Source organism: Podarcis filfolensis (assembly GCF_964270895.1).
Source record: "Podarcis filfolensis genome assembly, chromosome: 1".
NCBI classification, from domain to species: domain Eukaryota; kingdom Metazoa; phylum Chordata; class Lepidosauria; order Squamata; family Lacertidae; genus Podarcis; species Podarcis filfolensis.
Genome location: NC_139604.1, coordinates 106,945,997 through 107,067,892, shown reverse-complemented (window position 1 = coordinate 107,067,892; position 121,896 = coordinate 106,945,997). Strand labels below are relative to the sequence as shown.

Genomic DNA, 121,896 nt, shown 5'->3' with positions numbered 1-121,896 from the left:
GCAGCAGCTGTGTAATTTTAGTGAACAACTGTATTTCATAGAGCCATCCGTCATACTGTCCGCATGCGTAGGATTTACGGCTGGGACTGTCTTACTTTGGCAGGAGAATCAGGAATGACTTCTCCAGATAACTACTGCAAATCAGTTTTCCAGCCATTGATCTTAAGCTTCTAAATATTTGCACCCCATTCTTTAGTCCAGCAATTTGTTCTGGCAGAATGTAAACACATAGCATAAGCATAACTAAACCTACTGCAGCTGCTTTTGAAATCTAGAGAGAATTAAGTGCTACCTTGTCACAAACCTACATCCCATTATGTTGGGCAATACTGCCATCTTGTGAGCAACTTGCCACAATAAATACCAAAGGCAAACTTTAAGCTAGAAAGAATCCAATAGAACAGCAGCGCTTGGATGTATAGAATAACAAGATTTGTCACATTACATTTCATAAGCAATAGCTTACTTCTGGAAGACCTATCATTCTCCATACAGGCATCTTAGTAGGCCAGCATGTTCCTTGCTGACAATTTTGGCTATTACAGGTTTTAAGAAGTTAACGCACACATTTTCTTCTTGGATTTAGCCTTAGATATGTCCCACACAGTAAGGACATTGCTGATGTAATGGTAGTTTACCAAGCATAGACTAACTCAAAGTGTAAATGAAATCCTCGCTTGAATCACATCACAGCTGCCACAAACTGAGGCAACAATCAGAAATAGACCAGATCAGAAATGTCACACCAGATGTCTTCCAATAGTCAACATTGTATTAGAGGGGTGTGGCACATCTTTAATTAGCACATCAAACCCTCCCTCCCACTTTTAGACTTAGCTCCTCGTTTCCTCAATATGTCAACAAAATCTGAACACAAAACTGCAAACTCTTTAAAAAGAAGCCTGCAACAGAAATTGCACAAAGTATGCAAAATAAGTTTGTTGTAGATATTTGCACCAATTTAATTTAATTGTAGAATGTGGGGCTTTCAACTGTAAAATTTTTAAATTATTCCCAAGAATGCAGTTTTGGATAGGCTAATGGAACATCACTTGCATCCTCCAAGACTGTATTAGAAGCACATGTTGAATCACTCTTAGTCGCTATCACCATCTCTCTGCAAAATGTGTAACACAGTCTGTTCTTTTTGAAGTGTGGCAGAAGCTACATCCTCCAACAATCCTATCATGGCACAATTCTGAAGAGATCTGAGGACCGCAGTTACAGCACATGAAAAGGCTTTCTATCCTATGCTTTTCAGTTTTCCTGTTGTAATTAACAGTTCAAACGCATTTCATGCAACAATTCCCACCACCACCATGGGAAAGGCTCTAGCACTGTAAAAAACCCACAGATATATTAACTCCTATACATGCATATAATGCTGAAGTCATATACAACTGTGGCTTGTGTATGCTTAAGATGCTGCTGCCCACAACTCTCATTGCTTTCATTCTGCTTCCTTTTAAAGTGGTTTAATAAGGTATAACTTGGGAAGAGCCAGGATGCTGAGTTTGATGGGCATTAAAGATTTCTGCTACTAATGCCTGTTCACAGATAAAAGGCCACCACAGAGATAATACAGCTGAGCACCGGTCAGAAGAAAACAGGAAATATGTCATTAGCCCAAGATGTGTTGCAAACTTTTCTAAGTAATTTCTGGAAAGCAGGGGGGGGGGGAGATGTCCTAAACCTGCAAGCTGGAATACGAGGCCTCTGTCTTTTGCCTTCTATTCTCTATTATAGAAGTAAGATTATGACTTAGCTGAAATATCTTCCCTCCTATCTCTCCACTCAGATAAGAGCCAGTACGTCTTCTTTAAGTTATGTTTATTTAGCAATACGGGTGTATATACATTTATGAGAATCCACCTTTTGAATCCCCTGCAGCAGGAGACATGCATGAGCAGTGACAAGTTGGAATCTGTGCTGCTCAGTGGCCTTCAAGGCCATCCGGCCATCCTGCTTATCACAACAGTGAAACAAAGGATAAGAAAGGGACAGACAAGAAGCAAATCAGTTCACACGGCAGAATCTTTGGGTAGAGACTCTCCGCAGTAGCCAGTGTTAAAACAATCGGGCTCCATAACCAAACGTCTGTTTTATGCCCTCAAAATAGTATCGTTGCCAGCCCTCCCTTGTTCTCTCTTCTTCGTTGGCTGGGATGCCCCTTCCTTCCAGGCGGATTTCTGTTTCACCAGCTTTGTCGATGAACGTCAAAGTGATGGTTGCAAAGTGTCCTAAAAGAGCCAAAGAAAAACCCCAACGTTCAGCAGTGAGACACAACTTGGAGAAACACAGCCAGACAAACTATCTGCTTCTTTCCTGATATGGTCAAGAGAAGAAATCTGCTCTTCTTCCCAAGATCGTAATAGCTGGGAAACACTCAACTCTTAACCAATCTACCCATTAAATATGTCATATCCTGTATGATAGGGCAGATTCCCAGTAATAAGTACAGCCAATGCACCAGTTGCCGTACAAGCCAAGCAAAAACATAGCACAACCAAGGCTAGTAACTAACTGAGAAATGCTTGTGCTTTCAAGCATCTTACAATTTAATAATGGGTACCACTGCTAGTACAACATAGTCAGAGTATAGCTGAAACATATGTAGTTTTCTACTTTGTTATCTGAAGTAGAATAACTTACCCTCTGGCCATGTTTTAAATCTCCACTTCATTGCAATCTGCTTCTCAGGAACCTGGAAAGGAAAGGAAGCCTAGTTATCTAGCAGGTATATTTTCATTTGAATACCAAGAGAGTGATAGAGATTATACTGAAAAAAGCTGTGGGGGCGTCAATATTATTTGGGAGTAACTCAGGGTCTAAATATATGTAATGTTTAATGAGTAACGAGTAATATGCAACTACATCTCTTTTTTCTATAATTAACAAGTGCAACAGAGCAACTGTTATCAGAACTGCACTGTGCAAAGAAAGGAGGTTCTATCTGTCTGTCTGTCTAATTCCTCCTCCTCCTTTCCCAGTCCAGGACTCAAGGCAGCTTATGCAGATAAAACAGAAATAGCTAAAAACACAATAAAGACAATCATTTAAATGTAATGAAATATAAATAAAATAGTGTTTAAAAGATCCATTAAGAACACCAACAACAGCAATAAAAACGTCACAAAACCAGCCCTTTCCTCAAAATACCAACTCCTATTGTAGAGAGATTTATTGAGATCAAAATGATCTAAGTTTAGCTACAGTTCACCAAGCTTGCCTTCATAACATTTCTTCTCTGAACCAGACGTGGTTCAGAAATAACCATAGTTTAGATGAAGGTTGCTGTGCGTACACTGTCTCCTCCCCTCCCCTCCTGCTCTGTAGTGAATAACCTCCAGGATTTCTTAAACTGATTACCTGTTACATCTAAACCAGGAAAGCATCATTTTCATTCTGACAGTGCAAAGGGGAAGGAGGAAGGAGCAGAAAGGTGCAATGCTTGTGCCTGCCTAATCAAACTGAGTTTGTTATGTCTGAACTCGGCCAATATTATCCATTTGTTTTTTGAAAAAGATGTGTATTTGCAGCTAAACCATCAGCAACACAAAAGAGTCTATCCAATTTTAGACTTGGTGAGGTAGTACAGGCATTATTATTATTATTACTATTATTACTATTATTATCTGTACAACACCCTTCATCCAAAGATCACAGGGCAGTTCACAACATAAGTGTTCAGAGCATTACAAAAGAAACAGATCATGGGCTAAAAAGAAGGCACGTCCCAGCTACTGAGCAACAGAAAATGTATTGTCAACAGGACTTACTAGTTCAGTGAACTCTCCAGTGACACTGCCATCTAGCAGCTGGAATTTTCCTCCTTTGTCAGCCTCCAAAAAGGCAGGTGAGTGAGTAAAAGCCTGGACCATCTGCAGGAAAAAAAAATTATGATCAGTGAGTCAAGTAGCAAGGGGACCCGTTGCATTAAAATGACCATGACTTCCACCCAATCTACTGAAACAACAGAAATAGATGCTTGATTCCAGTACCATCTCCCACTGGGGACGGGGGCACTTTCAAGGATGAAAGTAGCACCTCTTGGCTGCCACTTCATTTCCAAATAAGCAGAAGCAAATGCTCATCTCTGTGGGAGCTTCTTCGGAAGTAGGTCTCCTGCTGAAAGAACATATAACCCTTCCAGACTGAGAAGAAACAAGGTGACCCATAATCCTTGAAGTATTTCCTAGAGGCCTAGAGGCCGCTTCTGCTGCAGAGTACCAACCACAACACCCTCTGTGTGCGAGCTAATAGGAGAAACGGGGAGGACGTTAGTCTAAGCAACCAGTAGAGATATTTATAACCAAATCTAATCTAAGAAGTGTACAAGGACTTCTCGACAGAAAAGGACCTGTAGACAGACCTGCAACTTACCTCTTGTGTAATAAACACTCTATACAGTTCATCTGGAGATGTTAAGAAAACGTCCTTCAAGTTTATCTTGCAAGTAGGAATCTTGACTCCTATCGATTTGGATTTAAGTGCATTGCCAGCAACTGGTTCAGTGGTCTAAAAATAGAATAAGTTACAACTAAAAACATATATTAACTGATAATTGTTAGTTGATTTACAAACTTTTTTTAAAAAAGAACAGCACTCAAAATACAATCTAAAAATTGTGAAAACAATAGAAACTATATGCAATACAAATCAGTACAAGCACAACCTAAAAGCCAGATGCAATCAATATAAAACCAGCATAAAAAGCAAGCAAGCGGGGGGGGGGGAATTGTATACATGTAAACAGCACTGAGGAATGCAGTGTAACACTATGGCGCTCCCAAGACCCTCAAGCCTTGCACTAGCAGAAATCCTTGGGCAGGCTCCCACTAGCAGAGCTAGTAGTTGAATCCCGCTCCAGCTGTGAGTTAAAAGACATGGGAAAATAAAAAAATCTTCACCTGGTAGCTAAAGGTCCACAACGTAGATGCCAGGCAAGCCTCTGCTGGGAAAGCATTCCATAAATGTGGTGCCACCAAGGAAAATACTCTCTCCCTAGGCCACTTGCCTCACTTTGCTAGGGGCGGGGGGAGATTTGGAGCAAAATAATTAATCCAGAACCCTGCTAATAAGATGGCTCATTCCCTGCAGCTGCTGCAAGAGCAAGGTACCAACCTGCAGCCACTTTTCTTCCTCACTGGACTCCAGTAGTCCCCAATCTTCAAGATATTGAAATCTGTTTTTGTTATACTCCCTCAAGAATTTTGGTCCAATTGTATGCCACAGAATATTCACATTCCTATCAAAACTGCTTAGTGCCCAGAGCTACCTCATACGCCACACCACTAAGTCTGCTGCCACTAGGAGTGTAAAGTAGCCCTGTGCCTTATTCTTCATTCCATCAGAGCAAGGAAATGTTAACCTATAAAATACACCTGGAATCTTGGGCTCTTACCTTCCGTTCCTCTGCTTTGCGTACAGGCTGAGGTGGGAGCTCTGATTGTTCACCATTCACTGTGGGTAAGATCATGCCTTGGGTAAACTCTGAAAGGTATTAAAATCTCATTATTCCATGCAAAGCATCTAGAAAGAAATGCAAACCACATTTCATAACAAACATAGCTGTAAGAAAGCATCATTAAAGGAAGGCAGGATGTCACGGAAAATGGGATAAGAAAGCTACCACACACTTTGATAAATTTATAACACTGGAACTTTTCAGTTCAGACCTCCAGGAGGATGTACTGAAAGCTATACAAATGCTTTTGAGAGCAAGAAAGAGGGTAAAACAATAATTACCGTATTTTTCGCCCTATAGGACGCACCGCCCCATAGGGCGCACCTAGTTTTTTGGGGGGGAAATAAAGGCAAAAAATTTTATTTCCCCCCCAGGCATGGGGGAAGCCCGAGCTTCCCCCGACCCCAGAACAGGCAACTCTCCGCAAGCCGTGGGAGCCCAGCGCCAGGCTTCCGCGCCTTGCGGAGAGCTGCGTGAAGCCTGGAGAGCGAGAGGGGTCGGTGCGCACCAACCCCTCTCACTCTCCAGGCTTCAGCGAAAGCCTGCATTCGCCCCATAGGACGCACACACATTTCCCCTTCATTTTTGGAGGGGGGAAAGTGCGTCCTATAGGGCGAAAAATACGGTACATGATACTATATTAGAGACATGCAGCCTAAAGTTCGACTGGTAAACTCAGGGCAGGTATATATAATTTTCAGACCACGACTCCAAGTTCTCTAGTGCAGGCATGCACTAATGCACAAGGCTTTCCCCCCCACAATGATGTGGTGGCAGTTTCCTTGGTGCTACTTGAGACAAATAATCCATAATAATTTCTATCAGCACTCAGATGGAAAAGGATAATTCTTCACACCCTTGAACGGAGTCTTGCCTCACCAGATTTACTTTGGTAGACAAGCAGAGGATGGAGAAGGTCCTTGAGGTATCACAAGTCCTAAGCCATTTAGTGATAACCAGTATTTTGAACTGCACTCAAAAACACCGACAACCAGTGTAGCTGCTACAGTATGGGACTGACATTCTCCCCAAACCTGCTACATGTTAGAATTTTAGCAGTGGCATTTTGTACTAGCTGAAGCTTCCAAAGAATCTTCACAGGAAGCCCCACACGGTTTGCTACAGTAATCCAGGCAATATGTAACTTAAGCCCTACACACTCACTCTCCACCGCTCATGCCAAGGAAAGAGGAGACCAGCCCATTGGTCTCTGGCTGCTTCTGCCATCATTTCTGCAGCCCACCCACCACCCTCACCATGTTGGGGGCTGCACGTCTTCGGTGGGGAGCCTGTTCTATTCAAATAAGCTCTCCACAAGATTAAAAAGCCTGAAAGATCAGGATATGAATCATGCAGGGAGCCTACTCAAATAGAATGGGCTCCTTGCTGCAGACATTCAGCCACCATCATGGTGTTAGGGGGAGTGGTGGGTGCTGCGGAAGGAAACGGTGCCAGGGGATGCAGGAGAGGACAAGGCCAGACTTATTCCCTCTATCCCCTTCAGATGAGGGTTAATTGCAGGACAAGGGGAGAACAGGTGAACAGGGGTTAAGATCTATGACAAAGATGTACAAGTTTATTCTAAGCAAACTATTTCTAACAGATTTCGAAACTCCTTCGTCCTCCACAAGAACAGCTTTGACTTGACTATTTCTTTTACCCCTCTGTACTTACCTGTTTTGAGAGTACTAATGTAAGTTTCCAAAGCACTGCTGATCTGATTTACACCTTCATGCTTCATCAAAGCTAGCAGGTTGGTGTCTGGCTCATCTTTGGCAAGACTAACGCTGATCTGAGAAGAAAAGGAGGGGCGGCGGGAATTCATACGGTTCCAACATGACAAATCTCTTTTCACTGCACATACTCCTCCACCCTGTACTGCATCCATGAAATTATTTTTACTTAAAGACGGTAGCTGTTTGCAGATTTGAATGGTAGAAATCAGATATGAACTTATGGGGCTTAAAAAGAATAAAAAGCTGAAGAGAGGGACTACTCGGATATCTGATCCCTCTTCAACAAAGCAGAAATCAGGAAAATAATCTGTAACTGTGTTCTTACCTCAATTTCATCAACTTCATTTTCATCCGACAGATTGGGAATCTCCACATATCCCTTATACTTCACACCTGTATTTGAAGTGCCTGTGAAAAGCAATATACTGAATGAATTGCTCAATTTCACTTCCTAACAGCAACTTCTGACATGTTCTGGCATTCTAGAAAACTCTCTAAATTCCCTTTCTCTCTTCCCTTGGAGAATGGGGTTATTATCTGCTTCCTAACTATTTGAAAAGACTGTAGAAATTCTGCTTTTTGACAATTCAACCTCCAGAACTCTACAGCAAGATCGCATTACGTAGCTAAAAACAAAGCAGGAAAACTCACCTGTCCAAGCCAGCTTGATATTCCACTCATAGAAGAAAATCAGCTTTCCTTTGCGGTTATTGATTGAGGCTTCTCCATCCAATTTACTCACTTCTGTCACTTCACAAGTTCCCTCTGCATTCTCTGCTCTAATAGCCAGAAGCAAACTTTTCAGTTTCTCTGAAGACCAGTTAGATGCATCTCTTTCAGTCCTAAGAAAAGAACAAAATTCTCAAAATATAAAAAGGCAGTAATGAACAGCTGGTGCCTTTCAATGCTCCAGTGTTGCAAAGTTAGTTTTCAATGCATTGCATACACCCCCTTTGTCCCATTCCCTGGAAACACATGGTATTTGGCTATACATCTTGAAAAGTTACACTTCCAAAACTGACTTCTTTAAGGACACATGGAAGAGGGTAACCAAGGGTTTTGACTAACCACTCTGTATACCTCTACACCAGCGGTGGTGAACTGTATTTGGCCAGTGGGTCAGATTGTTATCTTTCCCACCTCTAGTGGGCTAAGATTGACAAGTGGGCAGAACCACAAACTTGTCGATCACCTGACATCAGATTACCTTTTCTACTTGCAAGGGTCTTTGCATATCACTTCACAAGACAGCACTTTGAAAGGGGCTTCTCATGACCCGCCAATTGCTGAGGCTTGCTAAAACCCTCTCAAAGCACTGCACAATATAGTGCTTTGAAAGGAGCTTCTGAAGTGCTGTCTATCTGAAGCACTCCACACTGAGCTTTTCAGTTGCCAACAAACTCCCTTTTGGCTAAGCCAGGTTTCTACCTGCTCCACACCTGATGTCATATGATGTTGGGTGTAGGGCAGTTGGGCATAGCTTGGACAAAATAACTTTTTTACTTAATTCCCACCACTCAGCAATTAACCAATTATGTCCTATATACATCTATAAAGGAGGGCTCCAACCATGACTAAGAACCCATACCACCTATTTAACCTTGGCTGATCAATTTCCTCAGCCCCATTCTGAATCTGTTACTTTACTTCAGCAGGATTATGAACCAGGAACAGCTAGACAACATAAGAGTTAGATCCATTGGGAGGAATTCAACGTCACACTCTTCTGGTTGTTTCATTAGTGCAAGCATTCCTGCTTGCCAGACAGAGCAATCCCCCCTCTCCTTCCCCCATGCACTGTTCTGGGGGTTCTCCTGACCCTCCAGAATGGACTGGGTGTGTGTGCAGGGGGGGCAAGGCCTCACTGCACTAGCAAGAGCTCTGCTGGTGCACAGGGCTAGCTGAATCCAGGCCACTTTAATTAATGTGCATGAATAACTAAGTGCACTAATTTCAAAGTATAACTTAGTTATCCAGTCCTATGCTTCTAATACAATAGGATGGCTCAAGCTTGAGTTATACGAGTCATCACATGTTGAGCTTACACAGCCCCAAAACTTCCTTCTTAACTCTTAACTTCCTAGCTCTAGTGCAAGCAAAGCATATTGTTGAAGCTCTCACTACTGTCTAGTAAATTTCAGGCGTGGCCAAACTTGGCTCTCCAGCTGTTTGGGAACTACAATTCCCATCATCCCTGACCACTGGTCCTGTTAGCTAGGGATGATGCAAATTGTAGTTCCAAAACAGCTGGAGGGCCAAGTTTGGCCATGCCTGCATCTAGTTAGACGCAGATACAATTCCAAGGTCAAATCACAGACTGTCTGCTGTTGTGGAACCTACCTTTTTATTTCATTTAAAAACCATATTTTTTGTAAAACAATCTGGCAACATGAGAATGGCATCATACACACACTTAATGAGTAGTCCATTCCCAGCAGGTTCCTATATTTCAATGAAAGAACAGGATGTACAGTTCTAGCCAACCCACAGGATTATCTTGAACCACTAGGTGGATGGACGGAGTGAACTCACAAACAGCTGAGATCATAGCTGTTAAATCTACCCAGTAGAGAAGTAACTTGTAAAATGACAGAGACAGATTATACAAACAGATTTCCCCTTTCCTGCTCCTTAAAATACAATAACTAAATTCCAATACATCAGGCTTCTGCTTTGAAAACCAATCTAGATAAAATGTTTCTGTAGAATCTGCATGTAAAAACAAAGAGTGCTTCATAAGTTGAAGATGGCTATATGTTTCACAGCTGCTTGAGTGCTGCTGCATTAGCATTACATACCCTTGGAAACTACAGCTTGCTCACCACTGCAGAATGAGCTGCTGGCTCACTTCATACTGCCTATGTCACTGTTTTTTCTTTTTGGCTCCGCACCCCCCAGGGTTGGGGCAGGAGGACAGAAGAAACTGCTGCTAACTGGAGAGCTCTCCATGGTTCTAGAGAAGTACACACACCTTCCTCAGATATGAATTAACCATGATGCTCAAAGAGACAGGGCATATCTCCCCTGTGGTTTAATTTAACTGGCAAGTTCCCAGAGCAGGGAACCTACAGTCCTTCCTCCTTTAAAGTCTCCTGCAACTGAAAAAATAGCAGCTGCTCACTCATCACAAATTAAGAGCATGGTGATCATGTTTCTAGTTGCCTAAAGATGCAGAAGAGCCTGGATTTAATAAGGAGCAAAACTGATTGGACTGAAAATCTCAGGAACAGGATAGACTTGGTAGATATAGTCACAAAAGGGTAGGACTAGACTTCTTTATACTAATCCTGAAAGCCGTGGGTTGCTAATAGGGATGGAAGAAGATACCGTTTTCTGTTCCACCCTGTATTTATTGCATGCAGCATTTTCTCCATTCTGCTGCAGTTCATCTTCTGCCAAAACTTACATTATTTGTCTCATTGTGCACTGTGGTAAAATTATGTAACTTGCATATTATCATTACACTGTTGTTACTTTATCCCACCCCATTCATTTCTACGCAAAGGAAACACAATGCAAATGTGGGGGGATGGTGGCATAATTGATTACATACAATTTGCAGGTGGAAAGCAACAGCAAACACTGGTCATATTTGCCAGATTGATATCCATTACAGACATGAGGCAAATAAGCAAACACTAGCAAGTTCGACTTGGGTTTCATCAGAGGTCTCCAGCATCCCTAAGCTGCTGTTCACAAGAGTCCATACCATAATAAATCAAGGTGTAAAGTGCCATTGGCACTTGGTCTTTGCACTGCTGGCAAAATGCCATATTTACACAAGCCACACTGTGCACAGCAGCTGCTTGAAAATATTGTGCATAGTTCACTCCTTGCCCAGGTCAGTAAGTGTGGTGGCAATCGCATGAAAAGATTTTCAATAAGAAACAAAAAATAGAACACTATACATAATAGCAGATGTACATGACCAAGTGACAATATGAAGGCATCCTGCATCTGCAGGTTTTTCTGGTTCATTTCTATTGGAATAGAAAAATGACTTTCTTACAGCAGCACACAAAAATTATTCTAGTTCATATAATAATAATAATAATTTATTATTTATACCCCGCCCATCTGGCTGGGTTTCCCCAGCACTCTGTCTCCAATAGTGACTACTGAAAAGCTTACATACATGATGTGATAGCAACAGCCACCCTCTTTGCTATTAGTATCCTGCACTCAGGAATACTGCTTCTGTGTTGAAGCTCCATTTATATTAAAATTGTTGTCAAATCATCCATTAATTTGTATGTGGCAGAATTGCTAGTTTGCTTAGGACAACTTGCGTCACCATTTTTCAAATTAAGACTGATTCCTATCTTGTCATCATTAATTCCACATTAAGGAAGCAATGAATGAAATCCTCCCCCATTTTCAAAATGCTCCTGGAACAGTTTCCCTGGATACCACCACTTCCTGTCTACCCACTTTCTCCACAACTACCACACCGCAAATCAGTGTGAAAAGCAATCAAACACAGCAACCTAGCTAAACAAAAAGCATGGCTTTGCATGTCAGAAACACAGTAAGCACAAACACACAAACACACCATTAAAATTGACAAGGTGCTTCCTATTCTGGAGAGTGCTTGTGCAGCACCAGATTATGATACAGGTGGAGGGGCTGCCTCCCTGTTGCAAACTTTTATTCAGCAGGCACTCGCTGGCTTTGCCAGATGCTGCACCTGGCCCCTAGAAAAGACTGCCAACGTTTTTGTTTCTTTTAACCAGCCCCTAGCTCCCATGCACTTCAGCGCAGCTTGATCTGAAAGAAGTAGCTAGCGATCGTATTTCTTTTTCCGTGCCAAAAAGCACCCAAACTCTCACTAGCTGCCCTTCTACAGATCCAGCTGTTATTTTTTTAAAAAGGAGGTTAAACCAGGCCAGGGAGGTTTCTCTATCTCCCCCCGCGCTTGTAATCTTTTACCACACTTATTTGAGAGTAAGGTCCACCGAACCCGAAGGAAAGTGACTCCGGCGCGAACACGCATAAGCGGAGGAGAATCTCGGGCGAAGGGGTCAGAGGGAAGAGACAGGGAGAGAGAAGCAGACACGCGTCCCCGCAACCGCGGGGGTGTGGGTGGCTGTGGGTGTGGCGGTGGCAGCACGGCCGCCCTTATTCCCCCAAAGCCCTCAGGGGAAGAGCTGCATCCCCCCCAAACACGAGCCACTTCTCCTCCGCCCCCCCCCAGCCCCCGCTGCCTTCCCTGCCCCCCTCGCTCACCAGTGCCAGTTGTTGACGTTGGTGGCATCCGCGCGCTGCTCCACAATCCAGCGCGGATCTCCCTCTCCCCACTTGGCCATCAGCGCCTCGCTGAAGGACTCGCCGCTTCTGCCTCTGCCCGGCTGGCTGGCTGGCGAGCGCCCGTCGCCCTCGCTCTCTCGCCGCGCGTCTGGAAGCTACTAGAAGCGCCGCCGGCAGCCGCGCCGCCTCCCAGCTTCCGGCAGCCGCCGGAGAGCTTCCTTCCGTTGCTGCCGCCGCCGCTCCTTACTCCCCCAGTACCATAGAGGGGGAGATCTATAAGCGTAACACACAGACACGCGCAGCCTGGGCAGGGGAGGAAACTGACATGAACACCGAGGGAAGCGGGAGGCACGTTATAGGGGCAGAGTGCATGGACGTAAAAGCAGAGTCTATATGTTGTTGCCTGCATCGCTTCTGGGTGCCGCCGCCCTCCTCCTCCTCCTGGAGCAAAAGTGACAGCTCCCTGTGGGCAATCCAGGATTTGAAGCGAAGCCGTGATTTGGCCAGCGGCCGAGCGTCCACCAGAAACAAAAGGGAGCGGCCTCTCGACAGGCTCTTTCCAACTCAGGCCTCTTTTCGCGTGGGAATTAAGTGTTTAAAGACTTGAAGCCGCATCTACGCCGTCTAAGTGAGGGTTGGGGCTGGGGGAGAGGGCGGGGTCTAGAATTTCCTAATCTCTGCTGGGAAGCACAGCTGTCAACGTTTCCCTTTTTTTAAGGGAAATTCCTTTATTCCGAATAGGGTTCCTCTCAAGAAAAGGGAAAAGTTGACAGCTATGCTGGGAAGTGTCGCTCTATTTTTGGAGGAAATCCAGCTTCCTTTAACTGAAAGGGAGGAAGTTCACCGCGGAAGTGAAGGACTGCGGTGGTGTGTAACTCTTAATTTTAATCTCTGCAACTCAGCCTGTGAGGCACGTAAAACGCTCCCGGAAAGGCCTCGAGAGACACAGGTTCGGACTGGCCTCCCACTGCCATGTCGACGTCCCTTGGCGTGTTTCACCTTGGAGAGGCCAAGAGTTAGGGAAACGCCACCTGCCTGCATTCATCCCTAATGCTTGGGTTCTTTGGACTACAACTCCCGTCATCCTTGGCTGGGGCTGATGGGAGTTGCAGTCCAAAACCACTGAGGGGGTGGGGCAAAGGTTTCCCGCCACGGCGCTGCGGCGTTCGGTCCAAAGCTCATCAATGCCCGGGCTGTGTGCTTAGGCTTGACATTTGCGCGCCACTCTAACCTTTCCTTACCTCTGTGGCTCCTCCCTGCTTCTGGTTCCTCGCCTTGCCCCTTGTCTGGGCCGGAGCCCTTTCACTCCTAAAGCCTAACGAAGCAGCACAGCCCCTTTCAAAAGAAGCGGCGCGTAAACGGAGGAGTTTTGCCTCCGCCCATGACCCGTAGTGACAGAAGCGGAGCGGGGGAGGAAGGAGAGCGAGAAAGGCTCGGCGCTGAGGGAAACCCGGCTTCCTGCCTGGGAAGCGCAGCACGAGCCTCTCCGGATGTAAAGCGCCGGCCTGAGAAACGCCGCCGCGCCGCGCTCTGTAGTCGAAACCGATGGCTGGGGAAGCAGCTGGAAAACTACCTCTCCCGTGATGCTTTTCGAAAGCAACCGCCTTTCTCTTTCCCTGCCTGAGGAGCCGAGGAACACGGCCCACAGAAGGGCGCGGGGCCCAGCGCCGAGCATGGACGGGGGACCTGCGTGGTGCTGATCGGATCCCTGCCCGGCTGGTCGTGGCTCCCCGTCCTGGCGGCCCTGCTCCTCCGAGGGTAGGCGGCTGTCTTCTCCCTCCGTCGCGGGAACGGGGTCTCCGGCGCTTCCTCTGGCGTGGGGCTTTCTGAGCGAGGAGGCGCAAGACCGTGTCCTGAGGCAAGTCATCGGGTGGAGATGCACCGGGCTCCTGCTTTCTGCCTCGCCCCTTCCTGGCGCTTGGGCTTGGCCAGAAGAGGACCCAGCCGGTTATCTCATGCCCACCCCACCCCCCGCCAGCAACATTGGCTGCTGCTGTTTAGACGAGGTCACGAAGATGGACATCGGGATCTTCCGCCCCTGGGGACTCTGCAGCCTGAGGCAGTCGCGTCACCTTGCTTCATGGGTGGCCCGGCCCGGCCCGGCCCTGGTCACCCGTGTTGCCTGCTGCTGCCTTACATTCTAGCATAGGCGCCTCTCTCTAACCCTTCTCTCTCTCTCTCTCTCTCTCTCTCTCTCTCTCTCTCTCTCTCTCATGAGATTGTAGTCTAATATAGGCAGAGAAGCAAGTGATGGAGGAGGCGCAATGAAAAGAAAGGTTGGGTGGAATGGACTTGCATGTTTCTTAAAGTCATGTTGCAGTGGAAACTTATGGGGAGGATGGGGCTGCTGCCCCCCCCAGCTGTGGAGGCCCAATCCCCAGTGCCAATGGGGCAGTGCCCCAGCAGCATCAGTCCAGCCTTAGACAGCTGCCAGCCTATTTGCCTTCTTATATTCAGTCCAGGGAGTGGCGCTTCCTGTCAGCTTCCTCCTCCTCATAGAACTGAGCAAGGAAGAGCAGGATGGAGACGAAACTAGAATGGGATGGCTCTATCTCACACTGATCTTGGCGTGACCTGCTGTTGGCCTCCTTGTCTTCTGCCTTGCCAGCTGCAATGGGCACCATTCACCATTCTCTCTCCCACTAAGTGGTGGGAAGTTAAGGCCAAATATCACAAATGCAGATTTGCTTGCAGATTTGTTCTGGCAGCAGGTGTAGGAGTGCCTCCTGTGTCATTTTGAGTGGTGTGTTTTTAAACATGCCATATTGGTCAGATCGATCAGTTGCTTAGTGAAAGACAATAAGCTTCAGAGTGAGCCAGTAAAAATAGATCAGCTATACCTTGAAACTGTACTGATTTCTAGCCATCCATGAATTTAGAGCTATTGTATGCAAATATTTGATTCAGGATTATTAAACTGAGGCATCAAGAAAACAAGTGTAGTGTCTCGGAGGTTACTCTTGATGTCAGTTTTGGCCACACTTCTATGGCTGGTAAATCCGCTTTGCTTTACTTAAAATTAACAGCACAAACTGAGGAGCACTTTTCAAGACACTTCCTAGGCAAAGTGCCACTGAGAACTTAACCAGACTTTAAAAAAATAAGCCTATAATTGAGCTGGTACCACCATTTCACAGTCTTTGGTTTTCCTTATCTGTTTGCTACATCCTAAGTTTATTTTGCATATTCCCTGATGATCAATGCATTTTTGAAAAAACAAAACACAAGACCTACGGTGTGGGTCTCTTTCTGAGGAGCTTGAACAAATGTAGTTGTATTGTAGGACTTGGCTGTAGACGATGGATTATGTGATGTGCTCTGGGTGGAAACTGGAAGCTTATAGATATGGGTCATGGATAGTGAGGTGGTCAGGGATTATTTCTTAATTAACCAAAGGTAATATATATGCAGTAAAGAAAAAAGTCTTATTTTCAGATGAACAGAATAAAGGTTGATGAGGAAGAATACTGGCACAGTTCCAAGTGTAAAGCATTTACGTTTGATGATGAAGATGATGAGCTCTTTCAGGTACAGTTCCTAGTCAGAACAAACTGAGAATGCACTATGCAGTGTCTCCTTGCCTGAAATGTTAAGGGAAGCAGAAATCTGCATATAGTGTAGTCTTCTTAAAATTATTGATGGATATCTTTCCATTGAAGGAATTGAGAAAGTAAAATTGAGGAAATGCTATACAGTGGTACCTCTGGTTACGTTACCTTTGGGTAACGTAATTTTGAGTTATGGACGCAGCAAACCCAGAAGTATATACTTCCGGGTTTCGCCGCATGCACAGAAGCGGAGCCTCCGCATATGGACTTTTCAGGGTAAGTATGGACCCTGGGACGAATTAAGTTCGGATCTGGAGAGTGCACTGTATTTATATGAGCAGGAAGCATCATGTATGATTGAATGTGTGCACTTCACAAGATATGTGGCACAGAACTGGGATTCCTGGTCACCTCATTCTTCATTCATTAGCAGAACACATTTCTAGCCCTTGTGGTTGTGAAGATGTGCTTGAAAGTGAGCTTGCATCTGCAGGTTCAGAAATTTGGTATCATGCAAAAGCATCTTTCCCTACATCATAGCCTCCAATAGTCCTTACTCCAGATATATTTAGTCCTTTCTTGCCACATCATTTTTTTCAAAAATCTATTTTCCCGCTACTAAATTATTCCCTGCCAAACCATTTTAATGTCTTATAAAAGTTGAAAAATGGGTACCCAATAAAACAATGTAATAGTGCTGCAGGGCAAATACGCACTATTTTGAATGAGGTGTGAACTTGGCTTGTAACGTTCTTTCACAATTTGCATCTGGTACATAAGGATTTGTCTGACTTTTGTGGGTGGCATGTATCTATATCACTTTTATCTATATTTTGAAATGAATATTTTAGATTTTTAAAACTATTTAGAGATCTTTTGTTGAGTAAGTGGTATATAAATTTTGATGGATAAATTAATTCAGCTTGTGCACAAACATAGAATACATCTGTTCTTGGGATACCGGTTCTTTAGCATGAAAGTGTACAGTCTATCTGGGTGGAATAGGGCTTGCCTTCATTTTCACTTTGGTTTTGTTCATAGCTGAAGGAGTCAAAACGAACAGTGAACAGCCTCCGAGATATTGTAGATGATGACGATGATCTTGAGAAGTTTAGCTGGAGTGGGGAGCCTGTGGGCAGTAAGTGGAGCAGAATGTTTTTGCATCTATCATCCATTCTTTGAATCTGAATTTGATTATTGCTGCCCTCTGTCAAGAAAAATCTCATTAGAGCTACACCTACTAGGAAATATGGCCTACTGAGGTTTAGTATGCTTAACGTTGAACAGGAAAAATGTCTAATAGTTTCATACATTACCACAATTGTTTATTTTGCCTATTGCGTGCTTGAATTCCCCCTACCCCTGTTTCTGACAAACAAATGCAGGGAGTAAAATGACTGCTTCTTTCAAAAACAAGTAGATTGATGGTACATTGGGGGTGGGAGGAATCCAAACCATGGTGTGTTTTGTGAAAACTCGGCTTGTTCCCTTCACTCATTCTTCACTACTTACCCCAAATCCTGAGTGCATCATTCCTATGAGCCTCCCTATCAAAGAATTTCCCATGAAGGTAGTCTGTGCTTTGAATATTTCTCATTTTCCTCTGTTTTCCATATGTTTTCCAAGAAAGAGAGTTTTTTAAATATCAAGGGTAGTTTAAGAGTTAAATGTCTCGTATGAGGTGATGATTTAGAAAAGCAAAACATGAGAGCTAGGCCCAAAATCATGTATTCCAGAATCAATAACCCTTCTCTGCTCTAGAATTTTAAAGGCCTCATCTTATGCTTGCTAGAGAATTTATTCAGGTTGTGCTCTTTCTCTCTCCATAGGCATTTCCTGGTCAATCAAGGAGACCGCCTCCAGCAGCAACAATACTGCTGAGGGAAGAGACTTGGGTGGGCAAAGAGGCTCTTCTTCATATGGAGCATTTCCCAAGCAAGCCTCTTCTTACTCACTGAGCAGCTTTTTCAAAGGTAGGACCTTTACTGGGACCTAGAATCACAGAATTGTAGAATTGGAAAGTACCCTGCAAGTTTTCTAGTCCAGCCCCCTGCAATGCAGGAATCCCAACTAAAGCATCCCTGACAGATGACCATCCAAGGAAGGAGAAGCTGCCGAGGGAGTCCATTGCACTGTTGAACATCTCTTACCATCAGAAAGTTCTTCCTGATATTTAGTTGGAATCTCCTTTCTTGTAACTTGAATTCATTGGTTCAGGTCCTATCCTATTTCTTCCATGTGACAGCCCTTGAGATATTTGAAGATGGCTACCATATCCCAGGCTAAACATACCCAACTCAACCATTCCTTATAAGACTTGGTTTCCAGACCCTTAATAATCTTGGTCGCCCTCCTCTGCATATGATCCAGCTTGTCAATATCCTTCTTAAATTGTGACTCCCAGAACTGGACACAGTATTCCTAGATGTGTAATGGGTTTTCAGTGTGAGGTGATGAATCTAGCTTTCTTAGCCTGTCTTACATGCTCTTTCTTTTCAGGAAGAAACAAACATGGGAGCTTTCAGTCACTTTCAGATGGTAAGAATCTAGATCTTTGTCCCCAGATTGCTTGAATGGTTGGCTTCTCCTTGCACAGCAGTGGAAATTGGCTCCACTTTCTCCATTTCCCTGGCTAAAATTCTGACCACCTCTCTCCTTGAGTACTGCAAGCTGCTTCTTTCTGGCTTTCCCTTCCCACCACAGTACTTCCATATCTATTCAGAGCCCTACTTCCCAAACAGACTATATGGGAAGGTAGCTAACAGAGAGTAGCATCAGAGATCATTATATAACTTTACCCTTGAAGCTGGCACTCCTTGCTCCTTTTTGGCTTTTAGAAAGAAGGTGATAAGTTGTGTTTGTTGCGGTTTAGTCATCCAGGATTTTCTTTCTAATGTTTTTACAACTTCTGGTTGTAACTGATGCTGTTTTATTGTGACTTCATAATTTTAATGGTGCTTCTGTTTCAAATGCAGTGTTTTTGAGCTACTTGGTGGACCAAAATGACATGGAAAGGAGGGCTCTAAATTGTGTGGGTTTTTTTATTAAAAAAATGCTGTCGTTCTCTCTTCAGCTCTTACAGACACAGGATTTAAAAGTTATGCTCCAGAACTGCGCAGACCAAAAGCAGACTACAAGGTAGGTATATTTTTGGGAGCCTAGATTCAGGACAACATTAAGGGGCGAAAGGGTTTGAAGCTGCAAACACTCCTCTTCTTCGCCCAAGGGCTGTCTTCTGGATGCTCACTCCACAGAGACTAGGGCTGTGATGCTGTGCATGCTTATTTGAGTGTAAGCCTCATTGAACATATTTGGATGATGTCAGGAGGTTTACAGCACAATCCTGTGCATGTTCCATTTTGTTCAAGTGGGACTTGCCCCCAGGTACTTGTTCACAGAATTGCTGTCTTAGAAGTTCTTTGCCTTTAATAAGCAAGGAAATTCTCTCTAGTGGGTGGAAAAGGAAAGTGGGGAACCATGCTCCTGTGTTGTCCCTTTTCTGGAAACTGCCATCATAACAGTGTATTAATTTTGTCCATTTAAATAATGGATAGCAAATCTCACTGAACATGTTGGCATCAGGGACGGCTAATGTGTAGTGGGCATCAACCTTTATTTTTTTACATTTATATTCTGCCTTTAATCCAGCCTGGAACCCAGGGTGGCTTACATGTGGTTTCCAGGCAGTCTCTGCACTGATCATACCCAAACCTACTTCACTTCTGCAGGGTGGTAGCCTCATGGGGCCTTCAGACCATACCCAGGGACCATGCAGCTCTTCAACTTTCTTTCACTGTCAGTGACCAGTGGCAAAATCTGGCATGATACACATTCAATTTTAAGCCAATCCAAATGCGTGGCAGACCATATGCACCCCCCGCAGGCTTGCAGTCCTTTACTTGCAGAACATCTTAAATACGTCATCCCTCCCGCAAAGCTGTCTTCACAGGCTGTGGCTGCTTTTATTGTGCTGTGTTCCAGACCTGTCTTGGGTGCTTTTGCGTGCAATACTAGTCGCAAATGACTCTCCTATGAGTCATTTGATGGGATGCAAGCAATGTTACTTCTCGCACCCCACTGTTGGGGTATCTTAATCATACCTATAAGACGAAGGAGTTTGTCCGAATCTGTGCTTCTCAAAATATTTTGAGTGTTAAAGGCATCATGGTTTTGTTTTGTTACATTTCAGGATTACAGCAGTGACTGGAGCCCAAAAGACACAGTAAGACGGCTGCAGAGAGGCAAGGTGAGACTCTTCTTCCCTGCTTCTGAAAGGGCCAGCCTTTGAATTTTTGGGTGGTGCCTCCCATGCATATCCATTTCTTCTGCTCATGCATGTCAACGCTGGAGATGCGGCTGTTGGTGGCTTTTCAGAGTTCTCTGTCTGAAAAGGAGGAGTTGAGGTCCTGCAAATGTCAGGAATGCCAGGGGATTATAGCAGAAGTAGCAGACTCTGCTCCACAATTGAAGCATGTCCAGAATGGCAAGGAATAATATGTTATTTCACTGACAGCTTTGGAGCAGGTATCCCGAGAAAGCATCCATAGATCTGGTGCAGGGCTCTTTATGCTTTCTGTTGGTAGATCAAAGGGGAAATAAGTTATTTTTGGTGAATATAGAGGTAATACACAAGCTGCTCCTGGCTGCTTGAGAACTGGCGATGAGCTGATATGCCACACAACATCTGTGTTTAGGAAACCTTTCTGTAACCTTTAGAAAGCGAATTCTCATCAGCTCATCAGTTTCTGCTTAGTTTATCAGCTCTGTAGATTTAGACCAGGGGTAGTCAATCTTTTTATACCTACTGCCCACTAATGCATCTTTCTTGATGGTTAAATTTCCTTACCGCCCACCAGTGCTCAATGGAAGGAGGATTCAGCTTGTGTTATAGAACCCCCTACCGCCCACCTAGAATCCTGAAACACCCACTAGTGGGCAGTAGGGACCAGGTTGACAAGCCCTGATTTAGACGGTGGGTTCCTAACAAAGATTTTGCGTAGTGATCTAAGGCCTGCAGTTGGGATAGAATGACCAAAATTATTTTTCTGAAAGAGGATTCCTGTTGTACAAATCCCCAATAAGGACTACATCCCAGTGTGTGACTGCTCACATTGCAAATTCATGGACGGAGAAGCACATGATAAGCTGTCTGTCTTGGTGGCTCAGAATAATTTTAATTGTGCCAAGACTGCCACTCTGGCAACAAAGGCTTCCATTGGTGTGTCTTGGCTCCTGAACCGCATGGAGAACAAATGACACATACAAATGATAACCAAGTGCAGCTCCACTTCTTAGGAGTTTTATAATGAGCCACCTGTGTAGCTCCCTGTGTGAAGCAGGCCTCCACTCAGATAATCCAGGTTCCTCTCTAATCCTTCCATTATTGTTATTCCGTTCTAGATCTGCTCACTGGAGAGGTTTCACTCCCTACAGGACAAGCTGCAGCTACTGGATGAAGCTGTTGCAGTGCATGATGGGAATGTCATTACAGCCGTAAGTGCTGTGATCTTACAATGTAGGGCAGAACAGAATGGGGGATACATGGCTACAGCCTAATATGATCCCATTAACTTCTGGTTCTGTGGCCATTTGCATCTGAATGTGGGGTGTTTTACAATAAGTTTTCATATATGGGTTCTAATTCACTAGAATTGAGTTTTAGATACTGGTTTCGTTGATTGGAAATATTAGGTTGCATTTTAGGAGACAAGGCATTTCCTCAACTTCCCTTGCCTCCAAGGATATGAGGTATAAATGAACCTTATGAAGCTCTTTGAATATTTTCCCTGAAATGTCCCAAGGTCCAGATGCCATGTAAATGTTTAGGTTTCTATCGCAGCAGAAAAACGCAAGTGTGCTTTTTCATATACAAGGTTCCACTATAAGTGACCTCCCAGTTAGGTTAATGAGATGGGAAAGATTATTTCCTGACACCTTTGAGAACTTCTGCCTGGCTAGTTGATTCTCCTGGGTTTTGTAGGCCACTGGCTTTACCATCCATATGAAATCAGTTTCTCTCCAGTTCTGGGCAAATACCACAAATCAAAACATATTTTTTGTGACTCTAACTATTTGAATTCCTGCATTGCAGGAGTAGGTGACCCCCTGGGTCCCTTCCAACTCTAGAATTTGATGATTATATGAACTGCACTGTGACTGTAATAAAATGTGAATTTTAGTAAATCTCACTTGATCTAACCATCGTCCACAAAAACCTACCTGAGATATTGTAGCATTTCCTAAAAGTGCCAAATCTCTGTTACGTGCCTAGAAACTATTTTTTATTTGTAAGTTTGTCAGTCTTTGTGAAGTTGTTTTCCTGACACCATTAGAATGAAGGGCATATTTCATTGACACCTATCTCGTGCTCCATTTCCCCAGAGGCAACTACCCTACTACTTGAATATAAAGCAGATTAGTATAAAGTACGGCCAGAACCAGAGAGACTTCCAGCTGTTGCATCTGCTTCCTAAGCAACCATTTCCAGTTATGCCTCAGGATTGTGGCAGAAAATAAGCACCTTGTTGTCCATTTTCTTTCAGATCCTAATATTTCTGAAGAGAACCTTGAAGAAAGGTATGTGTGCCTGAAAGGTGGCTAGACCCAGTGCCAGGGAGCCAGGGCAGATTGGCTGCCTTTCCAGACCATTAAGATTACTACTTTTTTTTTTTTTTTTGCCTCCTTATCACAGCATTTGTGTTCATCATAATTTTAGTGCCAACAACTAGAAGGGGATAGCTTTGCTTGGAGTGGGAGGGGAACAGCCTTGCTGCAGAGGTTGACTATAGCTGCACTTTGCTAAGCATGGAGAGATTGGGGGATGAGGAATGTTGTCACTCATCATCAGAGATCTGATGAGTACCATTTGTGCATCACATTCTAGACCAGGCTTCCTCAGCCTCGGCCCTCCAGATGTTTTTGGCCTACAACTCCCATGATCTCTAGATAGCAGGACCAGTGGTCAGGGATGATGGGAATTGTAGTCTCAAAACATCTGGAGGGCCGAGGATGAGGAAGCCTGTTCTAGACAGCATTATTACAGCTGACGTATTGGGAGGGAGTGACGGATGGAGAAGGAGCTGCACTTCCTCTGTGGCAATATTTTGCCTTTTGGATGGTGGGAAAATGCAATTTATTCACCATGGAAATGGTGCCTTGACACAGACATTTGGGATCCAAGTCAGCCATTGAGTTGACAAAAGCTTCCCCAGGTGACCGATTAGCACTGACATTTGGATTCAGTGCCCAAAATCAATAACTTGATTAATCCAAGATGGCCCCAGTTTAGGCTTTCACCTGTTCTGACAAACCATATGATGACAATTGTGTGCATCCCAGACCATTAGCCATCTTTATTATTGGAAATGAAATCTATTAAGATAAAAGAAAGGCTGTGCCATCTTCCTGCTAGTACCTGATGCGAATGAGAATGATTCACTTCTTGTCTGTTCATCCAGAAATCCTGTTCAGAGAGCTGGAGCTGCGGCAGGTGGCCTTGCGCCATTTAATACACTTTCTCAAGGAAACGGGGGACCAAAAACTTCTCCTGGACCTGCTGAGGTAAGATCCCACTGGAGCAATTCTTGGTTTGCAGGGCAGTTTTCCTGCCAAGTAATATGTATAAAAATGCATATGCTAGAGACAAATGTACATAAAAACTCTTATATCAGTGAAAATAAGATACAATGATGCATTATATTCAGTTGTTTTGCAAGAATGTGTATTTTTGGGCAAAAATAGAAAATTTGTATATTAGCAGAAATTCACAGTCAAATGCTGATGAATTTTCATGAGGACTTAAAAAAAATCACAAACTAATGTGGAAATCTGGGGAACTGAATTTTAAGAATGGAAGAATGAGAAACTGAAATGGAGAGATTTGCCCATCCTTAGTGCTTAGCAGGACTGATGCTTGTTTTTCCTCTGCAGGTTCCTGGACAGGACAGAGGAGGTTGCAGTGAGTATCCATCATGCCCTGGCTCACTTCTTATTTGTAGGAAACAAAGATGTCCTGAGACATCTACTCAGGACCGGCCCCAGCACACTGAAGCAGCTGCCTCAGGTGGCAGAATCCCATGGGGTGGCACCCCCACAAGCATTCCTGCTGCCGCCAGGGTTGCAGGATGGCTTCTGGTGGGATCTTGCCAGAAGCCACAGCCACATAACCCCAGGAAGCGAGGCTTTAGCTGCAGGGAGGCGGCAACACCTTCCCATTGCACCTCAGTTGGCAAAACGGGACAGGCCACCCCTGCATCCATTCAGTATATATTTACTCTGCACATCCCACTAGTTTAAGTCAACCCTTCTTGAGCCTGCCGTGTGTGTCTGTTCCTACCTTCTCCAGTTGACACAGTACCGTGAGCACCTGATGATCCAGGATGTGGAGAAACGAAAGGAGTTTCTGAAAGGTTGCGTTGGGTAAGTAGGTTAGGCAGGCATTAGTTTTTATAGAATGAAATCAGTTTGAGCCCTAGACGTGAGGTGATTGCCAGTAAGCAGAATGGCCTTACTGTTCCCGCAAACCAGGAAGGGAAAGAGCAATGAAGAAAAAGCTTTAAAATTCAGAAAAATTGTGAGGGGACATGACAGCAGTCCCTAACATTACGTTAGATGTGGAGAAATGAATAGAGAGGCATTTTTCTCCCTCTCTCCTAGTACTAGAACCCAGGATCATTCAGTGAAGCTGAACAGTGAAGCTGAACAGTTCAGGACAGACTGAAGTAGGGTTGGGGAACCTGTGGCTTCCGGTTGTTGTTGGACTCTTTAACTTCCATCTGCCCCAGTCAATAGGACCAGTGGTCAAGGATGATGAGAGCTGTTGTCCTGCAACATTGGGAGGGCCAGAGGTCCCCCAACCCTGTTAAAGATCTTAGGGCCAATCCCTGGCATTTTCCAGTAGGCCAGAAATTGAAAGCAGCTCATTTTTAGGGTGTGCAGGGAGCTCCAAAAATAACCACCAACGTAGTTCATAATATACACTTCAACATTGTCATGCACAACAACCCAGTTGGAACTCAGGATGGACAAAATCAGCAAACCTTCTATATATAAAAGGAGAAATCCAAAACTGAAGAGAAACTCTTCTCCAATTTAGGTTGCCATTTTCATTGGAAGATGCTGCTCATGTTCAAGACCATTATACGCTTCTGGAGAGGCAGATCATCATTGAGGTAAGGTCTCTTGCTCCGCCTTTGGGCACATGTGCCTGGGAATTCTCCCTCCTGACTCTGATCTGTTTGTTGTAACACCAAAGCTTCCTACTTGGATTGAAAGGGGGGAAATTACATGGGGCTTGGCTTAATCAAGCAAGTCACATCTGGGATGTAGGATGGCTTCCTTGCCGTAGCCAGTCCATCATGATAGATGATGAGAGACTGTTTAGCCTTCAGGTCATCCTGAAGCCCTGCACTGATTTATAAGTCTTGGCTGTAAAAGATTACTAGTCTTGCTTGAAAGAAACAACCTGAAACTCCTACTGTTATTAATAATAAGTAATATACCATGGGAACCCCATCTTTTTAATTATTTTTATTTTATTTCAGCTATTTTTATACCACTTAACCACCAAAGTTTCTAAGTGGTATACATAAAGATTACAAAAAGCAGGCAGTGGATAAAATCATACAGTGGCTCTGTCTCTGATAACCTTCCACTGGCAGGCATTTTTAGACAAGCTTTGGGCATATGGTGACTGGTATGGCTGTTGTCAGTTTGCTGAAATTAACTATGTTTATCAATTTTATTGTCGTGTTTTACCTGTCTTTACCGCTGCATTTTTGTGTTTTAATTTGTATCTTCTCGTTAGCTGCCTTGAGACCATTTGGTGGAAAGGCAGGATACAAATTTTAACAAATATACTACTTGCATTCCACCTTTCCTCCAAGGTGCTCAGGGTGACATGTAAGAAGTTTCCCTTTTCCCTCCTGCACAACCCTGTGAGGTAGCTTGAGCTGAAAGACAGTGGCTGGACTGAGATGACTAAGAGTGCAGCCCAGTGTCCACTTACCTGGGAGTGAGCCCCACTACCTGTAGTGGGCCTTATTTCTGAGTAAATGCTTCTAGGATTTCTGCCTCAGTATGCCTCATGATTTGAGCTGAGATTTAAAACTGGTTATCCTTGGCCCTATTATATTACCTTGTAATTATCCTTGTTTTTCACGCAGCATGTTTTTTCTGGTCTCCCCCCCCCCCCAGGCAAATGACAAGCATTTAGAGTCAGCTGGGCAGACGGAGATATTTCGGAAGTACCCTCGAAAGGCCTCCATCCTAAACATGCCACTGGTCACCACGCTTTTCTACTCCTGCTTCTATCACTACACGGAGACTGAGGTTAGGGTAACAAAAATGGCGGATCCTCTGTATTAGTTGCTGAAGCCTCATGCCATGCCGAAAAAAAGGGGGAGCAAGATTTGACTCACATGGCCTGGCCAACCAAAGTAGCCTGTTGCCTGCAAATTGGCAATATGCTGCTCAAGTATTGCAGGATTTCCGAGAGAGTGAATAGCTGGGCTGGGTATAGGGATACTGTATGGGAGACTCCTTCCTGTCTTATGTACTTGGTTCAACCAGTTCCCATTATAATAAATATTAGCTATAACTGGAAGGAAGTAATGCACCATTAGTAATGCAGTGGTTGTTAAAGGTTTGGAACATCATATTCCAAAAGTAGCAAAATAATAATAAGAATAATAATAAAAAAGAAGAAGAAGAGTGGCTAGCTAGAGGTTAGCTAACAAGTTAAGTGAGCGTTGGGTTTTTAAAATAATAATTTACTGAAAGGAAAGGTACATTGTACCTTTCCTTTCAGTAAATTATTATTATTATTCAGTAAATTATTATGTATAGTTATTTTTTGTGTTTGCAAATGTGTGTAAAGATGAACAGATGGATAGATGGATTAGATGTGAAAATGCTAAAATAAATTTTCTGGCATTATAGACTTTAAGTCAGTTCTTGATTTGTTGTGGCAGAGCTAAAGGAGACTAGGTTTTAGAGAGTATAGAGTGCAAGACTCAGACATGGTCGTGAGAAAGAGGTGATCAGAATATCACCAGTTTTCTGTAAATTGCCTGCCATTTATAGAATAGAATATTACAGAATAGTTGAGGTACCAACTAGGATGGGTCATCACTATCCCCTCTGTTAAATTTGCCATGTCTCTTCTTTCCAGGGAACATTCAGTAGTCCAGCAAACTTGAAGAAAACCTTCAAGGTAAGGGAGCTATCTGCTGGGTATAATATTTGTGCATTCTAGGAGAGGGCAACACTGTTAGAAATGTGCAGTGGAAATAAGGCAAAGGTGTGCTTTGGGTGAAGGAATTAAGTCCTACAACAGATGACCAAGTCTAGCCGCAGCAGCTCAGTATAGCAAAGTTCATTGCACTGGCCTTTAGCACTTCAGTTTGGCATTGTGCCTTCCAGATATTGCTGCACTCCATCTAGTTGCTGGGTTGTACCTTAAGAATTGATTGGTGCCAACCAGGAGCTCACAACCCAACCGTGTTCTAACATTTCAATGTTTCTGCCTTCTAGATCCCAGACAAACAGTATGTGCTGACAGCCCTGGCTGCTCGTGCCAAACTCCGGGCTTGGCATGATGTAGATGCTTTGTTCACCACCAAGGTGAGTCAGGGTGGTTTTCTCAAAGCCTGGGTCAAATATTGGGCCTTCATTGGCTCACAGATCACCCGGGATCTGCCAATAGATCCCCGTCTATATACTTCCCACCTCTGCTTTAAGATACCTCCCCTCCTGTAATACACTAGAGGTCATCTCATCCATCAGTAGATGCTTGTTTCAGGCCTCTTTCACTCTTTCCCTTTAAGGATCCGGCACAGACTGAGAATACAGTGGTAGATGTGGGAGGCTGTTCATAAATTCTGCAGTCAGCCTCCATTGGAAAAGAGCAGCATCCTCAGCCAAAGGAAGGATGCTTTTGCCATTTGAGTGTATAAGGAGGGGCATGCAGACAGAGGAGGAGCTGCCTTGAACATTCTTTGTTTGCTGTTAAGAGTTTTTTTGCTGCATTTCCCATCCTGAAATCTCTGGGTTGCTTTTGTCACAAGATCTAATGTTACTGTGATTTTTGTATTGTGATTTCAGAACTGGTTGGGCTACACTAAAAAGAAAGCTCCTATTGGTTTTCATCGGGTAGTGGAGATCTTGCAACGGAACAATGCCCCTGTACAAGTAAGTGAGTGACTTGCCCTGTTTCAGCAAACCAGTATCCTGCCTCTGAAGTTAGAGACTTCTAACTCTACCCTGCAATTTCTTCATGTCTGCCACAAGTATACTCATCTTCATTTGGTTGTGCATAAGATGTTGGAAGGGAAAAGCCCCTCTGGCTGTGCTTGGTTTTTCTACTCCATGATGGATTTCTCAGTCAAATCTATCTTTGAGTTAATTTATCTTTGTTTGACATATGGAGCATGGGGTTGCTGGCTTGACCGTGTGTGCCTTTTGCATTATAATTTTTTTACTATCCAGAAATATAAACAAGAATAAATTTAAGCAAAAGCAACTCCCTTTGATGGAGTGCAGGTGCAGAGAAATATGGTTTACAGATAAACTTGGGAGATGGAGAAGAGTAGTTTTGGTAGCTCTGCTCTGTTGATGCTTCCTGTCTTTCTTATGCAGGTCTTACAGGAGTACGTGCGCCTGGTAGAAGATGTTGAGACCAAGTTGAACCTTGCAATAAAATACAAGTGCCATGACGTTGTTATAGATGTGAGTCCTTGCTGTGTGTGGTGGGGAGGAGGCAGCTCTTGTTCCTGACAGTTCTGGGAAGTCTGTCCTTGGACATAAGACGCTGCCTTTATACAGAGTCAAACCATTAGTCCATCTATCTCAGTGCTGTCTACACTGACTGGCAGCAGCTCTCCAGGGTTTCAGACAGAGGACATTCCCAGCCCTACCTGGAGATGCCCGGCGTTGAAACTGTTTTATACAAGGCAGCTGCTCTACCCCTGAGCTACATTTCTTCCCCAGAGGATAAGAACTGCTTTCTTTCCAAAAAGGTTGAAGTGAAAGCACTGATTCTCCACTGGGGCAGTGCTCTGTCCCAAGGATCCAGATATAGACCATCGTGAAAGATTTACTGATACCCCTAAGGACCCAGTTGCAGGGATTCCAAAGAAAGATGCCCAGAACACCTGAGTGATCTGTCCTAGTGCTTTATTATAGAGCGATACATCAAAAGACTCAAATAAAACAATACAATTCTGGCTTCCTTGCTTCACCTCAGAATGGATGCTGAAGTAGCAAGCACCATGGCTTTATCCATGAGGGTTTAATATGTTAAGTGTTATACAAAAAGCAAGCCACATAAACTGGCAGCAATAGTCCAGGTAACTCACCCCTGCCTTAGAGGCCCGTTCCCAACTCTCATCCATCTCTCAGAATAGCTGGCAGGCAGCCAATGGGCCTGGGTAACAGCTTCCCCTCTCCCAATTATGCCAAAAGCTAAGGCTGTAAAGCAAGCACATAAGCATATGTGATATGTAGCAACTCATACCAATTAATTCAAGCTGACATTTACATGCCTTTCACCATTTGGTTCCACACAGGCAGCTTATTTACTTAAAGCATATCTATTCAACTTTCATCAAGCAGAGTCCAGGGCAGCTAGCAGACAACAGAAAATTAAAAGAACATTATAGTACAAAAGCAAAATGATAAAGATGACAGCAAGGCTAAGAACAATGGAGTAAAAACCGCATTCTTCCACCAAAACCCAATTCTATTAGTAAGAGTTTCCAGCAGAGTTAAAATGCTTAAGATGCCTAAGTTTCAAAAGCTGTCCTTCTAAAAGGAATGCCTTCATTTGATGGTGGAATGCGATTAATGATAGGCCAAAGTCAGTGTCTCCTGGGAGGGAGTTCCAGAGTGCAGGCACTGAGAAGGCCAACTATGCTCTATCACCGTGAGATAGAGGACTGCCATGTACCTTAGCTGGCTTTTGCTTTTTAACTAGACCTACAAAGACTTGAAGGATCGTCTCCAGTTGATGGCGTACAGATGTAAAGTTGATCGGGGTTCTCCAGCAGAGGAGAAGATTGATAGCATCCTCAGCAACCCGGTAAGAAAGAACAACTCATTCAGTTTGCTCCAGAGCCGTCTATAGCATATGTAGTGCAGGGATGCAAAAATCCGCCCAGCACCCCCATTTTGGGGGGGGCAGGTCAAGGTTGTTGAGCTTTTTATAGAGGGGCAGCTCATAACTCATAAAAAGCGGTAACAATAACTCCATCTTTCCATTTTTGCGATCATGCAAAAATGAAAGACACCACTAGGGGGCACCGCCAGATAAGTTGATTCTGCAGCTCTTCCGCAAAAGAGAACGGAAACGACCCATCAACTGCAATCACCCAGGGGTCATGGTTAAGGGCTTAGGCTGCTTCAGCGGTGGCCACCCCCCAGAATTTGGCGCCCGGGTGCACCGCATCCCTTGTGCCCCCAGGTAAAGACTGCCCTGGTTTGCTCTCATTCTGTTTTTTTCCAGGTGCCAGCTTTGATTTAGTTGCAGAAAGTGGGGTTGAACAATAAGGGCAAGCAGCAGTGATGTTGGGAAGAGCAGTTGATAACTGTTTAGTGATCCTACTGTTGGCTCTATCCTTTCATTTTCTCATGTGCGGTAGACATCATCAAACTCATACCACATGCCAACTTTTTTCTTTTTGTAAGGGGGACTCTTGTGAGATAGCGGTATCACTTTTATATCGGGGCAAAACAAAACAAAAGCCAAGTATCTGTGTTCGTTTATCATGCCAGGCAGTTGCTTTTGAGAGTCAACTGTTAGCTTGCATCTTTCCCCCTGCTGCCTCCAGAAATCCAAATCTACCTTTCAGATTCAATTTCATTTCCAATTTACAATGTAGTCGTGACTTGTAACAGTATACAGCTAGAAACCAAGAAAATTCAGGACAAAATCCTTCTCCTAAATTGGAAGCTTAAAGACTTAATCCCCTTTAATGATACAGATGGCAGTAAAACTTGCCTTCTACTTAATGGAGATGATTTGTGCAAGTTAATTGCTTGTTGTTTGCTTTCCTATATGTCCTTTAAGCTTGTGTGAAACAGGGCTTCTAATGTGGGTTTTTTATTAATCCATTTCAAGCATTAACCCAAGATTGCTGGCTTTCATTTGGCTCTTCTGTTTCTACTGGATTGTTACTTAGCTGCACTGAAAGTAAAGTCTAATATCTCTATTTTGGTTAAAAGATTAAAATATATAATTTTACTCCCATTGTTTTCTCACAAATTGAGTATGGAGTCCTCTCTCCCCATCTGTTTTGACAGGTGTAGGTTCACTGGCTGTTGTCCAGACAGCCGGGAGGTGTGATGATATTTGAAACTAGCCATATATCATTCTGTTTCTCTTTCAGCAAATCCGATGGAAGAATTGAGAGCTGCTCACTCATCATGGAAGAAGCCTGATTTTACTGGAACAATGAAGGCAAGCTGCCAAACATAGCTCTGCATTGGTTTTAATCCACTGCCCAGATTGTAGCTAGCTCTGCTTTTGGATCCTGGGACAGAACCCAAAGGAGATGTTCAGCCAACAGAACCAAAGCTAAAAAGCTGAAATCCAGCACTCTCTTTTCAACTTGACCATATGATGAATAGAACATGATTGCATAAATGAGAAAAGTAAAGCTGGCACCTAAACACTTCTTGCAGACTATCTGTTCATCTGAGTCAGGAAGGATGGCTCCCTGTGAAATTGTTATTTATAGGAATTGTTTCCAGTCCTTTCATGTTATCCAGGTCCAAAGTGCGGGACAGTGACTGCTTTGATAGGATTGAAACTCAAGATAATTGGGACTTTTATTTAACTGAGGAAGGGCTGTATAGAGATTCTTCAAGGCGATCTAACCCCACCCGTGTTCTTCTCCCCAGATCATTGTATAATAACCACTTGCCTTTAGGCCAAGGAGAACATAAAACCAATTCTAGTTGGAGACTGACTAATATGCTTCTTGGACAATGGTTGCATTTTCCCTCAGCAAGGGCTAATAAGACTACTTGTTCTGTGGTACTTATTTCATAAAATGTACCACAGGCCTGGATCCCTTTCTCTTCTGCCCTCTTTCTCCTTCATTTTTTCCATTCCTGTAAATAAAGCTTTGCCTCCCTCTGTGTGACTGCAATGTATTTTCTTGCTTTTTTTATCTTGCAAAAGTAGAATAGCCAGCTGGGGTTATCTTGGGGTTGTACCCTCAAGGGATTATAAGTAAAATGGGAAAATATTATCTAGGGACTCCAAAGCATTTTTGTCCACTGTGACTCTTCAGTGAGAGGACATACATACTTTTATATTTATATTTATGTTTATATTAAAACACCACTCAATATTTTTTAAAAAAAACCCCTACAAAATATAAAACAGAAAAATCAAGAAAAACCCAACTACAAAACATACAAAAGTTTAAATACTAAAACACATTAATATTACCTCAACTTTCTAAGCATCTGGGTGTTGTTTTATTATTATTGTTATGTATTAAATTCGTATACGGCCCTTCATCCAAGGATCACAGGGTGGTTTAAGAACACAAAAAATGCATAACATAGTAACAAACGAGCAATAGCCTCAAGTGTGCATACTTATCTAAAGAGTGCAGTGAAGATTCCTGCTTGATCTCAATAGGGAGTTCCAAAGTATAGGCACTGTCACTTTAAAGGATCAAGTTCTTACAAATGCAGAATGGGTATGTGGGCACCTGTAGTGCCAGTCCACCAATCAAAGCAGTCAAGTGGGGTACATATAGGATAAGGTAATGGGTGTTGAGATTCCTGCATTGCAGGGGCTGGACTAGATTGCCCTCAGGGTCTCTTCCAACTCTATGGTGCCACAGGCATTTCAGTATAGTGATGTTGATTCACGCTGGACTCAAAAGAATTCACTTGCCCATGTATTGGAAGCTGCTTTATCCTGAGTCAGACCAGTGGTCCATATAGCTCAGTATTACCTACACTTGACTGGCAGCAGTTCTCCATGGTTTCAGAGTGTCTTTCCTAGCCTTACCTGGAGAAGCCAGGGACTCTAACTGTGGACTTTCTTCATGGAAACCAACTGCTCTACTACCCTTGCACATCCTGTTTGCATATTCCTGCCAGGCCATGCAAAGCAGTAAGCTGTTGAACTTGGAACTGGGAGAGATGATTCAAACTCCCATCTAACCACTAGAAGCAAGCTTTAACACTGACTATTTTCCGATGTTCCTTTAGAGCAGCCTTTTTTGACCCCAGCTGTTGTGGGACTACAGTTCCCATCATTCCTAGCCATCAGGGCCAGTGGTCAGTGTTCATGGAAGTTGTAGTCCAAGAACATCTGGGGATCCAAGGTTGAGAAAGGCTGCTTTAGAGTATATGAAGAGAACAGCTTTAATGTATGGTTTATACGTAAGCTAGTACCACATGTGTCAATTGGCCAATTCTGGTATGCCTGGTTTTAAAGTTTATATTTTTAGGTAACTGCATTCATTTCCCCTGTTTTGCTTTAAGATGAAAAATAAGGCAGGAAGTTTTGCTTTTTATAGGTTGCCCTCATAATTTCTTATGCGTTAAAAGTCAAGGATATAAATGTTCCTGTCTTGGAAGACACTTCAACCCCAAAGGATACAAGGGACAATTAGTCTGGAACGCATAATTTAATGCAAGAGTCATTTTTAAAGTAAATTGAATTTAGTTTAGAATTTTCCCTACACACATAAGCATATATTGTAAGAGTAGAGAAAGTCAGCCACCTTAGACTCTCCAGTCATAACAGCTGTTCATACACTAACAATTTTCAACACACGGTATCAAAGCAGATTCAAATAGAGATGTCTAAAGCTCTGGAAAGTTCATATAAGACAGTTCAAAGTAGTCTGTACCTTTTAAGGAGTTGCTCAGATTCCCTGTAGGGAGGGAAATGATTTGCTGTCCCCTTTAAAGGCAGCAATTATGAAGTCATCACGTGCAAAAATGGGTTCTAGAAACAAGGTTCAGTTACCAGGCATTTGCCATGACGACGGTGGTTTTGTTTGATAGCATGGCAGTTGAGCAGGACCCAGAAGCTTTTGGAGTGAAAAAGGATGGGATGCTGTGCACTACAGCTGCCTGTTTCTTTCAGCAGATGTGAAAGCTGGTAATTGGGTGAGAGTCTTTTTTCTTTCCCCCTTTCTTGTGCCAGGCGAAGGCAACTTTGCTTCTCATGGCCATCAATGGTTCAACAGGACAAGCTAGGTCCTTACATTTCAATATTACTATCCTCTTGATGGCAAATTGATGACTTTGATCAGTAGCTAGTTTCTTTTTTTACTTTTCTTAAGGCTATATTTTGAACCGAGCATGGGCTGAAGGACAAGGGACATCCACTCCATTCATTCCCAAGAGCTGTGCAAATAGCCACAGAGTTAATGTCTGGAGGTCTCCCCCTTTTGTTGGAAACACAGAGTTTGTGGCAGAGAAGTTTGTTTCTCGTTCTGGGCTGTTTCCCTGTGCTGTTGACTAAAGGCAAAAGTACCCAAGGCTCTGGGTGACACACAAGAATGGCCACATGCACAATAGTTGATTTCACCCTTGCAGAAAGGGTGGTCACCACAGAGCAGTTGGAAATGGATGACTATTCTGCCACTATTGCAGCTGCCACTCACCACAGAAGGTTTCTGTTCAAGCTCAAGATGGATGATATTATGGCAAACCTGAAGACCTTTCAGCCCGACTATGGAGCAGGGATACATGAGCCCCTGATGAGCTTAAAATGCCGTGCCAAAGGACTGACAGTGACTGCCTGTGCCCACGCATTCTTCTTCTGCAGACTGCTCCAAGCCACCAGGTAAAGTAAGGAACAAAAATCATTCCTGTAAGATTTCCTGCTGTGGATTAAAGCTGCATTATATTAATGGAACACCACTTTCTTCCCTTTTTCTCAGTCTGTGGTCTACATGGGCAAAGCATAAAGGGACCTCACACACTTTTATCTTAAGACTTCATTCTGACTTGTGCAGCTTTCCTCCTTCTGTTTTTATAATGAATTGATTTTAGAATGCTGTATTATTTTACTGTTGTTAGCCACTCTGAGCCCGTCTTCAGCTGGGGAGGGCAGGATATATATATATATATATATATATATATATATATATATATATATTAATTCTTCTTCTTATTATTATTATTTTATTTCAACAGTTTGAGTTTATTGATCTGTCCATGATGCAAGACATTGTTTGTAATGGATATTAAAGAGGGATGAAAATCACATAGAATCATAGAATTGTAGAGTTGCTTTTTATTTTTGCTATTGGGTGCTGGATGTTGCTTGTGTAATCTCATTGTATTTATAGTATTGACATTTTTCATATGGTATTATATTTGCTGTTGTGTTGTTTTGCTATGTTATTATGAAATTGTTTGTGAGATGCCTTCCTGTTTTCTTGTTGCAGGCTACTTTTAGCATTTTTGTGCATGTAAAAGCAGCCTACAAATAAAACGAATGAATGACACTGCCATTTATGTTCTTCCTCAGGCAGAAAAGAGAGGGTGACAGCCAAGGCCTGAAGCTTGGGATTATTGGTGGAGGCCATATTGGGAAACAGCTGGCCAGGACAATGTTGCATCTGGGTGGCATGTCAGGAAAGAGCATCCAGATATCTACAAGGCGTCCAGAAACTCTGGGTAAGACTCAGGTGCTTGACAGGCATTCAGCAATCAATTTAGTAATCACAAAATTTAGGTGCACTCCTGCCTAGAGATCCAGGTGGAGGTCTAGGTAGAGGTCTTTATTCCAAATGAATGGTAAACACACAGGAAATAACTAGATGGAGGGAAGCTTAGAACAATGAAATCCTTTCCAATAATCATCCCTGAAGATAAAGAGGAGGAATATTAAAAGTCTTTTTATAGTTTTTGAAAGGTGGCCAGTTTCTGAGGTTTGGCGATTCTCGAATTATAGACTTTAAATCAGAGTTTTTGAAATAGTGCCAGGTGATTATTATTTTTTTGCATTTTTTCTGGGACAGAGGCTTCAGTCCTCCATGGCCCAGAAGAACTGTGGTGTATGACAGCTATCTGTGGTCATTATGCAAAGTTCTCAAAGTGTCATAAAATGAGAGGACTTGGCTATAATGAAGTCATCTCGCATCACTGTTGTGGCCCATTTTCTTTCATGTTAATGTATTCAAAAAGAAATTACAGACATTAACTCCATCCCAATGCCCTCTACATTAAGACAGATGGAAAACATCCTCATAAGTACACTATGTGGTATAACGGCATACCTAGAGATGTTCTTAGTGGCTTCTCTGTAACTATGCTATACACCTCCCGAGGAAGCAGAGGCTGCAAATCATCTGGAAGTGATGATGGAAGAAGCTTTTTACTGAAACTGGCTTTTAATAGTAGAGAAAGGTAGGATACAATAATCAGCATTCTGTTTGGTACCCACTTCAGATTATTGGAACGGTGTATGCTATACAAACCAAGTGATCACACAACCTTGAAGTGCTGTCCTAATTAGGTTTACTCAGAAACAAATCCCTCTGTGCTTGGGTGAGAGCACCACTGCGCTCTTAGCTGAAAGTGCATGGGGTTGCAACCTCAGGTATTAAATAGGTGGCCATTCTTATGTGGAAACAAGAGATTATTCTTCCTCTCCATTGTCTTTTCCAGGAGAATTTGAGACACTGGGAGTTACCTGCTTTTATGACAACAGGAAGCTGGTGGGCTGGGCAGATGCTGTATTTCTCTGCTGTCTTCCATCTCACCTCCCACACGTTTGTGCAGAAATCCAGGATGCACTTACAAAATGTTGCATTATCTACAGCCTGGTCACAGCTATCCCTCTGCCCAGGTACTGTGCATTAAAACGTCAGAGCTAGCTTAATTTGAAGATATCATCCAATTGTGTGACACAACTTAAAAGCAACAAGTAACTATTTCCTCTGAGTTAAGCAACTGCTGGTGTCAAAGTTGTGATGAACCTATTCAAGGTGACCCTTCCTAGTACTATCTGCTTTACTTGGGAACTAGATCTAAGGATTTTGCTCATATTATATTTTAGAATTCTGAGACTAGCAGTGCAAATCTATGCATGTTTACTCAGAAGCAAGTCCCATTCAGTTCTCAAGGAAACTCTCCCAACTAACCGTGCATCAAATTATAGCTTGGGACCGCAATCCTATGCACATTTCCCCCAAGATTGCACAGCTGGTATTAGAATTAGGTGTGTGACAGTGTTTAGTCTGTGCTATTAGATGCAAAACATGTACATTCTGGGTTATAAGGAAAGCCATGTTTGAAGTTTTTCCAGTGTAACTTAAGCAGGGCACACTACCAGACCTTCAGAAAGATGTGTTTGGTTTCTTAACTGCTTATACTATGACACACACTTGCTCACTCACCACAACCACGGTACAAGCTTGAACCTCTAAAACCCCACATTGCTCAGAGATTGTCACATTAAAGAATGACCATTCTGGCCTGTATTGTGAGTTTTCTTAAGGATGTCGGGAATGGTGATTGCAAACATATCATTTTCATAGTACCAGGATCCACCCATATCTTCTACCGAATATTTAATCAGTGTGTTGTTTTAATGGGATTGATTTATTGTATATTTTAATGATGAGTTTATGTTTCAGTGTTTAATGGGATTTTTATTGTGAATTTTAATCATTTATATTTCAATGCTTGTGCAACTGATTTTTAGACTTGTAAACCACTTAGAACCCTGTTTTGGCATTAAGGGGTATATAAATGAATAACTACAGCAGCAACAACATGTAGAAATTGGGGACAGTGAGTACAATCCAGTCCAGTGAGCCCACACACATTCAATGAATGCATTTTGAAGGCATGTAATAGGGGACTCAGCTACATTCAGGCAATGATATTGTTAAACATACGACACCAGATGGCGCTGTAGTGTCTGAGCCTTTGTCAATGTGATTTTCCATAATGAGCTATAGAACACGTTTTATCATTCTTCTTCTGCCTGCTTGCCTCTCAGACCAAAGTCCATCTGATTAACTCTGCTCTTATTTGCTTTTAGGCTGAAACAACTTCTTTCCTCCAATAACATCTTGAGGCCACAGTACAAGTTTGTGGAGAGTGGACTTTTTCAGATGTGGGAGGCCAGCAGGACAGTTGTGGAAGCCCTCAAAGACCCAGCTGTTATCCAAGCCACATGTCCCTGTAACCCTAATGGTAGGTGAACTATCTTTCTTCACTTTGCAGCCTGTATGAAGAAGAGAGCTTGGTTATTGTTATGTGGTTAATTTAATGTTCACCTCTTATAATCAAAGCCCAGCTTTTGTATCTGTATGCAGGGAGGAGGTGAAATAGGTTCATTTGCCATGTCCTGGATCAAGATGCACAAAACAAACCATCCTCCAAAAACATAGGAGGCCTTCTGACATCTCCCCGCTATATGTGGCAAATGAATGATTATATCTGAGCATTTCCAATACTTAACGTTTGTATCTGAATATTTTGTTCAGCCCACCTGCTGTTAAAAGCAAAGTTCACTTTTGCTACAGTTTTAACCATTTTCTTTTTTAGTCTTGGATGTTTGAACCTCATTTCTGTTAATGTTTCTACTCCCCCCCATTCCACAGCTTTCTTTTCTCTCGCTCTCTACCACCAGAGGTCTGTCCTCTGTCCCTGCTTTGGTCAATTACCCCTTCTCAGTGCTTTTTTTCTGGGGGTACGCACGGATACGCATACCCCCAAACATTTTGTGAATCTTTGTGTTTTTGTCCATTTACTGTATTTATTTTTCCTGATTTGAACTATAAAATGGTGATTTTCTTGAGTTAAAATGAGAGTAACCCTAAACATTTCATTTTTTTTAGCACTGCCCCTTATAATTTTTCACTCCAGCCCAGAAATGGAGTCTCAGATGCAGGTGCACCATCCATTATAGCTGGCTGCCATCAGCTTGGAAAAAGTGGCACCAGCATCACATGCCTACCTCTGAGACTCAAACCACACATGCAGCAGAATGAGATAGGAGAGTGGGCTGGAAGTGAGAGAGATTATTTTGGTTCATGCTTCCCCCATTATTATTTTTTTAAAGCTTCCAATAAATAAAGAAGTAGCATATTTGCAAAAGGCAACTGAGCTCCTTGCAGCGCTAGTTTTCTATGTACAAGGACTTGTTTCAACAGAAGATTTTAAAAATGTGATTCATCCACCTGTAATCCTGAAGTAGTAGCTGCCTCAGAAGTCAACCATTTTATTCTTGACTCATTTAGCTGCCTGTCAGGTCAGAGTCTGCATCCATGGACAGGAGGAGAGATGCAGGTATTCTCTCAGCCCAATTCCCATTCATGATCTTGCTTGTGCAGGTCTTATATGTTTTCCCCAAAAAGGTGCGGGAAAGGGCCTCAGACAATGGCAATCCCTCACCAGTGAGAAGGGTCACAAATTGACAGGAAAGTTTGGCTTAAGGGCTGCCTAAAAGTATGGTGAACTAAACGCTTTGCATGTCTAATATAACATTTGTGTTATCTTACAGCGGAAATTGTTGTCAATACAAAGTGGATGGCAGCAGTTTTCTATGCAGCTCTAAATAGCTACACATGGCAGCGTGTAACCTACATGAGAGCCCTGCTCTTCCTCAATGAAGCGTGTTTTCCTGCAAAAGCTAGCACCACCTCCTTAGATAATAGATCGGAATCGCCAGAGCTAGTTTGTGAAAACTTCATCAACCAAGCCTTCGCTTCCACCCTGCAATGTAATAAGTAAGTATGACAAACTGGAAATAGTATTTACTCTTGACCTATTGAGCATTTTAAAAAGTGGATGGAGCTTCATCTGTGCATGATACTGAATTAGAAACATGCTTTCTAAGTAAAAGAACCCTATGTTCTTCAATTCTGATGACCCAACCCCACCATTTTCTTGTTCTCCAAACCCTACTCAGTTTAAACTTCCAGAAGACATAGAGTTTATACAACTGGTTAGTTTAACATCTGGGGTTAGTGTCTGCTTGAGACAGAGTTAAACCTAAAGTTAGGCAGTTGCGTGGAAGTTGTTGGAAATGTTTCCACGTGGCAGTGAGTTCCTAACATTGAAAAGTCACGCATCCTGTGTATAGTCCTGATTGTGTGTGGGGTTGCTATACCATTGCCATGGCCACTAAGTATATGCAGCACTGGCATGGGACTCTGGTGTGCAAGAATGGATGCTACCTTTCCCCATGCTTCAGTTCTGCTGAAAATCCCCATCCAGACTGTTATTGGCTTAAAGAGGTAAGCTTCTACTGACTGTTATTGCTAAAAGGGAAGAAACATTAAGGTGACATTCAACTAAATACTTGTACTAGCACAATAGGATTTCCGTTCCTCTCTCTGCACATGCCCCATGCATCTGCTCACGAGGGTTGGGAAAACCTCCAGCACAGATTTAGGGGATGCATGGAGAAAGGGGATGGGTATGTTTTGTTGCACAGGGAGAAATCCTTGCATTGATGGAATGTTCACCTTAGCGCTATGTTGAATACAACCCATCAAATGCATTTAATGCCATCTCTGTTGTGGACTGACCAGGAGAAGGCAGCTTCCAAGCTGTGCAGTACATTCTGTTCTTTTGTCTTGTTTTCTTTTAGCAGCCCTTGCATAGAAAGAAAGAAAGAAAAGTGGTTAGCAAGTTAAATATGAAATCTTCCCATTTTTATCTGCAAGACCTCTATAACAACAAAATTATAAGGATAGAATGGTGGCATTTATATGTGCGGAAGTTGCCCCAGGCCCTTTGACCCTTTATAAAATATGATTCTCTTTTTCTCTCCTAGAAAAGACTGTGTAAGATTCTCTGTTTAGAGTTTAAACATAACATATTACTTTACCTGGTATGCTAAAACACATTTACATGAATATACGAGACTGGCTAAATATGTAGAGACTTATATTCCATGGCACATAGCAGCATAAAACAACAACTGCTGTTCTCATTGTGAAATTCATTCTCACTCCCTACAGTTGATAACAGACCTAACTGGGGAAAAAACAGCCTACTGTGGTGACATCATAGAATTCTATACTACATTAATTCTTTGCATAGCATTTTGGATGCACCACTCCCACAAGAATTTGGTTTTGAATATGTATTCAGTGACCTATATATAAATGTTTTCTGTTCCCCTAGTACTTTCCCATGGTTTGACCTGACAGCTGTACAGCAAAGGGACTCACCTTTTAGCCAGTTTCTTGAATCAACTACATCTTTCCAGAAAGTTGCTTTATTATATCATAACTTGATTGCTGTATTATCCACAAACACTGAAGACTCCATGAGCGCTGTCTCTAAGAAGACATCTCTTTCAGCTGTGCTACTGAACCCCACCAAGACTTTGATTCATGGCCTAGATGGGACTTTCATAAGCAAAGTAGAAGAGGGATCTAGTTCTGATTCTGAAGAGACATAAAATAACTATGGTGTGACTCCAATGAGGAAGAAGTAGGAAAGGTATTGCTTTTAATATCAGTACTAAAAACTATGTAAGTATTAAGTAACTACTACCCTTTCTAACCACATACATTTCAGGAATCCAAATAGTGATTTGTAATGAAAAAATATATCAGTGGGGGGTGATATTTAGCAATGGAAAGTTTGTAACAGAGGCTAAGCAGGGAAGAATTACTACAAACTGAATCTCGGAAATGACATGTTTTTAAAATGTTTAGATCCTATCATACTAATCTATGCTATGGTATGGTAAAATAAAGTGAAAAGAAACACTAATATAATTATTAGCCATTTGTTCTTTTACCTCTCATGTAGCTAAACCTGTACTCCTTCATCTGCCACTGTTTTTCTCTAAACCTCATAGCTGAACGCAAGTGATTTAAATAAATAACATATGCAATGTTGCAATACAATGGTGATGAACAGCTGCCTCAGTTCAGGATAAATGGAAAACAGGAACATCACTTCTTAGCTGAAGCTAAGCATGATCACTTGAAAATATATTCAACAAAAAACTGTGGAACACAACTTCTAAGCAATCCAATGAACACAGTCTCCATTGCTTCATGAATAAAAGTTTGTGTGAACGCGGCCTATGAAGCAAAATCCATATTTTATGAACTCAAGGATGAATACAAAAATCTGTGGCATAAAATGTAAATATCCAAAACCATAGATTCAGAGTTTTTAATATTATAAAAACACTTGACATTTACTATACACTTCATATAGATAATCAAGGTAATCCTTACAAATGTGTACTGTAGATGGAGATACTATGGATGAGGGATGGTTGCTTGACTATGGCTAAATGGTGAGATCATGACTGGGGCAAAGTTTTAACCATGGCTTTCACAGTGCACGTTCACAGCCATCACACTACAGTCTGGCTCACACAACCTGTTAAGACAAACCATAGCTCCAATGACAATATACATACAGTCAAACCTCGGATCCCAAACACCTCCATTTTGGAATGTTTCGGCTCTCGAACAAAGAAAACCCAGAAGTAAATGCTCCAGTTTTCGAATGTTTTTCAGAAGCCGAATGTGCAATGTGGCTTCTGCATGAGTGCAGGAAGCTCCTGCAGCCAATTGGAAGCCGCACCTCAGTTGTTGAACATTTCGGAAGCCGAACAGGCTTCCGGAACAGATTGCGTTCGTCAACCGAGGCTTGACTGTACTGCTAATGTGCTGCACTAAGCTAAACCATGGTTTGGCTCATTGATCCCTGGGCTCATGGTTTTATTCTCTCCACACTAACCACAAGCTTTAAGATTTGCTCTAAGATTTACAGTTTATGGTTTGCCCAGGGTACCTAAACCATGAGCTTGTGTTTGGATGATATTATAAGCCAGACCATGTCTTAGCTCAGTGCAGTAGCAGAAAGAGGACCAAATCATATGCAATCTCCTCTCCAGGAGCCTCCACACACTTGTACACACACTTGGGCTAAGCAATGGTTTAGGGTTAGGCTGTTGTGTGAATCAGGCCAATGTGAGCCCTCACAAAGAGCAAGGAAAAGACCTTAAGATAAACTCCAGTAAGAACACTTTCCTGTGTTTCTGTGTGCTGTTTCTGTGTTGACACCACAGCTGCATGACTGTCCTCTTTGTCATGTTTAGGATTAGGCTGCAGAAAAGCACATCTCTGTTTGCTCTGCAACCACTAAAATTGCCTTTTAAGATCAGGTAGTCCAACTAGCTGCTCAGTGAATGGGGACCACACCCAACTTGATAGTGTTAAAAAACCCAATTTATTTCTTTTGGGAATATCAGTTACCATGTTGTGAGCTCATTTCCTGTGAGCTAGCTTGCTGCAAACTAGCTTGATGTGAGCTAGCCTGCTGTGAACTAGTCCGCCGCGAACTACTCCGCCGCGAACTACTCCGCCGCGAACTACTCCGCCGCGAGCTACTCCGCCGTAAACTTTTATATTGTGAACTTCCATGCCATGAACTTTCATCCTGTGGTGGTGCTGGCTCATAGTCACGTAATCCTGAGTCTTCGATAAACTGAGAATAGGTAAGGGCATCACTTCGTTTTCCAGTCCGCGATTTCTGCTCCAGAAACAAACCCATATTATCTCTGCGGGGGAGAGAGATGCTTCTGACAAAGGGGGGCTCCTCTATTTCCAGCAATGCTCGCATATGTCGTGAAATTTCCTGAAAAGCAAAAGGAAGTTTTAAGAAAACCATCTCCACTAGGAAAATAAATGTATTAATTTTTTTGTTCTGTTGAGTTTTCATCCTTGTATCCCATAATAAAACAGCAAGAGAAGGAAGGGACCATGGCTCCAGGATAAAACACATGTTACACATATAGAAGATCCCAGTTTCAATTCTTGGCATCTTTTCTTAAATGTATCCTGTGTAGCAAGCAATGGAGAAAATTTCTCATTGAGAACTAGGAAAACTGTTATCAGAGTAGATAACACTGGGCTAGATGGAGAAATAGTATGACTTAGTATAGGAAAGCTTCCTAAAATGAATGTGTGCGGATAAAAAAAATGCAATTTCAGTTAGTTGAAGCAGTTTCTTTTGATGGTTTCCAAAATTCCCATGGCTGCTGCTATTTTATGTCATGTACAGGAATTTCTAAACACAGGGAGCTATCTAGTATCATATAACAAAGCTTTAGTTTTAACTATAAGCTTATAATAGCAATAGTTTTAGGAGACAGGACCCAGCAGCAATAGACAGATATTACTGATTTAATATTGCAATCCTAAGAACATAAGTAGAGCCCTGCTGGATCAGGCTGAAGTACCATCTAGTCCAACCTCCTGTTCTCAGGATGTAAGAAGGCATTGCTTTCTTTCCTACTCTGCAATCGTTACATGCAGCACTGTTTCTGTTCTGCCACAGTTCATCTTCTGCCAAAAAATGGTATTATTCAGCTCTCTCTCCACTGTGGTAAAATCTACCATGGAAGCACCCCATGTATAATAAAACAGAAGTAACCAAAGAAAAAATCTAGTCTCTACAAAAGTGCATATGCCCATATCACTTGTCACATAATCTGTCTTCCATCTATAAGGAAGATCCAGTTGCAGTATGTGTTCTTACCTTCATATGCTCAAAGTCAGTTATCCCAATCTGTGGTAGATTACAACAATTTACATGGATGAGTTTGCGACCAGAGATAAAGTTTGCAGTAAAACACTCCTAATTACAACAAAACAAGAAACAAATCAGCAACAACAAAACTGCATAATTAGATAGCATGTGGTATGTATGACAAGTGGCAAAACCTTTTATTTATTTCTCCAACTAACTTAAACTGGTGGCATTTAATTAAATATAACAAAGGTCCAACAATTCACAGAAGTGGAGCTGGGCTCAAACAGCTGAATGTCTTCTCATGTATGCTGCCCTGGGCTTCTTTGAAAGGAAGGATATAAATACATTCAATAAATCAATGCTGCTATACGTGAAGGTTGGTCAGGATTATTTTCATTTTGTGTGACCCCTTCTAGGATACATGTCTATAATTCAAAACAATGCAATTACAAATCAGAAGAATAACAAAAGTGTGTTACAAAAGCATCCATTTGGGTGACTGAAGTGCACTCTACACATGCTCAGGGTAACCTTTCTTCGCTTTGTCATATCAGGAAGACTCCCCTCCCCTCACCCTGAACTTCCTTCTTACACATACTGTACCATCGTGATGGTCCCATCCTGCATGCATCCTGCTGTTTCCCTGCGCTGCAAAGCCAACTCTGTTTACCTTGTACTGGGGGAATCCCAGCGCTTCGATCCACTCGGCCACCTCTTCGGGAGTCCAGGCTAAAAAGTAAGGGCCCATCAGGGCGGGACTCTTGCCATCCTGCTCGGATTGTTCCCCGCTTCCCGCTTCGGTTTCAAGCCCCGCTTCGGAGCCAGACACGGCGGAATCGAGTTTGAATCCGGAGTCGGGATGGACTGACTTGCGGCGCCTCCGCCGAGCCCCCCTGGTGCCGCCTCCTCCCTCGTCCTCGTCGTCCTCGTCGTCGTCATCCTCTTCTCCGTAATCCTCGTCGTCTTCGTCGTCGTAATCGTCGTCGTCGTCCGCCGCATCCTCCGGCTCTTCCGCTTTCTCCTCCGCTTTCTCCTCCGCTTTCTCCTCCATCTTCGCAGCCTGCGAGGGAGACTGCATGTCCCCTGTCAGCTCGGAGCAGCAGCAGCAGGAGCAACGGCGCCGCTATGGCAACGCGTCCTTCCTGGAACGGTCTCCATGGCTACCAGCGCTTCCGGGAAGTGCGCCGCCTTTCCTTTCCTCATCCCGCCCGCCAGAGAAGCCTCTGTAGCAGCCTGACGAAAGCGGCCCTTTCGAAAGCGGCCGGCTTTAGGCGGGAACTACGTAGGGCGGAGGCCCGAGAGGAGGAGGAGGAGAAGGAGGCTGCGGTGGTGGTCGCGGGTGAGGGAGGGGGACGGGAGCGGCTACGATCGCCGCTCGGCTCTTTCCGGCTTTGCTCGGCTCCGCTCGACCCTCCCCGGCTGCTTTCGGGCGGCTCAGCCCTCCGCCTTCCCATGTCGGACGTGCTGGCCGCCGCCGTGGGCACCCGCTTCGAACCCTCCGCGGCCAACGGCTTGGGAGGAGGCGGCGACAGTTGCCCCGCTGGCGGGGCTGGAGACGACGAGAAGAAGCCGCGCCTCACGCCTCCGCTGCCGCCTTCCTCAGGTACTTCAGGGGCCTCCCTCGCGGCTGCGGGGTGGAGATAGCGGGGCGGGGGGCAAAAGAAAACGTCGTCTCTGTCAGGGCCTTCCCCCTCCCCGGGGACTGACGGAGCGCGGGAGGAGGGCCCGTGTGGCTCGCCACCTCCCTCGCTTCCTGGAAGGTCCCCTGACAGCGGCGCTGCAGGCAGAAATCCAACAGGTGCCCCCTCCCTGTGGCAAGCGAATGCTCCACCTGTTGAACTTCTGCCGCTCGGGGAGCTTCTTGGTATTCAATAAGCAAAACGAGGGGAGCGGCGAGGTCGCGACGGGAGGCGTTTACTCTGGGGAAAACGGGGTTGGGGCGCGCGGCGAGGAGCCCGGGCTGAGGCGCTGGGGGTTGGGGCTGCTCTGCTGGCGCTGCAGGTTTTCGAGATGAGGCGTCGTGGAAGCCTGAAAAGAGTCGTCCTGAGGCCGGCTGGGGGTCCTGAAAAGACAGTTGCTGGCCACCTCCTGGTCAGTAGGAAGAACAATCCATTTCTGTTTCCAGACAGACCCTCCTAGACCTCCGTTTTAAGTATATAGTCGTCCTTGGTTTGATTGATGCCTTCGAAAACTCGAGGTGCAAGTGAATCGCTCGAGGGAGTAAGAAGACCATGGGGTTTTCTTCTGAATAAATATTTGTAGGATTGGACTGTCATTGTAGTTCCGTGGTTTTTCCTAAGGAACTCAGTGCATCCTTTCCTCCCAGAGGCATCGGTTAGAAAGGACCCCTACCTTTTTTGGATTTTCGCTTTGCACACCATTTTCCATGACAACATACTGTAGTGCCTAAGCTACAAGTAATAATTAAAGTTAAGTTTACATGCATCCTTTCACTATCCTATACATCTGTAGATATGCTAGCTCCATCCATACCAGAATTTATGCCTTGAGTGTTGGCAGATTATGCATTTTTCTGCAATCGTCGTTGCTTGGACAAGTGGTTTACTGGTTGCATATATTGTCATCTTTTCTTTATGTTGATCAGTTGAAACCAAGGTACAAGGAAGAGTCACGTGTATTACAGAAGACCAGGGTATTAGGTGTGTTGGGGCAAGGCAGAATTGCGGCATGAAATACTTCCTGAAGATGGGCTGCCCATATTGATGTTCTTCACAATTGTTCGTATCCCAGTAGCTAGAAGTGGAACCAAAGAGCGTAAACTCATTTCCATTGTAACAGAAAGATCAGCGTTAAGAATAACTGGATATCACAGAATCACTTTAGTAAGGAGATCACCAAGAACTTAATCAGTACTGTGTAGAACAGTGTTGAACAGGTGTCAGAACAAAATCATAATACTGCATTATATGTTTTGCAGTACCCATCAATGTTTTATTTATCCCTCAATAAATAGTGTGGTGGAGCATAATATACTTCAGTATTGCTTGTTTGATGAGCTTGTTTGATATTCTTGTTTGTCAGGAGCTAGCCTTTAATAGCTTTTGTTCCCTTGGGTTACTGCATTGTTTAATTTTTCCCTCAGCATACCAGTTGTTTTCTAATTGGGCTAATGCACCTTGGTGTAACTGTTGCATCAGGTAGCAGACAGTAGTGGCATTGCCATGAACTTCTTTGCTTTCTTGTTTTATGCACCATACACTTCACTTCTAAAATCTCAAGTGTAATAACACAGCATAGAGAGGTTTAAGTGAAAGCAATGGAAATGTGTTGTTGACTAATCATTAAAATGGAGGATCCTAGAAATCAGTGGTAGATTTAAAAGTATACACCCTGTGCACAGACTTAAGACTCTGTGCAGTTGAGCCCCCACCCCAGTTGTTATTATTTATTCGTCACTTAGAAAAAGTGATCTACAAACAATAGAAATAATGAAGTCAATTACAACTAGTCAAAACAAAAAAAAATTTTTTTCTTTCCAGTAGCACCTTAAAGACCAACTAAGTTAGTTCTTGGTATGAGCTTTCGTGTGCATGCACACTTCGTCAGATACACACGAAATGCACACGTGCATGCACACGAAAGCTCATACCAAGAACTAACTTAGTTGGTCTTTAAGGTGCTACTGGAAAGAAAAAAATTTTTTTTTGTTTTGACTATGGCAGACCAACACGGCTACCTTTCTGTAATTACAACTAGCACAGCCAATAAATACCTTAAAAAACTGAAAATCTATACAAATAAAAGGCAGGTCTAAGCAGATCCTGCCCTAGCAAATGAGGCCACAAATACTTCAAAACCCCATTAGTATACATTGTTATCCGAGAGGATACCTTTGATCAGAATATCCCTATTTCAAATCTAGTTTCTGCCATCTGAACTCAAAGGTAGACATAAGGAAGCCATAGACTTAATCTCTCATCTTCAGTTATCAGCAGGATAATTTCTGACAATTGTTTGTAAGGATCACAGCAAAATAATGTATGTGGAAGTGCTGTGTAAATGCCAAGTCCCCACCACCACTGAATAAGCAGTGCCTAATGTTAGTTAGCTCCCACATATCAATATCAATATGCAAAGGATGTTGAGTAATAATAATAAGAAGTGAAATATAAAAATGAAATCATCTGTTGTTATAGTATTGGGTGTCAGTGCTGGCTTTGAGACAAGCTGGTGATTCTCCTAGATGGAGATTGGAGTTCTGGACTTTTTTCTCCTCCTGTGTTTGCAAAGCTAATGCACTTCTTTCCTTCTTAAAAACACACAACTCTCACTGTGCAGCTGTGACAACCTTAAAGTAAATACCTGCTTCTGTTCTGGTTCCCTATTATTGGTTACCTGTTATAATTGTGGGAGGAAGTCTCCCTCACCACACTTATTTCCCCTTTATTTATTTATGGTTTAATTGTGGTGATCCTCAGAACTTCTAAGCCATTGGTGGGTCTGGATTCTAAATAATTCGTTTGTTTGTTTTAAATCAAAATCCTGCACAAAAGGGAAGCCCCCAATCATATTATGTAAACAATATTGGAGCCCCCCACACCTGTACTGTAATTTCTGCTCAACAGCCTCTCTCAAAACCCTGTCAGTTGCTGCCTACACATTTTCAAGTCTTATCTTCACAGCCTTAAGAGCTAAAAATGTACATTTTTAAAAAATGAATACAAACAAAACCAGCTTGAAATTCTTAGCATGCTGAATACTGTACTTGATGCCAAAATCTATACTGGCTTAAGGAAATTGTAGAATAGCTTTACTGTATTTGTAGTACAGTACAGTATCCTTAATTTTTTTGGAAAGATGTAAAGTTTCTGTTCATCTGAGCAGATAAGCACTAATGTAAGAGGGATCTTTTATGCTAAGCCCAGGTTAAGGAAGGAATTATTAAATTAGTTGTTGAGACTTTATCACAACAAGCAGTGCTTTTTTCTTTAAACATATTTAGGGGTACTCTCATTTTCCTACTCATATTGAAATAATGCCCCTCGATGAGGCCAAACTTTAGATTCACAAAATGTTTAGGGGTTTGCATACCCCTGCGTCCCCCCACAAAAAAGCACTGACAACAAGCATTTACTTACTGCTTTGGATAGTTTTCTGAAAATCTGTAAAACTGAACAAAAGGGCAGGGCAACAAAATTACCTGTAAAATGATGTAGCAAATCACTCCCAGAACTTAAATGTTCAGAACTGGCTTTCTAAAATCGTTTTAAGAACCAGTACCCCATGATTCCTCCTCATGACCCATAGACTCACCAAGCTGGGGCTGATGAGCTGAAGTCAAACAACTGCTGCAGCTGGTGGTATCAAGCAACTATTCTCTCTCTCTCTCACTCACTCACACCCCCAAACACCCTACCTCAGAGATGAAAATGCTGGGCTATTTTACATGAGTATTTATGGATTATGAGATAATATATGTAATGCTCTGAAAGCACTATGGTAGTTCTCACTATTATTTCAGCAGTGTTCTCCATATTTTCCAAACTAATTGGTTGTCATTCTCCATACTTTACTTTATTTCTCCAAATTGTTCTCCCGAATCAGACATTCTTTGAAAAGCTGAACATTAGAAACCCGAGAAATGGGGGGAAATGCAGAAAATGAGCAAGCACATTTAAATGTGATTAATCTGCAGAATTTCATTTACAGTACATATATGTATAATTTCTAACTTGTGAAAAGAAAATTGTGCATTGCCATCACCATACTGTTGTGCTTTCTTACAATTCTAAAGATAAACCTAGATAAAAGCTCTTATGGCATTGCCTGTTCCCAGTTCCTACATTAAATCTGCATTCGGTAAACAATGTATACCAGAGCTTTATAAACAATTATAAATTTAATTTGTCACTCCTGGTCTGGGCTTTAATGAATTTAAATAATAAAACTAATGATAGCGTGCTCCCATTCTGAGTAATCTCTACTGAAAAGCCAGTGATTAAATGAATTAAAATGTCATCCTGTTCTCCTGTTTAGAAAAGGTTATCTGTGTTCTTCTTGACTATGTTTGAGTTAGAGATGGTCCTAATTTGTTTATTAAGTTACTCCTCATTGTCCTTCCACGGTTGTTGGTTTTCACCCAATATTAATGCTTTCCCTGATTTTTTCACTACTGTTTAAGAACTGAAAGGGACAGTTTGGCAGGCAACGTGATAAGTACTGATGGCCATTGCCATTTTGCTTGTCCTGTGCTGTAATGGAGAGAAGAGATGTTTATATAGCAAGTGATGCCTTAAATCTGGGGCCTGCTGTCAGGCTGCCACATCTGTATTCTGTGGCTCAGACGCTATACAATCTGGATACTGTCATAACAACTCATTGTGCTCTGCTTGTTATATGACTTTAAGGAAGCAGAGTATGTCTTTTAAGTTGTGATTGTGATATAGCCTGAAGTAGGTGTGGAATGCAATTTTTGCTGACTGTCCATTTGCTCTGAAGTCCTCAGCACTCCCTCCCACATTGTTTCAGAGAGTCCCTCAACGGCTGAAGCAGCTTTTTCAGGGAGAACAAGGGGCTGCAGGGGGAAATGAAAAATAGCCAAAACTTGCCTCCCTCCCTTTCACTCATAAGAGCCTAGTACTGGATAATAGCTAGAGTTTTACAACTGCCGAAAAACCAAATATTATTTCTATCTACCCTCTTCTAGAGAATGAAGATTCAGATCAAAGACCGAAATCTACTTTCCAGGCAGCTGCCACATCTGAAAATGATGCCTTGCAGTGCAGGTAGGAAATATGTGTAATGAAGGCCTGCATTAGGTCTTGCTCAGGAGCAATGAAGGAGAGTTTCTGGTGATGAAGGAGTCTAGCAATCAGCTCAGCTTTCCTTCGCAATATAGAATATATAACTGAATATTTGCCAGTTGCTTCATTCAGTAGTTTTGTTGGATATTCTGTTACTCCTGTAAAATATCTGTAAATGACATATTGATTCTTTATTGATGGGTTTTTGAAGTGTTCAGATGCTGATCTATTGATAATTGTATTATATTATAGTTGTAATGCCCTATAGTGCACCATGTTTAACAAGAGAAAGAGCGGGATTCAATGAGTTAAACTTTGCTTTTATTGTGAAAGCACAATGTTATTTTTAAAAGCAAACTTAGGTAATCCTGGCATTTGAATTCTGGAGCATAGAGGAGATAGAAATCCCTGCTGCCTCTGTAATTACGTTTTCATCCAGGGATGCTGTGCAGCATCCCATTGATGCCAAATAGGCTTTTGCTTTAATCTCTAAGATAGCATGAATGCCAGGTAATTTTTTTTTCATTACTACCATGTTTGCTCTCTAAACTAGCAGAGGTTTAAATATTAAATGTTCTCCTGATGGAAATATGTTATTTACTTTTAGATAATAGATTCTAATTAGATTATTCTTTAAGATTATTATTATTTTTGTTAGTTTCTCCTCCAAAATGGACCCTAAGAATGACTTTAAAAAAAACAAAAATAGGTGTGGGTGGGTAGGGAGAGAAATACAGAGAGAGGTTTTCCACTATATTTTTCTCGGAATAGACTCACTGAAACTAATGAATACAACTAAGCCAATTCATTTAAAAGGGTCTACTTTGAGTAAAACATAGTTGAGTACCATCCTATAAGATCGCCAGTAACAACTGTGACAACTTATTCCGTAAACAAGTTATAAATTAAAGCTGAGGCATGATGAAAATATTAATGAACACTGAGAGAAAAGGTTTGAAGGGTTAACTATTAAAGGCACAGTACTTATTTTCTGTCAGAAACACTGTTTCAGGTCTAAACCAGAATTTATAGTCCTCTACAACAGAATTGTTTCTATTAAAACAATCTACTCCTAGAATGGGTACCCACTCCTCTAAAAGCACTTCTAGTCCTTTTCCATGTCCTTTTCCTCCACATGAGGAAATTATACAGGTTTCTCCTGCCTGACAAATCCCTAAGCACACCTAGCTACTTCCATAGCCAGCCAGACTCTCTCTGCCAGTTAAACTGTCAAATATCAGTTGTTTTAGAGAGGGCGTGACCAAGCTTAAATAACCCCAGACTTGGTAATGTTGCCCTCCTCCCATCTTTCCAGAGGTCAGAGTAGTTAGCTGGGACAGGAACTTACTGCTGTGGTTAGTCCTGAAGGTTTGTTGGTAAGCCCTGTGTTATTATCTGTAAAATGTATTTGCATAAGGCTTAATGTATCTTTAAAAAAACATTATTTGCGAAAATTTCATTTATAGATATAGAGATGCTTGCATCGAGCTGTCACATTATTCTGATGTACTTTTTCTGTCTAGATGAATTAATCAGCCTGAGTGCAGGGTATGATTTGCTAAAGCCAATGTTTACAAAGTATTTCAGCTATGAAGTGGTGGTTGGACGGGCTCAGCTGGGCTGTATTTCTGCTACCTAAGGGAGTACAAAGCAACAGAATTATTCACTGTAGCATTGGCTCAGCTGAGACAGCCTTATGTGGTTGTGTCAGGAATACACACACTAAAGAAAGCATCCCTTTCTTTAGCATCCTTTAATCAATTTCCCCATTTGATTGGAGATTCATTTATGATTGTTTCACCTGCCTGAAAACATCCTGAATTTCTCTTAAAACATATTGAATTGATCTGCTGTTTTTCTTTGAGAGGCTGCAGAGTGGGTCACCTGTGAATGCAGAGGCTACAAAGGATTGTGGAAGTGCTGACGATGGTCTGAAAGAACAAGATGTAGAAGGAAAGGAAGAAATCCTAACTGATCAAAATCAGCACCCAAAAGAGGTAGGGGACTGGCTTCCTAGACTGTCTGCACAGTGTTATTTCTGAATGCATTCGTCTTTGTAGCACATGGGCAATACACTTTGTTAGGTTTATTTGTGATACTGTTCATAATACATGTGTACTTCCTGTTAAGTTTATGGGGCTGTTCTTTGTATTAAAAGAACACTTTATCACACTTTGTGTACTGTTAAGACATGGATACGTTTTTGGACACTTTTTACTTCTCTGGGGTCTGCAAAATTTTAAAATTAAAAAACCCTTTGATGAGGAAGAAGTGTGAAAAGACATATGTGTGGCTTTGCAACATATGAGGGAGAGGGTGAAGCTAGACCAGTGTTTCTCAAATGGCTGGGGACCATTATGGTGCCTAAGTCCACTTTCAATAGGGCTTTGGTGCCATGTCTCATCCAGTGCCTCCTTACTCACCTGCATTGTCCCCTGGCCATGCTGTAGCCTTTTTTGTTGGAAAAATGCCAGCACCAGCAAACCAACCCTCCCATATTCTGAATAAAGTTTGCTGGGAGATGGGGGGCGGTTAAAGAGAGAGAGGGAAAAGAAGTCTCCCTCCTCTGAGGCTAAAAGACCAGAGGAGGTGCTGAAAAAAATGAGAGAGAGAGAGAGGTTAATATTCTTTATAATAGCAAACTAGAAATACAAAGGAAAGGGTTAGGGTTGGACTACCATTTTGTGACTGGTGGTCCCCAATACTTTTCAGCCCTCTCAGCTGGTTCCTAGGGGTAGAAAGTTGGAGAACTTGTGAGTTACACAATAGAACAAAGTTGCAAACAGTGTCTAACAAATTTAGACACAGATCTGACTTGGGCATATATAAATTCTGTGAATTCCTTTGAATTGACCTCTACTGCCTTTTGGGATATCTTCAGGAGAAGCAAAGGCTAAGGAGTTAACCCGACACAAATCCAAAGTGGAGTCCCTAAGGTGGTTGGATGGTATCTTTTATGCTTCTTTCTGGCAACTCCTGCAACCAAGCTGGTGCCAAATGTATTGCTTTTCTTTCTTTGGACCATATCAGCAAAGCCAAGAGTGGGGTCCTGTCATCTGGGCAGCCCAGGACCTCCATATACGCTGCCCAGGCTTGCACCCCAGAGAGGTCACTTCAGTGATGCAAATGCAGCCTTTGAATTTAGAGAGCAGAGATAAGAATCTTGAGTAAGATTGTTGACATCTGTGTCTTGAGAGACAATGGAAGAGTGTGCCAAAAAAATATATGTCTGCCAGAGTTCTTTCTATCTGTTGCTGAATAGCTGTAGTGTTTAATATAGTACTTAGAAAGTAATTTGATTTGCATTTGATTCTCCTTAAAAGGTAAGATTGGAATTGAAAATTGAACTTTGGAAAAAGGTCAAAGTATTTTGTCATTTTTTTAGCACTTGGTTTCTTTATTCTCTGCTGTTTTCCTAACAGTAAGGCTATGAGACTACAGATGCAAATGTTGGTCTGTGCTTCATGCATTTTAAAATGAACTGAAATAGATGTCTCTTAATGGCAAAGTTGTATTGGCCTAATTATTGCAATGAATGCACTTTGACATGATTTCATTTCAGGAGAATTTCTGTATGCCCAACCTGTCTTCCACTGAAGAGCTCCAAGGATGAGGTCAGGGCAATTTTGGCAGTGTTTACTAGTATTGTCAGATTTTAACCTGGGGAATATGTCTTTATACACTGTAACAGCCAGTGCACCTGCTTCCTAGTTTTGCTACTGGTCTCTTGCCCAACATATCACTTTTGTGCTACTATTTTTGTACTTTACATTTGCTCCAGGAGAAGAGGGTGGGTGGTATGATCACTAGTGTAGTTATGTAGAGGGAGGCACAGTAAATGTATCATGTCTTAAAAGATATATGCAGAGTCTCCTGGTAATCTAGTTCCTACACTTAAGAAATCTCCATGGTTTTCGGTATGTGACCTAGAAATTGTGCATCAACAGGTAAAATTTAGTAATTAAATACAAATAAATGTAGTAATTTCAAAAATATATGGTGTGACTCTAAGGAAGCTTGTGTCCTCTGCATAGGAGGCTGTAGTGCGGATGACAAAGTATCCTGACCCACAAGGACCAGGTGATATAGTCATGATACAGTCTGAATACACAGGAGCAGTAGATGTCCTTACAGCAGAGCTGGAAACTACAGATTTACTGGGTGAGCAGAAGAAAGGTAAGATTTAAGACTACATCACTGTCTCAGGGTATTATTTATTAGTGGCCAGAGTTCTGGACAAATCCCAAATGTAATATTGATACTCTGGTATGATAAATCTTCAAACATGAAATTGATTCATAAGTTTAGAAAAATAGGAGACTGGGACAGTAGACTATGTCTGCTCTTATTTTGTTTTTAATTTATTTATTTATTTTAATTCAGTGGTGTTTGAGTTCAATTGAAAGGCAGTTTATTTATTCAGCCCTGGAGCAAGGTTCTCAAAGCTATATTTCTCTGGGGGTGGTTCCCCCCCCCCAGACTAGAAATTCATTTAAAACAGCCCATTTGGCATAGCAAATCATCTATATTAGGATAGTGTTGACAATTAAACGCATTGTCACTAATTCCCCATGAGAAGCTTTTCTATGTGAAACTAAATGCATACTAAGTCTGGGTGTATAGTTTGTTTAAATATGAGATAGATTGCTTTTGTCAGTGACATTAAAAGACTAGTGTCAATCATCCCAAGGTAAAGTTGGGTTGAGATGAAGAGGAAGAAAAATAGTTATCTGCAGTTTCGAAGAGCTCTACCAGCATAAAGGTGGAGGAGAACTATTATTTCTTTTTGAATTTTTTGAAAGTTGGCAACCATATGAGCAGAATTCACCATTGCATCAGTGGGGTTCAGTTTGCATAATGAGACTCTCCTTTCTTCTTCTTTCCTTTATGTACCCAGGGGATTTCTCAATTCTTCAGAGCACATACTGAGAATGCCTGGGGAACTGCAGGAAGGTGGAGTCCCATCGCACAAGCAAAATCTATTCCGCTTGTTCGCAGTGTTGATTTAGAATGTACAATGAAATTAAAGACTATGCCCTCTGTTGATTACAAGCTAGTAATACTTTCCTTGTTTCTTTCAGCTCGTCCTCCACCTCTAATTCCCCCCACTACTTGGACAAGTGCCAAGATAAGGGAGTTCAAAACAAAGATGACAAAGGAGAAGAATGCCCGAATGGTAGTGAAACGGGGTGAGGTGTTAACAGTCCGGGTGCCAACTCACCCTGATGGGAAGCGTGTCTGCTGGGAGTTTGCCACAGAAGATTATGACATTGGCTTTGGAGTCTATTTTGATTGGACTTCTGTTACTAGCACTGCAATTACTGTGCAAGTTAGTGAATCAAGTGATGAAGATGATGATGATGAAGAGTTTGAAGGTCAGTGCAGAACTGGGCAAGAGTCATGATTGTTGCCTTAATATCAGCATGCTGTGATCCAGCTCCGAGGTTACAGGGAACCAGGCAGAGGGCCTTCTTGGTGGTTATGACCACCCTGTGGAATGCCCTCCCATCAGATGTCAAGGAAATAAACTTCTATCTGACTTTTAGAAGTCAGGGAGGTTTTTTGTGTTTTAATATTTTGTTGGGAGCCGTCCAGAGTGGCTGGGACAACCCAGTCAGATGGATGGCATATAAATAATAATACAAATTACATTATGTAATATACAACACACAAGAGAAAAGGGACATGGAGGGAAGAGGAATTATGACTGTCATGCCTCATAAAATAAAAACATAAAACACATACTGCACATCAACATAAATTATAATCAACATCGAGATTAAAAAAGAAAATCTGTAGAACTTCATTGTCATCAGCAGACACTTAACTTAAAAGCCATGGTCCACTGCAAAGCATAATGTTTTTTTCTTGTGATCTTCCTTAGTCAGTCTGATGACACTTTTTAGTCTTTGCTTTGTTCACTGATGCTTTGTGTGTTTCTTTATTCTCAGGACCTATTCCAGTTGGTGATGTGGAAAGAGGCTCCAGAAGCTATTTGAGAACCCGTTATGGGGAGATCATGCCTGTCTACCGAAGGGATAGCCACCGGGAAGTGCAAGTAGGCAGCCACGATTATCCAGGCGAGGGCATCTACTTGCTCAAATTTGACAATTCTTACTCACTCCTACGCAACAAGATTCTCTTCTTCCATGTCTATTATACCAGCTAGAGCAGTTAATGAGATTTGGAGTGGGTGGGCCATAAGACACCAAAGCAAGCTGCCTGTCATGACTAGTATCTCCTAACAGGCACACACTTGATGGCTGAATCTCTATGCTTATGTATGGATGACTTCCTTCAACCCTTCCTCACTGTTAAAGTGATGCACGTGATTCTTGGCAGCTCGTTTGTTTTATGCAGACACCAATCTGAGAGCTTAGTTATAGAAAGCAAATCACTGGAGCAGGTTCAGGTGTCTGCTTTTATTTTCTATTGCACTTCCATGAACTGAAGTTGAAATATGCCTTTTCTTTTGGGGTAAATATATTATCACCTTCTATTCCTCTATCTGCAAATAATCACTGGGATCAGCTGCCAAAGCAGCCTGTAGAAACATTGTTACTATGCTGCGGTGCACTGCCATTTGCTTGGTCTCTGGGAAGCTTCCGAAATGGCACGTATGTATGCCATGCCAGCCTGTCTTCTCTCTTCTAATTCCGTGCAAATGTAGCTAGTTTATTGTAAGGCAAAATTGGTGTGTATTTGCTGGTAAAGATACTTGGATTTCACAGCTTGTCTGAAAGAATTTTAAGTTACATGTATTTTCTCTCAGAAAGGGCACAAAATGGAAGAAGGAAGAAGGAAGCATAAACCAAATAATTCTAGTCAAGCAATTCACCAAACAAAGATTCTTCCTCCTCCAGACCTTTTGGGGCTAATGTTATTTTCATTGGTTGACGTTTGCCTGAATTCAGTGTAGCTTAAGATAGGGGTGTCAAACCCAAAATGGGCTGGTGTGTCAATTTATTCCAACAAGTGGATTCATTAAAAAAAAAAGTCACTTTCACTGGAAGCAAATTATGATAATGAGTTTACATATGATAATAGTTATGCTTGTTCATATTTGCTGTGCCGTGCCTGTGCACTCCACCAATAAGCACTCCAAGCTACAAGAAGGCCATTGTGCACAGTCAATACGAGTACACAGCATCCCTTTCCATCCCAGTGATGGAAAACTGAGCCATGCAGTAGCATTTATTGGCAAGTGAGGTCCTTTATTCTGGGCATCAACGTCTTAGCCCTCATGATAGTGTGTAGAGTGTTCTATAATGCACATAAGGGATTTTCCTTAGCCTTATTTTTGACACCTCTAGTTTAATATCTCAGGTGTTAGTTGGTAAGAGAGCCTCTTTCCTTGCATTCAGGCTTCGGAGGCAATTGCCAGTCTTTAATACAGCATAAGCGGCACAGATAACTGTTACATTTCAGAGGAGTGGCAGTCGCATCACCTATCGTTCACAGCTCAGGTTTTATAGGGTATATATGTGTAGGTCACATAGTCCTTTCTGCAGCAAAGGACTAATACATGTATTTATCAGGATTTCAGAAGCAACTCTGGAGTATGCCTTTTAAAACAGCAGCTGCTGATGTTTATCTCTTGTGTTTGCTTGGCTCTTTGCATGATTTCAGCAAACAGTTATAGTATGAAGGATACACACACATTTTGGAGACCTTTTGAGGAAATGCCCTTGATCATATATACAGCTATCTTTTGCTGATAGTTTAGTGCTAGAAGGTGCAATGCCAAAGAATCTATCTTCCAAACAGACATGATGGTTCTCTAACTATGCCATATTAAGTACTTTGCCAAGGAAGGAAAAGTTGCAAAGCAAATAAGGTACCAAGAGTCTATTGGTTCCATTGAACTTTTTTTTAAAAAAAAGTTAAAGACTTGGAGTGAAAACCTAAGTCTTTTAATTGTTGGTAGTGAGGCCTGGCAAACAAGGGCTCCTGCTAACTTTTAAAGTGGAAGTCAGGTGTAGCTGCTCCTAGGCATTTTGTTTTTATTTGCGGTGAGAATGGAGAAATTAGTGGCTAATTCCAGGCCAATAAGTGAGAAGCACAGAGTTTGCAAAGCACAGGACTTGCAATAAGCAAACTTTGGGCTTATCTTTCTGCAAATCAACTGGAGGGGAAGAGAATGAGAGGCAATCCAGTAGCAACGCAGATTGATTATTTGGCTTAAAGGACAGTATGTGTATATATTTTTCTATAAATATCCTGAACAGCAGCTGCTGTATTTTTGAAAAGCCAGAAACAGGAGCTCCCTTGTGTCTCACGATTGCACAGCCCATGGTTAGCTTTAAAGACTCTCTTCCCTCTGAATGTTTTTAAACACTGTTGTTCGTTATTGTTCAAAGCATTTTCCCTGTGAATTTCTTGACTTCCCACATTTTACAGAACACACAGAGTCTGCTAAATATGTCCAATACAAGGGCTCTTATTTTGGTATAGACAGGTAAAATGATAGGTATTTGCCTTACCTAGGGTTCTGCTTGAAGAGCAGACTATAAAGACAGATTGTGTGAATCAAGTACAGTATGCAAGTTTGAGTTAAGTTTGTTTGTTACAGAGTTCTCTGCTTTTTGTCACACAAGTAATATGAAAATCTCTGTTCAGCACAATAAATTTGTCTTTGTTCTTTAGCCCATGCCTGCTAGAGGTATGTTTGCTCATGTTAATTGCTACTGAAGTTGTACTGCATGTTCTACCTATAAATATATGAGGCAGTGTCTCCTTCCTGGCTGGAAATAGTTCACTTTGGGAAAGAGAACAGAATTTGAAATTAAGAGTTAATAACCTAAACTGCAGTAGATTCAAATTGAGCAAAGGCCTTACATGTTCTCCTCTCTACAGTCTGTTTAATAACACATTGGTTTCAGTGCTGCTCTTGTTGATTAAATCAGTTTAAAATTGATCTTTTGCCAACACACTTTGGCCACATACAAATGTAATGTACTTTTTGAAACCATGTTTGAAGATAAATACACACACACACCACATGCCTTTCCAAATACTGACGGGACTTTGAACTGTTCAGCTATAGAGATGCAGCCAGGGCACAATGTGTGTATGGTTGTCCTATTTTCACATCATGAAATCTGGATCTCTTTCTTGGATCACAGACCAAAAATCCCTGGAGAATTGTCATCTTGGCACCTAAAGAGTTATGTGGGAGATAGCCAGGGAAAATGCACATACTTGTCTGGGATTGATACATGTAATTTTTAAAGCATTTTTTGAGATGGAATGGAAAACCAGTTTCAGGCATTAGGACAGATCAGCTATGATTTCAGATCAGGGGCCAAAGGGATTGAAATTTTCTAAAATAATTGTGAAGACCTCATCAATATAGTGTAACAACGCACTTGAAGTACTTTGATCCCTGCTCCATTTGTTCTGTGTGATGTTTTTGAAGCAACTGAATACTTCAGCAATTTGTTGTTGCTTCAAATTGAGAGAATATTTTATAATCATCATCAATCTTCCCTTATGTGCTTTATTTTTACTTCAGCACTTTCATAGGCAAGTGTAGAATTGGCATGACTGAATTAAATTTAAAAATTCGTAGCTCTGTTCCATTGTATGATCTCTGTGGTTGGGGACTTGCTAGTTTCCGAAAGGCTTGTTTTGCTTTTGTGTTTTTCAGTTCTTTACAGCCCAGTTTCTGCTTATTTTGCTTCTGCCTCTTACCAAAAAAAAAAAAAGAAAGAAATAATTCTCTGAGAATCTTCAAGTGAGAGGAAAGCTTATTAGAATATAAAAACAAAACAACAACCCTTCATGTTCTTCCCAAGAGTCAGTCTGGTCAGTATCCTGTTTTCAACAGTGACCTTATCCAGATGCTTCTTGAAAGCCCCAAGCAGAGGATGAAAGCAACAGCCCTCTCATGCTGTTTGCCTCTGCGCAGACTGCACCATTTAGCTAGTTGATAGCTCTGTCCTTCCATTTGTCTAATACCCTTTTAATGCCTTTTAAAGTAGCAAATTACATAAATCAAGTATACTGGTGTACCATTTCTTTTTTGTTTTTTTCACCAAGCACGTAGTTTCCTTTCTCCTGCAAGAAGCATGTTAAACAGGTGATCATCTGGGGCTAATCAATTTTACATCCCTTTGTGCTGCTTTGGGAAAGTAGCCTTATCTCCTTAACCAGGATGCAGTTGCCAGGAAATGATAAAGAAAAAGTTGTGTGATGTAAAGCTAAGGCATCCAATCATATGTGTAGATGAACTCGGTGGGGCTTATTTCTGAGTAGACATGTGCAGGATTGCATTGTAAGGTCTCCCATTCCAAGGATTTGTGCCTCATAAAGCATATTTCTGTTACCTTTCCAGAAGGCCTTAAAACATTTTACAGATAAAACTGAGGTAAGCATAGCTAACACTGTAGTTGTGGTTAATTTACAGAAGAGAGATGAGCTCATCCCCAAGGATATTCCTATATACTTTATTTGGACCAGGAAACAGCATCAATCTATAGTTATACATCCCCTATCAGCACCAAGAGCAAACTCCATGCAGTGGCTGGTCATCTTGCATTTTATGTTGATGTCTTTGAGTGATTAGTGGAATGACTTTTCATGGTGGTCATTTTTTATTTGTTGATTTGCTTACCACTGACCTGTGGACAAGGATTACCTTCTACCAGGCAAGTCTTTGTCTTTGTTTAAACACAAAGTTTAAACATATTCTTAGATGTGCAGGCTAAAAATACTGAGCCACTATAAGTGGAAAGCATGATAAAGTGTGGGAACTCCTGATCTTGATCAAAGGCAGTTTGTGTAGTTTAAACAAACACACCTGTACAATAATTCTGTTGCTGTTTTCTTGTGTCATCAGATATATTGAATCAATGAATTTTATTGGGTTTAAATGTATGACCCTGCTCAAAGAAACCCGTGAACTGAGAAATACACACACACGGTACAATCCTAAGGCAATACACCTACAAATATGCTGACTGGTTCTTGTGAGATATATTTCTGAATAAACATGGCTAGAATTGGACTACATGAAAGTGTAAAACTGCTACTTTAGAACAGTGGCATACAACATAATGGCTATATTCCAAAGGGCTTGCATTAGCCCAATAGTGAATTCTTGAACTCCAAAGCCCAGTACCACATCAGACCATTTCCTATGAAGATGCCTTATTTGAAGTTATTATTATTTATTAAATTTCTATATCACCCTTCATCGGAAGATCACATGGTGGTTTACAATACAAAACCACAAAAATGCATAACATAATACCAAACACAAGCCATACCCCCTGCCCGTTTTAAATGCTATAGATTGTTTAATTAGCCAAAGGCCTAGGACAGGGGTCTGCAACCCGCGGCTCCAGAGCTGCATATGGCTCTTTTACACCTTTGCCGCGGCTCCGGGGCGGATACTAGCGAGGGAAGGAGGAGCATTGTGCGCCCCGACACTCCCCACTGTGGCGGGCGCTGTACTGGCTGTGACGTCGCATGGGGGCGGTGCGTGCGTTAGTCACACACCGTCCCGACGTCACCTTCCCGGTTTTGCGGCTCCCAGTTTTTTTTCCTTCGGAAACGGGTCCAAGTGGCTCTTTTTGTCTTAAAGGTTGCAGACCCCTGGCCTAGGAGAAGAGGAATGTTTTTGCCTGGTGCCTAAAGAGATGTAACAACTGAACCAGATGAGCCTCCCTGGGGAGAGTATCCCACAAGCAGGGGCTACTGCAGAAAAGGCCCATTATTGTGTTGTTGCCTCTGGACCTCTCACACAAGAAGGGCCTCAGATGACGAACGAAGGCTTCAGGTTGGTTCATATGGGGAAGAGGTGATTCTTGAAGGCTTTATAGTTCAAAACAAGCACTTTTGAATTGGGTCTCGAAACTAATTGGCATCCAGCATGGTTGGGCCTGGATTGGCATATGCACAAACTGTCTTCCCTTTGTGAGCAACCTGGCTGCTGAATTCGGCACCACCTGAAGTTTCCAAACTGTCTTCAGAGACAGCTGCATGTATAATGTGTTGCAGTAATCTAACCTAGAGGATCCCAAAGCATAGACAACAGAATTTAGGCTATCCCTGTCCCGATAGGAGTGCATCTAGGCCACCACCAGTACAGTCCCATCAGAATGATGCTGATTTCCTGAGGTACTGAGCAAGGGTCTTTCCCAGTCCTGCTGTATGCTATCCTTTGAGCTGACAAGAGACTGATCATAGAATCATAGAATCATAGAGTTGGAAGAGACCACAAGGGCCATCGAGTCCAACCCCCTGCCAAGCAGGAAACACCATCAGAGCACTCCTGACATATGGTTGTCAAGCCTCTGATGGCTTCTCCCAAATATGTAGGACCCCACTACCACCCAAGTGGCTTGGCAGAACATAATGGGAGACTGCTGTTCAAGAAGCACATGTCCAGTTCCCTCTGGGATGTGTTGGGGCCTGGACAATAATGAAAAAGAGAGACGTGGCTGAAATAATTAAAATCACAAAACAAGTGGGTTGATGATATATTTGACCAGCTTATGTTCAAATTGCTGGAAGTAAGCTTTTGAATTGCACAAACCTCTCCTTCCGTAGTAGATGTTGAAATAAAAAAATAAAACAAATGATCCTATATTTTGATGTCAGCTGAGCTGTGCTTTGAAATAAAGTACATTTTAAAACACGTAGTTGAAATACTTGGGCCAGATTTAAATAAGCAGTTCAGCCAACAGGAGCCAGTGCAACAAGTCCCGCTCGTGCAACAGAGCTTTTCTCCTCTCCTCCCCCTGCATATGTTCCCCAACATAATAGCACGCAGGGGAAGAAGCAGGGAGGTTGTTTCATCTGGCAAGCAGAAATGCTTGCACTGATGGAATGATCATAATAGCGCAGTGCTGAATTCCTTCTATGGTTGTTTTTGCTTTGAACCCTTAAGCCTAGGCCCGAGTCAAAATTCTAAGAAGCTCCCTTCTAGCATTTTAAACAAACTTGGTATAACCAGCTAAGGTGTTGCCTCACTTGCTCTCTGTTTCACCACTAATCATCAATGGGCTGCCTCTTGGGCAAGTTGTAGGATACCTAGAGAGGCTGAACTTTATTGAACATAGCAAACCGTACTCCAAGGTGTTAACAGTAGCCTATACTCAAACATGGTGGCTAAGACAAAAGGAACAGACTATCTGGAGTGATCAACCTCTAACTGCAACATGCCCTCTAGTCAGAATGCCACCTTGATACACCATTTCTGTAGCTTGTAGGATTTCTGTCAGTGATTTATGATCCATGTGATATTATTTTTGTTCCTTAATCATTAATTTTGTGCACAAATATGCTGCTCACATCCTCCCAAGCATCCACCCCCCCAAAAAAAATTGAGAGGATATTTTATTAAGCTATGTCACTGACTCGTATGTTCCGGTACTGGCGAGATAAAGTTTTTCTAGTGTGTTTGCTGTTCCTTGTAGAACTTGGTTAATGTATGTTTCATTGCATGAAGTAAACCTGTGACTTGTGTATTTGCATTTTTCAAAAATATTTCAATAAACATTTTCATCATACAGCCTCAGCCTTCCGTCTTTCCTTTGCTGCTGTGAAGAAAGAAGAAAATGAACTGCAGAGGTAAAGGGGGTGTTGGTCTGAGTTCTTTTCTAAGCAAAAAGTGGCAGAGGTTCAATTCCTGCTATCTTCAGTTAAGGTAAATGTAAATGTAAAGGATCCCTGGATGGTTAAGTCCAGTCAAAGGCGAAGAATCTCAGCTGAGGGAAATTCCTGCATATTTTGGGGTGGATTGACTCCGTAGATCTACCTCCTCCTGTCCCTGTTGCACTTTCTTTCCCCCCCTGCTCCATGCTAGCAGCTGGAGAAAAATGCTCAACCTTTACCTCCTCCCTTTCAGTTTCTCTGGGAGAGCTGCCAATTCTTAGCTTTGTTTCAACTGCCTTATCAGGTACGCTCGGCAGTAAAACTTTTTCTGGCAGCAGGTTTGCATGTATCTTGCGCCAATTTCTTTGCTCATTAAAACTGGCTGATCGACTATAACTCAAAAGATTTTTATCATCTTCAAACCTGTAGGCTTTTGTACCACTTTCATACCCAAGAAATAGCAACTGCTGTGCCCTTTTCCCACCTTTTCTTCGGTTCTTTACAGGTATGTCAACCCACGCCTTTGTCCCAAAGATTCTCAAATGTTGCAAACTGGGACTTTTGTTATAGAGAATTTTATAGGGTATGTCATCCAGTACCCTTGACCACAGGCGATTCCCAATATAATTCGCGGTCTTAATACTCTCAGCCCAGTATTTAATTGGAAGATTTGCATCTGCTAACAATGCTTTCATTTGTGTCTGCAAGACACCTCCCCTGCGCTCTGCTACTCCGTTCTCCTGAGGCGTTGCCACATTGGTAAGCCTATGTTTAATCCCTTGGGAACGCAACCAGTTTCTTAGGGAGCTTGCCATAAACTCTCCTCCCCTGTCTGTCTGAATAGAGCACACCTTTTCGCCAAGTTGCCTTTCTACCCTTCTTACCCAGAACTTCAAAGTTTGGGCAACGTCAGACTTTTGCTTTAATGGATAGACCCAGCCAAATCTAGAATAGTCATCCACTAGGATCAAACAGTACTTGTTATGGGAGACACTTGGTGGAAAAGGGCCAGTTACATCAGCATGAATCAACTCCAGTGGTTTTTTGGTTTCTCTCTGGCTTGCTCTTGCTACTGGGCAAGCCCTGCTTTTAACCTCCTTGCAGATATTGCAATCTAAGTAATTATCACAACTTTTAATGTTTTTCATCCCCCCCCACAACTCCAATGTTTTGTTCAGCACCTTAAAGCTAGCATGAGCCAGACGCCTGTGCAGGAGATGAATACACATATTGTTAATAGAGGCTCAGAACTTACAGGGTTAAGAGTTCTGAGTGATGACGCCTCACATTCTGAGGGCGGGGATAGAACACTGGGAGTGGCCAGTATCTCTGAGAGAGAGAAAGACGCACGCAGTGTGAGAGAGAGTCGACATGAGTTGCGTCTCACCGGGAAGATTTACGATGTGTTGATCTGTACGGAATAAAGACTTTAAGATAAGGAGAGCTGCGTGTCAGCCTGAGTTATTGCCACCACACGACAGAACGTTTCAAGCTTCTACTTCCGCTGTGTTTTACGCTCTGGAGGGCAGAGTTAGCCTATGCCTCATATAAAGCTTTGAATGTTGTAAAACAATATTTCAACATGTCACGTTAAGCCACAAAATGTTCTCTAATAGAAGTACACTGTGTCGCCCACCAAACATGCCATATCTCCAAAGTGACTTTTGGTCTTTTCGTCTTGCTTTCAAGTAGAGCTAATAGATGCCACGTCTTGGAGAACATCAGCAGGAGAAATATGATGGCTTTACCTCCCTCGTTCTCTTCCACCCCACACTCTCTTCATTGCACAACAGAAATGGATATTGGCTCAAAGTGAGTAGCTTTTAAGGAGCTGTCTACAAAGGCACATCTAGCTCACTATTGTCACCGTACTAAACAGCAGCTCTCCAGGGTTTCAGGCAAGGAACATTTCCAGCGCTACCTTGAGATGCTGGAGACTTGACCTGGAACATTTTACTACAGTAGCTCCAGCACACAGTAAGGCAAAACGCTTAGGAAACCGAAGAGTGGTTGGTTTGTTTTTAGCAAGAGCTTATAGAATGAAAATGCTGAGAAACCTCTGGCTGGGTGTGGTTTCCTTGTTTGCAGCTTATTTGAAGCAGGGGGTTACACCCTTGTTCACATTTTGAGAAGGCTACCCTAATACAAAACAGGAGTTTTGAATTCAAGTCCAGGTCCCTGCATCTTCGACTTCAGGTATTAGGCCTGAGAAAGCTAAGCTTTGCCTAAAATGTTGCAAATGTTGTGCAGTCATGCATATTTAAATTAAATGAGTTTTATTAAGCAGGTTGACATATATTCACATTTTATGCTTTTAATACTATTTTTAAAAAATGTTTGTTGGTTTAACAGTCTGAGTATTGTTATAAATACTCAAGCTCCCTTATTTCTTGTCCAGAAACAACTTTACAACCTTTATTAGAAGAAACCCAGTGAGTAGATTTTAAATGGCTTAATTGTTCCTAATGGTCTTTGAGAGTGTTAAGTGTGTCATTAACAGATACATTTGATTCAGGTGGCTTGTAGCCATCTGTCTCAAAAGATAAGCATTTCTGAGAAGAGAATTGCACAATACATTTGAGAAATTTCTGAAGTATTTGGATTGGTTTCATCACAGGCATCCAAGACCTGCTGGGCTGATGCTGCTGAGAAAAAAACAGTCTCCATCAACACATATGACAACTAATATACATGAGACAATAAGGAGCACGTCTTACTTAAAAACTGTCTCACCTACTTGATCTCATTTTTTTTAAAAAAATCCTACTAACACACTGGTTGGTCAGTAACTGCAATGGCTCACCTGTTTTCTGCTACTCAACAGTAACATTGAAACCTTATGCATACTTACTCAGAAGTAAACCTCACTGAATTCAATGGGGCTTACTCTATGGGAATTGTAATTAGAGTTGCAACCTAGAAAACAGAATCTGGTTATTTAGTTGATAAAAAAAGAAATCCTAACTGCAGTGCATTGTTTAACAGGAACTGGTAGACTATATATTTATTTGGACAGCAATTTGATACACTAATCTTCCCCAACCTGGTGCCCTCCAGATATTTTGGACTACAACTCCCATCAACCCCAGCCAACGCTGGTTGGGGCTGCTGGCGTCCCCCCAAAAAAGATCCCATTGAACTTAATATATCTGCAGAGGAATTCACTGTCAGTCAATTTATAAGTTGCTCTTCAGAAACAAGACCATCACAGTGCAAACTACATGTTTGCTCAGAATATTATTATTTTTTAAAAAGATATTTATTGAAATTTTACAAAAAACAAAGAATTACAGAGTAAAAAGAAAACAGGAAAAGAAAAGAAAAAATACAAAAAATACAAAAAAAATATAGAAAAAGATACAAAATACATACAAAGATAAATAGAAAAAATTAAAAACAAATTAGTTTTTTCTTAAATTTCGTTTGCTTATTTCCCTGACCTCCTCACACCTCCCTTTTTTGTATTCCCATTCACATAATTAGTTCAGCAAATCCTTATCCTCTTTCATTTATCTTGACTCAATATCTCAACACATTATAACTATGTATTTTCATCCATTATCAATCCATTTTTACATATTCTTATTATCTTTGTTACTAAGGCCGCTTAATTTCAATCCAGCATCATTTTAACATTCATTAATTTTACAATGTTTCTGTAAATAGTCTTTAAATTTCTTCCAATCTTCTTCTACCAACTCTTCTCCCTGGTCTCGGATTCTGCCAGTCATTTCTGCCAGTTCCATATAGTCCATCACCTTCATCTGCCACTCTTCCAGGGTGGGTAAATCTTGTGTCTTCCAATACTTTGCAATAAGTATTCTTGCTGCTGTTGTAGCATACATAAAAAAAGTTCTATCCTTCTTTGGCACCAATTGGCCGACTATGCCCAGGAGGAAGGCCTCTGGTTTCTTCAGATAGGTATATTTAAATACCTTTTTCATTTCATTATAGATCATCTCCCAGAAAGCCTTAATCTTTGGGCACGTCCACCAAAGGTGAAAGAATGTACCTTCATTTTCTTTACACTTCCAACATTTATTATCGGGCAAATGATAGATTTTTGCAAGCTTGACTGGTGTCATGTACCACCTGTATATCATTTTCATAATATTCTCTCTTAGGGCATTACATGCCGTAAATTTCATACCTGTGGTCCACAACTGTTCCCAGTCAGCAAACATAATGTTATGTCCAACATCTTGTGCCCATTTAATCATAGCAGACTTAACCGTTTCATCCTGTGTGTTCCATTTTAACAGCAAGTTATACATTCTTGAAAGTATCTTTGTTTTGGGATCTAACAGTTCTGTTTCCAATTTTGATTTTTCCACCTGGAAGCCAATTTTTTTGTCCAAATTATAAGCCTCCCTTATTTGATAATAGTGAAGCCAGCCTCGCACTTTATCTTTTAATTTCTCAAAACTCTGCAATTTCAATTTGTCTCCTTCTTGTTCCAAGATTTCCCAATATTTCGGCCATTTGGCCTCCATACTGAGCTTTTTCTGAGCCTTTGCTTCCATCGGTGACAACCACCTTGGGGTTTTGTTTTCAAGTAAGTCTTTATATCTTATCCAGACATTAAACAATGCTTTTCTAACAATATGGTTTTTAAATGCTTTATGTGCTTTAACCTTGTCATACCACAAATATGCATGCCACCCAAAAACATTATTAAAACCTTCTAAATCCAAAATGTCTGTATTCTCAAGAAGCAGCCATTCTTTCAACCAGCAGAATGCTGCTGATTCATAATAGGGTTTAAGGTCTGGCAGGGCAAATCCACCTCTTTCCTTTACATCAGTTAGTATTTTAAATTTTATTCTGGGCTTCTTGCCCTGCCAGACAAATCTAGAGATATCTCTCTGCCACTTCTTGAAACAGTCCATTTTGTCCAAAATTTGCAATGTTTGCTCAGAATAAATCCTACTGAGTTCAATAGGACTTTCAGATAATTGGGTGACATACAAACTATTTATTTCCTTTCTCAATCGCTTCCCACGAGGCACTATAATGACATATAAAAAAATGAATTGCATATAAAAACAATTTAAAAAACCCTATAAATATTGAAAACAGTTTAAAACAACACCACATACATAAAATCAGTTCAAATCCAGAACAGCAAGTGGGATACAGATTTTAGAAGGCTTGGCGAAAGAGGAATGTTTTTAGCAGGCACCAAAAAGCTCAGAGAGAAGGTGCCTGTCTGATATGCAAAGCGTTCCAAAAGCTGAACATAAGATATCTTTATTCACACATCTCATTTCAGTGGGCAGAATTACTCTTCATTCGTTTTGCGTGTCCTGTTGCCACTGCCTATGCGTGGAGAGATTTCCCAGGTGTGGTGGGAAACAAAATTTGAGAGAGAAAGGCAAGGCTTCTTCTCATTTTGCAGTTAGGATGGTCTGTGCTCTGGCCCCAAGATGCTGCTAGGCCTTGGAGCCAAAGCCCAGGATCTCCACCCCTGGCCACCCATAGGGCAGGAGCAGCAGCGAACAGTTTCCAGGTCTGATGCTGATTTCTGCAGCATGTGAAAGTGCAGGTGCTCAGAGTATTCCTCTTTTTAAAAACAAGGGCTGACAACTATTTGCTCCCTCTGTATCAGAAATATAGCAGCAGCTGCAATACATGGAGAAATGTCAATGGTGCGCGCTTCACAACTGGAATCATACCTATGCCATCAAAAGCGCCCCACTCCACGCACGTCGAGGGTCAAATATTTCCGAACTGCACCAGCTTTCTAGCCTGCCCCTTAAACCACCAATTATTTTTCTCCCCCCCCACCCTGGAAATAAACCACGGTCGGCCTTGTCACACCTGAAACTGATCAAACAGGGACCAGGAAACTGGCTGAGACCAAAAAGCTCCGCCCTGGAATATGCGGGGCTATAATAAAGAGCACCTCTGAGCAGCAGCAGAGTGCCCGCGCCCAACCCAAGCCCGCCGCGTGTCGACCTACCCAGACTTGGGACCGAGGAGCAGCTTATGCCACCCTGAGTCGCCCGTGGTGTCTGGGTGGGCGCCTTTGGGCCTCAAAGCGCCGCTCCCTCTGCCATGCTCTCTGGTGCTTCCAGTTTCCTGAGTCTGGATGGCTTGGGAACGCCCCGCCGGCGATGGAGCTGGGCCCCCGGAGGCCTCTGGCAGCGGGGGGAGGCCGCCTTAGCCCCGAAGCCCCGCGGAGGGGCGGATTTCTCCCGGCGGGAAGGCAAGCTCCACTTCTACGCCCTCTGGTCTCTGCGCGAGCCGCCCCGGCAGCTCAGTAGGTGAGGCCTGCGCGCGGCGGCTCGCCTTTGGCGCCATCCAGGAGGGTGAAGGAAAATGTATGTGCGAAAAAGCCTGCGCCTCAGGTTCACAGGTCACGTTTATGATACGGTGTTTTCGCACGTGAAAACCAACAGCAACCATGAAAGCAGCGAAGAGTCTTGTGCGACACCGGGAGCCTAACTACTAGCAACGTTTAGGGTGCGTTAGGGTTGCCAACTTCTCAGCTAGCCAGTGTAGGTGTGTGCCTTTAACAGCAGCTTGATGGGCAGACATTTGCAGGCGGTGTTGCTTATCTACATGCTGCAAAAAGCCGATTTCTGCATGACCAGCAGACAAGCACTTAAAATAGGCATGGATGTTTGCAACCTTTCACCGTTTCCCATATGAAAATAAGTGTGTGTGTACCTGCAATATCCCAGTTCTCCCACCCAAAGTCAAGGCCTGGCCAGAACTCTTCATTGCTGATTTTTCTCCCTTTATGCATTTTTCTGTATCTTCTCTTGCACTATTTTATGAATCCATTGTGTATTAGGAAACTGATTAGCTTTAAAATTCATATCCTCTATTTTAGCTCCTTAGGGGTCTAGGTCTTTTAACTTCCACTTATTCAGTAGAACGTCTAATCTCACAGTGCATCTGGCTGCCTTTGTTACACAACATACATTAGAACTAATTGAACAGTGTTTAGTATCTGAATAGGCAATTATGGGAAGCAAGATGGAAGGGAAGTTAGAGGAATCCACAAAACCATCAAGATATAAAATGGGGACAGCTATTGGAGAATATAGACTGCACCTGGTAAATGGGGACTGCTAGAGCCCATGCACATAATGCAAAGAAAGCCGCTTTAAAAGCAATGTTCATAATTGGCATAATGAAGGGTTTCTATTCAGGTTACACATGGTGTGAGCCTCACATTTGTAAATGCCCTCAGTTGGGTCCTTTCTGTCCTAGAAATATAGTTCCAAAATTTCAAAACAGGTTGTCAATCCCTCTTGCTTCTTTTAGGGCATAAGTGAGAAGGGATCCCTTTGTTGAATACGTGCTATTACACCTTTAAAGCACATTTCCCCCTCAAAGAATTCTGGGTGGGCACTGTAATTTACCCCTCAGAGTTAACTACAGTGCCCCTAATTAGGTGAGGGGAAAATGTGCTTCAAATGTCCTTTAAAGGTATTGTGCACATGGGCGTAGCCAGGAATTATTTTAGGGGGGCAGGCTTTATGTTGGGGCAGAACAGAGTTATCTGCGACACAATTGGTCAGTTAAGTATTTTTATTTATTTACTGTACTTGATTTAGGAGGACAGCTGTCCCCTCAGCTCCCTTATGGCTACACCCATGATTGTGCATACACAGCACCAGTCTTTTCCACTCTTGTTTTCCATCACTATGAATCTTCTCAATTTGTTTCCATGCTATCACTTTTGAGACTAATATGTTTTCTCTCCTCTCTAAGCAAATGCCGTCAGAAATGTTACCAGACTCACTTACCACTTCCGCTGCCCAAACACCTAGTGGTCTTTGGTCTAGGTGACTGGAGCCACTATTCTCAGAAGACAAGCATCATTGTGGAAATATTAGTGAATCCAAATGTTAAGCCACAAAAGATTGGCAAGCTGGGGCCTGAAGCAAGGTAAATTCTAGACCATTAGTGAATTTTGGTGCCAGTATTGATACTTGTTAGCATGCCAAGTGCTTTCCAAACACACTGTGAGGAAGCTCTTTAAAAAACTGTAAGAGGGAATAAATTCCTTATATTAAAAGCAGGGAATGTGTCCAGGGCCAGCAAAGTCTGGATATGAACTCAAGACTTCAGGGATCAACATGCTATTAGTTACAGTAACTGTCATAGGGATGTTGTGCTATTGCAACCTACCAAATCCATTTGTTCTGCTGTGGACAGTCTTTAAAGCTTAAGAATGTATTGTCAATTTAACTCTATCAGCTATTGAAATAAAAGTAAAATTATCTCAGGGCAAGAAAATAGTGATCTGTGTGTTTTACTCAAGCAGGTGTTTGGTTTGGGAAGGTGACTGGCGAGTGGATGTTTTGATGGCTTCGTTAAAGCAGGAAGAGAATGGTAACCCTGTTAAGCTTCTCTTGACTGTCGAGGAACAGGTAGGAAAGTTTTATATCTTGTCATTTCTGTACTCCCTTCCTACCGAGACCCATGTGGATTCATTTTTAATGTGAACCATATATACAGATAGATATGAAAATGGAAGTCTTAAAAGTATCTGTTCCTGTAATGCCACTTGTTAATGAATATTGATATGCTGTGTAACTATTATTCTGCTTTGTGACGGCCATGTGCCCGGAAAGTTTAAATACTTTGCCTAAAATATAAATAAAACATCAAATATAAGCTCTAAGTATCTGAAGGAGTGCCTTCTTCTTCATAGACACGTTTAACTGTTGAGATCTGCAGGAGAGGCACTGCTGATAGTTCTGCTACCCTATCAAGTTTGTAGCAGGAATGCATGAAAGGACATTCTCTGTGGTGGCCCCCAGGTTGTGGAATGCGCTCCCCTTCTGTCCTCATCATTATATACATATCAACGCTGGGTGAAAAATGCACCTTTTGCATAGGTTTTTGGGGCTGCAGGATGAGTTCAGAATACCCTTCCTACTGTAGTGTTGTTCCTGTTTCCTGACTGCTGTTGATTAGGTTTAATTTATTGCCTAGTAATGTTTGTGTGTTACATCGTTTGCTTGTTGTATTGAGCTGTATGTAACTATCTCTGGAAATTCATGTTATCACATTCATTATGGCCCTTTGGGCCACTACCACAGAACAACATGATGAAGAACAGCCTATAAATGGATATAAACAAACAAATCTCATGGATTGAGTAGCTACATGTGAGATACCCCATCTCTTTGATTTGGGCCTGAAAACTGGTTGGAAGTCACTGACTACAAAGCATGGATGAAATATGTTCGTATCTCCCAGTTTCCAGCATATTTTAAAGGCAGCCCATGTACAGAACATTCCAGTTATCCAATTAGTACAATAATGCAAGCTAGGTTGGCCTCCTCATCCACAATTAAATTATGAATAAGGGAGATTTTATTATGGGATAACCTGGCATTTAATAGCAACGCTGACAGGCTCAGGGGCATACCGGTTGCTGCTATTGGCAACCATGATCCATCTGACCGAGGGAGAGACCCAAAGAGGGAACAGATAGATACCCACTCAGTCTACCCTGTTACACAGCCCGTCACATCCTTCAAACCATACCTCCCTCTCCTTAAAAGCCTCCAATGTAGGGGGCTACTCATCTGTGCATTGCCTTTTGACTCAAGTTGCAAGTGTTGTTCTGATGTGTGTGTCTCTCCTCCTTAGCTGCTCAACAGCACCCCCACCCGCCCATTTCAGGCCACAGAGCCTAATCAGTCACCTGTCCTTCCAGAAGATACAGGTCAGCGATTGGATGAGCCACCTGAGGTAGGTTTATAGATAGAAGTCTCCTTTTGGTGGCTTTTTCTCCATTCTCCTAACTGCTTGTTGTTAACCTCTAGGACCACGACCAGTCTACAAGTTACACAGACAGGTAGTGGAATTCTGGAAGCGTTATTCCTACTGAGGGAATGGGGAAGAGGAGGAGAGTACAGTGGAACCTCAGGTTATGTACCATCCTTCTTACGAACACTTCGGGTAACGAGCTCCGCTAACCCAGAAGTAGATGCTCCTGGTTGTGAACTTTGCTCCCGGATGCAAGCGGAAGTCATGCATCGGTGGCGCGGTGGCAGCAGGAGGCCCCATTAGTGAAAGTGCGCCTCATGTTAAAAATGGTATCGGGTTAAGAACAGACCTCCAGAACAAATTAAGTTCGTAACCGGAGGTACCACTGTAATTCTATTCCCCACATCAGAGAGAGGGCTACATGAAACCTTTCTGCCTATCCTCTACATGCAGGGATGTTTGTGTTTTGTTTTGTGTGGGAAAGTGTGCAAAAATATATCTGCATCTACAATTTGAAGTGGTTCCTTCCAGATTTCTGCTACCATATTCTGTGTGATCTGTAGGACTGCTTCAGGTCATAGACTTAGAGCAATTGCTCAGAGATTGTGTTTGTGATCAAAACTCCGTTGTGGAAACTTCATTTGGCGTTCAGACCCAACAAATTTGCAGGTAACGCCAAACTTGAAGGGATAGCTAATGCTGCAGAAGACAGAATCTGGATTCAAGATAACCTTAATAGATTGGAGAACAGGGCCCAAACTAAGAAAATGAATTTCAGTAGGGACAAATATCAAGTTCTACACTTACGCAGGAATAATTAGCTGCACAAATATAATGAGGGACACCTGGCTTGCCAGTAGTACATGTGAAAAGGATCTAGGTAGACCACAAGCTGAACATGAATCAACAGTGTGATGCAGCAGCAAAAAACAAAAAACAAAAACAAACAAAACTAATACTATTCTAAGCTGCTTCAACAAATGTAGAGTGTCTGGATCAAGGGAAGTAATAGTACCGCTCTATTCTGCCTTGGTCAGACCACACCTGGAATACTGTGTCTACTGTAACAATTTAAGAAGGAATGTATGCAAACTGGAATGTATGCAGAGGAGGGCAACCAAGATGATCAAGAGTCTGGAAACCAAGCCTTATGAGGAAGATTGAGCGAGTTGGGTTCTATGATTCTATAAGTGCTTGGGCCTTTGATGAACCCTGCTGGACCATACCTTCTGCTCCCAACAGTGGTTTACCAGATGCTTTGGGAAAACTCTCAAGCTGGACAGAACAGGAGCAAAGCATATGGGGCAAGAATAGCCAATATGGGACCCTTCAGATGTTGGGCAACACAACTTCCAGTTCCAGCAAGTATGGCCAATGGTCAGGGCTGATAGGAATTGTAGTCTACAACATCTGGAAGACACCACGTTGGCTACCCCTTGTCTAGGGCAGCCCAGGGAAAACTAGAGCTGTCTGTAGTGCATGCCTTCAGTGAGCCCTTTTCACTAGGCCCATTCGTTTTGTTCGAATGATTTCTGATCCCAATCTAATTCTGTTCTTTGTGGAGCAGTCTAAGAATGGGAGTTCAGTGATGCCTGTTAAAGAGCCTGCGCTTGAAAGGAAGGAGTTCTCTCCACCCATGGAAACGCTGCTTATGCTTCCTGCTCCAGAAACAACTGCTGCATCGGTGGACTGTGAGGAGGCCAGAAATAAAACATGTACATCTAATTCAGCTCGCCTAAAGACCAGGAGGGTTCTCTTTGAACTTCTGGCATCCAACAGACAGCAGGAATCTGAAGGTTAGTAAATCTATAGCAGGAGTGATGTCTAGTTTCCAAGACCAAATTACCTTGTAATTGTATAGTATTCTGGGACAGGGAGGAGTATTTGTGCTCCCATGAATGCACAATGTCCAGTCCCCCATCCCTTATCCTACTAGCTTGGCCTCCTTTTCAGAAACTTTCCAGTGATGTTGTAAAATACAAGACTTCAGCACATGCTAGAACCTGCATACATCTAGTCAACACACATTCAGAATGCTCTAATTTATATGAATTTGTCCTGATACATAGGAGTTGGGGAAGATACCTAACAAAGAGTTATATACTTGATGATACCAATGATGTTTGCATTTGGGCTTGCAGCTTATGGAGACAGCCTCCAATTTGTTCTTTAACTTCCTGGCCAGTCATCATTTTCATGCAGTCAAAAAACTGGCATTGGTGGTGTTCCTTCCTCTGCCACATAATGGCTTTAGCAGGTGACTGCTGATCAGAGCCACAACATGATAGGAAAGAGCTAATCCCACTACATGCTGCAGACCTGATTCTGATAGTGTCTCCATCACTGCTGGTATTTATAGTTTGAGGGTGGGGTGGGAATCATGCATTACCAATGTTAATGTGTGGTTTGGCCATCAGTGCACAAAAAATGCATGTTAAATTACTGAGTGTGCATTCTAAAACATTTCACCTGATACAGGATCATAACTTCTTTGCTTATGATGAAATAGCATCTTTTCTTTTTTTCCAATATAAATGCATGACCCACTGAAAATCAGTTTGAAGAGAGCATTGCATGAGAATAGTAATCTCTCGGAACATTTTCTCTCTCTGCAGACTTGGAAGTTAAAGAGCTGCAAGGTAAATACCTGTTCCTTGAACAATTTGTTGGAATTCATTCAGTGCTTCCAGAACAGCAGCTCCTAGTAATACCCAGTTACTGCTCTTCCACTGTGAGCTACATGTGGCATTGCAACTGACTTCCTGTGTTTTGAGGGTATAGTGGGAGGAATTCCATGTCGTGCTAAGGTGATCATTTTGTCAGGGCAAGCATTTCAGCTTGTTGTAAGGAACAATCCCCCCCTCTCCTCTCCCTGTGTGCTGTTCTGGAGGTTCTCCTGACCCCCCTCCCCTCGAGCCAATTTTGGGGGGCATGTAGGGGAAAGGGGGGGGAGAAGCCTCATTCTGGAAGCACAAACCCTTGTGCAAGGCTTACATTGACAGAAATCATTAGTTGAATCTCACCCATCAATTCTTGTATGTGGACATCTCACTATGTTCAGTCTATCCAGAGTCCTAAGGTGGGAAAGACAGAATACAACTGAGCCACCTTTTAAAAAGCAGTTATTCTAGAGTTTATTGTTTTAAAGAGCAATTTGGTAATTACTTTCAAGAATTCCTTTAAAAAGTTGAAAAAAAGTAGCCCAAAGAGCATGGGTCTTAATTAAAAGATAGAATAGAAAAATGACAAAATGGTGCTTGACCGTAAAGGTAATGGTGCCAGCATGGCTATAGCTTCATTTACCTGCAATGTCGCTGATGTACCTAAACTGCAGCTCTAGGAAAAGTGGAAGATTAGTTTTAAGACCATCTACATATGTGGAGTTTGCACAGGATTTTCTGTGGTTTGAGGAACAAGAAGAAAGCACTGGAGGGTATTGATTTGATGATGTCCTTTAGATGCCCTGTAAAAAGTGAGTGAACGAACAATGGCAGTTCCACATTAAGGGTAGCATGGAAACAGCCAGAATCAGTCATGTTGTATGTTTCAGGAGGAAGTTCTTCCAAATGACCCTCCCACAATGAAATGAGATGGATTCTGTGGTATGTTTCTGCTGTCTCCACTCCTGCATCTCTCTGTAGTATGTCCAAGCCCTCGGTGGTGTCATGCCATGTGCCTGAGTGACCCTGAAACTGCTGTTCTGATTGGTGGTGAAGGAACTAATCAACAATTTTGCCAAGATGCCCTGTGGAAACTGGAAATTGGTGAGATGCTTCTTTGCTTGCAGCGATGTACATGTTGACACTGTCTGCAACCGAATCAGAGGGAAACTGAATTGGAGTCGGTTTTTCCTATATGGGGATAGTAGTTCTTAAAGGAGTGTCTGCCATGCCTGGTGATCTGAACTTGAAAGTGGCTGGATCTAACTTGCTTTGCACACTACTTGTGTTCTGGTTAGCAGGGAAGCCAGCTCTAAGCTTTTAGCATGTTGGCGACTACTTTGTGCAACTTTTCCCCCACCCTCTTGCACATCTGGAGTTCATTTCTGTTGCTGATTTCGCAGACAATGACTTCTGGTTCCCCATGGATCTCCCGGCACCAGGTTCCATGCCACAGTGTTCAAGGGGCCACAGTGCCACATATGACCCAGAGACCAAGCGCATTTACATCTTCGGGGGTATGAGGGAGGCAAAGCGCTACAGCAACATCCATGTTCTGGACACAGCGTCTTGGAAGTGGCTTCATGTGTCTGTGAGTCGCAAGAGAAACAAAGCTTTGAACAACAAAGAGACATCCATTCCTTTATTTGTTTTTAAATTGTGTCCCGGTTTTCACCAATGCGATTTACAACAATGTAGTATGTGGAATTTAAAACATACACTCCCCAAACCTCAAGAACAGCGGTCAGCAAACTTTTTCAGCGGGGGCTGGTCCACTGTTCCTCAGACTTCATGGGGGGCTGGACTATATTTTTTTTTGGGGGGGGGAATAATGAATGAATTCCTATGCCCCACAAATAACCCAGAGATGAATTTTAAATAAAAGGACACATTCTACTCATGTAAAAACACGCTGATTCCTGGACCGTCCGCTGGCCGGATTTAGAAGGCGATTGGGCCGGATCTGGCCCCCGGGCCTTAGTTTTCCTACCCATGCTCAAGAATTTAGAATCTTAAAAAAAGAGCAGACCATCTGAGAAGGTGTCTTTGTCCCTGAGTCTTCCCCACTTCTGTAGGCACCTCCCCTCCATGTAAGAGAGAGTGGCGGATCACAGCTCAGGTGGGGAGTGATTGAGGCAGCTGCTCTCAGGTCTATTAGGAAGGCATTGGAAAGGGGACCAATCGTGTTCATTGATGCTGCCAGCAACGGAGCTGTCTGTGGTGCTGATGCTAAGTCAGCCTGAAATGCCAAGCCTGTACAGTGACCGGTGATCTCTTCCTTAGGCTAAGGGTAAAGTGCCAACGCTGGCTTACCATAGTGCAACCATCTACCGAAAGGAGCTATTTGTCTTCGGAGGAGCTTTCCCTAAAATGCCATCCCTGGAGATGGGAGCTTGCAGCAACACACTCTTTGTTTTCAACCCCGAGTATGAGATCTGGTATCAACCCATTGTTGAGGGGGAGAAGCCTTTGCCTAGGCTTGGGTAAGTCTTCTTTGCTTCAGTGAGGAGAATCAGCTTAGTGCTGATTTCTTGATTTTTCTCACTGAAGTGTGATATTGGACAACTCCTTCATTGCTCATTTATTTTATTTCCTTGGCGGTTGGAAATAGCGTAATTAGTGCTTTCTTTGAAAACACTTGTACATTTTCCTGCGGGTATTTACTTTGTTTGATAGTGCTATAATGCCAAGGGACTCTGTGTAAACTCTGCCCCTCAAACTGAGGGCCCTCAGAAACCTCCTATCTTGTTCACATACTAAGTGCATTCAGACATCCTCTCTGCCCGGAATTCCTTGGGAGTGTTTTACAGTGGTACCTCAGGTTACATATGCTTCAGGTTACAGACCCAGAAATAGTACCTTGGGTTAAGAACTTTGCTTCAGGATGAGAACAGAAATCGTGCTCTGGCAGCACGGCGGCAGTGGGAGGCCCCATTAGCTAAAGTGTTACCTCAGGTTAAGAACAGTTTCAGGTTAAGAACAGACCTCCGGAACGAATTAAGTAGTTAACCCAAGGTACCACTGTGTTCTCTCATACCCCTGTTCCCAGAATGAAGCTTACAATGCCATTTTTAAAACCCTGTGCAGTAGAAGGCAAGACTATGGCTTGGATCCAAGGTGTCTCGTGTGGGCTGCATAACTTTACTGCATGCAGAGGGGGCATGCAGTTTCAGGATCAGCTTGCAGGGGGACTGTCACAGATGGGAGAGAAGTATGAGAGTCTCATTTCACAAGTGGAGTGGGTGCCTCTTGCAGGTTTTAGGACCAGGCTCATATACTACTATTGATAACAGCTGTGTAAATCTTGATGAAGTTTTCCTTACCTCCAGCATGGGAGTTTATATCTTTTGGCTAAAGACTTTTCAGTTCTCTTAATCAGAGAATTCACAAAAACCTTCTGGTCAAGAGAAGGAATTAATAGAAGCTTCTTCTCATTTTGCAGAGATCAGCTTAGGAGTTAGATCTAAAGGTCTCTGGACCAAATTACACATTCCCTAATACGTTGCTTAAATAAAACTTTTAACTTTAGCAAATGGGGGAAATTCTATCACTTCTGATGAGTTGATGAGTTTGTTCTTAATCTAGATAAAATCTTGGCAAATCTACTCAGGCAGTGCTGTAAAGCTTGTTTTTACTCAATGTATTTCTCTAATAAAAAAGCCTTTTGTGTTCCATGGTTCACATTACATTATGTTTATATATGTCTTTCTTTGAGGGGGTTCTATCCTGCCCTCCACTCTAGGGCTGTGTTCACATTACTGCCATAGGTTTCAGTGAAGTTGTTTCGCACAAGGATGCTTTCACACCTTCGCCAAAGACAAGAGGCATAAGGATTCCAATCATGTGAAGCTGGTTTGAGAAACAATACACCAAACAGTAGTATCTTATAACAAAGTACAAGATACATAATGCATTTTGGATAACGTCATGTGAACACAGATTATAAACCAGCACCAGAAACTCAGTGAATGCACAGTAAACTGGAGTGTGAACACAGCCTAAGGTTGCAGGCCAGCTTATGGCAATAGATTTTTAAAAAAAAATTACAGCATAAACATTATTATATCTAAAACCAACTCACACATTTTATTCTTCTGCTGCTACTGAAAGAAGAGCAATTTTATTCTTCTGCTGCTACCGAAAGGCTTAATGTCTCATATTAAAACTTTAGTTTTGAAAGTTGCTATTGGATATTGGAACACCATAATTTGTTTTTAAGGCATTGCTGGAGCTGACCAAACTTTTGGCATCTTTCCACGAAATGCCTTGCTAGCTTTGGAAATGATGGAGCTACTCATACGCGGGTGGCGCTGTGGGTAAAACCTCAGTGCCTAGGACTTGCCGATCGTATGGTCGGTGGTTCGAATCCCTGCGGCGGGGTGAGCTCCCGTCTTTCGGTCCCAGCTCCTGCCCACCTAGCAGTTTGAAAGCACTCTTAAGTGCAAGTAGATAAATAGGTACCGCTTTATAGGGGGAAGGTAAACGGCGTTTCCGTGTGCTGCGCTGGTGCTGGCTCACCAGCTGCAGCTTCATCATGCTGGCCACGTGACCCGGAAGTGTCTTCGGACGGCGCCGGCTCACGGCCTCTTGAGCGAGATGAGCACGCAACCCTAGAGTCGGACACGACTGGCCCGTACGGGCAGGGGTACCTTTACCTTTTACTCATATACAGCCCCTGTGGGTGCCCCAGAATGGCCACTGAGATTGACTGAAGCTAGGAAAAATCATTCAGAAATGTAAGACATAAAGTGGATTTCTAGCTATAGATGTTGCAGGGACTGTTTCATTTTCCTACGTTTTCCTTGTTCACTGTCTTTCCTTGCTTTCTCAAAGCCATTCAGCTACTCTGCTGAGGAACAAACTGATCATATTTGGGGGCCAGAAGACTTCCTTCTACCTGAACGACACACACATCCTAGATCTGGGTAAGAACTTTGCCATTCCCTCTCTCAGTTTGGATAGAGTTGAAGTCCACCGCCTGGTGAGGTTAAAGGAATCCCTTGAGGCAGGAGATGTCAGAAGTTGGTATATATTGCACACTGGTGTGAGGAAAGACTGATGCTAGCAAACAGCGACTTTGCCTCAAAACCTTTTGGAGAATGGATCAAAAATGACCCCTGACTGGCCATTGTAAGATTACTGGTGCTGTAACCGGATTTATGGCCAGATGCAGTTACAGACATCTCTGCATTATATGCAATAAGCTGCTGCAATTCCCATCCAGAGAGGAAGCTGTATGAAGTCTATTTCAGCAAAAACAACAAAACCCTGTAGCACCTTGAAGTGTAACAAAGTTATTGTGGGCGTGTGAGTGAAGAGGAAGTGAATAAAATGCAAAAAGTAAAGCCTGTGATGATCTAAATTCAATAGTTGTTTTATGAATGGTCACTAGTCAGGCCTTTTTGCATTTCTTTACAAATTGATACCATTGTTTACATTCCTCCTTACGTCTGATGAAGCCAACTTTAGCCCACAAAAGCTGCTGCTGTAGTAATGTTCAGTGTTTTTAAGGTACCACAAACTTAATTTCCCCCCAAGAAGTTGGTTGCATCTGAAATCTTCCACCTTCCCCCATGTGCCTCTAGGTTTCATGGAGTACATTTCAGTTCCTTTTCTCTCTGGACAACCTTCAGCTCGCAGGTAAGAGCTGATTATGGGGCTCTCTTGCATGGACAATGCTAGTGATTGTAATGGAAGGGGGTCTGAGGTACATGTTTGAAGGGCTGCTGTCAGTCATGAGTTGGCTTCCCTGGAGCCTGGGCTAGAAAAAGGCAGAGCTTTAATCTTGCATGTGCTGCTCTTCTCAGAAGCCTGTTAGTTGACAAGAAGAAATCAATCCTTGATCATTTTACTGCAGAAACGTGGAACCTGTATCCCCTCCCACTCCTGGTGCTGCTGCACTCCAGCTCCCATCAGCCCCCAGCCAGCTTGGCTAATGATCAGGGATGATGGGACCTGAAGCCCAACAATGTCAGGAAGGACACAGGCTCCACATCCCTGATTTAATGGGTGAAACCTTCAAGCTGTTGGTATGCAGGCTGAGACCCTACCTGCCCGTGGACTGTCTTGCCAGAGTGGTGCACGCTCTAGTTATCTCCCGCTTGGACTACTGCAATGTGCTCTACGTGGGGCTACCTTTGAAGGTGACCCGGAAACTACAACTAATCCAGAATGTGGCAGCTAGACTGGCGACTGGGGGCAGCCGCCAAAACCACATAACACCGGTCTTGAAAGACCTACATTGGCTCCCAGTACGTTTCCGAGCACAATTCAAAGTGTTGGTGTTGACCTTTAAAGCCCTAAACGGCCTTGGTCCAGTATACCTGAAGGAGTGTCTCCAGCCCCATTGTTCTGCCCGAACGCTGAGGTCCAGCGCCGAGGGCCTTCTGGTGGTTCCCTCACTGCGAGAAGCAAAGCTACAGGGAACCAAGCAGAGGGCCTTCTCGGTAGTGGCGCCTGTCCTGTGGAACACCCTCCCATCAGATGTCAAGGAGATAAACAACTACCTGACATTTAGAAGACATCTGAAGGCTTCAGGGAAGTTTTTAATGTGTGACATTTTAATGTATTTTTAATCTTTGTTGGAAGCCGCCCAGAGTGGCTGGGAAAACCCAGCCTGATGGACGGGGCACAAATAATAATAATAATAATAATAATAATAATAATAATAATAATAATTATTATTATTATTATTATTATTATTATTATTATTATTATTATTATTATCTATATCTAAGCTCCTAGGCAGGTGATCTATGGTAGCAGCCACCTTTTTCTTCTTGCAGTATTTGATGTGAGAGACTCATCACTTCATCACATGATGACCCAGAGGCAAAGCTTACACTTGCCTCCAGCTTCAAGCAGTTAGTAGCTCTTTAAGGAGTGGATTGGCAGGGAGGAGTCTTCAAGTGTTGTAGCTGCTCCAAGCAGCTTTAACCCACCCTGAAAGTAGGAGTGTGGAGAGGTTAAAAGGCAGTCCTCACATTACCTCATAAGAGTGAACAGTTCTTTTTTGGGTGAGATCACTTTTTAAAAAGCTCTAAACATTTTTGCATGGATGATATTTACTCTGAAAAATGTGGAACAGATCAGAATTTGTACAGAGGTGGACCAAACAAATCCATGTTGCAAGGTTGAGTAGAACAGAGGTGGGGATAGAGATGAGCCTTCTGCTTTCAAAAAACATATCCCATGTAAGTTATACCAGACACACCCTAGCCTTTTCCTCCTCACCTTCCACTATCATTATCTGCCGAATCAAGATGGCCTGGTCCTGGCCACCATGTTGCCTTACAATCATGCAAGTGGGTGATGTGATGTTATGGACTCCAGATAAGTCTATAGAAGTTGGTGATGGCTACACAATACATTTGAAGAAAATGGGAGAGCCAGACTGGGGCATTGGGGGGCATATTAGCTGGGTGGGCGAGATGATGATCCTAGATGGCCAGGCAGGAAGTGAGCAACTCGGTACAAGCTCAATACAACCCAGGTGGTTAAGAAAGCTCAACAGAGACTCCAACTCCTCAGAGTATTGCAAAAGAACGATGTCAAACAACATTTGATGATCTCCTTCTACCAGTCCACAATAGAAAGTGTCCTTTCATACTACATCACGGTGTGCTATGCTTGTTTGACATCAACTGATAGGAAGTGCCTGCAGAGGGTGGTGAATACAGCGCAAGATATTATGGGCTGTCCCATGAATCCACTGGATGACATTGCGGAAGAAGCATGATTAGTCACACCAACAGGGTAAAGAATAGCTTCTATCCATGGGCTGTTAGGTTCTGCATGAAAAGATAACAACAGGGCAACTGACTTTCAGGTTTGGTGGGTGTGTGTCAGTAAACAAGGGGGATTAAGACTAAGAGAGCTAAGTGGGGGGGTGCTTGTGTAATCTCATTGTATACAATTTGTACAAGTGACAATAAAGTATTTCAATTTCAATTCATTTCAATTCTAATCCTTAAGAATCCATCTTCTGCTTCCAGTTTCCATGCGGCCATCCCAGTGTCTGATCAGAAAGTGCTGATAAGCGGAGGCTGTGGTGTCAGAGGAGCCTTTCGGGATGCATTCACATTCCATCTTGGTAAGTCCTTGCGGCGCTTTTGCTACCAGTACTCCCTCAAGATGTGGAGGTTTGCTACCACCCGTTAACCCTTTTCCATTGCAGATACCTTGACTTGGAGTGCAGTCAAGCATAGTGACCTTTGCTCTGTGCCCCGGGCAGGCCACACACTGCTCAACTTGAGTTATGCCCCCCAGACGGATGCAGATAAGGAGAACCAGGGTAAGCACAATGTGTGCACGGTTCTGGTCTTTGGCGGGTCAGACCGTGCTGGCAAGTTCTACAATAGTACAAGCAAGCTGCAGCTGGACCTCGAGGTGACGAGGTCTTCTCTGGACCCTGTTTGAGTCATTGGGAGTCCTGTGTCTGGACCAAGAAGGCAAGATCAGAAAGACTGAATATTGGAAGAGTACAAGTGGATGGGTACAAGACTGCCAGTGGGAACAGAGGTGGTGAAAACAACATCATCCCTCTCTGAATAATTTGCTGATCTTCCTGCTGGTTTCATCCCATGTAGGAGAAACAAAATGGGTTTTCAGGAGATCAGGCCAGAGGGTTTTTACTTTAGTATTTGCATTTTTGCACTCTGTCACTTCAGTGTAATCTCCCCCATCCCTCACAGTTGCTCCTTTTGAACCCCATATTCTATGACATGCCCTAATCAGTCAGTCTTGGATGTAATAGTGCCTCAGCTTAATCCTTGCTAGTGAAGAGGAAAGTACCCTGAAAATGAATGAAGAAATACTGCGGGATGTTTATAAACTGAAGGGCATATAGGCTGGGCTTCAGATATTTGACAGCTGGATCTGGATTATACCAATGCATTTCTATACCTTTCCTCCTTGCTCCTGTTTCTTCCCGTTCTATTATGTTCCTGTTTTTAATCCTCTGTCCCCTGTCAGTTTGACCAAGCCCCACACACCTCCCCAGCAAAAAAAAATATAATCCAAACCCAAATTGTGTAATAAAGCATGCACAAGAGTTGTGATAAAAAGAATCTGTCTTTGTTCTATTTATGCTATGAAACTTTGCTGGAGGCATGGAGAGAAGCAATCACTTTCCCAGAACCTCTTAAATTATGCACATTTGCTTAATTTATACACACGTAATCCACCTCTTTCTTGCTGTAGAATTACTTTGTTTTAAAAGTACAAAGTATACACACTCCTAATTAATGCTTCAAAGAAGTGTGTTCTGACCTCTCATAGGAAAAACTTCAGCCTCTGTGAGATTCAGAAGATGCCTAGATCCTGCCAGTGTATTGCACCAACTCCCATTTTCACCATAACTACTTTGCTCTGTTGAGATGCTGTGGCCGTGGGCTTAATTTGGCTGGCAGGCACTACTTTAGCGCAGAGTCTGGCAGCCCTGATCCCATAGATCTCGCCGCAATTATGCATCTTAGCAGCTGTCTCCTATGCAGAAGGCTTTCCCATTTACTTCTACAACATAAATAAATGGGATTTATGATTTTAGGCCTTTGGACAGGAAGAAAAAGCTTGCTTGCTTGCTGCCTGGGGTGCTACTGAAGTTATTTTTAAAAAGTAGCTAAGCTGTTGTTTTGTCTAAATGTTTGTGCAGTCCAGCCAGCAGGATGGTACCTTTGCCACCTAGAGTATAACAAGCAAGATAATATCAAATGAACTTCACACACAGAATAGTCAGAAACACTTTTTTCTTTTAATCTTTTACAATTGTCAAAACATGATCAAGTGCTTTAATGTAGTTGCATTATTATTATTATTATTATCATTATTATTATTTACTATTATTATTTATTGAATTTATATACTGCCCTATACCCGAGGGTCTCAGAATAAAACCAGAATAAACCATGCTGGTGGAGTGCATCTCCCTCTCTTAGCAGGAAATCGTTCAAGTTGTGGTTCTTCCTAGATGGTGGCACATAGAGTCCCTTTATGGGCAAATTATTATTACTATTATTTATTTATTTATTAAATTTATATACCACCTGCAGGTCTCAGGGCAGTTCACAAGATAATTTTTTTTTAAAAAAAGTTAGGCCCAAATCTTCCTCAGTAAAAAAATAGGGCAGCTTTAGGCTCTTAGTTCTGAAGGGGTATCTGGCTGCCGTGATGGATGGCTGGTTTGGAACGCTTCCATTTCCAAGAGAGCTTTGTTGATTCTGTTTATTGTGGGGAATGGCGTAAGATCTACTTTAAACCTGCCAAGACAAATGAATAGTTAGACATAGAGGCTGTGGTAGTTAGTGTAGTGATTAGGGGTAGACAAATGTGTCAGTTTCGGTTCTCTGTTTCTCATTTTCCCAATCCCACAGCAATTTGATAACAAGAAAATTCATCAGCATCCTAATGTGTGTTTGTGTGCGCATACACACACAGTTTCCCCAACTGCAGTTTTAAAAATCAGTTTCCCCTAATTTAATGCATTTTTATATGTTCTTTTCACTAACATAATTTTCATGCACACCCTACCCCAGTATATGCATTTCTCTGCACATCTCTTGGCTGGAGAAATGCACCACAAAACTGGGAGAAGAGTGAATTTCTAAGGATGGCTTTGTTTCGGCTCTTGTATTGTATCAGAAAGTGCAGATTTGCCTTTAAATGCAAACAAAATCAAATATTTCCCTTATCCATAATAGCAATATATTCAGTGAATAAATGTTCCACCCAGAAGCCATAATCCAGTGAAAATAAGCTCTTGCACAAAAGCTTCATTGGTGTAAATGCTCCCCCCCCCCCGTTAATTGTAGCATGCATTTCAAGGGGGGAGGGTGGGATTCCCTGGGATTTTTGCTGGGGAGGGAAGGACTAATCTTCCCCTGCCCTGCATTTACTTTGGTTCCCTCATCATTGTTGTTAAATGAACAAAAATGGCTGTTGTGATTGCCAGTGATGCACTAAGCATCTTGTGTAGCTAGATGTCGGCAACCGAAGCAGGGGCATTTAGGCCAGCTTCCTCAACCTTGGCCCTCCGGATGTTTCTGGCCTACAACTCCCATGACCCCTCGCTAGCAGGACCAGTGGTCAGGGATGATGGGAATTGTAGTCTCAAAGCCTGATTTAGGCAGAGGAGAAACAATACAGAACTGGGATGTGGAAGACAAAAGTCTAGTGGACATCCTAATTCTGGGTTGTTTAGGTGAGAGGGTGGTGTTTCACGTGTCATCTTGAACTGGGATGACTCACTGCCCGCCTTCCAAGTGTAGATTGGAACGCTGCACTTTTTAATTTTCTATTTTTCTTAATAAACACAAAGTGATAAGCAATGTTGGGCACATTCAGAGTACACCCATCTAAGTCAGCAGACCTAAGTCATTTTAGCCATCTTATTTCAGTGGGTTTATTTTTAAGCACCGTGACTTCATACAGATATCGCCCATTGCTTCATACAATACATGAATGTCAAAATATAAAACATAACAGCATTGCACTTCTCCTGACTTCCCTTCCTCCCCAACGTTTTCTGGAAGTAGAATCCCAATGCAGAAAGTTTATCCAATTTGTCTGCTACTTCAGTAGGTATTATCCTCCCACCCCAGGTATGACTGCCAACTAGGCCAATGGGATCACACCAGTTGCCCTAGCAACTAGCAAGGCATAGTTCTGCTTACCTCCCGGCATTGAAAACTTGGGGAACCAAGCAAAGGTCAGCCATGGTTACCTGCAGAAAAGCAGAAAGAAATGTTAAAGCAGTTCCAAGAGCCCTTCAGCTTTTCAACCTAGTGGGGATTGTGTTTTCTCAGAGTTAAATTATAGTGGTGACATTTTGATGTGGCTGGAATATCAGCTCAGAGACTGGCGAATGACAGTGGAGAAGTCTCTCTGCTTCCTCTTCTATCTAATGTATCAGAATCATAGAATTGTATAGTTGGAAGGGATCCCGAGGGTCATCTAGCCCAACCCCTGCAATGCTGGAATCAAAAAAGTGATCGGTGTCATGTGATGGCGATGATCCTATGGGAGGCAGAGCGCTGAGCAGTTTGATAGTAAAAGCAGTGAGAAGAGGCAGGGAATGTGGAAGACAAATTAATACAATACCAAATTCTGCTTACAGAAATATCTTAACGGTTTGACATTAAAAAACGTACTGTAACCCTTTGCAATTAGTTTGCTGGGAAACTCCAGTTCACTATTTTCTGTAGCTGAGCTCATTAACTGGATAGGGATTTATTTATTGTGATATTTATACCCCCGCCATTCCATTTTGTATTAGAATACTCAGGGCAGCTGATATGAACAGTTTAAAAAGTATTGTGAACCATTTAAAAATGATCAGGAATTATTTTTTAAAAAATAAAGCTACACACTTGAGCAGCAGACGAAAACAACCAAGACAAAGTACCAGGTATGATTAAAATCAGCACTTGGTAGCTGGCAGGCCATTTGGAACAGGAAAATATCTAGCTGATGAAACACTATTGAAAGGGGCTAGATGGCTCACTCAGGGCTGTTTCAACTGACCTACATGAATGAGCAGCATCCTGCAGGTGAAGATAGTCCTTTTCAGGTATCCTTTTCAGCCGTGAAGTACTGTATTAGATTTGCAGTATAATTTGGGGGCATGTGTGGACTTTGGTTAACCATTGTTATTTTTGTATTCAGATATGTTGGATTTGCATTTGACAATTTGGGTATGTGCACGCATGTGGCTTGCTCTCCTGTTCCCTTTTAATTCTCTGCTGGCTGGGTGCAAAGGTGGGTCTCGATGGAGGAGATGACGGCAAGAATATAAGTGCATTAAACAGAACTGGATTTGCAAGAACCCCTTTCAACTAACGTTTCCTTGAGACACCCGAAAAGATCTCCATGCTTTGGGGCCTTGGAAGGAGAAAGAACATAATGGCCACTCCCCCATCTCTGTACATACAACAACCAGAGTAACAGCTTGCACACTATCCTGTGACATTTTGATTGGACTGCTAACAGTAGCAGGTGGCACTGTTGCTCAACTTTTGCTGTAGCCAAGAATACGGGGGTAATGTTCAGCCTTTTGCGAGAGGTCCCTAAAACGGTTAACTGGGATAGGGAGAGAAAGGAATAAGTAAACTATTAGCTTACTGTGTCCTTGGATCTCTACTCGCTTGGCCTCTGCGTTGATGCCAGTGCACAGATAAGAGAACATAAGAACAGCCTGCTGGATCAGGCCAATGGTCCATCAATCCAGTTCTCTCAGTGGCCAACCAGATGTCTATGGGAAACTCACAAACAGGACCTGAGCACCAGAGCCCTCTCCCCTGCTGTAGTTTCCAGCAACTGGTATTCAGAAGCTTTGCTGCCTCCAGCTGTGGAGACAGAGCGCAGCCATCATGGTTGGTAACCATCAATAGCTCTCTCCTCCGTGAATTTGTCTAATCCTCTTTTAAAGCCAATGAAGTTGGGGGCCATCACTGCCTCCTGGGGGAGCGACTTCCGCAGTGTGACTATGTGCTGCATGAAGAAGCACTTCTCGTCTTTATCTGTCCTAAATCTCCCAACATTCAGCTTCATTGGATGTCCACAAGTGATTTCTTGACTTAGGAAATCTGGGGAGTTCCTTGTTGGCACCCTGGTTAACCAAACCTTGGTAATTCTGAGTTTCTCATTATCTTGGTCCTCAGAGGACAGGATCGCATCTTGCCTTACCTCATCCCCAACACAGTAGCGCCCAGCTGTTTCACGCAGGATCTGCTCCAAAGCTCCAGGAAAAGAAAACAGCATGTTGTTGGAAATCGAGAACACACTTTTTGTTTTTCAGCATAGACAAATCACACTGCTAAATTTGGCATTGTTTTCATAAAGGAGCATTAAACGTCCTGGTTATTAAATGGCAAATATCTGGACCTCCCAAGGAGAATATCGCATCGGTTTAGCTTCTCCCCTGTTGGACCACATGTTTATGCAGGGGTGAGGAAGCCAATAGGCCAGATCCATATTTCCCCAGCCCTACTAGGTCAAATTTGAATGATAGGTGTGGGTGCCCCCTTGCCAATCACCTGACATCACTATGTCAGATGCTTCTGTGATTTGAAGTCCCAGCTGTTGGGACTTTATTCAAAGTGCAGTGTGAGGCTCTTTGAAAGCCCTTTTCCAAACAGCCTTATGCTGCTCTTTAAACTTGTGCTGCCTGAGACTAATAGGAGCTTAATCCAAAGCAGCTGGAGGGATACCAGATTGATGGAGGCTGGCTTAACTGTTCCACCAGTGTCTTCCAGTACAAGCCAGACAGGAGGACAGCTTTCTCCTCAAAACCTCCTACCTGGCTAGCAGATGGCTAAAGTCCAGCTAGAAGTTTCAACCTGGGACTCACCTTTGAAACCACGAGAAATGCAGTTCTTTGCCCAGTCTTGCTTCTTCTCACCAAACTGCTCCAGGACAGTCAAGTTCTGATAAAATGTAGGAAGAGCCAGCAGGTTAGATTGCCTCTACTGTACAACACCCAGAAGCTTCACTATATGGTGGCTAATAAGTAAATATTATTAATAAAAAGAGAAGGAAGGTTGGAACACTACTTTTGGGGTGTGTGAAGGTATGGCAAAGACAATTATTCAGATAGTGAGGCTTTAATCTATGATATATTGCAAGGGTAGCTAAGCTGTGTCTTTCTAGGGGAGGAACTCCCATCATCCCTGACCCTCAGTCAGGGTGTCCTGGGCTGATGGGAACCAGAGTCCAATAACATCTGAAGCGCTGCAGATTCACCACCCCTGCTGTAGTGTTATGTGCCTTTTGAACCTTAAGGCTGAGGCAAGACAAATAGGTATTGTCTTGCTTTTATCTCTAGAGACTTTTTTGTCTGGAACAAATACAAAGAGGGCCACAGACAATGAGTACTGAGTGAGCACTAGTACAAAACAGTATGAGGGCAGGGGTCATCTGCAATACTATCTGTAGAAATTCATTATTCCCACCTTCCTGGAAGAGGCCTTCAAGATACCCTTTTTACGGTGCATTCATGATTATTTGCACACTCGTGATGGTGTGGTTACAACAGGGTTTGCACCTGCAAAAGTGTCAGGGTAATAATACTATTTTGTGTAGAGTCAGTTCCAGTCCTGTACCTTCTGCTAATATTCTGTCACTTTTTATACTTCAAATGTTGCAGTTTGTTTGTTTTTTTGCACTGCAGTGCAAAAGTGCACTTCCGGGGGGAAGTAATGTTGAGGAAGCATTGCTTCCAGTTGGAACGATGTGTGGCTGGTCCAGTATAAATCCACCCCCAATTTTGCACTATCACTGTGTCTTTTATATATTGCAGAATATATATCCAGGGGGGCAACCCAATCGGGAGGGGTGTTCTGAACCACAGGCCCAAAGGAAGGCTCGTGGGAGTGGTTTGGTGCAGGAACACAAAAGGAGGGCATCAAAAACATCAGAGTGGCCAATTATAGGGCTTTATTAAAGGAGGTGTAACATTACAGCAGGACAGATTCTATGGACAAGCCATTTCCTTGCTGCGGTGTCTGTCCCATGTCTGCAAAGGCTAGGAGACCTGGCAAGCTGCTTTGCTGTAAGCCTACAATGTATTTAATAAAGCACCAGAACTAGCCATTCTGATGTTCTTGACATCCTTTGGTATCCCTGCACCCAACCACTCCCACAAGCCCTCCTTGGGGCCTGAGGTTCGTAACAAGAGACACTGCTTCATTTGCAGTCCGTAGTAAACTCTGATCCAACAGGGTTAAGGATGGATAGGCAGGCCCAGCAACTGGGCAATTACCTGCAAGGGTTGAATTCCAGAAGCAATGTGCTCTGAGATCATCCGCACCTGGGCTCTCTTCTTTGGATCCTGGGGCAGGAGACTAGGTTTTGGACGCGTCTCCTCCAGGTACTCTATTATCGCTATCTGCAATAAGCAGAGAGACTTTTAGATAAGAATGGCCTGTGAAGGGGGGGGGGGAGTGGTTGAAATGGAGACAGTAGTTCCCTGGTGCAGATCAAGGAGTGAGAAATCTAAAGCAGTAGTTCCCAAACCTTCCCTCCTCCCATGGATTTGATGAGGGTTTTGTCTGCTGCAGCAATTGTAATGTGGCTGTACTAGATACTGTATGACTCTTTAAATGGTATTGCTTTTATTTTCTATATATTATAAAATAATTATATAAACTGCAAGAAATAAAAGAAGCAATAGAAATACAATTAAAAATCAATATAAATATTTAACACAACGGATGTGCCATTTCCCATCTTCAGCGACAAATCCACAGGTAAGCCATGGATCACCTGAATGAAGCTTGTGCACCACAAGCTCTAGATCTGCTTGGATTAAACCAAGCCTGGGGCTTTCCAGATGTTGGGCATTACAACTCCAGTCGCCTCTCATTATCAGCCATGTAGGCTGGGGCTGATGAAAGCTGGAGTTCAACAACCTCTGGAGGGCCAAAGGTTCTCCATATGTCTTTCACGCTAAGCTGGAGCATATGCTAGTAAAAGCATATCCTATGTAAGGAACGAATCTCATGGCTCAGAACAATCAGTATGGAACTCCAGGTAGGATGGGATTCTCCAAGCAACATCAGTGTGGGATTAACTTCATGGTGAAAAGAAACCCATTTAACGGTGCTGCTAGGTGTTCCTATCCCACTCACGATAGCTTCTTTTCCAGCAAGTCCCAAGCCCGCTCCTGAGATCTGGAGTGCAAAGTCCTTTGCCTGGGCAGCAGAACCAAGTAAATAATTAATACAGATTGCTTACTCACCGACTGCGAGAGGGTGATGCCATCAATTTTGAGGGCTGGGACTTGCTGCATTGGGTTCACTGCTTGGAACTCTGGTGTCAGCTGTGGAGACAGGACAGCTCCTGAGACGTTTGGGCTCCGCTCCTGAAGCCCAGAAGAGCAAAGCTTCCCCCTTGCAGAGGCACCACCCTGCCTGCTATGCAGGCCACATCCCACCATCTCCTTACCTGCTGCCCTCCATCCTTCACAAGGTGGACAGGTGCTGAATCATAGGCAATTCCTTTCAGAGCCAGTGCTGCCAAGAGAAAGGGTGACGTACAGTTTCATGATGCTAGCTACTCCAATTTATATATTTTTATCACTTCATTTTTAAACGCTCTGAACACTGTGGAAGTTGAAGCAACAAAACAACAAAAATCTGTAGAATCAGCATCACAAGAACTTGTAATGATACGGATTTAAGAACTAAGGTGTGCTTTAAGAGCAAATATGAGAACCAGGATTTTGTGCTCATTTATGTTTAAAGCAACAGCAGTGGTTTCTGTGGAGCTAATTCACCTTCCTCACTGAAGGTCAAACTAGATGTGACTTGAGAAGACAGGTTTGCTGTTCAGGTGTCTCTGTTTAGATATAAAGCAAGGGGTGTCTACCACTTTTCCACAACAGGTAAGCATGGATGAGAGGGGGCTGAACTCTTTCACCTTCCAGTTGTTGCTGAACTACAACTCCCAGCCCTAGCAAGCATGGTCGGTGGCCAGGGATGATGGAAGTTGTAGTGCAGCAACATCTGGAGGACCAAAGGTTCCCCACTCCTACACTGAAACAACAAACCAGACACCAGGCTGTTTCACCATGTTCTGCAATCTGGAGAGAGCAATTCAGTTAACATGGTTGATGCTCTATTTGACTAATAGTTGTAACCCCCAACCAGAGTCAGTCTTGTTTATCTTGCTAGATTATATCAGGTTATGAGCTTCAACAGACAGAACTTTTAAAACCCAAAGTCTTCCAGCATTCCTTGAGTGTTTCCAGAGTGCCTCTAAAGAATGTAGGAAATGCAGACATCTGGATTGTGGTATTTTTATGTAGAAAATATGTATCTAATTAATCACAGTCCTCAGATAAAAAAGACCAGCCAAAGAGAGAAGAAGCTACATAAAAATCCTTATGAGTGCAGAAATATTTGGGAATTTCTAGATTGTGTACATTGCAATATAGGAGTAAATGTGGCCTGTCTCACAAATGTTTTCTGCCACAGAAGAGGGCTACTTTGCACATTACAGAACTTCCTGCACGTAGTGCACTTTATGCAAAGGAATAAAAAAATTAACCTCATGTGTTAACAGTGCAATCCTAACCATGTATGCTCAGAAATAAGTCCTATTGAATTCAATGGGGCTTACTTCCAGGTAAGTGGGGTTAGGACTGCAGCCTGAAACATCACTTTTGATGTACAGTGGAACCTTGGGTTGCGGATGTAATCCATGACGGAGGCATGTCTGCAACCTGCAGTGTTCGCATCCTGAAGTGCTGCGTCTGCACGGGCGCGATTCGGCGCTTCTGCACATGCGCAAAGCGCAATTGGCGAAACCTGGAAGTAACCCTTTCCTGTACTTCCGGGTTTTCCGCGGTCCGTAACCCGAAAACACGTAACCCGAAGCGTCCGTAACATGAGGTATGATTGTATATACGGGCTGCACATGTCGGACACATGGGCTGTAGCCAACTGCTTTCTCCTAAAGACAATCTGCACACAGGTTACACAATATTTTTTCCATTTTTGCAGTGCAGTCCTATATGTGTCTACTTAGAAGTAAGCACCACTGAGCTCAGTCAGGCTTGCTTCCAGGTAAGTGTGAATAGGGTTGCACCCTTAAAGTACAAACTTGTCCTCTGTATTCACACAATCTAGGAGCTTTCTTCTTTTCACACCAAACTAATTCTAGCATTTGCTCCCACTCTTTACCACAGGTAAAGAAGACACATTTCAATCTTCAGAAATGGCTGATCTTTCGGATATGCTTGCTGCTCTGTGGTTTAATAAATCATTTATTAACTGCGTTTTGATGAAGAAATGCAGAAGACTCTTAACTGGCAGCATCCTATAGAATAGGATTCCATGCCTGTGCTTACCAATTCTCACTCTCCAGGTGCAGGAACTTCTGAAATAAGTATAGAGGACTGGCTGCAGTGGGGATGGGGGTGGGACAAGGAACAAAAGTAAGTTACAATTGAAGCAGACTCACTAATATTGAAATAAATGTTAAAAGTTACTAAGTCCATAGAAAACAGATAATTTGTTTTAGTTTGTTTCTTTTAGCACAAGACAGTCTTGCCATTTGTCTTGTGATTCTCCTGAAAATGAAATTGACTCACTTTGCAAACAGCATGTTTAGACAAGAGTGGCCTCACAGATTCCTATTTCTTCTTCTGAAATACTGGCATTTTCCACTGTTGACCCCTCCTCATCGCCCACCCCACCCTGCAAATCCCGAACAGTTATAAGATGGAAGCTCACTTTCTAAACTTTCAGTGAAGGTGTGCCTGAAAACCAGCAGCTTCTACTCCAGAGGAATATTATAGCAAAGTGTGTGGGAAAAGTGACACAACAATGCTATGATATCAAGACAGAGCCTCACCTACCAGAAACCCACGTTCATCTCACCTTTTTAGAAGCCTCCATGCTGCATGTGGTGCAGGATTCTCAGAATGAAAGCCAGCTCACACTGTCTAAAACTTGCAGGGAGGGTGAGAGGGAGGAATATTTCCCTTGCAGCCAATTGGAGAAATTTCATAATCCCACCCTTTTAGCTATCAGATGGCAAAACAGAGAAAGACAAAGATCTCATTGCTTAGCACTTTTAGTCAGATACTGGGGTGGGGGACTAGAGCTGTGTGACTTTTTTTTTTTGTAAAATAGGCAAGCTGGGCCTGTAGTTATTTACTGCAGGGACAGAAAAACTGTGGTCCTCCAGATGTTGCTAGACTTCATCTCCTGCCACCATCATATCTGGATAGTCTCTGCCCGAGAAAGAATCTATTAGAAAGACCCTAAGACGCCGATCAGAAGGTTGGCGGTTCGAATCCCCACAATGGGGTGAGCTCCCGTTGCTTGGTCCCTGCTTCTGCCAACCTAGCAGTTTGAAAGCACATCAAAGTGCAAGTAGATCAATAGGTACTGCTCCGGCGGGAAGGTAAACGGCGTTTCCTTCGCCAGAAGCGGCTTAGTCATGCTGGCCACATGACCCGGAAGCTGTACGCCAGCTCCTTCGGCCAATAAAGACAGATGAGCGCCGCAACCCCAGAGTCGGTCACGACTGGACCTAATGGTCGGGGTCCTTTTACCTTTCCTTAAAGGATTGTGGCAAAATAAATTTGGGGGTGGAGAAAGTGCATAGTCGAGCAATTGCATAATAACCCTTCAGCAACCGACCTTCAACTTTATTGTGTTTTACAATCAAGCTGGTAAAAGAACTGTAAACAACCCTGAGGTCCTTTTTGAAATAGTGGGTACAAACGAGATAGGTAGAAAGCTTAGAATCCTGACTAACCAGTGCCACAGGAAACTGCCTTATACTCAGACAGACTATTGGCCCATCTAACTGCATTGACTGACAGCAGCTCTCCAGGGTTTCAGGCAGAGGTCTTGGGAGATGTGGGGTATTAAACCTGAGACCTTTTGCATGAGCCACAGTCTCTCCCAAAGGGGATGGGGATATGGGACCAGGATTATTCCAGTTTAATAAATCACAGAACAAAGATTTATGGTGTATCCCTGGTTGCCCAGAAGGCAAAACTCCATCCCGACTTTGTCTCCTGCTCCATTTTGTTGTTTATCAATCTGAAATCCTATACTTCAGAGTATTCCTCACTGAAGCTCACAGGATATCCTTCTGTACTTGGTAGACGGGTACAGGGTAGCTCAGTTACACGGGGAAATTGTCACAGCAAAAAGAATTAAAATGGGCATTACGCTTTCGTCTGAGCAGAATATTTAACTCAAATGGAAGCCTGGATACAAGGAAAGAATATTCAGGAAAAACAAGAAAAAGAAATACAAACAGCGTGTTCCTCCAAGCACCCTTCACTAACGTGTTGCCGTCCGGATGTTTTGGACTACAACTCCCATCAGCCCTAGACAGCTGGCTTTGCAAACACAAATGTATCTTTTCCCCCTCCGCTTGTTGTAATAGCAACTACCTTCGCTAATGCGGCACACATCCTGTGCAGTCCTTCGTCTTTCTCTAGCCGAAGAACGAAGCTATGATTTTTTTGATCAACAGGGCATTGGCTATGATAGGAATAGCCGCCCCTCCTGTTCCGCGCTGGCGTTTGACTGCCTGCCAGCCTTGAATGGAGACTTTGTTCGAGAGTAGACGCTTTTCCCGTGAGTCGGTGGGATTCTGGGAGTTGTAGTTTCAGCTCATTCCAAAAGTCTTAAAACTGGCCCTCTTTATTCCTTAGGATTTAAGGCGGCAAGCACGAATTTAAAAGAGAACACCTCAGAAAATGCACATTTCAGAGAGGCAGCTGTGTCAATCTTTTGCAGCAAAAGCGAAACAAAGCTTGGGCCGCCCAGGACCCAGTTTGGCAAATGAGGCAACTTATTTTACAAAAAGGTAAAATACGGTTATATTCGCCTTGACAACTGCAATACATATAGCATTAAGAAAATGTCGGGTTAAACTGAAGGCTTCTTTATTTAACCCAGAGCAGTAAAGAAATCACCGAAAAGGTTAAAAAACAAACAAACCAGTGTTCCCAGAAAGTGAATTGTAAGCAATCTCTACCCTAGCTCCTAGTTACAATTTTCCCGATTCTCATCCTTGCTTTCCAAAGACCAGTGGACAAAATCCTGGCACAGACTTCGTCTACTTTGTATTGCCCCTCCCTCAGCGGAAAGGCGGAGGGGCAGATGGATGGGTGTCTCACCCTGCTATGAATTTTATATAATGAGGTGTTAAGTTTAACTCCTCGCCTGCTAGTGTAAGTTTCTGCATCAAATTAATTCACATCACGTTGGCCCAATAAAAATGTCACATCACCTTTAACTATTCTGGGAAACTTTAATTATTTTGCCCATCACGTCCCATCACGTCCAACAATCAACTAGATCCTCAGATTGATCCGTTTATTTTTAATTTCACATTTTCCCCTTTTCTCGGCCAGATCTCGCTATCAAAGCAGCTTGTTTCCCTCTGAAAGAGCAGGAAGTGGGAGTTTTAAATTAGTGTATTTATTGTCTTCAAACAGTTCTGCTAGCCCATGTTTTAGCAGGAACTTTTATATGTACAGATGTCCTTTAAACATGTCTAGCCCTTCTCTGACAGGTAACCCTAGGATACAGTATTTCAGAGATAGCAGCTTGTCAGTCATAATGCAGAATTATGAAGTCACTTCTGATGTCAGCATAGAGTACAATTGACAGTATGATTGTATCTGGATCATCCCTCAGTCTGCAAGTAGAGGCAGGAGACTAAACAAGGCAGCCCCTCTGGTGCTGCTTGCTGCCCTTGATGCCACAGTGCTTACAGAGACATGCAGCGGATGCTAGGTTTTATCGAACGTCGCAAAACTCCGCCAATCCATTCTGGCGCGCACAGCCTTGCCTCAAGGACTACGCTTCCCACAATGCAGTGGGAGCCTCTGTAGTTCCCCGCCCCTCGCTCACGTGGGGTGGAACGGCAAACTCTTTTGCCCATCATGCCTTTCGAACGCGGACTCTCCTTCCCGTGGTGCATCGGGCGCAGGCAAGGTAGCGGGGCCGGCAGGAGGCGCCTCCTGTCTGGCCGCGAATGCCGCTGGCGGCGAACGACAACGGCCAGGCCGTACCGGCCGGCCTGCGGCAGCGAAAAGCCCTCCGACGGGCAAGCGGCCCTGCGCCGACGCCCTCCGCAGCCCGGAGTCCCGGCTGGTTCTGGAGCCCGCTTGGCCTCGTCGTTTTCCTAAGCTTCGCAACCCGCTTCTATCGCCTACGGGAGCCGCCACACATCTGGTGAGGGGCTGTGGGGTGCCATGGTTACGAGGGCGGGGCTTAGATTCGGAGGCGGGGCTTGTGGGAAATGAGTTTCCATGATCTAGAACCCACTTCATCAGACGCGTTAACTGTTACCTTCCGTTGATAGGTACACAAATACGCTTGTTTTTTAAAAACTGCCTTGATATTTTAATTTTACTTGGAAAAAAATTAAGGTGAGGTTTAAATTGTATTAAACACAACATATCTATTTGTGGCCCTTCCTCCAAAAAAACTCAGGTTGCCAAATGTAAGTCCCCTTCACCATTTTTACATTGCAACAACCTTACGAGAGAGCTGAAGTAGTCCAACGTCCCCAAGTGCAGATCTGCTTAGTGTTTTGTTTCATCATCACACTGAACAGCTAGGAGTGGCAAAGACTGATGTGAGCCGGAGGCTAACAGTCATCTTTTTACTCTTTTCCCTTTCATAGCTGGGATGAAACACATTTTGGAAAGATGGGGAGCTATTACATTAACAGAACCTTTTTCTTTGATGTCCATCCACCTCTGGGGAAGGTAAATAGCGAACACCAATTCTTACAAATTTTGAGATCTAAGAACATTTCCTTGACTGCAGAACGTTCTCATCCTGGATCAGTTACATCATCATTGTGTCTAAATTATGTCTTTTTATTAGATCAAGTTAGTGCTCTAAAAAGTTATAAATTACTTCATCTACTTCTGCTTGAATAAGGTCAGTCCTCTTCTCTCTCTAGATGCTGATAGGACTTGCCGGTTATCTGAGTGGCTATGATGGCACATTCCCTTTCCAGAAGCCAGGGGACAAATATGAACAACATAACTACATAGGAATGAGAGGGGTAAGACTGTGGGGCTTCTTAAATAACCAGAGGTCATATACAGTATGGAGAAGACCTAGAGTTTCTCTCTTCTCTCTCTCTGCTTCCAATAAACAAATGTTTATGTTTCAAGAATGGGTTTTGATTCCAGGTAATACTGTAATCTCCATTTCTAAAGCTGTACTACATCTGATGGTTGTACAGTAATCTAACATTTGGTAGGATGCGGAATGAGTAGAGAAGAGGAATAAAAAAGCTATGTGCAATGTTCTTTTAGTTGTCTCATAGTTTATGAAATTAATAACTTCAGTTAACTGCAGGGAGGAGGGAACCAGTCTTTGTCTGTCTGTCTGTCTGTCTGTCTCTCTAGCAGAATTTTCTGTCAGTTATTTTTAGTGCAGGGTTGTGTTTTCCTCATGCCCATGGAGGTATCACTGTCAGCAGTTTTGACTCTCAAACAATGTGACATTTGGTGTTGTGGTTAGAGTTGTCAGACCAGGGTTCAAATGGCAACTCAGCCATGAAGCTCACTGGGTCACTTTGGGCCAGTCACTGCCTCTCAGCCTAACCTATATCACAGGCTTTTTTTGCGGGGGCGGGATTAAATGAATATGGGGGGAAACCATCTACATCACCTTGAACTTGTTTGAGAAAGGTGGGAGTGTTGCAAATATAGGGAAAAGGGAGATAATGTAGGTTAAGCTGTGGGATGGTTATATTTCCTCATTGTATGGGTTAATGGAAGCTTTAGAATTAGTGGTAGCTCGGGTTACATACGCTTCAGGTTACAGACCCTGCTAACCCAGAAATATTACCTGGGTTAAGAATTTTGCTTCAGGATGAGAACAGAAATCGTGCAGCGGTGGCGCAACGGCAGCAGCAGCAGGAGGCCCCATTAGCTAAAGTGGTGCTTCAGGTGAAGAACAGTTTCAGGTTAAGAACAGACCTCCAGAACGAATTAAGTTCTTAATCCCGAGGTACCACTGTATTTGGGCAGAAGTGAGGATGAATGAAGGTAGGGTGGTGAAGGATCAGATTTGGAACTTTTCATCTGTTTTATCTCTAGAGGAATATTTCTATCATGAAATCCTGACTAAACATCAGGAAGAACTTTTGGACAGTAAGAGCTGTTTGACAGTGGAACAGACTCCCTCGAGAGGTTGTGGGCTCTCCTTCACTGGAGGTTTTAAAGCAGAGATTGGATGGTCATTTGTTATAGATGCTTTAATTGAGATTCCTGCATTGTAGGGTGTTGGACTAGATGACCGTTGGTCTCTTCCAATGCTATGTTTCTATGAGGGTGGAGAATACTCAGCAGACTGACTTGAGTATACTTGGCTAATACTGTGTGTTTTTAAGGCTGGGTAGCAGCAGAGCTAAGGACATGCTTTCTCATCACCATGTGAAGAGTGTTTCTCCTCTCTTTATTTAGTTCTGTGCGTTCCTTGGTTCGTGCCTGGTCCCCTTCTCTTACCTCACGGTGCTGGAGTTGTCCAAATCTCTGCCTGCAGCAATGCTTACAGCTGCCATTCTGATTTTTGGTAAGCATCCTCTTCATGTTGCAGGGTTTGTTTCATTAGTTTCCCCTGTTGGAAAACGATGCTCAGTGAAGGAGTTGGGCTTCAGAAACTTTAGGTGCTCCTGGTCTCCTGTCGCAGAAGACCCTATGTGTCAACATCCTTATTTAGTCACAGACTTGTGGGGAGTACCTGAACAAGCTTCTTGCCTTCAGTTTTCTGTCTTGAGAAAAGGCCTAGTAATAAACACAGAGGATTATTGTGAGAAAAATATGATTAGGGTGTAAAATACTTGGAGTGCTTTTCACATGCAAAAATGTTTTAAGAGTCTGCATAAAAACAAATAAATGTTTTGAATATACGTATGCCCTGGGTACAATCAAAAGGGTGAAAAGTTTTCTCTTTTTTTGGTCCACATTATTTGGAAAGGAGAGAATGCAGGAACAAAGATGAGCTATAGGAGCATTTCTCAAGAGGGGACAATTTTAGCTGAAGAAGAGAAGGGGCAGATATTGAATAAGTGGAAAGTCGTGATAGGAAATGGCATTGGCTTAGGTAATGAGAGGTGGAGGAGGACAGGGAAGAGAACTATCTTGGCTGTTTCTTAATGTAAACCCAGGCCCTTGAGCCTGAGCTTCCACAGCTGCCTACCACCATGAACCACCATGGGCAGAATTGGCAGCAACAGCAGCAGGTATGTTTTTATGCTTATGATAATGTTTTGTTCTCTTGTTAATTATGCTATTTTAAATGTGCATCTTATATTTTACTTTCTTCAGTAATGCTTTATTCTGGATTGTTTTATTTGCTGCTTTAAAATGTTGTAAAGCGCTTTGAGATTGTTTTCCTAAAAATACAGTAGAACCTCGACTTACCACTGCCCGTACCCTTGAACAATCTGACTCACGACCGCGGCAAATCTGGAAGTGCCAAATGCGCATGCGCAGAACGGTGCTTCTCCCAGCGACCTGGATCAGCTCACGAATGGACCTCCGGAACGGATTCCGTACATGAGTAGAGATTCCACTGTATAAAGTGGCATAAAAAGGAAATGAATAATAATAACAACAATTAACTGATGACCCCAAGCTGTATGCTTTAAAGCCGATATCTCTGATGGTGAATAGTATCTCTGACAGTGAAATAAATGTGTAGATGAGGGCGAGACACTTTGCACGTAATGAGTGAAAACAGCATAGCTGATTTTGTACATTCTGATGTGTTCTTATTGCAATAAGATTATGCTTGAATAAGCATTGGAAAAAACAACAACTTTTAGACTGTTTTTAGAACAACAGTTGATATGGTTTTGTCTTATTTTTCCAGATACAGGTTTCATTACACTCTCTCAGTACATTCTGCTAGACCCCATTCTGATGTTCTTCCTCATGGGAGCTGTGCTCAGCATGGTCAAGCATAATTCCTGTGCAAACAGGTAAGGTGGCAGCAGTTTTTCAAGTATGTGGCCCTTCACACTTGTGTCAGAAGATTTAATTATATGTTTGTTTTGCATTAAGTTGTGATTTTTATCCTGCCAACCTGGCTCCAAAGGGTCCTCAGTGTATTCAGTATATCATAAAACAACTCAAAACAGCAATAAAATCCATTATTAAGAAATAAAAGCACATAATATATAACATGTGAAACAACACCTAAAAATGTAGAACATGGCAGACTATTGAACAAAGAAGGTCTCTCCCAAGAAGCATCATTTAATAATACCATAATGTACTGGGATAATAGTTCAGTGGACTGGGCAGTAGATTCCTGTATACAGGAGCAGAGCCATACTCAGTATGGTAGCAGTGATTGGCATTAACGTACAAGTGATTGCCCTCCCCTCTAGTGTCACATTCACAAATAACATGCAAGTACATTTTAGTGTACATAGTGCACATAGTGATGGCTCCAAAAGGCTAGGGCCCTGTCTGCTGCCTGATGTGGTTATTCTGAGCCTTCTGGGCTATTGTATTGACCTTTCTTAACAGCAGGAGGTTGCCAGGATAGTTTTCTTTCTGTGTGATGTGCTTGATCAGTTGAATTGCTTTAGATCAGATTCTAGCACTGCCTCATTTTTAGGGAGAGCGTTTCAAGAACAGGTGAGAAACCATTTTCAGCTTGAAGGCAACATGCCCTTCCAAACATGGGGGCAAAAGTGTTTGGAACAAGGAAGGTAAATGTGTTCTGTTTCTCCATTGGAGATACCTAGGTATAAAGCATATCCTGCCTTAGATTTACTCCAGGGATCTCTATTAAAAAGTTTATTATTCCAACAGGAAGTTTTTAAAATGTGTTTTTCAGACCCTTTTCTGCTCCCTGGTGGTTCTGGCTCTGTTTGACTGGGATAAACCTTGCTGGTGCAATAGGCGTGAAATTTGTTGGCCTTTTTGTAGTACTCCTGGTTGGACTGAACACTGTTTGTGATCTCTGGGAGCTGCTGGGAGACCTCAGTCTCTCACTGGTGAGTGTCTAGAATTTTTACTAGCTTTCAGTGTTTGTGGGGAAATGCATCATGAAAACATTGTACAGTCGTACCTTGGATCTCAAATGCCTTGGCTCCCGAACAAATCGGCTCCCAAACGGTCAAAACCCGGAAGTGCGTGTTCCGGTTTTCGAACAATTTTTAGAAGCTGGACATCAGGTGCGGCTTCAGAAGCTGTGCTGTAGTTGCTTCAGTCAGCCAGTAGTTACTGTAATGGAGCCAAGTGATGACCATGACAGAACATATTTAAAAACTGTCTGACAATCTATATAAAGCTTCCTTCTGCATTACACATTAAAAGATTGCTATTGTTCATTCAAGGAGACTGTTGCCCCCTGAGTTGTTCTTGTTTTCATTTCCACTTTGCACTGAGCAGCCTAGAATTAAGTATACACTATAGAGTTCTGCAAATAGTTTTTTATGAGAAAATGCTGCTAGATAGAGGCCTTTGATTTGCTGTATCTAATGTGCTGTAATGGGAAACCTGAAGTTGTTTTGACCTTCAATATGACAATACAGTTCATAGTCTGCAGATTAGATTTTGGCATACACAATGCATTATTTCTAGTTACCGGTTTAGAGCTGTCCTTATGGGTTTTGCAAGCTCTGCAGGTTGAGCTACTTTTCTGAAGATGAAATTTCAGTCAGTTCATTTTTTCACAAAGAGGATTTTTTCCAGACTTAAATAACTTGTCAAGGTAGCAGCTGAATTCAGCAGTGGGCTTAAATTATTTTTAGCCTGCACTTAGAAGTCATCAATTATGACACAGGCTGACCTTGGTGATACATGCTATTAAATCTGTGTCTCATTAGCAGCAAGGAAATTGGCTTTTTGCCATCCATAATGCTGTTTATTCAAGCCTATCTTAGAGGTGCTATTATTCTTCTGGGGTCAGCTTCTCAGATTGTTTGAAGTTACAAAATCCAATTTATTCCACCTACTATCCTTTCTATATAGGGTAAACATTCTTTCTGCTATGAGGTTTGCCTCTCCTGGTTTAAATAACTGTAGTCCAAAGACAAAGAGTATCAGCTTCTGAAAAGGTCTGCTTCTAATGTCAGGTCAGTTAATTACATTTGAAATAGGACAAATTCATCTTCCTTAAGTCTCCTGCCTGCAGATGGCTGCAGTGTAATTAGAGTTGCGCCATTGCCAGCAAAACTCTATGAGTCTTAACAATATGCAAATAAATGCACTAACTCCACAAGAGGAATTGATGGAGTAGCCAATTGGTGCAGTCCTTATTGCTTGCTTGATTAGGTGTACTCAAGAGATGTGTATAAAGAAACCTGCCTAAATGGTGCTGCAACTGTTCTGAATTCTTTGTTGCAGGTCACTCTGGGGAGGCACTTCCTGGCTCGTGTGCTCTGCCTCATTATGCTGCCCCTTGCTCTCTATACTGCTATGTTTGCTGTTCATTTTGCAGTGCTAAATAGAAGGTATTTCTCCTCACTTTTCTGTCAGAAAGAAACACACATATGACAACATTAGCTCAATTCAGGCATTGTGCCAAACCATGCTTAAGGAAGCTTAACTGAGAAACCATAATTGGCAATTGGCTAGCCAGTGGGTTTGAAGCTTGAGGGTATTGCTAGCCATTGTTCAGACTTTTGGCACAATATTTGAATTGACAAACATGAAAGCAGACAAGCTCTGTGTTCTAAACTATGGTGTTGTTTGGTGCGATGTTTGAATTGAGCCATAATTCTAAATAAGTTGTATTTTTATGCAAGGCAGGCAAGTCATGGTAATAGCTATTTTAGGAATTTTACATGGTGTTCCAGCTCTGTTTAGTTATGCCTCAATACAGTGGTACCTTGGGTTAAGTACTTAATTCGTTCCGGGGGTTCATATTTAACCTGAAACTGTTCTTAAGCTGAAGCACCACTTTAGCTAATGGGGCCTCTTGTTGTCGCCGCGCCGCTGGAGCACGATTTCTGTTCTCATCCTGAAGCAAAGTTCTTAACCTGAAGCACTATTTCTGGGTTAGCGGAGTCTATAACCTGAAGCGTATGTAACCTGAAGCGTATGTAACCTGAGGTACCACTGTATTTAACCTGATCCATGTGTGCATTAATTTCTGTGGAGTCTTGAGTGTAGACCTGTGTCTTCACACATGGTGGCTTTATCATCACTGACCAGTTAGTATTTGAGTGACAGGATCAGGCATGGTTGTTTCATGATTTTGTTGTGGACACTTGCCTACCTCTTATGTTACATTGTCCTTTACTAATAAATAATGGAAAGAAGACTGAAAAGTGATTGTTCGTTGTTGTTTTTTTAAATCTGTCACACTTTTCAACAAGTGGTATTAGCCAAAGTACTTGAGCCAATGTTGGCTTTGCGATTCACCAGTCAATTTTCTGGGTGATAGGCATGTTGAATTCAGTGGTTTATTCTGTGTATGACTTTGCTGGATATTGGTCTCTGTCAAATACCACTGAGCTTCTAAAATGACAATATTCACCAAGCTTCTGACCACGGTATTTACTCCCATTTTACTGCCTAGACCTGTTTGTCATGCTTAAGAGTAAGCCGTTAACCCCACTAGTGAAGAAAAGTGACGGGCCAGTAAAGTTCTAATCCTGCAGGTCAGCATGCAAGTTTGAGGTACATGCACAAGTCGGGGGGGGTGTTTTAGGAAATACTCAACCAAATATCTCACTGAAATTAGGCTTTCCTCAGGATAGTTTACTTGCATTGTACTTGGGCACAATTGATCACTTAGTTGATGTAAATCTGAAGGTAGCTGAAGGTTGCTTGTGTGTCAGCCAAATGACCCAGATTTTTGTAGACATCAAAGGAAATTGGGAATATCCTGTGCACTAACAGGCCAGTGCTGTTATGTTTCCTGCTTATTAAATTATATGCTTAAAACTCTTTCCATTTGTCTCCATGCACGCATAATTTACATACACTTGTTTTTTCCCTAGTGGGCCTGGTGATGGTTTTTTCAGCTCTGGATTTCAGTCTCGGCTGATTGGAAACAACCTTCATAACATGTCTGTTCCAGAGTGTGAGTATCTAGATACTTGAGGGAACCAATGCTCTAATGAACACTCTGTATCCAAGCAAACAAAAAACTCTCCTGTGTTTTTAAGAGAACATAAGGTGGATGCTCAAGCAAATGCAAAGTATTTGTCACATGTCTTTTTGCTCTTTAGTGTGTTTGGAAAGGTGATCTGAACCGCCTTGGAATTATTTCTGAACATTTTGATCTTTGTCACACTTTGATCTTCGTCACATTTTGATCTTTGTGGGTTCGGAGTGGAAAGTTTAGAACTGAGCACAAGTGTGGCGGAAGCATATAAAATGCATAATGAGAGAGTTGATGGAACCTCAAAAGATGCAAAAAACAAACGAATGGAACAGTAACTTTTAATTATATATTTCTGTATTGGATTAAAACGAGTTGTAGTTCCTGGCACCACCTTGGAGAAATCCTGATCTGTTAAACTAAATTGGCAGACTGTGTCTGAAACCAGTGTAAATGTGTGTCATCTTGATTCAGTAGTCACATGCTAGTGATTTCCCAACTGGCATCTTTTCTTTGTAGGGTGAGACTGTTGCCTAACAGCTATTGTGCTACCTGAACCATTCTATACCCTCTGGTTACATTAAATAAGTGGCACTTGGTTACCAGTACAGTTAACAGAGTTTTGGGGAAATGTGGACCCCTGTTGTTCCCCAGCAGCAGAGGTGGGAGTGCAGAGAGGCAGTGATAGTTAGGGGGATAAATTGTTGTCACTGCACCTCCTTCACTTCAGCCTATGAGCTAAGGATGTGCTGTCAGAGTGTTTCTTCTGTGGTTATTTGATTCCCCGCTCCCTGCACAACAGGAAGAAAAAGCAAAACATCTAGAAAGAATAAGAAACATGTGATTTAAAATCTGCAGAAATCAACAGGAATATTTGGGGGCAGGTGGAGTGTGTGGGTTTCTGATGTTTTTCCAAGAAAAGTTGGCTGTATCTGCAAAAACAAATTCTGGAATTATTTCACCTAATTAATGAAGGCACATATATTTTTAAAATGCTGTTATCTTCTTAAACCTAAAAGATTGGGTGGACTATTCTGAAATAACGTCTTTGAATGCCTCCTTCTTTGCCTCAAATTCCACATCTTAAAGTATATGCTTCTATATCTATGAGAATTTGATTTCCCAACGGATTTTGCAAATGATGATAAATGATACTGCAAGTTGTGTTTTTTTTAAAATTCAAGTCAATGTGGACTAGTGAAAGTTCAACTTTTCTTGAAATAGCAGCTGCAGTCACATCAGACCATGATGGCAGCCACATGATGATTCTGTGGTGGCAGCAGTTTCACAGCACAGTGGAATCTTGGTCATGATTAATGACTGTATATTCCGCACCCTTGTGGCTGGTTTTTTTGCAAGCATTTCCAGTACACAGGTGCCAAAATGTTTTACTTACTCGCAAAATTATACACCGCCCTCTCCCAAAACATCATGGTAGTATATAGCAACATAAACACATTTAAGCAATCATTAAAATGACTGGCTATTTGGGACATTTTAGATAATTCCATAGGCCTGTTGCCATAAGAGAGGGTCCAAGAGGTGTCTGAAAGTAAGAAGAATTGGGGCAGGGGGAAGGATGCCTGTCAAATGTTTGCTGCAAGAGTGTTCCACAGCATGGGACCAGTAACACTAAATGCTCAACTCCAAGTGAAGGCTGTTTGCACCTCTGTAATACAGAGGACAACTAACAGCACAACTTATTTGTGTTCCATTTGCAATACCGTCGTAGGTGAACCACCTTAAACCATTGCTCTCTTCCTTTAGACTTGGCGTATGGCTCTGTGATAACAATGAAAAACCTTCGTATGGCAGGCGGATACCTTCACTCACACTGGCACCTGTATCCTGAGGGTGTGGGAGCACGGCAGCAGCAGGTCAGTGAATTGTTGGAATGTCACATTTTGCTGGTGTTGCTGCAAGTATGTGACTAAAACACTGGAAAGGTGTGTGTGCATGTTTGCTTTCGAAGTTGGCAGGTGTATAAGCCCTTCCTGTGTTGTTTTCAGACACGGGAGTGCCTTGCAGAAATACTTCTAGATGGCTTAGAAGCCAAAATCTGTCTGAGACCTGTGCTGTTTCAGCTGCTTCATGTCCTCTTGGTACAAATAATGGTTGTTTCATGTTCCTCTCTTGCTATGGATTTTTTCCAGCATCTTTGCAGCCTGAAAGTCTCGTGTAGTGCTTGAGGAGATCTTGTTAATATTATCGGTAGCTACTAGTCTTGATGGCAGTATCCCTTTGTATACTCCTCACTAGGGAACAACAGCAGGAAAGGGCTATTGCACTAATGCCCTGCTTGTAACCTTCCCAGAGGCATCTGGTTCGCCAGTGTGGTGAACAGGAGGCTGGGTTATGGATTATCTAGGCTTTTTCCCTGTTCCCGTAGGTCTTGTATCCCTTGCTTACAGGACTGGAGTAGTTCACACAATCATTCGAATACAAGTCTTCTCCAAAAGCACTTCCATCATATGGCAGTGATATTGAGCCCAAGGAGTCCAGGGTGAATTCTTAGGAAGACTAACACAGGACAGGGGTGAGAATAAGGCAGGGAGCATTGCTCTGGACTTTGGCAGTATAGATTCCTGGTTCCATGTATTTCTTAATTCAAATAGAGTTGACTTCAAATATTATATTGTGTCACAGTTGTGTGCACAACACATTGATGTAAAAGCCTATGTCCAGCACAGAAATAACGTCACTTGGGGGGGGGGGGTGAAGTGTCACAGAGTGGAAATAACACCCCCAAAGTCAAATATGCATCTTGGCTCATACATGGATTTGACTTCTTTGCATTAAAAATGCAATAAATCATAAAAGCAGTAACTATTCTGCTATTCACAACTGCAATTGCTTTGTGTGTGTGCGTACGCATTGGTTACAAACCTGGGTCATTCAGAAATGCATAGCATTGCCTTTGTCTGTAGTGAATACACAAAGACTAGACTGCTTGTATTTTTGAAGGGATGGAATGCAATGACTTCTCTGTGCTTCTAGGTCACTGCATATTTGCATAAGGACTTGAATAACTTGTGGATTATAAAGAAACACAACTTGAAAGCAGGTAACTTGAGAATAAAAGGGTGTAATATGTAACTGTTTTTTTCCTTTTTCAAGATAATTGATCTCCCTTTTCCTTAGGAGTTTTAGTTTCTTTTCTAAATCTGAGGGATTACTTTATTGGTTTGTTTGTTACATTTATATTCTGCCTCTCCTCCTGTAAGGCATTCCAAGTAGCATACATCGTTTTCCTTCACTTATTGTATAAACTGGGCTGTGTTTGATACCCCTCTGAGGCAGCATATTCAGTGGTGCATCTCTTTCTTGCTGAAGGTGCGTGGTCCACTGGGTTCTGGGTAAAGGGGAGTGTGGATGCCATTCTATGCCCTTTCATGCCTGTGGTCTTGTCTGTGACTATGGAAGTAAGGGGAATGGCAGCATCTACTTGTTCTCAGGTCCTGTGGACTTGCCTGTCCTGAATAGGTGCCAAAAGCACAGAACATCAAGATCTGTCTCGTAGTGCTTCTTTGTGAGTCTTCTCAAGACTGTCTTGGAGGAGCACACTTGCCATTTCTGTTTATTTTTATAATTCATTTTTTACATTCATATCCACCTTTCTTCTGAGAAGGTGAAGGTGGTGTACATAGGATCATAGAATTGTAGAGTTGGAACGGACCAACCACCTGCAATACAGGAATCTTTTGCCTAACGTGGGACTCGAACCCATGAGCCCGGGATTAAGAGTCATATACTGTACCAACTGAGCTATCCCAGCAATTCATGCTTTCTCTTCCTCCCTATTTTATCCTCACAACAACCCTATGAAGTAGGTTAGGCTGAGATACTATAGCTGGCCAAAGGTCACCTGAGTGAGCTTCATGGCTGAGAAGAAATTTGAACTCTTGTCTCCCAGGTCCCAGTCCAACCACTCCAGTGAACTGTCTTGTGCCATGTCTAGTGGCAAATTAGATTTGATATATAATAAACTCAGTTCCTTATTGTGAGGAGGTCATTATACAAGGTTTTTGCAAGCTTTTTAAATAGTCCAGTAGTGCTGGAAGACAAGTTTTGGAGCACATGCCTCTTGGTGGCATGGGCTAGATGAATTGGATAAGCATTTGAGGTTGTGTTTTTGGGTAGTGGCAAAGCTGGCCCATTTCAAAGTATAAAATAAAATGTGGTGCCTCCTGATTTAATCCTGTGGTGCATTTACAACATAATACTCCCCTGAGAGATGCCCAGATTTATCTCTGCTGCCTGCTGTTTCATCAGTTTAACAGATGGTTTATATACTTTCAAATTTAAATATATTAGTGAAAAATTAAATAGTAGTTACCCCTTTTGTATAAAAGTTTAAACACAGGAGACACAGATCCAAGTTAGTAGTTGTGTAATCTAGCTGAATTAAAGTCTGGTCAGATCAGAATGAAATATTTCAAAAGGAAACTTGTCTTTAGTGCTGAACGTAGCTCCTTGTTCATCTTGCTGGTTGTGGCCACAGTTTGAATGTTCAGGAATTTTAAAGTTTTTCTAACACTTGCATGCTGTGGCATCCTAGGAAGAGTGCTGTCTTACTGGCGATACATTTTGTTTGCTGTTAGAGAAGCTTTTTATCATAATGATAATGTTGGAAAGTCATTGGAAATATTTCAGGGTTGTTGTTTTTTGTATTTGAACTAGAGATGTTGGAACGATGATATTTTTATGATGCTTTCCTAGTTTATTTGATATTGGCATTCTTACATCTTTTCCATCAGCCTCAGATCTCATGCTGTGACCTCTTCTGTTTCACCAGATCATTCAGACGCTTCCCTCCCTGTGGAGTTTGTAAGGCATGGAGACGTTATCCGTTTGGAACACAAAGAGTAAGCTGTTTAGGAAATGTGAGGAATGCTAAAGGCCTGAAGTAGCAATTCTGGTTGAGTATGGTAATAGATATCTGGTCTGCCAGTAACTACACCATGGTTAGAACAGACCTTGTTGATGACTCTCTCTTCCCCTGATAGTCTTTGAAGTGCCATTAGATGCTCTTTATTTGCGCTAAGAAATTAACTTCACTAGTATTCCTGGAATCTGCTACCGTGAGAGAGAATGTGGACCTCACTGTAAATAGTAATCTTGACGTGCAAATTTTGACAGAAACAGGTGGCAACCATTTTGAAAGGGGGTTCGGTTCCCGGCCCCTGTGCATGTCAGCGGAGCACACATAAGTTGGCCCCACCTCGTTCCACCCCACCCAACCCCCATTCTTCTCCACCCCCATCCTGCCCTCTTCTGGGCCCAGAAGGACCCGCACATCGGCGATCGCGTGTCATTTGGACATGCCTAAAATGGTCACTGCCTGTATACTTGGCATAACATCTCTATAGTGTCACCATATTCAATTGTGTTGAAGATTACAGAAAATGTTTGAATCAAGTTTTAATTGAAATCAATTTTCAGAGCTCAAACTTTTCTAGGAATAAAATCAAACAATGTCATTTTATTTTAACTTTAGGACTTCTAGAAACCTGCACAGTCACCCTCATGAAGCCCCCTTGACGAGAAAGCATCTTCAGGTCACTGGGTATGGCATAGTAAGTGAACAAAGAGAAAACTTGATTCTGCCCTCCCTGGAATATATTCCCAGAACAAAGGGTTATTTCTCCTTTTGGGGTTTTCTTTCTTTTAAGCTGCTCAAAATCCATGATTCTTTCATAAAGAACAGGAAGCTGCAGTGTGAATTTTTAGCTCATACTAAAAAACAACAACAGTGTATGAAACACTTGAGATTATTGGAGAATACTGAGAGTGCCTCACCCTCATATAAACTACAGTGATGTAACATGAAATTCAAAAGCCTACCTGTGCCAGCGCTTGACTTCAAGGAGTTACGGCTCTTTAAACAGCATGACTGAGTTTATTGTCTTCTGGACTTGTTATGACCTATTGGTGTCTAGGTTGAAGGATGTACAACCATTAACCTTTATGAAAAGATTTTTTTCTTTCATTCTTGAGGCGAAAAATTGTATTGTGGTAAACCTTTTCAGCAGTCGACTAACAGTTCTGTGTAACTTTTTAATCCAAATGTGGGGTTGGGAGTGGGGGAGCAGCAGTGCAGTTTATTTATTGGCCATAAAAAAGTGGAGGCAAAAAGAGCAGCAAAAACATTGCAGTGTTTTGCATACCACAGTAAATCAAACTGTGGTCTACTGGGACAGTGCTGGCTCACACTCACTGTGCTGCTGCTTTTAACACAGTGCAGTATGGCAGCTGACACAAGTTTTGACATAGCATGTTACCCCAGATCATGGTTAAGGTGTCTCCTCCTTAATTATGATCTGCAACCATAAGACAAGCCTTGGTTAATAAACCAAGATGATCAAGGTGGCTAGAGCAACTCCCCTATGAGGAATGGCTACGTACTTACTGCTGCTGTTTGGATAGGGCAATGCTGAAGGTCCTCATTAGCTCCTTACAAGTACTGCTACTGCCTTGAAGCTTCAGAAACCGAATTCCTCTCTCATTCATAATAGCTCTTCTTTGTCTGTGTGTGTCCCCCCCCCCCTCTTTTTCTTGGTGTGCACGTTTCCTAGAATGGAACTGGAGACTGCAATGATTTCTGGCGAATTGAGGTTGTGGGAAGAAAGACTGGGAAGCGTATCAAAGTGCTACGTAGTCGGATCAGGCTGATTCATGTGGCTACAGGTTGCCTCTTGGGTTCAACTGGGAAGACGTTGCCAAAATGGTAAATATCCAGGAGTCATTTTTCATGGAATTCTTGAGCCTGAAGGGACCTCCAGAGCAAGGCAGCACATATCCTTCTTGATTTCCTCCTTTTTAATATGTGATTCAGTGCATTTGGGGCTGCATCGTAGAAAACACATGCATTGCTGAAGGTTCTTCCGACGTTTGAGCTTGGGATGATTTAAAGTGAGTGCACCGTGTCACATGCAGCAGGAACTGCAACATTGTCTTTACTCTTTGGCTTTTGTCACTTGAGATATATATTTTCAGGATCCACGCTGTTCTTGTGATGGTAATTTGTTTTAAACTGTTTTTAACAATGTGTTTTGAAATTGCTGTAACCTGTTCTGGGACCTTATAGCGAAGGGCAGGTAAGAAGAAGAAGAAGAATTTGGACTTGCTACCTCACCTTTCACTCCCCTTAAGGAGTCTCAAAGTGGTTAACAATCTCCTTTCCCTTCCTCCCCCACAACAAACACTCTGTGAGGTGAGTGAGGCTGAGAGACCTCAGAGAAGTGTGACTAGCCCAAGGTCACCCAGCACCTGTCTGTGGAGAAGCGGGGACATGAACCCAGTTCACCAGATTACGAGTCCACCGCTCTTAACCACTACACCACGCTGGCTCAAAACATGCACATTCCTTCCTGCTGCGACTTGGATTTGAACTGAGGTTGCTGTGGCCACAACACAGAGTACTAACCACTATACGATCACGGCAAGCTATTCAGGAAATAATAACAATCATAATAGTAATAAGACAAGCCACATTGCAAACAGTTCACTGTCAATCCAGCACGGTAATGAGTTCTTTTCTAGTCCCAAATATGGTTTTCTGTCATATCCCTGAGTATGAGGAAAACACATCCATAAAATCTTTTCAGAATGTGTTTGAGAGCATTTCCATGCCATCCAGTGTTCTTTTCCTGATTGTGCTATTCATTATGCCTGCAAAGTATTCCTTTATTTATCTATCTCACACGGCTGCCCTCACTTGTTAGGGATTATTATAGCTATTATTGTTATAATCCCACCTTGTGGTCACCAAACTGTCAAAGGATTAGCTACTCTTTTCCCACTTCACTTCAACTCTTACACCCATTTACTTATTTGTTCAAAGCTATTTTCCCTTCTGCCACTGTATATATTTAAATGACTGGTTAATAATAAACCTCAGATCACTCACCAGTAAAAAAACAGTGCAGGCACCTCTTAAAAGTAGAACAACAATGTAATATGCGTTTTAGCTTTGATTAACAAATAATAAAAATGAAGGGTTATGCTTAGTTTGAAAGGCTACTATATAATGAACTTAACTTGGCTACCGTTACTTTAAAATAACTGTTCATTCTGCCAGGTTACTATGTTACTGCCACTTTAAAAAGATACCACTGGTAGAACCATTTCCTCCTTCCCCATTTAAACGAAGAGCCAGTTCCCTAAGCCTCTGCAAACCGGTTAACTCTTTTAATCACTAGGCACTGAGGGTCATGTTTATGAAACCTTTTCCTTGGCCATCATGCTCTGAACACTCTCAGGCTTCAACCCAGACCCCTGCCAAAGTCTTTAGCAGGACACAGCAACCACATTTACCTCAGGCAGTGCACAGTGCCTGCAGACCCTTGGTTTCTAAGTGCCCTCTTGGGACCTCTCTGGCTCAGTGGGGCGAGGCAGAATGTCCACTGTATTGTTCAGTATAGCCCCATATCTGTCTACCTGTTCCTTTTTGAGCACAGTCTCGTTTCTTTATTAAGAAATAGGACAAAGTAATTGAATATTAGGGCTGAAGCCCAAATGTCGCTTATCTTCTGTCCCTCAATTGTGCTGCCTTGTAGGTGTTTGTTTACTATGAAAGTCCTCAATTAATTAGGATCCTAAGATAAGTTAATTTAAGGAAGTTTTCAGATGGAAGGATTTTTGCCCCGTCCTTTTCCCTGTAGCCACCTGCAGCCCCCTTTCCAGAGGTTGAGGGGGGGGGGTGACCCACCTGAGCAATGTAGAATCAGGCATGTGATATAGCAGGAGGAGAAGGCAGGAATCTTAACTGAATTTCCTTAAATTAACTTGCCTTTTATATGCTGTGTGAGAGAAAGCATTAGTTAACTTCTAGCAGTCATTTATTTCTCTTTTATACATAGTATTCCTTAGCCATCCTTCTTACGAGTTTTAGTTGCCATGCAATTGTCTGTACTAAAAGCTTTGTAATAGCAGAAAATTCTCCTCTGAAAATGGCTTATTTACTTGCCAGTTCACATGTTTTGAACAGTCAATATAATTGCTTTCTAACAAAAAGGATCAATGGACTTTTTTGTTGTGCAAGTTGCTAGGGAAGAGCAGGTGCGGGGAACAAAAAGCTCTTCTGAATGCTTTGGCTGTCCTCTGCCTGCACAATGGTGTATATGTGTGCTTCGGTCTCTATGTAAGTGGATCTACTTGTCAAGGCTGAACTCGTAAGGCTGTCAAGCCCGGACATCTTTTAGCTAGAAAGGCAGTTAACCTGAAACCATTGTGATAATTGAGCATTAGAAAATGCACTCTTTCATTCCAGGTCATTCCACTTCAGGAACCAGCAAACTAGCAAGAGAACAATGTACTTAGATAAAACCAATTTTAAAATAGTTTAACAAGACATATAAACACAAGAAACAGGGGAACCGTTGCCTAGTAAAGATTAAATGAGTGTGAGGAGCAGGGAGCATGGTTTGGTTTCCAGAGTATTCCTCATGTAGCGAGAGCCTGCCTGTTACTGCATATACAGTTTACTATTTCCCCACTTGACAGCAGATTGTTCCTCTTAGTAGGGTCACCATAGATGTGGGCTATCCTAGGTCTGTTTGTCACACTTTACAGATGTAAAATTATTCCCATGCCTTTGAAAGGATGCGTGAGTCTTCCTTTGAAATGGGGGGTATACATTTATGGCATCCTGCCAAATATGTAAATCACCAAGGTACAGTTTCTAAAGCTTTTCTTTAAAAAGTGTGAGCTAGATGCATATTGCCAATTCTAATCATATAACTTGTTTCTTCTATATATTTTTTAAGGCTGTGTCCAGTTCTTGTGTAAACAAGGCCACTGTTTGAACTTAAATGTTTAAGTCAGTGCTTTTTTTCTGGGGGGATGCAGGGGTACACATACCCCTAAACATTTTGTGAATCTAAATTTGGCCTCATTGAGGGGCAGTATTTCAATATGAGTAGGAAAATGAGAGTACCACTATATATATATATATATATATATATATATATATATATATATATATAGAATAAAAAGCACTGGTTTAAGTTATGCAACTAGAACATAAATATATGTATTTATGTGTATGTGTATCTATCTTAGAGGATGGTGGTGATGATTTATTAATTTTATATACTGCTTAATTGCCAAGGTGGCATCTCAATGATTTACAAGTGTAAAACACACCTAATTAAACACACAAACAATTTCATCAAAGCATTAAAATAAACATCCACAATTAAAATATATCAGAGAATAAGCCCATTAAAACAGCACTACAATTACAACAGTTACATCAGCAATTCAACATGACTTTTGATTCCCTTAGATTGTCTTTTGGTTCAGTGTGAATTCTGAAAGGTCAATGTTTCTGTAAGAAAAGGGTCTCTGACACAAAGAGATGTTATGGAATATGAATGCAAGTTGGGATAGACAAGTTCAGAAGTTTTATTGATGACTTACTGATGGTTCTTGTTTCACAGGGGCTGGGAGCAGGTAGAAGTCACCTGCACTCCATATCAGAAAGAGTCTCCTAATTCTCTCTGGAATGTTGAAGATCACATTAATCCCAGGTGTATGTGATTGAATATACCTTTATGTCATCAAAATATTACGATTTCCCCTCCCCTTCCTATTGCTTGTTGATTTTGAAGAGAGAAAGCTCCATAAAGCAGTTGAAGCAAAATATTAAGAATTGGAATTACTGAATAATTTCCCCAATGGCTGGATTTGAGCATGTCTTTGTTATACTCACAAGGAAGCTTCTTGAGATTCTAGTTTGACATTTTAGTGCACAGCAGGAAAAAGTGGGGGAAAGATGGCTTTTTAAGGTATCATGTTGCATGTGTTTATTGTCCTTTTTAAAACAACAACAACCACCTTCTGACCTTTGCCCGCAACTGGGACCTAATTTAATGCAGAGGGAATGTCTATGTATCATTAATGTATGTACTTAATCAACATGTGAGATCCCACTTTAAACTGTCTTCTTTTCCATAGTGCCCAATATCAGTTTGGATGTTCTGAAACCTTCCTTTCCAGAGATTCTACTGGAGTCTCACATGGTTATGATCCGAGTAGGTAGATTGGCTTGGGTTCCGTTCTGTTTGTAACTTTCTTTCCTTTGTAGAAAAACACTCCTTTTATTTCTGCGTTAACTGTGCCAACTTGGGTACTATCTGGAATAGAAGAAACATTATGGGGTTCAGCAGGTTTATGTTTAATAGTGCAGTTCTCAAGACATCTTGTGTGATTATTGAGGGCATTGTGTGAATCTCTGGCATCCATCAAATATGGGGAAGACTGTCAATAAATGAAGGCAGATACATACTGTGTGTGCTATTAATAGTATGCTGATATAAGTAATAAAGCCACACATTTTTAAAAGGTATGTGCAGCTCTCCATTTTTCATGTGTGCGTGGGAATGCTTAGGGGTGAAGGGAAGAGCTGGGCCCCTGGAGTTTTGTGTCCAGACAGTTCCTCTCTATTTGAGACCACCAGTTATCATTGTGTCCAAGATTTTTGTCATCCTGATTCTGACTGAGAGTCAGATTTTCCTGAGATGTTAAGAAACGTCCTTGTGTAGGCGTAAAATTTATCTGAAGCTGTCAAACATAACAGCTGAAGAAATAAAAAACTAGTATTAACTCTCTTTCACAGCCATGCTATTAATACGTTCCTCTCGACAAGGAAGCTATATTATTTCTATTTGTTGCTTTTTCTAAAAAGCAGTTACCAAAAACAACAACAACAACCCAGAACCCTCAAAGCTTCCCACACTGATATTGTTAGAATAATTCAATTTAACTAAACTAAAGATAGTTTCTTTCCAGAGTGAAAGCAAACCTGGTGGGATCTTGTGGGAGATTTCACAATAAAGGATTGTAGAGTTCTTCTCTTCAGGGAGGCTTCTAAAGCCTTCTCCTTTGGATAGTGATCTCATTAAATTCTGTTGTGTGAAAGTTTTTAGGCTGCCTCCACTAGAGGGCAGTGTGAATATATTTGACAAGAAATAGAAGTTCATGTGTGCACGCATGAACACAGACTAGCTTTTGAGCAAATGCTTGTTAATGTCATAAGGATTGCCAAAGGTCCATCAGTTCCAGCATTCTGTCTCCAGTGGTGCTCTGCCTGATGTCCCTGCAAAGCTCTCTCACACACAGGGTTATGATAACCATCTCTTGTTGTTCCTCCCCTCTGAGACAGAGGCTGCCTAGAGAGAACATACATTTGAAGAAAATATTTTGCAGGGGAAAGAGAATTGTTCTTGTAAACATGAGTGTCTGTCTAAGGCTGTGTGCTCCAGCTCCAGCAGCCACATATACATAATGGTTTTTAGCCAGTTTAAATTAAATGACAAAGGCCCTCAATGTACAGTCTGGCTAGAATATAGGTGGTTAACTGTGAACTGTGATAAATAATTAGTATATACTCTTGTTAGACTCCTGCCGTAGCCCTTCCTGTAGATACTGAATAAAATCAAGTTTTGCAACATGTTTAGCTTTCATTATTATGGAGCTATAGAGCCAGTCCCTGGCCCTGCCATGTGAACACAGAATCTAATGCTTGTGTGTTTCTGATTTTGCCGCAAAGAACCTCTGATTTGATCCAGATTCTGATTTTATTTCAGGGTTTTGAATGTTTGGGCTATGGAACTTCTGCTGCTTAACCTTAGAACAAGCTGTTTCCTCAGACATTTATCTAATAAGAAGCAGGTCTCTGAGAGACACAGCAGCCTTAGCATAGGCACCTGGGTTTAATCTGTTCCACTACTATCTGGGGAAGCCTAGCATGCCTATGTGAACAGCATTTAGATATTTTCTCGGGAAATTCGTTCACTTCTAGACTACAGTAACGGGAGAGAATTTCCCAAGGAAAGATCTATATGCCGTTCATCTAGACATGCAAAAAGACATATTGACTTTTTGCAAAAAGAGAGGTCTATAACTTGCATACAGATGCAAATCTGGAGGATAAGTCTATCAACAGCTACAAGTTTTGATAGCTATCTTGATTCAAAGGCAGTATGTCTATCAGTTGATGGAGGACAGTAGTCAGAGAGGGCTGTGGCCCTCAAGTCCTACTTTGTGTAAAAGGATTCTGGAGTATTTATGCACTTTATCTGATACAGCAAGGGTCTTTTTAGTTTTCATTTTACATGTAAAAGCTTGTATATCAATATGTATTGAGGGAGAATATTTATTGCAGCATAGCTGTTAACTGAATATAGTTGTTGTTTTTAATTGTAGGGGAACAGTGGCCTCAAACCAAAGGAGAATGAAGTCACATCCAAACCCTGGCACTGGCCTATCAATTACCAAGTATGTGGTTAAAACAAATTCTGAGGCACTGTAACTTGTTTAACTTCATGTTGTATCTCATTGTTTTCAAGGTAACATTGTGAATAGCTGATCTTCAATTGTATCTGGGAATTTTTCGGAAGGCTTGCTTTAAATGGCTTTTGCAGAAAACCAGTTCTGATTTGCCCTCCTGTGGTTCTTGCTGCTAAGGAACGACATGTTAAATAACCATTGGCTCCCAGACAACAGGGGCTGCTGCTGTGCGACTATCGGAACAGCAAAGACTGAAATAGTTTCTAATATAATTATGAGGTTTGATTATAGAAGCTACACTATTGTTACTCTGTTTATTTCAATTTATTACCCATTCTTTGCAGGTTACAACAATTAAAACACAGTTTAAAACAGTATTAGTACAACTTAAAAAATCACAAAAAATCACATCTCAAATGTCAAAGGCCAGGGTAAAGAGGTGTGTCTTCAGCATTTGCAGAAAACTGCATAATGAAGTTGTCAGACTCACCTCTATGGGGAGGGAGTTCAGCAGGATAGGGGGGTGCCACAGATAATGCCCTTGGCCTGGGCCACCTTTCCCCCAAAGCTTTTGAGAGTGGCAGAACTCCCAAAAGGGTCTCCTCTGCCAATCTTAGCACCCAAGAGGATCTGTCGGGAGGCGTCTTTCAGATATTTTGGGCCTGGGTCATTCAGGGCTTTAAACACTATTGTGGGTTTTAAATGTAGGGCTTTACTATTGCATCGGAGACACTTCTCTGTCTTGTAATGGAGGATCCCTATG

At 42.4% G+C, this 121,896-nt stretch overlaps 8 protein-coding genes and 2 long non-coding RNA genes across 37 annotated transcripts in view; 5 read left to right on the top strand and 5 right to left on the bottom strand.

Annotated features, from left to right (window-relative positions):
• Window positions 1-1,813: 1,813 nt before the first annotated feature.
• On the bottom strand, window positions 1,814-12,651 carry AHSA1 (activator of HSP90 ATPase activity 1). Its single transcript, XM_083619247.1, has 9 exons — window positions 12,430-12,651; window positions 7,855-8,045; window positions 7,529-7,611; window positions 7,142-7,259; window positions 5,405-5,493; window positions 4,384-4,518; window positions 3,780-3,881; window positions 2,653-2,704; window positions 1,814-2,240 (listed from the first exon to the last, which is right to left on the bottom strand). Exons 1-9 carry the CDS (start codon window positions 12,507-12,509, stop codon window positions 2,068-2,070), a joined length of 1,023 nt encoding a protein of 340 aa, XP_083475373.1. The 5' UTR covers window positions 12,510-12,651; the 3' UTR covers window positions 1,814-2,067.
• Window positions 12,652-13,619: 968 nt separating this feature from the next.
• VIPAS39 (VPS33B interacting protein, apical-basolateral polarity regulator, spe-39 homolog) lies at window positions 13,620-32,133 on the top strand. 2 transcript variants are annotated; one of them, XM_083616528.1, is made up of 20 exons: window positions 13,620-14,208; window positions 15,886-15,978; window positions 17,040-17,136; window positions 17,828-17,971; window positions 18,498-18,536; window positions 19,072-19,136; window positions 20,188-20,244; window positions 21,399-21,491; window positions 22,541-22,574; window positions 23,456-23,558; window positions 23,928-23,955; window positions 24,343-24,416; window positions 25,093-25,168; window positions 26,193-26,327; window positions 27,169-27,210; window positions 27,531-27,620; window positions 28,101-28,187; window positions 28,635-28,724; window positions 29,971-30,075; window positions 31,382-32,133. In XM_083616528.1, the coding sequence occupies exons 2-20, from the start codon at window positions 15,886-15,888 to the stop codon at window positions 31,400-31,402; spliced, it is 1,473 nt and encodes a 490-aa protein (XP_083472654.1). In that variant the 5' UTR covers window positions 13,620-14,208; the 3' UTR covers window positions 31,403-32,133. The 2 variants fall into 2 exon arrangements, with proteins under 2 accessions (XP_083472654.1, XP_083472653.1); XM_083616527.1 differs by having other exon boundaries at window positions 13,699-14,308.
• SAMD15 (sterile alpha motif domain containing 15) lies at window positions 28,731-45,588 on the bottom strand (the record flags this gene model as incomplete). 4 transcript variants are annotated; one of them, XM_083619209.1, is made up of 5 exons in its annotated part: window positions 28,731-29,465; window positions 40,529-40,595; window positions 43,232-43,613; window positions 44,517-44,615; window positions 45,181-45,588. In XM_083619209.1, 5 exons carry the CDS (start codon window positions 45,586-45,588, stop codon window positions 29,393-29,395), a joined length of 1,029 nt encoding a protein of 342 aa, XP_083475335.1. In that variant the 3' UTR covers window positions 28,731-29,392. The 4 variants fall into 4 exon arrangements, with proteins under 4 accessions (XP_083475335.1, XP_083475337.1, XP_083475336.1 ...); XM_083619211.1 differs by lacking the exon at window positions 28,731-29,465 and adding an exon at window positions 36,316-36,331; XM_083619210.1 differs by lacking the exon at window positions 28,731-29,465 and adding an exon at window positions 38,186-38,217.
• NOXRED1 (NADP dependent oxidoreductase domain containing 1) lies at window positions 33,752-42,037 on the top strand. Of its 4 annotated transcripts, none has more exons than XM_083617846.1 (7): window positions 33,752-34,136; window positions 34,626-34,818; window positions 35,509-35,657; window positions 36,651-36,831; window positions 38,032-38,186; window positions 39,499-39,724; window positions 41,130-41,731. In XM_083617846.1, exons 2-7 carry the CDS (start codon window positions 34,664-34,666, stop codon window positions 41,407-41,409), a joined length of 1,146 nt encoding a protein of 381 aa, XP_083473972.1. In that variant the 5' UTR covers window positions 33,752-34,136; window positions 34,626-34,663; the 3' UTR covers window positions 41,410-41,731. The 4 variants fall into 4 exon arrangements, with proteins under 4 accessions (XP_083473972.1, XP_083473970.1, XP_083473971.1 ...); XM_083617844.1 differs by lacking the exon at window positions 33,752-34,136 and adding an exon at window positions 41,815-42,037 and having other exon boundaries at window positions 34,155-34,818; window positions 41,130-41,450; XM_083617845.1 differs by lacking the exon at window positions 33,752-34,136 and adding an exon at window positions 41,766-42,037 and having other exon boundaries at window positions 34,155-34,818; window positions 41,130-41,450.
• A 47-nt stretch (window positions 45,589-45,635) lies between the features above and the next one.
• On the top strand, window positions 45,636-59,919 carry TMED8 (transmembrane p24 trafficking protein family member 8; the record flags this gene model as incomplete). 4 transcript variants are annotated; one of them, XR_014549033.1, is made up of 7 exons in its annotated part: window positions 45,636-46,113; window positions 51,178-51,256; window positions 53,142-53,271; window positions 55,309-55,435; window positions 56,356-56,649; window positions 57,226-59,722; window positions 59,762-59,919. XR_014549033.1 is itself a non-coding variant. In XM_083617517.1 (6 exons), the coding sequence occupies 6 exons, from the start codon at window positions 45,636-45,638 to the stop codon at window positions 57,441-57,443; spliced, it is 1,326 nt and encodes a 441-aa protein (XP_083473643.1). In that variant the 3' UTR covers window positions 57,444-59,919. The 4 variants fall into 4 exon arrangements, 2 of the variants coding, with proteins under 2 accessions (XP_083473643.1, XP_083473642.1); XR_014549034.1 differs by having other exon boundaries at window positions 55,309-55,450; XM_083617517.1 differs by having other exon boundaries at window positions 57,226-59,919.
• On the bottom strand, window positions 59,174-63,455 carry LOC310766348. Its single transcript, XR_014550087.1, has 2 exons — window positions 62,878-63,455; window positions 59,174-62,590 (listed from the first exon to the last, which is right to left on the bottom strand). It is a non-coding gene; the product is annotated as an uncharacterized lncRNA (long non-coding RNA).
• Window positions 63,456-69,930: 6,475 nt separating this feature from the next.
• LOC310762920 (RING finger protein B-like) lies at window positions 69,931-86,339 on the top strand (the record flags this gene model as incomplete). Of its 8 annotated transcripts, none has more annotated exons than XM_083614715.1 (13): window positions 69,931-70,218; window positions 72,602-72,778; window positions 73,155-73,263; window positions 74,495-74,596; window positions 76,182-76,410; window positions 77,230-77,253; window positions 78,256-78,378; window positions 78,678-78,865; window positions 79,558-79,757; window positions 82,108-82,199; window positions 82,860-82,914; window positions 85,269-85,366; window positions 85,451-86,339. In XM_083614715.1, the coding sequence occupies 13 exons, from the start codon at window positions 70,091-70,093 to the stop codon at window positions 85,690-85,692; spliced, it is 1,767 nt and encodes a 588-aa protein (XP_083470841.1). In that variant the 3' UTR covers window positions 85,693-86,339. The 8 variants fall into 8 exon arrangements, 6 of the variants coding, with proteins under 6 accessions (XP_083470841.1, XP_083470839.1, XP_083470840.1 ...); XR_014548299.1 differs by lacking the exon at window positions 69,931-70,218 and adding an exon at window positions 70,934-71,142 and having other exon boundaries at window positions 85,249-85,366; window positions 85,508-85,640; XR_014548300.1 differs by lacking the exon at window positions 69,931-70,218 and adding an exon at window positions 70,934-71,142 and having other exon boundaries at window positions 85,249-85,366; window positions 85,451-85,585.
• A 664-nt stretch (window positions 86,340-87,003) lies between these two features.
• On the bottom strand, window positions 87,004-98,343 carry GSTZ1 (glutathione S-transferase zeta 1). 3 transcript variants are annotated; one of them, XM_083620786.1, is made up of 9 exons: window positions 98,186-98,343; window positions 96,119-96,170; window positions 94,213-94,280; window positions 94,007-94,087; window positions 93,029-93,154; window positions 91,619-91,694; window positions 90,955-91,007; window positions 88,944-88,993; window positions 87,004-87,530 (listed from the first exon to the last, which is right to left on the bottom strand). In XM_083620786.1, exons 1-9 carry the CDS (start codon window positions 98,204-98,206, stop codon window positions 87,404-87,406), a joined length of 654 nt encoding a protein of 217 aa, XP_083476912.1. In that variant the 5' UTR covers window positions 98,207-98,343; the 3' UTR covers window positions 87,004-87,403. The 3 variants fall into 3 exon arrangements, with proteins under 3 accessions (XP_083476912.1, XP_083476911.1, XP_083476913.1); XM_083620785.1 differs by having other exon boundaries at window positions 98,183-98,323; XM_083620787.1 differs by lacking the exon at window positions 98,186-98,343 and adding an exon at window positions 96,651-96,796.
• Window positions 98,344-98,996: 653 nt separating this feature from the next.
• The window catches only part of POMT2 (protein O-mannosyltransferase 2), a 43,339-nt gene continuing 20,439 nt past the window's right edge, over window positions 98,997-121,896 (top strand). For 2 of the 9 annotated variants that reach the window (XM_083613466.1, XM_083613468.1), the window contains exons 1-16: window positions 98,998-99,740; window positions 100,435-100,519; window positions 100,720-100,824; window positions 102,236-102,344; window positions 103,647-103,755; window positions 104,622-104,781; window positions 106,136-106,242; window positions 107,737-107,819; window positions 109,608-109,717; window positions 110,838-110,904; window positions 112,636-112,705; window positions 113,338-113,416; window positions 114,416-114,567; window positions 118,283-118,374; window positions 118,800-118,876; window positions 121,050-121,121. In XM_083613466.1, the coding sequence (XP_083469592.1) occupies window positions 99,502-99,740; window positions 100,435-100,519; window positions 100,720-100,824; window positions 102,236-102,344; window positions 103,647-103,755; window positions 104,622-104,781; window positions 106,136-106,242; window positions 107,737-107,819; window positions 109,608-109,717; window positions 110,838-110,904; window positions 112,636-112,705; window positions 113,338-113,416; window positions 114,416-114,567; window positions 118,283-118,374; window positions 118,800-118,876; window positions 121,050-121,121 (1,716 nt within the window). In that variant the 5' untranslated portion in view covers window positions 98,998-99,501. Of the gene's footprint in view, window positions 99,981-100,041; window positions 100,111-100,434; window positions 100,520-100,719; window positions 100,825-102,235; window positions 102,345-103,646; window positions 103,756-104,621; window positions 104,782-106,135; window positions 106,243-107,736; window positions 107,820-109,607; window positions 109,718-110,837; window positions 110,905-112,635; window positions 112,706-113,337; window positions 113,417-114,415; window positions 114,568-118,282; window positions 118,375-118,799; window positions 118,877-121,049; window positions 121,122-121,896 lie in introns of those variants that run through there. The other 7 variants (XM_083613465.1, XR_014547967.1, XM_083613471.1 and 4 more) reach the window with 7 other exon arrangements.
• On the bottom strand, window positions 102,192-102,728 carry LOC310766923. Its single transcript, XR_014550528.1, has 2 exons — window positions 102,513-102,728; window positions 102,192-102,389 (listed from the first exon to the last, which is right to left on the bottom strand). It is a non-coding gene; the product is annotated as an uncharacterized lncRNA (long non-coding RNA).

Coding starts and splice junctions, on each gene's coding strand:
- VIPAS39 (XM_083616528.1), top strand. CDS start 15,886: ATGAACAGAATAAAGGTTGATGAGGAAGAATACTGGCACAGTTCCAAG. Junction 15,979..17,039: donor AAGATGATGAGCTCTTTCAG/GTACAGTTCCTA, acceptor TTTTGTTCATAG/CTGAAGGAGTCAAAACGAAC. Junction 24,417..25,092: donor TTTCTGAAAGGTTGCGTTGG/GTAAGTAGGTTA, acceptor TCTCCAATTTAG/GTTGCCATTTTCATTGGAAG.
- NOXRED1 (XM_083617844.1), top strand. CDS start 34,532: ATGGCCACATGCACAATAGTTGATTTCACCCTTGCAGAAAGGGTGGTC. Junction 35,658..36,650: donor AAGGCGTCCAGAAACTCTGG/GTAAGACTCAGG, acceptor TGTCTTTTCCAG/GAGAATTTGAGACACTGGGA. Junction 38,187..39,498: donor ATGTCCCTGTAACCCTAATG/GTAGGTGAACTA, acceptor GTTATCTTACAG/CGGAAATTGTTGTCAATACA.
- GSTZ1 (XM_083620785.1), bottom strand. CDS start 98,206: ATGTGTGCCGCATTAGCGAAGGTA. Junction 96,171..98,182: donor GTGCCGCATTAGCGAAGGTA/GTTGCTATTACA, acceptor TCCCCACTGCAG/CCAGTCCTCTATACTTATTT. Junction 87,531..88,943: donor CAAGTTTTCAATGCCGGGAG/GTAAGCAGAACT, acceptor TTGTCTTGGCAG/GTTTAAAGTAGATCTTACGC.
- AHSA1 (XM_083619247.1), bottom strand. CDS start 12,509: ATGGCCAAGTGGGGAGAGGGAGATCCGCGCTGGATTGTGGAGCAGCGC. Junction 3,882..4,383: donor GAGTGTTTATTACACAAGAG/GTAAGTTGCAGG, acceptor TTTTTCCTGCAG/ATGGTCCAGGCTTTTACTCA. Junction 2,241..2,652: donor ATTTAAAACATGGCCAGAGG/GTAAGTTATTCT, acceptor TGGCTCTTTTAG/GACACTTTGCAACCATCACT.